Source organism: Lissotriton vulgaris, unplaced genomic scaffold (genome assembly GCF_964263255.1).
Source record: "Lissotriton vulgaris unplaced genomic scaffold, aLisVul1.2 SCAFFOLD_784, whole genome shotgun sequence".
Taxonomy (NCBI): Eukaryota; Metazoa; Chordata; class Amphibia; order Caudata; family Salamandridae; genus Lissotriton; species Lissotriton vulgaris.
The window spans coordinates 557,140-667,908 of record NW_028244872.1 but is presented as its reverse complement, the minus strand read 5'-3'; the positions used below and the strand labels follow the sequence as shown (position 1 = coordinate 667,908).

The 110,769-nt window shown below is 49.2% G+C and overlaps 1 protein-coding gene across 1 annotated transcript; it reads left to right on the top strand.

Moving 5' to 3' along the window:
- The first annotated feature begins 22,902 nt into the window (after nt 1–22,902).
- LOC147666699 (uncharacterized) lies at nt 22,903–110,545 on the top strand. The gene is made up of 8 exons (XM_086948955.1): nt 22,903–22,996; nt 36,969–37,088; nt 68,446–68,526; nt 81,126–81,233; nt 85,932–85,967; nt 96,885–96,956; nt 100,356–100,457; nt 110,253–110,545. Exons 1-8 carry the CDS (start codon nt 22,933–22,935, stop codon nt 110,543–110,545), a joined length of 876 nt encoding a protein of 291 aa, XP_086805081.1. The 5' UTR covers nt 22,903–22,932.
- Nucleotides 110,546–110,769: the final 224 nt, after the last annotated feature.

The window sequence follows — 110,769 nt, the reverse complement described above, 5'->3', positions numbered from 1 at the left end:
CTGCTCTTCGTTTTTGGCTCGAGGAACTGCTCCCTTGTTCACGCATCTCACCGCATTCCCTGAGGCTGAGGTCGGCTGGTGGGAGCGTTACTGCAATCGGCGGCAATCCACCTCGCTCTCAGCGCGACCCGCCCAGGTTGTAGTGCATAGGCTGTGCCCTGGAAAAGCCTACCGGGGGACTGCGAGGCCCAGAAACCACCGCTCTTTGCAGCAGGCGCCTCTTCCCCCGGCGGCCACGCCCATTGATCTGACCTGCTCCTACAAAACCTTTCGCGACACCCGCTGCGCGGGTGCCGCTCACTGACCTGCTCTTCGTTTTTGGCTCGAGGAACTGCTCCCTTGTTCACGCATCTCACCGCATTCCCTGAGGCTGAGGTCGGCTGGTGGGAGCGTTACTGCAATCGGCGGTAATCCACCTCGCTCTCAGCGCGACCCGCCCAGGTTGTAGTGCATAGGCTGTGCCCTGGAAAAGCCTACCGGGGGACTGCGAGGCCCAGAAACCACCGCTCTTTGCAGCAGGCGCCTCTTCCCCCGGCGGCCACGCCCATTGATCTGACCTGCTCCTACAAAACCTTTCGCGACACCCGCCGCGCGGGTGCCGCTCACTGACCTGCTCTTCGTTTTTGGCTCGAGGAACTGCTCCCTTGTTCACGCATCTCACCGCATTCCCTGAGGCTGAGGTCGGCTGGTGGGAGCGTTACTGCAATCGGCGGTAATCCACCTCGCTCTCAGCGCGACCCGCCCAGGTTGTAGTGCATAGGCTGTGCCCTGGAAAAGCCTACCGGGGGACTGCGAGGCCCAGAAACCACTGCTCTTTGCAGCAGGCGCCTCTTCCCCCGGCGGCCACGCCCATTGATCTGACCTGCTCCTACAAAACCTTTCGCGACACCCGCTGCGCGGGTGCCGCTCACTGACCTGCTCTTCGTTTTTGGCTCGAGGAACTGCTCCCTTGTTCACACATCTCACCGCATTCCCTGAGGCTGAGGTCGGCTGGTGGGAGCGTTACTGCAATCGGCGGTAATCCACCTCGCTCTCAGCGCGACCCGCCCAGGTTGTAGTGCATAGGCTGTGCCCTGGAAAAGCCTACCGGGGGACTGCGAGGCCCAGAAACCACCGCTCTTTGCAGCAGGCGCCTCTTCCCCCGGCGGCCACGCCCTTATTTCCTCCTCTATAACTAGCCAGCCTCTAACGCGCCGCGGGTCGCGCGCGGGTCGCAGCCCGGGGCGAAGACCGGGCAAAGACCGGGCCGTTTAAGGCCGTTAGAGGCTGGTAGAGACTGGACTGGGCCACCCCTCTGACATCTTTATCCGGACTTCCCCCATTCTTTCACCCAACGAATCCAATAAGGACAATAATGGTTCATACGAGGGGATCTAAAACCAAAACCAAAGCCCCCAGCTCCGTGGGTAAATTGCTTGGCCCTATGGACGACTTTCTAGCGAAGGCTAACACACTCATAGACGAAAGCATCTCAATGATGGAAGAAAGGGTCTCCTTAGATCTGGCATTCGCCAAAAGATCCTCATTAGGCATCCTGGCGGAAGCCAGATCCCCTGCACTGGGAGCCCCAAATGCTGAGATAGTGCCAACACGTGAGAGACGCAGCTTACCAAACACAGTAGATCTTTCAGTATCTCAGCTTGCGGACTCTCAGCTAAGCTCTGACTTAGAAAAAACCCCAGAACTGCTTCCGACAACACCTTCACAAATTTCCTCCACAGACAGAAGAATAGAAAGGGGTAGGAGGGAGGGAGCAATTAGCAAGAAAAGGGCGCCCAGAAATCCCACTACACTAGAAAGTCTGGCGCTACCACCTATCACCCCACAAAACCATGATGATAGGTTGGCACAAATAGAGATTCTAGCGTCAGTCCATCAGACAGAGAAGGAACCAGCCCCTCCGAAAGCCCTGGACCTTCATTCCAGTAAACAAGCCCAAGTGGATTTGAGGGTTACGGAGGCTCAGGAACTAAACCTCACCAGCATAGCTAGTATAGTTAAACAGGCATTACAACCCTTAGAACACCGATTATTAACCATAGAGTCACAAATCTCCAAACTTCTAAAAACCCAACAGCTAATTCTCCCATCGTGCCCACAAAAAACAGGAGGAAATAACATTAAAAAACCAACCACTACTAATACAGCTAGTGCCAATCCATCTTTGCCCAATCCACAACAAAAGACTCTCCGGATAATTACACCAAACGTCCCCGTTAACAAAAACACGTCAAATCCAACCAAAATAGCAAATACTGCAACAACCTCGTCCACCACCAATAACTCACTGCAGATAATCACCCTAACCTCCCCAGGTGCGGCATCCACAACTGGCGCCACCCCGGCAGCACCTAGTAGCTCCGCTAATAAAACTCCTGGCAAGAATGTAAACAAACCAACAACAAAAACTTCCCTCCCTCCACCCCCACCACCAAAAACCCCTTCGGACAGGCCCAAGAGAAATGCTGCGAGGAATCCTGGTCCCCCAAGACTCCCAGCAGATTTCCCTCCTGAGGCCTCGCCGTACGTGGTGGTTATGGCTGGAGTACCTGAATTAACAGATCTTACTCCAGAACCGATCTGGTCCTTAAAAAACAAGGCCCAGCATTGGCTCCAGACCAACCGCCAGATTCCATCTTCCTGGCGCGGAAGAATTAGATCTGTTGCCAGGGTACCGTGGGTGGGCAGCACTAGAAAAACCATTCCCGGGGATTGCATAACAATCACATTTGAGGACCCACGAATAGCAGACTATGTCTGCGCATGGGAAGATATCACCCCAAATGGAGGAATCAAGATCAAGCCACTCTCCTTCTTCTATCCTTTTAGGCAGGCGGGCGGCTTTATACAGGAGCAGGAGCCTCCCTGGTCTGCTCCATTCCCCAGGCAGGACGACTTATCAATTCCCAGATACCACGGTCCCCCTAACTTATATGAGCCAGATTATTCCTGGCACACAGTAAGACAACGCCACCAGGGTGGACGATGGGACGACAGAAGGCCCTACACTCAATGGCCCCCTCACAGAGACCAATCTCGGTGGGACCCATGGCATAACATCCCGCTACACAATAGGTATAGTGGCCTAGAAATGGTCGACTGAGCATTAACAGAAATCTCCTCAAATGAGCTTCATGTATCTCCCTCTCTACAGCTTTTCATAACCTCTCCAGCTCCCAGAAATAAGGAACCCATAATCCCAATAGAAGAACGTAATGACGATTCCTCATTAATTACAGTATTCTCTTGGAACACCGCAGGCCTCCGAAATAAAATCGAGGACGGTTCCGCGCAGGAGTTCCTAAATTCATATCAAGTAATTTGTCTTCAGGAGACATGGTCTGTAGACGAACTACACCTACAAGGCTACAAAACCTATTCTGCCCCAGCACTAACCAGCCCAATGGGCAGACCAAAAGGTGGGCTAACAATCTACATCTCAAATACCTTACCACTTAACAAAGTGGCCATACTTTCCCAGGATGCTAATCACCAAATCCTTTCACTAACCCTTGCAAATAAAGAAATAATCATTCTGACTAATAGTTATAATAACTTATCGGAAGAAAACTTCATAATTCTTCTTACCACCCTATGTGATAAACTAAAACAGATTCACCACCGGAGATCCGCAAATAAGGCAACCCACCTAATCTGGGGGGGAGACTTCAATCTCCACCCCTGCACAGTCTCCAACCTACTGTCCTGTGGGATAGTGGACGAATTTAACGTCCCAATAGCGCATTTTGCCCATAATAAACTAGGAAATTTCATTAACACCGTCCTATCGGACTTGGATCTCCACATCGTAAACCATCTGGACGCAGACCCAAACAAATTTACTCCGACCTACGTGGGCAGAGGTCATCAAACCACAGTAGACTTCATACTCCTTTCACCAAGTCTCATGAATAAAGTTAAAGATTTTAGGGTCATTGTCACCCCCCTCAGCGATCACTCCGCCTTAACAATAAAGATATCTATGCCATCCAACTCCTCTCATAAATTGGAGATGGCGACCACCCTCACTCAGAACAAGATCCAGGTTGGTAAACACAATGGCTTCACAATCAAGTGGGCAAAAATTAATCCATCTGACATACTGAAAAAACTAATAACTCGGACCTACCCAAATATTGTGAAATGCCTGGACCTTGCATCAAGTCACAAGGAAGTCCTGATAAACTTTAATTTAATTTTAGATTCTATAAAGGACCTACTTACCTCAAAACCTAACTCAAACCGCTCCATAAAACCAAAATGGTTTAACCATAATTGTACTGCTGCTCTAACAAAACTAAAATCTGCACTTCAAAACAAACCGCGAGATGCAGCCCAGATCCAATTTTTAAGGCGCCAATACACAGGGGAAAGAAAGCTGAGAACTGCCCAACTCAAGCAAAAACTATGGGATGATCTTCATAAAGGTGCAGTCTCAAAAAACAGCGAGCTTTTCTGGCGTACAGTCAGAACCCCTTATCTCACTGATAAGGGCACCCCAAAAATAGAAGTCGCCATTGACGAAAATACATGGGTCTCCCACTTCGAAGAGATCTTTAAAAACACCTCACCAACAGAACCTCTGCCCCCAAAGCCCCAATATCCCATTTTGGTTCCTTTTGATATTCCAGACCTCATGGACGCACTTCAGAGTAGTAAATCAGGCAAGGCACCAGGACCGGATGGGGTCCCAGTGGACTTCTTTAAAAACAACCTAGACCTCTGGGCCCCCATCCTAACTAGAGTCTGCACAGCGGCAGCGAATGAGGGAATTCTAACCTCCTGGACTAAATCAATAATGGTCCCCATCTTCAAAAAGGGGGACCGTCAAGACGCAAAATGCTACCGGCCCATATCACTGCTGGATTCGCTCGGGAAAATAGTGGGGAGAGTGATTCTAGAGCGTCTCCAGCAGTGGAGTGAGGACCGGGGCATAATCTCCGATATTCAATTCGGCTTCCGCGAGGGCTTTGGCACACTAGAGCAGGCCCTTAATCTCACCTTAATAATGGGCAAATACACCCAGGCCACCCCCACTAAGATATACATGGTCTTTGTCGACCTATCCGCAGCTTTTGACTGCGTTTCGCATGCAAAGCTGTGGAAGGTCCTAGCTCAACTAGGAGTAGATCTACCCCTTTTAGACCTTTTAAGAGAGCTCTATACCGGGGCAACAGCCAGAGTGCGTTTTGGCGTAAACGGAGAGCTGACGTCGCCGTTTAGCGTAGGGCGTGGGGTCAGGCAGGGATGTGTCCTGGCCCCCTTCCTCTTCTCACTCTACACCAACGGCTTGGAGGAGGAGATGTTGAGGGGGGCCCAGGACCTCCCACGCATAAACCGCCGCCTGATCCCAGCCCTGCTCTACGCGGACGACGCTGTTATCCTCGCACGAACCCCCCGAGAACTTCAGAAAGCAGTAACCAGGTACACTTCATTCATGGGCAATCTTGACTTAAAGGTGAACGTGAAAAAAACGTTCATAATGACAGTTGGTAGAGGCCAAAAAAGAATAAATCCCATACTGCTCAACAATCAAAAGCTTGAAGCTACCCCCCAGTACCCTTATTTAGGGGTCATGATAGATGACCAACTTAGCTGGAAGCCAGCAGTGGACACAAGGGCACATTTATTCAGGAGGGCAATTGCCGCCTTGACAACTTTCTCTCAGAGACTAGGCAAAAGACCACCAGTAGAGCTCCTCAAGATTTACAACGCCAAATGCCAGGCAATCGCAACATATGGCGCGGGAGTCTGGGGTTACACTGATATTAGTTCCATCCAGAAAGCTGAAAACGCCTTTTTAAGATTTTTGCTAGCCACCCCCAAAGGCACCTCTACCTATGCAATGCATCTAGAATTAGCTATACCTTACATAGAGGACCTAATTAAAATAGAACCGCTGATGCTGTGGCGCCGCATTTGGAAGTCAGACAAAAATGCCCTGACACAAGCCATCATTTCAGATTCAATGAACTTGGACAATTCCACAAAAATAAAATGGCTTCTTTATGTTAGAAACTTTTTTAACGATCTAGGCGTGGAGAACTACTATTTAGACCCGGTGTCAATAACAGACATCTCGAAAAAAGATCTTAAACAGAAAGCATTAAGACACCTGGAAACTCTAAGACTTGCATCCATTTCCTCAAAAACGGCAGTTATCCATGCAAATATGATACAAGTAGCCTTTGACATTCACCCGTATTTGGCACTTCAAATATCAACCTACGAGAGAATGCTAATCACAAGATTCAGGCTAAATACCTTCTTTAGAATGGTCACCTTTCCGTCACAAAATTGTTGGAGTGCCATACTCCCCCCCTGCCCATGTGATGGTCTGTCAACGCAGTCTAACTTGCATGTGATCCTGCTTTGTAAATACCATCAAGCCCACAGAAAGATCTGGCTTTTACCGATATTAAGAACGTGGGGGCTGAGACAATGCAGACCCGCTCTCTTAAGATTGCAAATGCTGGAAACGGAAAACGTCTGTTATTTTGTTAGTAGTTTTCTGAAATGTATCATGAAACATAGAAAGAATCTTTAAAATTCTCGTTAGTCTTAATTTGAGCGGCTCCTTGCACATCTTGATTAATTTTTTTTCTACTGTGAAATGAATTTTATATGAAATTTTATGTAATATATGTATTTTCGCATTGTATGATATTTTCTGCTCTTTTATGGTTTTTCCATTGTGAACAAGCCGAATAAAGAATTTATATATATATATATAATGGCCCTAGAGACCCTAAGTTATTGTCTAGGGGAACCGGTCCTCTGGCTGGAGTCGTCTTTGACCTCTCCACTCACCCATATTGCATGTGAAGAGTCCTGCTAAGGTGGATCTGAGGAACACTAAGTCTTGCAGGGGATCTATATCTGATGGAATTGAGGGAATTCGCAGGTTACATTGTGCGGGAATCAATCTACAGTAATTCAGTAACCATATCCTTATCAAAGAAACTGACTACGATCGTATCCCTTGATAACCCTGGAAGGGGGAGTCTTTCTACAAACTTAATATCATCTCTAATAATTGAGTAACAGTGTCGGGTGGTCCTAAACCAGTGAATGAACTTGTTCTTTAAGTGAGTTCTGATTTTCGTGTCCAGCCATAGAGGGTTTGGGAACCTCTGTGAGGTAAACCGCAGCTTGGTTACACTGTTTGCTGGATCTAGTATAGACACCATCCCTCACTGCCCCTTTTCCCAATACTTCCCCCATGGTCTAGCTTGGAGTTGAACCCTTCATCTAATGTGACCTCGCCTCTATCTATGGTCCTACGCCCATCCCTGCCTTGGCCGAGACCTCGCAGATTTTCTTTAGTTGAATTAAATGTATCACTGGAGCAGTGAACTCCAGTGTGGAGGGGGGAGGAGGTGTCTCCAGTGTGGAGGGGGGAGGAGGTGTCTCCAGTGTGGAGGGGGGAGGAGGTGAGAGCTTAGTTGTGGCAACATTGTGTGCTGGTCTGACGTTACCCAATCTGCGGAGTCCCGAGCGCCTATCTTCAACTCCCTTTACGTCCGTGAACGGGAGAGCTATCTGGTCACTAATTTGGCCACCTTGCCACAATTTACCCTCTCCGTTAAGCCGGCAACCTCATCTCTTAATGACTCAATTAATGATTTCAGGGTCTGTATCTCACTTACAGGAATTTTGCAAAATTAGGTAGTAAAGTAATATGTTACGTTATAATGGATTTGTACCGTGCACAAATAATCAGGAGTGTCCTGGCGCGCAAAAATAACAGTGACCCGGTGGAATAAAGCTTTAGCATAACTGCTTGAAAAGGAAGGTTTTCAGTTGCTTTTTAAAAAGTCTGAGATCCTGAATGTGCAGTAATTCCAGGGGCAAGGAATTCCAAGTGATAGCTGCTTTGACGGACAGAGACTGGCCCCCCAGCCGTGTTCTGCGAAAACGTGGGATCGCCATCCGTCTCAGGGTGGCTGAACGCAGCGGTCTGTTGGGAACATAGTAAGCAAAACACTTGCTAATGTACAATGGTCCGATATCGTGCAGAGCTCTGTGTGCCAAAGAAAGAACCTTAAATTGCAATCTCTGGGCCACAGGCAGCCAACGCAGCTCGCGTAAGTGCTGTTTTACGCTAGATCTTCCTGAGGTGTTAAACAGAAGTCTAGCCGCGGCATTCTGTATGGTCTGAAGTTTCTTTTGGAAGTATCCAGGAATTCCCACATACAGGGCATTGGCATAATCAATGCGGGAGAGAATGAGCGCAAATCAGGCAATTCAATCAATTTTAAAATAAGCAGAACATAGTAGTTAACTGCCAGTATGTAAACTATAGAATAAACGAACACACTCATTGGTTGATGTCATCAGTGATGTCATAAATGAATTCATAGAACTTGTTATGAGTGATGTCATGTGAGGTCATAAACTGTGCATGGCGCGGCCGCAAGTTCTAGTTAGCGCTGCTAAATATAACTGGTGAACTGTGTTTTTTTTAAAATTTGAGCTCAGAATGTTAATGTTGTCACTGACAAGTTCACTTAACTATAACGTTAGTTTAACCTTTTTTGTGTTTTTTCATTGATGTGTGTGTGTGTGTGTATGTATGTATATGTATATGTATGTATGTATATGTGTGTATATATATATATATATATATATATATATATATATATATATATATATATATATATATAATATTCTCCTCCAACTGTTTTTTTTTAAATTTAAATTTGTTTTTATTGTTGCATCAAAGTATATCGGTACAGTGTAAATAATCCGCTGACGTGGCCTCAACATTCAGCCACGAACAGCTAGGCGTGCAACGTTTTCTTGTTTTATATAACTGGTACAAATATACATTTCCTCAATAAATCAGTACAGATCGTGCAAATATGTCTGCGGGCTGGGAGACAGTGGACCTGCGTCGCCAAGAGGACGATGAATAATGACAGGCATGCAAGTTCCCGCCACAATAGCGCAGGATCGGGTTCTGTACTGTCCATATGACGGTGCTACCAGAGAACAGGGGGGACAAAACTGTGGGAAGGAAGCATGTGGGCGCTAGCAGGGTCTAAGCAGGGGGATACTGGCGACGGGCATCGGGGGGGGGGGGGGCACGGAGCCATACAGTCTGTGCTCCAAAAAGGGGGGGGGAAGAGAGGAATGGCAGGGGGTGGATACACCTCGCGCAGGCGAGTAACGAGATGGGCGGTATGACATATGAGAATTTGATCAGGATGCAGGGGGTACCGGGAATCGATCCTAGGATGGCTTACATCTGGTAGAGGCTACTGGCCCTCTCGGGCGGGGGGGGGGAGGAGTAGGTGGGTCTCCTGCATGCGTGGACTGCCGGAAGCTGTGTAGGAGCATGGCCCATTCCATGGATATGGGAATTTTACGCGTGCCTCTGGCTTCTTCTTCTCTAAGAGCATCCTCCTCCGCCACTGCCCACTTACCAACCGCCCCCGTCCATTGTGCTATGGGGGGGCCCTCCGGGGAACGGCAGCGCATGGTTATGCATCTGTTCGCCAACAGGAGCGCTAAGGACACGAAGCGTCTATGCACCAGTTCTTGCTTAGAGACATGGAAGATGCCTAGTGCGCTGGACTCCCAGGTGGCAAGTGTAGTGAGACCTGTGAGTTCCGACAGTGTGTCGTGTACCGCCCACCAAAAGGGATGAAGTTTGGGACAACTCCAGAACATGTGACGAAAATCTGCGGCAGGGGAGCAGCATCTGGGGCATAGGAATGGTGTGGAGGGATAGAACTTCTGCAATCGCGCTGGGGTGAGGTATGCCTTGTGTAGTATATAGTATTGGATGTTTTTGAAGCGGGCGTTCCTAGAGACGCATTTTGGGGCCTCAGTGCTTTAGTCCACTCTGAGTCGTGTAGAGCGCGACCTATGTCCTCCTCCCATGTAGCACGCAAGGTCGTCAGGGGAGCGTGTGGAAGTTCCCGGATGGATTTATATAGCCAGGTGACTAGGTGGCGTCCCACCCCCATATGCAGGATAGCATGTATTACTGGATGCGTGTCTGGCTCGCCAGTTCGGAGATTAAAATGGGGCCGGTATCCATCGAGCAGCTGCCTATATCTGAGGAATTGGCCCGGGGGGAGCCCCTATTCAGCTACCAGGCGGTCGAGTGGTTTCAACAGACCTTCCTCGAAGAGCGATTCCAGATCCGTGATGCCACATTGGGACCATTCGGTGAACAGTGGAGCCGTGAAGTAGGAGTGCTGCCTGGGGCTGCCTATCAATGGTAGCAGCGGGGAGTACGGGGGTCTACCGGGGCACAACCGGTGGATCCGCATCATGCACCGGCGCGCTATCGCCACTTGAAGGTGGTATGTGCGCCGTGGCTTGGTGCCCGGGAGGAGAAGACGGGTGAGTTCCGGGGTCGCGATTCTGCCGGTCGAGGTAACAGTCTCCTGAGGGTAACGGTCCGCCGTCCAGTAGGACAGCCATTGGAGCTGTGCCGCTAGGAAATATGACTCGAAGGATGGAGCCCCGAGCCCCCCCTGCGTCGTGGGGAGTTGGAGGGTCTTCAGGGCGACCCTGTGTCGGCCTGCGCCCCAAATAATGGTCCCTAAGAGGGAGTCGACGTCGCGGAAGAAGGACCTGGGTGGTATCACCGGTAGATTTGTGAAGTGGTAAAGGAGTCGGAGAAGCATCACCATTTTAGCCAGGGCTATCCGCCCTATTGGGGCCAACGGGAGTTTATTCCAGAAGGCGATAGTCGGGCGCAGACTAGCAAGTGCCTTGCAGTGATTACCCTAAAAAATGTCTGCTGGAGAATGGTACAAGCGGACACAGAGGTACCGGGGAGCCTCCGCGGACCATGAGAGTTTATGCGGTCCGAGCTAAACTTCCGGGGGGGGCAGGCCCGGGTGTAGGGGGTAGACTGTGGACTTGTCCCAGTTCACCTGTAGTCCCGAGGCGTCTGCAAATTCCGCCAGCGTTGCCCCTATGGGGGTTAGGTCCGTTTCAATGTCTCGGACGTATATGAGAAGATCGTCCGCGTACATGGACACGCAATGGGTGCCGTCTGCAAGTGGTATGCCCCAGTCCACACCCTCCAGGCGCAGCCGAACCGCCAGCGGCTCGACAGCCAACGCGAATAGGAGAGGCGACAGGGGGCACCCTTGTCTTGTGCCTCGCCGAACTCCAAACGCCGATGAGATGCGTCTCCCGATACGAACTCGGGTGGTTAGATCGGTGTACAAGAGGCGTGTGTACGCCATGAGCGTCGGGCCGATATTGAGGCGCCGCAGGACTGAGAATAGATAGGGCCAGGTGAGGGTGTCAAACGCCTTCTCCAGGTCCATAATGAGGCAGGCGGCGCGGGGAAATCTGTCACGCACTTGATCCTGAATATGGAAGACTCGGCGGAGGTTCTGGGAGGTATTCCTCCCTGGAACGAAGCCGCATTGGTCGGGGTGGACTAGTGGGCGTATGACCTGTGCATATCGGTCAGCCAGAATCTTCCCTAGGATCTTACAGTCAGCCGACAGGAGCGTGATGGGCCGATATGACCCCATGTGGAGTGGATCCCTGTGGGGTTTGGGAAAGGTGACAATCACGGATTCCCGCAGTGACTGGGGTAACCTCCCTAGATGAAAAGACGCCCCGAACATCCGTGACAGACGGGGGACCACTAGGGGAGAGAATGTAGAGTAGTATTCTAGTGGGAAGCCGTCCAGTCCCGGCGCTTTATTCCGAGACATGGCACGTATCACCCGGGTGATGTCAGAGGGAACTCTCTTGGGGTCAAGTGTGCGCTTGTCATCATTCGATATTGTGGGCAGCGTCAGCGGGTCTGAAAAGTGATCCACAGAAAACGGGGAGTATTGGGCCGGGGTCCCGTACACTTGTGCATAGTGGCGCTGGAATGCCAGGAGGATCTCGGCCTGTGAGCGCACTAGTACACCTTCCGGGTTGATAATATCCGTGATTGGCTTGATTTCGGTGTCTTGCCTCGCCATCCAGGCCAGTAGCGCCCCAGTTTTGTGTCTGTCCTTATGTACCCTAGAGGCGTAAGCCCTAAAATTGTATTTTCGGAGGTCAGCGCAGGCAGTCTGATACACGGCGTGTTCCTCTGAGTCGTCAGGCCGTTTAGTGAGTGCGGCCAGAGCTTGCTCTGAGGTTAAGAGCGTCCGCTCCAAGGTGCGGCGGACCCCTACTACCTGTTTGATGCATTCTCCCCTTGCCACCACTTTAAATGCGTCCCACTCTACCAGTACCGATGATGCTGTGTTTGCGTTGTGTGTGAAGTAATCTTGTATGCTGGTTTTGTGTGCGTCTCTGAAAACTGGATCTGATAGGCAGTCCCTAGGGAGGCGCCAGGTGGGGACTGTTGGGTGTGGGGGGCGCCAGGACAGACGAATGATGTGGGCGTCATGATCTGAGAGGATCCGACCAAGGTAATCTGTGGATGTTATCTTAGGAAGGATAGGTGCAGAGCAGAGAAATCGGTCCAGGTGGACCCGGAGGTTGTGTGGGATCGAGTGGAAGGAGTAAACACGGTCCAGTGGGTGTAGATGTCGCCATGCGTCAGTGAGCGCCCAATGTACGGTCCATGCCCTGAAGAGCTCTGCCTGCCGGGGGGCCGGGGAGTGTGTGGGAGGAGGGTGTGAGCGGTCTAGGGTGGGGTTCAGTGTGCAATTAAAGTCACCTCCTAGCACCCATGGAACTGTAGTGAACTGGGCCAAAACGCCCGTGATGTGGTCCGAAAATTTATCTTGATCTGTATTAGGGGCGTAAATGCTGCCAAGGAGTATTCCCTGTCCATCAAGTATTCCCTCCAGAAGCGCATACCTGCCCTCTCTGTCTACCACCCGCCGGAGCGCCCGCAAGGGAGTGCCTGGTCTGACCCAGATTAACGCGCCGCGCGCGAACGCTGAGTATTGTGTGGCACAGAAGATCCCTTGACCTGCAAATGAGTAAGTTCGGTAGCGTTAATTTGTGTCTCCTGCAGTAATGCAATACTAGCTGACTTACGCTTAACGTAGGAGTAGACTGAGTAGCGTTTGCTGGGCGTGTGTAGGCCTCGTACGTTCATTGTAAGAATATTAATGTCTGAGCATGGGACTGCCATTCTTAGGGTGTCGTGGTGGGGAGAGGGACCCCCCTATTGCCCCCGGGGGCCGCCAATGTGAGTGTGTCGCGTGTGCTCCTGCGCGCCAAGCTTCCACAGTCGTGGGGGAGGAACTAAGGGGAATAACAACAAATTGAACCTTGGGTGGGTAACAGTCCCAATACTGAGGATATATCACCGGGGGTGGCATATCCAAACTAGTGTCCCACTAGGGGAGAAATACAACGGATATCTGCGGGGGTGGCAGCATGTGTCGCTGCTGGGCCTGTGCGCGGGTCGGGCTCTTGCAGGAGAGATGTCGATTGCTTGCTAGCGCGTACAATTATCTAGTGAAACAGTCTAGGTTCCTAGACGTCGCGCAGTACAATAGGCAACCATGAGAAGGATATATCTGTAGGCAGTTCAACTTTCACGAAGAGGTGTTAGGCTGGCTGGCCAGGGCAGTGTCTAGTGTGAGTGCCACAACGAGGGGGGAGGAGATTGGGCCAAATCCCGACATTGTCCCATCGCTGTCCCGGTCTTTCTCGGGGGTGAACAGGTGCGGCGGGCCTTCCAGATCCGATGCCGGGGGTGACGTATGCAGTTCGGTCACCGCCCGTAGGGCGTCTCGTCGCTCCTGCATGATTTGCGTGAGGTCGGGTGAGCCCGTGGGGGAGGATGCCTGACTTTTGGGGCGGCCTGATGATCGGGCACGGCTCGCGCCCCGTCTTCTGGATCTTCTGGAGTCGTTGTTGCGTGTCCTCTGGGGCCCGGGTTTGGGGATTAGTGGGCAGTGAAATTCAGTCCAGTCCTGTGCTTCCGCCGCCGTGTTGAAGAAGAGGGCTTTCCCTTTGTGGAGCACTTTAAGGCGGGCGGGGAATAGCAGGAAGTATTGAAGGTCGTTTGCGCGAAGGCGCCTTTTGACTTCCAGAAATGTGGATCGTTGCTGCTGGACCTCACGGGCATAATCCGGGAACACCATGACGTGCTGGTCTTCCACTTGCAGAGGGCCCGCCGTCAGGGCCGCACGGAGTACCGCAGCTCGGTCTCTGAAGTGCAGGAATTTAGCTAGCATGGGCCGTGAAGGGAGGCCAGGCTTGGGTGCCCGGGCCTGGACCCTGTGGGCCCGTTCAATGGAGAAGAATGCCGACCGTTCGCATTCCGGGGTGAACGATCTAGTCCAGGACTCCATGTAGGTCAGAGGGTCCGAATTTTCAATTCCCTCCGGCAGGCCCAGGACGCGGATATTACATCGTCTAGAGTGTCCCTCCAAATCCACCGTGCGTTCCTCTAGGGCCGCCACGCGGCGCAGGACCTCCGTCATGTCTGCCTCCTGCATCTTCATCGCGGGCTGTAACTCAGTCACGATCCGTTCTCCCTCCTTCACCCTATCCGCCAGCTTACGATGGTCGTCACGGATTAAACTAATGTCCGTCGTCAGGACGCCCAACCTCTCCTCCATCGATAGGCGAGACATTTCGATCGCCGCCAACACCTGATCCAGCTTCGCCGATAGCGTAGGGTCGGTTTGCGACGCGTTGGCTTGCGTCCACGTCCTCGTGTGTGGCATCTTCTCGATGGCTGTTTCAGGGACAGCTGTCACCTGCGAGGTCTTTGGTTTCCCCATAGGTGCTGTCAAGAGGGCCCCCGGGCCTTCGTGTACCTCGTGATCGGCAGACCTTCGCCTCACAATGTGTCCGGGTAGGTGGCAGTCCAGTGTCGGCTGGCCTCTCCAGTTCCTCTCGACTCCAGAGCGATTCCGGTTTACCCTGGGGAGCTCCCGCCAGTTCGGGGTGTCAGAGGTGGCGTGCTGGGGCCGGCAGCGCCGGTGGCAGGGGGTCGTATAGGCGCCTTCTTCTTCACTGGCGTGCAGTGCAGTGTCAGCGCCGATCGGCTGGGTCAGAGGGCAGGCGGTATGGAACTGGGGGGGTCCGAGGCAGTGGGCGGCTGCCGGCACCGCTTCAAGCCTGGGGGGGGGCCCCTCTGCCCCCCGGGCGAGGGTCGCGTTGTTCCCGGTGTCTAGGTTTCCGTGGGCGCCATCTTAGGGTCAGACACTCGGGTCCACCACGCAGCTCATGACGGTGGGAGTGTTCGGGTTCCCTCAGTCGGGAGGCGATGTGGGCAGCGCTCTCTCACCGGGTCCTGAGGAGGTAGGGTGGGGGCCCCGCCGGGGCACCGGCGTTGAGATCCTTGGGGGGAGGGGGGGAGCGATCAGCACTCACCGCCCTCGATGGGAAGTTGCAGGCTCCTGGGGGCACAACACCGTGCTGGTGGCACGTCCTTTGGCTCTCCGCGGTCCGCGGTGGTAGGTTGGCCGGTGTTGAAGCCCGATCAGGCTCCCGGTGAACCAGAAGCACCGGTGCAGCAGAGCTCTGGCTCGGCGGCCGCCATCTTGCGTGCCGGGGTGCAGAAACAGAAGAAAGCACCGTCCGGAGCGCACCTCTGAGGGCCGGGTCCACAGCTCCCCCGGGACCCTCCGCAGTCGTCAGCTGGCCGCGTCCTCCAGGGCCGTCGCTTAGGGTACCGGCTCTCGGCGGCTTACGTGCCCGTAGGACGGGGCTGCGCCCACCATTTTGAGGATCGGCGCTCGGCTCCGGTGGGAGATGCTTCAGTGTGCGCCGCCCGCTAGCAGCCTTCACCGGTCACTCGGAGGATGCCCCGGTGCGCGGGGGCATCACAGGTGCGCTTTTTTAGAGAGTTGAGGCTCCCGGCGATCACAGGTAATGGGCAGGATGCCAGCCCGATCGCGGAGCCTCAGCAGGACACAGCCGCCATCGTGGCCTGCTAAGCCACGCCCCCCATATTCTCCTCCAACTGTTAATCCCTTTGCTTTGGAGACGTGCTCAATGAAACAAGCAGGACCCCATAATTTGTAACGGAGTCCTTTAATTAAGCACAAACTGGCAATCCCTTTCAAATCGGTTTGAAAAAGCCCCACGCATTTCAGTGCACCTTCACCTTGGTCACGGGCTGGCATAACAGGTTTTCGGCAGATTCACGAGAGCGTCAAGTCTCCATCTTTAAATGGCCATTACCTGCCACCTGGTGGGCGGGCTCCAGTGCTTTCAGTAGCAAGGCATGCTGGAACTTGAAGTATTCCCTCTTATTATTTTTCCCTCCCATTATTTATATATATTTTATGCTACTAATGTGATCTAAATTTCTTAATGTACAAATGCTTATACTTTCCTCACAAGTCCTACGTAAAGTAATGAAACGTCCCTTGAGATAATGTCCACATCATACAAAAAAAGAATAAGTAGATTGATCACCCTTCAAATTTGGATACAATGTTGCAGTACAATAGTGTTCAGGTAGTTTAATTCTGTTGTTATTTTTATTATCTTATGTCGCTCTGCTACCAATTTAGAATAGGTAAGATTGAGCGAAGTGGGATGAAACCTAGACTTTTATGGGTCTAGATTATCTATTTTAAAGTTGCATTGAAAATGTATCAGTAGGAAAACATTTTTTAATTAACATAAGTATACCCGAGTAATTTACTATGGATACCCATTTATCATCCATTCATTGTTTGTTTTCAGATCCTGTCTGCAATGTCTCCATTGAGCGCCTTCCCTCGGAGAATGACGTTCTTCTCTATTGCAACTCCACCGGCAGTGGCAATGCTGTTGATTGGACCAGAGATGGATCTAGTTTGCCAGAATCCCATCTACTAACTGACAGTCACACACTGAGCATACCCCGAGGTGTGGCCTGTGGCTGTTACCAATGCAGCGTGTTGTGTGGCGTGTTGGGACGGCGGAACGCCACCATCCATCTGTCCTCTCCCGGTGAGGTGCAACTGGTCAATGTTTCTGATGATGATATTCATGTCATGTGATCTTTTAGCCTGTTCTTCTAGAATGTATTCTTAGCTTTAATTATTTTTGGGCTAGGCTTGGTGCTGCATTGGCGACAGCTCTGTGATGACCGATATTAACAAAGCCTAGGTATCCACGTGCAATTTGCTGGTGCTGGAGATGTATAACCAGAAACAATGGTTCCTGTGAAAAAAATGGTAAACAATACACAATATTAAGATGCACAATGGCTATAAATAGGGGTAGGGAGGATCTCAAAATAGAAGTGAGACCATATGCAACATAATTACTGAGAAGTATAGAATGTTTATATACATACATCTTCACAATTGTATTCAAAATAGGTGCACAGTGTCCCCAAGTGAACATGGAACTTATTAGCAGTGTGTGACATTTTGTGGCATAGAAAAAAAACCTTGCCTACGTCGGATGACGCCCGGCTGTCCAACATCACGGTGGGCATGTGGGGAGGACGGCCAGGGGCCATCAGAACCTCGCACGCGTCAAATTTCTCAGCACCGCAGGGGAATTCCGGCCGCAGCAAAGCGGTTAATATTGTGTATTGTTTAAATTCTTTCCACAGGAGCCATTGTTTTTGGTTATAGATTATGTACCCTGTTTCCTTGGAGTAGGGTGTCCCTTGTTTACCTTTGATCGGGTGCTGTAGAGGGGCACGACGGGCTAGCTTTCTCCCACCAAGGGAGGGGGCTTCCACAGTAAGATTGACTTCAAATCTCACAGGATGACCCAGAATACAGCAGTGTAACTAGTGGGGATTTCTAATTCCCATTGGAATCTAAAGACAAAGCACTTACACAGGATAAGATGCTGTGCTGTCCTCAAGAACACATGAGGAAATGTGATCATAAGTAAATTAGATTTCAGTCCGCAAATCAGGTGACCGAATCAATAAAACAAGCCTTCTATAGACCAGTATAAAATAGAAACCATGAAGGGTTAATAAAAGATTTAAGTTGATTCAGAAAGGCAATATCTAGTTAGTTTTAAATCGGGTAAAATGCCTAATAAATCATGTACAGGGAATTAGCATAATGCTCAGTAAAATTGCAGAAATCAGTTGGTAGCACTAGTTAAGAGCTGGCAGTAAGCCAATAAATGCAGCAGGGACTTGGGGGTCTCTCTCATGGAGGATCTGCAAATTATTCTAAGTCCAGAGTATGCAATAAACCAGTGAGTCTCTGCTCTCTAAGAATCAGGAAGGCAGCACTCTAAAACGAGGCCTCTTTTATAGGAACATACACAGTGAAAACCTGTCGGTCTGCTTGCTTGAGGTGAGCAAAATGTTACCTGTGCTCAGCAAATCACAATACAGAATTAAATGCAACCTTTCCTAGCACCATCATAAGCTCATCCTAACATCATTCACTAAATGAATGATAAGTAGTCCCTTTTTGTCCTAACCTTGTCGGATGTGACAGTAAAACTCTAGTTACAAATTAGACCATGACAAACTTATGAAATGAATAGGCCAACTGAGGCCAGGCAGGAAGAACGGAGGAAAGGCCAGCATTTGAGAGGGAAAAGACCCTCTTCACTTAGAAAGAACAGCATTTCCATCCTTAGAGGGCACACAGGGTTACCAAGCTTTTGCTGCCTGTGAAGTCTGTGAGAAATGAAAACCTGCTCACGTTTAGGATTCAAGATGGAGTCTGGGCCTACTTTGTCCGAGCTAGGAAAGCACAGTTCTGTAAAGTACTGCAAACCTGTTTTGGTTGCAAGTCATTCATGCCAGTAAACAGTCAATATGTATTAGTCATGAATCTGCTCTAACAATAGTCTGGCATTTTACCTGCCTGCTCCTGCTTCTCATGGGTCTCTGCACACCTGAAGGAGGTGGGACAGTGTGGTGGTTCCAGCCACCATCTCCCCTGGCAGCTGAGGGTGTGAGCAAAACCACGGCTCACATTACCTCTACATTCATTCACACACTTTCACACTATGGGCCAGATGTAGGTAACTTCCATTTAGCGAGTCCTTAATAGCGATTATTACCGAATCGCTATTAAGGACTCGCTAAATAGAATGTTGGTAGGAACTGCTAAAATATTAGCGATTCCTTAACATTCCTTAATAACAAATCGGTAACTCCGATTCGTTATTAAGGAATGCCTAGCCATTCATTCCGATGGGCTTGGAGGACCATAGGAATGAATGGGAAGAGATTCACTATTAACGATTCGGTATTAGGGGGAGGATATTCCAAAGGACACCCTGTTGCACCCCTGAAATGTGCACGTGTGCCACATTAAAAAAAGCAAAAAAGTGCTTTTTGTAAGGAAATCGCTAATTACCACCAAATTGAAGTTGGTGCTAAATAGCGATTCCTTAAGGCTGAGGTGCACCGTTTTTAGTGCTATGTACATTGCATTTAAAGAATCAGTATTTCCGATTCCTTAAATGCAAGAGCAAGTTAAGGAATCGCTATTTAGCGATTCCTTATTTTGCATGTAGGTTTAAAGTCCCCTACATCGCACATGGCTGAATACCGGTCGGTAATGCTGAAATTGAACTCATTTCGGTGTTGCCGACCGGTGTTTAGCCACCTACATCTGGCCCTATGTCTGTTTAAACTATCAAACGCACTGCACACTCCACTGCAGGCCATTCCACTCTGCGCTAGAACTATAACTTGCGCTTTCTTCACGCACTGCTTATACCCTTTCATATTATATAAATGATACCATCTAAAATTATATTATTTACAACAACGCTTATGACCGTGCAAATCGACTTATTTGTAAGAGCACTGTGCATGGTAGAGAGGTGAGTTATAGTTAATTTAGTTTGACTAAAGCATTTAATACACGGTGTATGGAAGTGCACGAGTTATATTCATTTTTAACGTTTTGCCAAAAATATAAATGAAAAAATATAAGTATAAATTAAGAATTTCATATTTTTGTGTAGGTTAAGTTTGTTTTGTATAAAAAGAATACATGAAATTATAGTGATGTAAAAGTGGTGCGTACATTATATGTTCACGGTATAACTATAACCGACTCACGGGGATATCCTTCTGCACTGACCAGGAGCTCTTGTAGAGCCGCTGTCGGCACTGTGCCGGGTCTATTTGAGAACATGACTTTGAGTAGGGACAGGGAGGGAAGAGGCAGTGGGGGTCTGTGGCAGGAGGCAGGTATTCAATTTATTATATAACTGGATCATATTGAATGGCAGTATGCAAGATTAGCAGGATGTGAAGCAGTTGTGTATAGGCAGGGCTAGTTAGAGTAACGCTGCATAAAGAGCATTACATATGCTCTAAACATGAACATTTTTGTGGTTGACGGGTTCCAGCTATGTTTCCTGGTGTGGCAATCCATCACATCCAACCCATGGGTCCTTTAAATTGTCCAGCATGGCTATGCCTTACCCTCTCTTCCTACTCCGCCAAATTTTCCCCCCACATCACAACCCCTGTCCATTCTGTTACAAGAGGTACACTTTTTACTTTCTAAAGGAGCCTCTAAGAAATTCCGGACTCGGAAATAGGCTGAATGGCTACTCTGCTAGTTCCTCATGCTGAGGCGGATGGGGGCCTTTCTGCCTATCTAGACCTTCATCTTCCAGATGCCTTTCTACAGAAGGCCAAATTCTGAATTTTCACGCTGGCCCAGATTCTGTGTGCTCTGGACCCAAGCGACTGGACGGTGTCTTTGGACCAGCAGTACACGTATTCTCATGTACCCATCCAGCAGTCTCACAAACATTACCTGTGGTTCACACCAGGATAGGAACAATTTTAGTTTGCCAACTCCCCTTCAGCCATAACGGTGCTTGCCAGGTGCTCACGAAAGTGTTGCTGCTTGTCGCTGCCCATCTTTGACCGGCTATTGGAGGTGGTCTCTCCACAGTCTGCCGTAGATGACCTCACATGACAGGGAGCCTTCTGACATTGTTAGGGTTCACGCTCAACAAGCCAAAGTCTACCTTCACAGGTACATTCCTCCATTGGAATGACCCTGGATATGGAACCGTTCAGGGCCTTCATTCCATTGTATTGAGTCCAGGACATTTAGAATATTATCCTAATGTCAGGAGGCCTGGATCTCATTAAGAACATCTCTGAGGCTTCTTATCCTCTTAGTCTCTTTCTTGTACACTATGCCAGGTGGAATATGCGAGCTCTGCAATGGAACTTGAAATTTCAAGCACCGAGGAAACCTATTGAATGGCAATCGAATTTCGGAGGAGACTGCACACAGTATGCAGTAGTGGCTGCTCAACGCCAATTTGACCAGAGGCAGACCCCTCTCCCTTCCATGTCCAGAGCTGACCGTGGTGGTGGATGCTTCTCTGCTGGGTTAGAGTGCTCATCTAACGGAAGAAGAAATCAGAGGACTCTGGTCTCAGGCAGAAGCCCGCCTCCAGATCAATGTGTTGGATATGTAGGCAAAGAAGGCTTTCCTGCTGTCCCTCAAACAGAGGCTAGTGAAGTTTGGATAATACCAACCACTGCTATGTGGAACTGCAACAACCGTGCTGGTTTTGTGTAAGAATGCTCTGCATCTCTGGAGTTGGCTGGAGAGGCAACATTTTCCTGATCATGAACCACCTGGCGGGATCCTCGAATGCCAGGGCAGACCAGCTTCACGTACAGTAGCTGGCGGATCAGGAATAGCGTCTATCTTCCAAGGTGGTGCAGGGAATCTTTTGACCAGGAGTAGAATCCTGCATAGATCGTTTCGTCTCCAATCAATGCGCAGTGTCAAATGTTTGTGCATTGGTGTTCCAGCCAAGAGACTCGCTAGGAGCTGCATTCCCACTGGGATGAAGCACAGAGCTCCTGCACGCTTTTCTGCCTCTCCAGCCCCAGGTTATGGAAAATATCAAGAATTTTGTGTGCCCAAGTCATCCTAGTGGCTTCAATTGGGCCAGGAGAGTCTGGTATTGCCCTTACCTTGTGAAACCGCCAGCATTTTTGTGAACATCGGAGGAACCTCTGCGCATGAGCATCTGTGCTCTGTTCAGCGTACAACTTGAGAAGGATGCTTTGTTGCATCAGCAGGACAGGGTCCCTCATCCAAACCTGCATAATCTATGTATTGTATTCATGCATGAAAATGTATCGGCAGCAGATTACTGCATTTGACGTGGTGTACATCATCCTTTACCACTAGACGCCCTTCCACAAAATCAATTCACGCCGGGCGTTGGTTCACACTTGTAGCCTGGTGGGATGTCCACAAAAGACTCTTTACAGCCACTTTGTGTAGTGTTTACTGACTTTCTGACATACAAGGGTCGGTGAACCGAATTGTGTTTTTCAGGAACATGAAACTTGTCCTTGGGTTCTTAAACCAGCTCTGCTACAGTCCTTTGAGCAACTGGCAGAGCAAAATGAGTTGCTCCTTTAAAATAAAATGTGAGTATAATAGTCTTCACACGGTGAACTGCAACATCCATAACACGTTCCACATGTGAATTACCACAGTTGGGATGAAACAACAGACCTGTGAAATATAAAAAATACTCAAGATCCACAACCTGCAGGTAGATCTGAAGGCAGGAGGTTAGACCCCCGAACACACCAAGAGGCTTTGACACGGGTGTGCTGGAGTGAGACCACAACGCAGGCTTTGGACACTCTATCAAACCAGATCCAATGAATGTCTTGGCTATTGCTAATGAGGGAGGAAAACCAAAGGGGATGGTGGATGGGGTGTTGAACATTGCAAGCACTCGCCCCCAGTCACAGATCTGGGTTTAATCCATCTTATTCTGCTCACCAAGCCACCCCAGCTCAGATATGGCCATAAGCAAATCAGTCTGACCCTGTGCCTCATGGGAACAGTCCAGCTCGAACTGCCAAGCCATGTCCTCCCTGGACCAGAAACAAGCATCCTGGGACCGGTTTTGGGTTCATAACTCTCATCAGCCAGGCTATCTTGAATCCAGTGGCAAAGTGGGCAAGGGACCCACGTCTGTGCATTGCTATTGAAGCGCGCATAGTGAGAGCTGGTTTGGGTTCATTTACTACAGACATTTGAAACACTTCTTCTTCTTCTTGCAGACCCTTCGTCATTGATCTTTTGCCCTCTGATGATTGAGATCCTCCTCGTGGAAGGCGTCTACGCTGCTGCCTTTGGGGTGAAGTGCATCCTCAGTAAGTTTTGTTTGTTTGAATGTACTCCAAGATGCGACTGGGACAGAGGGGCCTGTTTGTGAAAGTGAAAGGGAACTGGAAAGCTTATATTCAGAGTCTAGATCTCGGAGCGTGATCCACTAGTGGTGGACCTTTCCTCTTGAGTAAGTGTGGCATTGGGATGGGGAAAGGGGTCAAGGGGAGGAAAGGAGAGGGGTGAGAACCCAAAGACTTTGGGAACTCCCATGAAGTCTATACATAGGTAGACCATGGATAATCTGTTATAATGGGTTGGGATAAAGATTTAATGCAAAGAAGGAAAAACATTAATACACCAATTCTGAAAATATATCTATATATATTTGCATACTTAAATTGAAAAGATCAGTACAAAGACTGCTTAATGGAAAGACACCAGAGGAATATAGGAAGACAGAGAGGTCCATTATCTTGCTCGAGACATGGGTATCGCTCACAGGGATGCACATAAAATACAGTCATACTGGAATTCCCACGAAGTTTCCCATCCAGGAAATATTCATCAATGTTCCAGGGTGGGTAAGGGAAAGGGTCACACGCAATGTTTTATATACATAAACGCCATCACAAAAATATTATTCTATACAGGGAAACAAGAAAAGCATATTTGAGTTACACGGTTCTGGCTGCCATCGAACGGGTGGATTTTCAACAGCAGGATATGTGCCTGGTGCGCACCTAGGGCATGGGAAGGAAAGTGGCGCACAAGACTTAGAAGCAAGGTGTGCACAGTTAATAAAGGGATACAGAGGTGGGGGGACAAATAGTGAGAAGAAATTCCAAGCCGACACTTGTGCAACGAGATATCTGTCCACCAAAGATGATTAAACCAGAGACCAGTCAATGCCCAACAATATATCAATCATCAGCCGTATAAAGCGCACAGCTACTCAGTGAGCGCCCCAAAATCAAGTCCATGGAACGTTGAGACATCTTAAAGGTTGTAAACCACCATTTTCCATGGTTAAATGTGCTCTTCTCCATTGATATTAATTAACCGTAGATGCCCGGAGCGTTTTTTTGCTCGACCTAATTGCCTGCACGCGCAGTTAAAATCCAAAGCTGCAAGGTACCGCCTAGCCGACAAGAACACCCGGTTAAAAAGTACGGCTGGAAACCTGCCAAGAACAAAGACCTGAGAACCCGAAGTTTCATCTCCCAAGTTTACTTTAAAACTGTTGAAGATAAAAAAACAAAAGTCAAGGCATAAAGTATCTCCAGGCTCAAAACCAGGTTGCAGTGCCTCCAACACACTGAAAGTACCTGATGTTTGTGGTCGGTGGCAAAAAACATTGGTTCAAAGTACCTCATTCGACTTCACCAAGAGGTTTATAAAGTGCCTGGCAGTGGTAGCAGCACATCTGAGGAGGCAATGGGTTCATTTAAATCCTTATCTAGATAATTGGTTAGTGTGGAGGATTTTGTCTCAGCAATACCCAGACCGTATAAACAGGGTTTGTTAACCACCATCCATTTCAATAATGTGGAAAAAGGTAGGGCTATGACCTTTTTCAAGATTGCCCGGCGCTAACCGCCCTTGTACCATTCAAATTACCAAGCAATGAGGCAGGCGCCGGAGACCAGAAGGCAGGAAACAGAAGTTTTATTCCGACGGAGCAGAACACATCAGATCGGACAACAAGGTATCGTCTCGAGGTGCTCTAACAGCCTCTCGGAGGCCTGGCCTCTTATACACTGGTTTATGGCATGTGACCTTTCTTTATTACAATCAGAACATTGTGATGTAAGGAAAAAGACATCCCCGTAATCCTCGTGTCAATCCCACCCCCCATATACTTCCACAATAGAGGTCCTCAACCTGCTGATAAGAGGTGGGGGCTATCACACGGCTGTGTGTTCCGCCGATTCTCAGGATGTGTGCGCCTGATCATATCCCAGGGGGTGGGGAGGCCTTGATCAATAGAGGGTCCTTTGAAGAAGAGCGACTTCATACAATAAGGGGGCAGTAAATGATATCTCCCGGCTTAGGCGATGGCCTCGGACCTGTGTGGACAGCCGGACACGGGGGAAGGGGTCATCAAAGGAGTGGTATTCATGCCGCGTGGACAATCGAGCGTGAAGGGAAGGCTTGTCAACAGAGGGGTATTCATGGAAGGAGAGGGGGTGCTGGTCAGGCGCAGGCGTGACTCCCAAGGACAGGGTCATGCAGAAGGGTTGTGTTCATGAGAGGGAGGGAGGGGGAGCCAGGGTGCGCGGAGGATGCTTTCTGGGTCAGAGGAGCGCGCTGGCGATAGATCGTGGACAGGGAGGCCGTGATACCTAAAATGGCTGTCGTGTGTGTTGTACGTGGGTGACAAGCTGGCGCAGATGATGTTCAGCCCGTAAACCAAAATTCCACAGTCCTCCCTTTTAACATGTCTCGCCAACTTGTCAGTTTGGATTTATCCCCATAAGGCCACGTATTTCTACTTCGTAGAGGGGACTCATGTGCTCAGTTCGGAAGTCCAAAGTCTTTGGGCACATACAGTTAGAAACGAAGCTGCACAAGGAGGGTAGACATTGAATACCCAAGCAACACCCACATAATATCACAACAGGTATCAGTACGAAGGAAAACAACCTCCAACCCCAGTTTCTCACAGTGTCTCAAAACCAGCTCCCAAGTGACCATCCTTCTTGTTCTTGGTGAACCTCCGAGGAAAGTCTGTGGAGGTGTTCAATGGCTTTGTAGACTGAAGGCGAGTTGTCTGGCAGCAGCTGTATCCGATGATGCGGCATGCTCCTCCTCGATCAGCTAGGACCACGTCTAGGACAAGGCGGTTTTGAAGGGTCACAAGGCGGACCGCCTGAAGCTTCGCCGTGTTGTTAGCGAGGATGCCAGCCGTGATGTTGATCGTTGTTTCCACTGCCTGGGTCAGGTGCCGGATAGCGCGGCTGTTTGCCATTGGGCCCCACAGAGGAACAAGTCCCTTTGCTGCATCTAGGAACTGTGCTCCAGTGGAGTCGGCTTGTCCAATGTCATCTGCACGCCTCTGCCGGTGATGGTTGGCAGGGGCTACATATGTGGGTGGAAGAACGAAGGCAATGTAACAGGTACCCTTCCAACTTTTCGGGAGCCAGGTGTAAGCTTTGGTGCCACACACAAAGTACATATTTGGAGAGGCAACAAAAGAAGGGGGGTCAACTGAGTCCAATGTTCTGGTGATTCGGCAGGAACTGTGACCCACCAGCTGCGTTCCCTGGCCTTCAAGGCACACGAGACCTGTGACATTGATGACAGACAGAGCCACAGTCAGAGTGGCGGTGGTTTGTTTTTGCAGATGAGAGAAGGTGGATCTAGCTGGATTGTGGAGTACCTGTACTTCAACACGTTCTTTGGCTGGAATGTCTTTAAGGAAGGTGGCGCCTGTGAGCGCAGGACACAGGGGAGCAGAGGTCTTTCCGGTTTTGTTCAGCCAGAACCCAGAGTAGAAGTGCGACACTGTCTGGCTGGAAGTGGCGTTGTCCTTGTGGCTCTCTTGCATGAGGATCAACCAGGCGAGGCAGGAGCCGTGGACTGAGAAAGGAGAAGGGATGAAGGGGATGGAGTGTCCAGTGGCATGCGGGAGCAATCCGCAAATCCAGCAGTTCGTAGCATTTGCAGCAAGGTTGTGTTGATGCAACAGTTGCACGAAGGAATTGTTCCAGAATTCCCTGCGCCTTTCTCGCAGCTGAGGCAACAGAGAGATTAGGTGATGCTCTTTCAGGGGTGTTGGTTGTGCAGTAGGTAGCAATGCCTCATGAGCCGGTGTGCTTTCCTCCAGAATCCAGAAGGAGGTCATGAGGAGGAGGCAGAAGAGGAAGACAATAAAGAGGGCGATTGTCTTTGATTTGTGCAAATTGTCAGTCTTTGGGTTTCTATAGTGGGTATTTCCTGTTGCTTCCATCATCTTCTTATCTGGCGCTTCCATCGTCTTCTTATCTGGCGCTTCCATCACCTTCAAGGGGCTCGGTGGCGGGCAGAACCACAGACCTCGTTTTAACTTCTCTCCCGGCAACCCTTAGTTGTGCTTAGGTCACCGTTCTGAGATTCAACTTAGCCCGTGGCCTACTTAGCCGAAGCTCCCTCCTTTCGACGCAGGAAATACCCTTCTCTGGATGGCACAGTGGGATCAGAGAATTTTGCAAGTTCGAGTGCCTCAGTATCGGGATAACAGTTCAATGTCGGTCGGTCTTTATTCAGGAGCTCTTCTTGGGTGTTGACGTTTTCTGTCGTGGCCAGGTTTGCAGAGACCTTCCGGCAGTGATGCGCGTGCAGCCAGTGCCTCTTCCCCTCCACTCGAAGCGCCGTCCGTGTGGTAATCAGCACTTGCCAGGGGCCCGTCCACCGGGGTTCCAGACTCTTGGTCCGTTGGAAATTTCGTATTAGCACGAAATCTCCCGGTTGGATGTCGTGGCCGGGGCCCCTGGAAGCATCGGGGATGGCCTGCTGCACCTGTTGATGAATGACAGACAACGTTTTAGTTAACTTGCACAAATAATCAGACAGTAGGACGTCCGGGATGTCATGAATGGAGGTTGGCTTGGGAGCGGTCCAGAGGTTCATCGGTCGCCCGAATACAACCTCGTAGGGGGTCAAATGGTGTTTGGTGGGAGTGGAGCGCATCGATAGCAAAGCCAGTGGGAGGGCATCTGGCCATTTAAGTCCAGTGGTGGCCACTATTTTTGACAATTTCAACTTCAGTGTGGCATTATGGCGTTCCACCAGGCCGGCGGATTGGGGGTGGAAGACTGCGTGAAATCTCTGCCTCACCCCCAATCCTTTTAGGATTAGTTGGATAACCTCAGCTATGAAGTGGGGGCCATTGTCGCTCCACAAAATTCGACAAAGGCCATAGCGAGGGAAGAATTCTTTCAGTAGTACTTTGGCAGTAGTCATGGCAGTGTTGTCACGGGTTGGATAGGCCTCTACCCATTTGCTGAAGGCACATACGATGACTAGTACATACTTCAAGCTTTGGCATCTCTCCAGTTGGATGTAGTCCATCTGAAGGACCTCGAAGGGGTGATTGGGGGTCCCAAACCCTCCCCGGGGCACCACAGTTCCTTTCCCGGGGTTGTGTTGCAGACAGATGAGGCACTGTTGGACTAGGCGTCTGGCTGAGTCGGGGATTTTGTCGTTGTGCCAGACTTTGGAAATGAGTTCGATCATGGGTGCAGATCCTATGTGTGCGGGGGAATGAGCCATTGTCAGTATGGGGATCAGGTATGAGTTAGGCAGTAACCATTTGTTTGCATCTTTTGTTCGCCAGCAGCCCTCATCATCCTTCAAACCCACCCCTGCCCACTTAGTCAGTTCGTGAGGGGTGCTGGCCGACTGGATGTCTCTGATCATTTCCCTTGTGTCAGTCCATTTCTCTGCTTGTGACCTGGTCACATAGATGCGTGTCACCGTCCTATTCTCAGCTGTGGTTCGTGCAGTGATGTCGGCCAGTGCATTCCCTTGTCCGACTAAGTCTGTCACCCTTTTGTGTGCCTGACATTTGATCACCGCTAACCGTTTGGGGAGGAGAACTGCTTCAATCAGGGCGGAGACTAGATCTCCGTGGAGGATAGGGGTGCCGTGGGACGTCAGGAATCCCCTCTCCCTCCACAGGAGTCCAAAATGGTGAACCACCCCGAAGGCATACTGGCTGTCTGTATATACGTTCGCGGTGGTCCCTGTGGCTATGATGCATGCTCGTGTGAGGGCTATCAGCTCTGCTGCCTGGGCAGATCGTTGTGTGATGCAGGCTGTCTCAACTACTGTTCGGGCTGTCGTTACTGCATAGGCAGCTGAAGTGGTGCCATCTGGGAGTTTGATGCATGAGCCATCTACCCATAGCTCTCCATCGGGGTCAGTGAAAGCAGTGTCTCGGAGGTCAACTCTACTCCTAGTTTGTTCGTCCGTGAGGGTCACACAGTCGTGTATGGGAGGAACGTCGGGGTCATTTTCAGGCAGGGGCAACAATGTGGCGGGATTCAAGGTTGTGCATCTCTTTAGTGTGATGTGGGGTGCAAGTAACGTCAGTTCGTACCCTGTAAGTCGTGCGCTAGTCAAATGTTGAGTCTTGGTTTGGTTCAGAAGGGTGTCGACAGCATGAGGTACTAACACGGTGAGGGAGTTTGAAAGTACTATTCCTTCGCTCTGGCGGATAGAGACAGCAGCGGCAGCTACTGCTCGAAGGCAGGCAGGCAAAGCTCTGGCTACAGGATCAAGAGTGGCGGAGAAGTAGGCACAAGGGCGCTGCTTAGGACCAATTGATTGAGTTAGGACAGACAATGCACACCCCTCCCTTTCGTGGGTGAAGAGGGAGAAGGGTTTGGAGTAATCCGGGGTTCCTAGGACGGGTGCTGAACAGAGTGCATTTCGTAGTTCACAAAAGGATGCTTGACACTCAGGGGTCCAAGGGAGCGGGGAGGGGACATCTTTGGCCAACAGGGCAAGTAGGGGCTTTACAATGAGGCTGAAATTAGGTAACCACTGTCTGCAAAAAGAGGTTAGGCCAACCAAAGAGCGGACTTGCTTTTGCGTTTTTGGGATGGGGGTGTCTAGGATGGTTTGGATTCGGTCGGGTGTAAGTTTCCTCCCTTCTTTGGACAGGAGATGGCCTAGGTATGTCACTTGTGGCTGACAGAACTGTAATTTCCTTTTGGAAACTTTATGGCCATTCTCTGCAAGAAAGTGTAGGAGTTGGACAGAGGCTGTGGTTGCGAGGGGGGTGGTGTCTGCCGCCAAAAGGATATCATCGACGTATTGAATCAACACCACTCCATCTGGTAGCTGGAAGGCATCCAGCTGTAAATGCTGGGGCTTTCAGTGTACCCCTGGGGAGCTCTACAAAATCGGTACGAGCGGGATTTTAAAGTGAAGCCGAAGAGATAACGGCTATCTGGATGGATGGGGATAGAGAAAAACGCATTCTTAAGGTCGATAACAGTGAAGGTGGTGGCAGTGGACGGGATGAGGGTCAGAATGGTGGTGATATCGGAGACTACAGGGTATTGGGGTACAACCACTTTGTTAATTTCTCGCAGGCCGATGATGAAGCGGTATGCTTTCTCATCTCCTTCGCCTTGCTTCTTAACAATAGGTAGGATTGGGCTGTTGCAGACGTTGCTAACCACCTCTTCAACCACTCCTGCATCTACCAGAGACTGAATGATCGCTACCAGTGCTTTCTCGCCTTCAGGAGATATCCGATATTGTGGGAGTTTCGGGAGCATAGCGTCCTGTCTTACAGTTATATGAATGGGGTCAATCATCATTCGTCCCACATCAGAGTCATTTTTGGCCCATAGGTACGGAGGCAGAGTATCAAGTAAGGACAGGTCAGCGTCAGTTATGGGGCACATGTGTCGTGAGAGGCAGGATTTGGGCATGCCTGGGTTGTCGTACAGGATGACTCGGATTCCATCTGGGGAACACCTAATGGTAGCTCGAAAATGTTTCAGTAAGTCAATGCCCATAATGGCGTCAGGGGAGTTGGAGGAGAGCAGAAATGTCGCGTCAGTGGTGTTGTTTTCTAGGTCAAAGGTGATAGGTACGGACAGGGGGTTAGTGGAGGGCGTTCCATCGAAACCTATCGATGTAATGCGTGAGCCAGACAAGGGTGCCCTTGGAATCAGTCGTTTCAATAACACACTACGTGTCGCCCCAGTGTCTACCAAAAATGGAGACTCTGTACCCAGGACCTTAGCAGTGACGTAAGGACCTTGCTGGTCAACACAGAGCTCGACTGGATCCCTCCCTTGCCCCTGGCAGTCCTATGCAAAATCGGGGGCATTCTCACCATCGGATAGCTGATATTGGTTCTGTCGGGGGCGGTCAAATGTGTTTAATCTCCCTGATCTGTCATTGTTGGTGTCGTTTGTGTGCTCTCGTCCTTGTCCTCTATTGCTCGGACCACCTGCCACATCCCTGTTGTCCCTATTTCTATTCATCTCTAGCAGAACCGGACACTGGGATTTCCAATGGCCAAATCCTTTGCAGAAGGCGCATTGGTCATTGCTAATGTCTCTACGTCCAGTGTGGGGTGTTGGGGTGTGATCTTTAGGAGGTAGATTTCTGGTGGTGATCGATTGGTAGTTCCCCCTTTGGTGTTCCCGTCCTACCGCTATACCTTGTATCTGGGCTATCATTACCCTTTCTTTTAAATCTTTCTTCTTTTTCTCGGACGCCCTATCATTCTCATTCTTTTGGTGCTCGTAATACTGAGCCATCTGGAGGATAGCTGCGGGTTTGGAGGCCCCCCAACTACTCTCACTCGTCTGCAGTTTTTGGGAGACCTCTTGTGATAGGCCCTTTACATAATTTTGTACGAACAGGTGCTGTCCGGTTGCGGTGGTCATGTCTTGGCCACTGTAGTCGGAGAACACTGTCTCGAATCGGGAGAAGTATTCTGACACATCTTCCTGGGGTTTCTGTCGACAGGCCGTGACTATCGACCAGTCTACCTTTCTTTCTGGGATCAGTGTCTGTAACTTCTGAACTAGTTTGTCTGGGAGTTCTAGTATGTCCTTTACTGGTTTCCTTCCAGGCTCTCGCTGTCTATCTAGTTTACTGAGTTGGTCCCAGTTATGTCCAAACAGATCCGTGTGGTCAGCCTTCCGGATTTGCTTCCACACATCAGCTGGCAGGCATAACCCGAAGAACAAGTCAATGTCCGCTAAAGTCATTATCGTCGAACCCAAGGCTGTGCCTAATTCGGTATAGAATGCTGTCGTGTTCTTTCTCAAATCGGGCAGAGTTTGTTTAAAGGTTAGGATATCTTGTCGGTCCCATGGTTGGTAAACCCAATTGTACACAACTCTCCCTTTTGCATCTGCATGATTAATATCATCGCTTGTTCCCTGGCCACGTGGCGGGATCCAGTAAGGGGCCGCCTCTCTGATGGGCATCATAGTATTGGCTACTTCTACTGAGGTCGTTTCAGGGACTGTAACCTTGGCTTCTGGTTTTTGTTCCGTGAGGTGGCGGAGGACCTCAAGCATCTGCATGAAGAGCTCCGTCGCCTCACATTCAGTTCCATCTCCAACATCAATCTTCCTATACAGCGTTGTTAGTTTAGCGGGGCCCTTACTTTGATACCTATCTTCATATGCGTTCAGGGTGTGGTAGCTGAATCGCAAAACGAAATGCCGTCTGTGGCTGTCGGCATGTGAATTATATACGCTCATTGTGTATTCTTCGCTCTCCCTTCGTTCTACTAAAGTCTTTGCTATTTTGTCGATCCCATCCCGCTCATCTTTGCTCAACCTATTTGGTCTCGCTGGTGGTTGTTTGCTAGCCTCGGGGTCGTCTGACGATGTTGTTAATGCGGCTGGTGCGGAGGCCGTGAGGGCTGGTGCACTAGCACTAAGGTCACTTTCGCTTGCACTCGGGGCTTGCAAGCTTTGTTGGCAGGGGGCATATGGAGGGGGCATGTAGATGATTGGGGGACCTAGCAGTAACTCATCGCTCGTCCGTTGTTTGGATGGCAATTCAGGGTAGAGTGCAGAGGGGGTCCTAACAGGACATTGACCTGCTGACCCTGATTCTTGGTTTTGTGCAGCTTCTTTTCTTTCTTTTATTTCTTCCTCTAGTTGCTTAGCGGCTAGGTGGGCTGCCGTTCGTAATTCTTTCCCTATTTTTGCTTCTTCTATTTTCTTTCGTTGTTCCGTTTCTTTGCGCCACATGCCTATACTATCGAGCATAGTGGGCGTGGTCTTATTTTTCTGGAGCGCTATTTCCAATGTTTTTATTTTGTTTTCATCAAAGGAACCTATCAGTGGCCACTGACTTTCAGGGTTCTTCTTTGTATATTTATGCCATAGCTTAGTATAAGCTATAGCGACTAGTCCATGCTTAGTGAACATGTCCTTATTAGGGGTGCCTTCCAGTGGAGCCGGATGGTTCATCTCTAATAAGCGGTCCGGGCTGAACAGGCTACCAACCAGTGGGGAGAAGATAGGCATGACGGGTTACAACGGGGACAAAGGTCTGCACTACCTATCTTATCACGGCGGGCAAAGACTAGACAGAATATTTCTATTCTCCGTTGTTTGCCGGCGGTGAATACCTCAAAAGAACCAATACCGAACAATCAATGTTCGGTCAATCAAACAATCAGTGGGGAGAATAAGTGGGTGCGAAAAGGTTTGCGTTACCCACTCTTTCTCTACCTGCAAAGAGAGACCTTGTTCTTCCCTGTTTGCAGACAAAGAATCTCCAGACAATAATCCACAAACGACAGTTCGGGAAAACAGTGGGGGAGGAAGATAGGCACGACGGATTACAATGGGGACAAAAGTCTGCGTTACCTATCCTTCACTGCTTGCAAAGAGAGAGCCTGTTGTTTTCTCCGTTTGCAGACGGTGAATCTCCAGAGGTATCAACAAAGCGTAATACTAGTATTATCCAAACCAAACAATCATTTCTCAGTTTGTCGTGTCTACACGACCTTACCCGGACCGCATGGACGGTTTCCTGTCTTCCGAATCCAGCGCCCGATTGTCCTCTATTCTTCGTGATGTTCGTGGCACTCCTGATGGTTCCCAGTCAGGACCGTAGATCACTCGAGAGAGGTCTGTTCGGAACTAGTGAAGGTCGGATGATCGGCTGTCAGACGAGGGTCTATCGGACACGAGCTCTCCCGATCGTTGCAGTCGTTCACTCTGTCGTCGGGACCTCTCCCACTGGATCCACGTGTCGCTGATGGGCCCCACGTGGGGCGCCAATTGTGGAAAAAGGTAGGGCTATGACCTTTTTCAAGATTGCCCGGCGCTAACCGCCCTTGTACCATTACCAAGCAATGAGGCAGGCGCCGGAGACCAGAAGGCAGGAAACAGAAGTTTTATTCCGACGGAGCAGAACACATCAGATCGGACAACAAGGTATCGTCTCGAGGTGCTCTAACAGCCTCTCGGAGGCCTGGCCTCTTATACACTGGTTTATGGCATGTGACCTTTCTTTATTACAATCAGAACATTGTGAAGTAAGGAAAAAGACATCCCCGTAATCCTCGTGTCAATCCCACCCCCCATATACTTCCACAATAGAGGTCCTCAACCTGCTGATAAGAGGTGGGGGCTATCACACGGCTGTTTCTCAGGATGTGTGCGCCTGATCATATCCCAGGGGGTGGGGAGGCCTTGATCAATAGAGGGTCCTTTGAAGAAGAGCGACTTCATACAATAAGGGGGCAGTAAATGATATCTCCCGGCTTAGGCGATGGCCTCGGACCTGTGTGGACAGCCGGACACGGGGGAAGGGGTCATCAAAGGAGTGGTATTCATGCCGCGTGGACAATCGAGCGCGGAGGGAAGGCTTGTCAACAGAGGGGTATTCATGGAAGGAGAGGGGGTGCTGGTCAGGCGCAGGCGTGACTCCCAAGGACAGGGTCATGCAGAAGGGTTGTGTTCATGAGAGGGAGGGAGGGGGAGCCAGGGTGCGCGGAGAATGCTTTCTGGGTCAGAGGAGCGCGCTGGCGATAGATCGTGGACAGGGAGGCCGTGATACCTAAAATGGCTGTCGTGTGTGTTGTACGTGGGTGACAAGCTGACGCAGATGATGTTCAGCCCATAAACCAAAATTCCACAATAAATCATTGAAAAACATTTCTGGTCCCAGGAAGACATTAGCCGCACTAACGCTTCAAAGGATTCAGGCTTTTCAGAAAAATATTCTGCTTTACAAGATGTCTCAGTCTCAGACAAGGAACACAATGACAAGATTGTGCATACTCGTGTTGTCTTTTCATTTTGTTCTACATGTGTGTTTGAACATGAGACCAGTTCAATAACTGGTTAATCATACCTGGTCACAGTCATACTGGACTGGAAGAATCTAGTGCTTGTGCATGTGGAACACATAAAGTTTGAGAATGTAAATCTTTACAAATCAAGTCCAAATGGTGGCCCTTGTGATGGGTGCATTCCACATTGGGTATGGTGGGGGCATATTGTAAACTTATTAGAAGGGTGCAACCGACCTAGAGAGAAGCATTGCATTACAACAGTTTGACAGAGCTGAACAACTTGCATCCAGCTCGGTGGATGAACTGTGGTGGAAGAGCTCACTGAAATCTCCAGTCACACTCAAATTTTCAGAGGTCATTTGGATTTGTAATGTATTGGGTAACCTATACCTAACAGCATATTAACTTCCAGGATAACACAATGTTGTGGCAGAACCTAAGCAGAAATATCTGGGAGCCATGCAAATAAACTGCTGGAGACATTTCCACACAGTGGGGGACAATTTCCCTAGATTTAGCCACAACAAGCGAAAAAGCGAAATACCTATTTTTAGTGGACACCTATCCGCATTGGCATTAAAAGAGAGATTAATTGTCCGTGTGTTGACGGGGAGCTTTGCATACCCTTTTCCGCCCGTCCCATTCCAGGTTCTAGTGGCAACAAATTCATGAGATCTCTGATGCCACGCTTGTTGCGGTTGCACCAGCGCGAAGGCCATGGAATCCCCTCTGATGGAATTGACTGTAGCACAATATTAGACACAAACAGATTCCCTAGTTGTTAACCATGCATGGAGGGCACCCCAGAGCAGGAATGTGGCTCCTCAGGTCCTGTCATTTGGTCAGTTGAACTTGCCTCAGAAGTAAATATGGGCATGTTACGGAAAGCTTGAGATACACTGCGCGACAATGCGATGTGGCAAAATGGAATGACGTCAGAAATATCTACTGGGTTTAAGTTAGTTCACAATACCTACTCTATCTTGTAGGCTGCAAATTGAGCTGTATATCAGTATGGGTACAGAGTTTTTTTTATTTAATTTTTCATTCTTTTCATACGTCGGAGATAAAAAGCATATGAAGGAATTCAAATGTAAAGAGCAAAATCATCATGCAGGAAAATGGAAGAGTGAGAATTCTCAAATGTACAGTGTTAACATAATGACATTTTGGCAAGACAGTGAAGGACAAGTAGCTAGTGAGTAGGGCCAAGCATTATTCATATGTCAGTCATCCTCAACCGAGCAGGTCAAAAGTGCCGGCTATGAGGCTCTATGATGGTGGGTCCATCTATGGCATAGCCACGTTGGAAGGTCTCGACTGAAGCTCCGCCCTCAGTGGATCCCAGCTGGACTGGAGCAGTTGCAATGCAGCGCAGTGTTCTGCCTGTTCATGGGATAGCCGCATCTGTCAGTCAGTCCATAGCCGCGGGTGGTCGGCCTTGCATCCAACAGAGGGCCAGACATTTCCTGGCTAGGCGTACAAGAACTCTTATCAGCCTTCTAGTCGGTCGTGGAAGGTTTTTTGTGTATCCCAGTAATGCGAGTGTGGGAGTGCTTTCTATAATAGTTTTGACTATCTCTTTAATAAGGTGGAATACTTTCTTCCAGTAGGTTGTGAGAGGTGGACACCCCAAGCCAAATGGATGAAACCAGTAGGGTCACATGGGCAGCTAGTACACTGCTCGTTTATTCCTGGGTCTATTGTCCTGTACTGTCTCAGAACTGGCAGAAAATACACTTGTTAGCATAAATATTTGCTTTCTGTGATCAGAGTTCATTTAAAGCAAAAAAGAGAACAAAAGGAGGAAACGCGAGTTCTTGTTTTCATTGTTTAAACTGCAGTCGAAATTCTGCTTTCCAACTTAACTGCTGGCCCTCACAGCAGACACTATGAAGTTGCAACTAACTTATTACTGTTGAGCAACTACATCATTTCTTTTTTGCAGGAGACAAGAGATTTTTCAAGTGCCTGTAATGAGGAAGGTAGCGATTGGCTTTTATGCAGGGATTGCAGGCTTCTGTGTATAACAGCATAGCTGCAATCTGCTAACATTTTGTTACAGGTAAGTAAATTGTTTTCTACCAACTTGTGATCCTGTTGAAGTTGTTGATTTACAAATTAGTGAGTTTTTTCTGTACTTTATGATGTGCAGGTATTAATTAATCTGCAGAAGTTTTCCGTGAACTGAGTGTGCATGGTGACATTGTGAATAAGGTCCCAACTTTCTTTTCCAGCTCTATGGCAGATCTTGGTGAAGGATAAGGAAGTATCTGGGGATCCCATGGGGGTGCAGCGAAACACAATCAATTCCGAGACCACCTCGAGGACGCAGGGAGCGACTTACAGCGCAGCTGGTGAGTTTGCAGCAGGACCTCTGGTCTTGCCTGTACTTTGACCTTCTCTGCATGAATAATGAATACTTTAATTTTGTATTCCAACACCTTCACTACTGTAACGTGGGCTGGAGTTGGAATAGAAAATTAAACTATTCGACTATCCAGCGCTTACAGCGCAAGCCGCTGTAACAACTTGCGTTGCAAAAACAGCGTTGTAATGGCACGCGTTGTAAAAGCCCGCGTTGTAATGCCATACAACTGTTGGTCCAGTGTGGCGCCATAGTATGTCTTAATTGCAAATATAAGAAGAACTGGGACTTCTCCAGAGTACATTTTCCTCATGACTCCTCAAATGATTTCAATACTTTGGCTACCGCTGTGTTCTTTAGTGTCTCGATGCCAAAGTGAGGCCACATTTGAAGCCGATTAATGCCGATACCAGAAGGAACTGGTTACCCTGCCATAACTGATAGACCTTTGGGTAACTGGGTAACTGTGGCTTTCCATGAAGCTAGCACCACCTTGGTCGCAGCGGTGATTTGTATAGGGAGTTTGACTCCTGACATGTAGTGTGTTTGGGGTATATTGCGGGGTTCAATTCTAAATGGCAGGTCCATGTAAATGTAGTGTATTTTGTAAAGCACACAGCTGCCCCAACGGGGCGTCCCGGCGCTGTATAACACAATTTGGAACCCTTCCTGGCTCTCCCTGTGAGGTGCCCCTCCTGGGCACCCCCAAGGTGAAGCCAGGCATCCCAGTGTTTTAGGGGCCGTTGTGGAGATTAAGCAAGCTATTGCCCAGAGTTGCAGCGTGGGACCCCATGATTAGAATAGGCACCAAGGCGAGAATTATCGAGTCCGCGGACATTGAGCCCAAGACCCTGCCGCGTCGGGACTTGAACCCTGGTCCTGGGCCTGATCTCTGCTTCAGAGCCTGCCGCTCTAACCAGTGAGCCACACTTCTCCACTAATTCACTGCAGAAAACGTAACAATATTGTTGTCTGTATCCTTCAAAGAGTAAATCTGTATATTAGGACCACCTTCTGTCTACCAGCCATTTCCAGACCTGATGACAGTGGAAGAAATAGACATCATCAAGAAATTCCATCTCAATAGGCTATCAATTTTGGGTCTATGTGCTCACTTGGAGGCTGACTTGCGTCCTTGTAGAAGCTATCCCACTGCTCTGACACCAACTGTGAAAGTGATGGCCACACTGTACTTCATGGCTACTTGATCTTTTAATACACAGTGGCTATATCTGATGAGATTTTGCAACCAATGTTCTATTTGGTGCTATGTGATGTGCTCTCTGCAAGGCTGGGACACATTGACAGCTACATACAGTTCCCCAGGCTTAAAGATTTGTCCACTGTTAAGGGAGACTTTTATGCTATGGGACACACCCACATGTTGTTGGAGCAATACATGAAACACATATTGGCCTTGTACCACCGCAAGTACATGAACGGTGTATAAGAACCAGAAGCACTTCCATTGTTTAAATGTACAAACAACCTGTGTATCTGATTTAACTATCTCCTACGTCTGTGTCAAATTCTCAGAATCAGCCCATGACTAGTACATCATGCGGAACAGTGTCATATCCCAGTTGATGTTTTGACTACATGCATAAACAACAGGGATATACCCAAATGACTCTCTAATACCTGGGTAAGGGACGTACTGTTATACAAACAAAAATTGGTATCAAAGGAAACAATACAGAATACTTTAAATGAGTACACTATATTTAATTACTCTCTCAGTAATTACCATTGTTCATCATGAATATATCACAATCTTACATACACAAAAGGCACTAGCGCCTATCAGCAGTGGAATTGAAAACACAAATCACAATTATTTGTACATTACAATAAACGAATAAACAATATAACACTTAACAATAACCCTACACAAATTAGACATACAAGTGTCCTCCCTATATTTCTAAGGGAACCACTCTGGGGAAATCTAACCAGTGCAACACTAAATGGCTATTCACTCGATAAGCCTAGCTCTAATGTAGCACACCGTAATTCGAAACATTCAACATTTTTTGCAAGATTCCTCCACATGAGTGTCAACGCGACTACGTTTCAGCCTTATCTTCTTTGGCCTCTTCAGGACAGGGTTACATATATTACTGCAAACAAAAATATCATTACAATATTACTTCTACCCCTATATATACAGAGTGAGCAATGCCGACACAGGTAGGTGACCGCCCCATGCCTGAAAATGACACCAACGTGCACTATACCAAGATCAAACCACTTAACAAACACAACTGCGGAAATAGTGAAGACAAATAACCCGCAAGTGAAGTGTCAGGTGGAGAAAGAATCTCACCTCCTGTGTAAAAGTTACTGTGCCAAGTAGTCAAAACAAGCGATCATAAGCCCCTCACTTCCCTTCTTACACCTTAAACCGTGCGGAACAAAATGAAACATACTTCTCACCCAAAATACACTACATTTACATAGTGGAATCGTATAGCCAACTGTTTATAACCAGCAGGTTTGCTGCTTTATAGCAGTTTATATATAAGTTTGGGGAGCATTATTTCAATAAGCAAAATTCTTCTTCATATAGAGTCTGGGAGTGTAAACCAGTGGAGTAAACCGTATTCTATGAGCTCAAGCGTGGGTTGCAGAATTTCTAGCTGGAGTAATCCTTCATTTTTGCCAATCTGAATGCCAAGGGATTTAGAACACCATTTGTTTGTTTGTTTACCTGCTAGAATAGATCATGTCATTCCATTATCTTTCAGACTGAGAGGGGATAATCTAGTCTTTCCCAGTTTACTCTCAATCTGGATCATTCTCTCAAATCAGTTTACAGTGTGTGTGATCCTAGGTTTGGACAGGTCTGGCTTACTGAGGGATGTCAAAAGGGCATCTGCATAGGAACAGACCTTAGCATCTGTGATAACCATCTGATCAGGGATTCCTCTGGAACAGTTAGTCTAGGGCTATTTAACTTGTTATCAAACACTCTTCTGTTTGGGAAGAGTGACAATTCTTTTATTGCAGTCTGGAATGCCTGGACGCCTCCTGTCTGCAGCTCAACCAGTGTAATCATTAACTTGTTTTATTCCCTTGATCATAAAGTCTACTTTGGGATGCCAGCCTTGTTGTTGTTCAGCCATGGCACCTTAAGCATATTTTTATTTCCAAGGTTGACTTCGGCTTTGTGTGCTTTAGGTTTTAGATCTGTTTGTTGGCTTTTTCCAAGTTTCAGCTATGAGACGACTGCCCCTCTATTAGCGGCCTTGTATGCTTCCCAGCAGGCTGACAGGGGCTTAACCATCTTGTTGTGTTAGCAAGAAATTAATGTTATATTTCCTCTCTTTGGATGTCTGTGGATTGAAGTTTAGCCAATGACCACAAATTCACCTCCTTTTCAATACTGTCCTTCATCGCAGAGCGATCACTACCATCCAGACGACTACGCAAGCTCATGTTTGCGTGTTTTCCCCTAGAATGCTGTAATCCTCCCATATTGTAACAAGCAAAATATGAGTTTCATTGTAAAGACAAATCTCCATGTAGTTTTGCATTTGGTTGTTTACCATGTGAGTTTCTTTACAATTTTGAACATTGTATCTAAGCATATTATAGGATGAAAAGGGTGACGGGCCCTGTACATTTAGGTAGAGAAGTATTGGAAAGAGTGAGGGGATCTGAATTCTTAGGGATCCACTTGGCTGATTCCAGTTCCTGGACTTCACAGATGTCCAAAAGCACACATGTGGTACATTATAGAGCGGGCAGTTCTCTGGTTTGCAAAGAAGGCTTCTTGGTCCCCTATCCTTCCAGCGAAGGGAATCTATAAGATGTGAGAAAGGGGTACGGCACTATAATAAGGTGCTGAATTATGGGGCCATTGTAATTCGTGCACCCTGGCTACCAATGAAAGCAACTTCATCAGAGCCCTAACTGGTTTAGGGAGGGGACGCCATTGGTACAACTAACATTGGACCTTGATATAAACCCTACACTGAGCCGGCTGATATGTAGCCGTTACTTTATTAGGTGCGTATTTGGGCTACCAGTGAATTATGACTATAGAGAGGAACTCACTTACATTATTAAATTGCAGTCATTCAAAAAGAGAAGTGGTTGGCCTGTGTAAAAAAAAATAATAATAAATAAATAAAAGCATGAATTAGGCTAGGCCTTTACAATTTTTAGGTTTCGCCTGAGAAATCTAATATATTAAATATATCTTAAAAGGTGCTCTTATCAGTTCCCATAACTGAAGTGCAGTGTTCATCCACTTTTGTGTGGAACTTTTTTTGTAATACAAGCCTGCTGCTTGTTGGCTGCATGTTTTCCCCTCTCCTTCACCCCCCTTCTCTTACTTGACCTCAAGTGGAGCAGCTGGTGAGATTAATGCGAACCTCCACTCTTTCAGTTTATCGAAGGTGTCTGGGGTATTTGTTATTTTAGATCTGTATTGGGCGGATATTAGAGCCCGCGGGGCTATTTGGGACATAGTTTGACTTCAAAGGAGCTGAAGTCGCGAATTTGCTCTGTTGGTCCAGTGTGGCGTCATAGTATGTTTTAATTGCAAACATAAGAAGAACTGTGACTTCTCCAGAGTACGTTTTCCTCATGACTCCTCAAATGATTTCAATACTTTGGCTACCGCTGTGTTCCTTAGTGTCTCAATGCCAAAGTGAGGTCACCTTTGAAGCCGATTAATGCCGATACCAGGAACTGGTTACCCTGCCATAACTGATAGACCTTTGGGTAACTGCGGCTTTCCATGAAGCTAGCACCACCTTGGTCGCAGCGGTGATTTGTATAGAGAGTTTGACTCTTAACTTGTAGTGTGTTTGGGATATATTGCGGAGTTCAATTCTAAATGGCAGGTCCATAGTGGAACCGTATAGCCAGCTGTTTATAACCAACAGGTGTGCTGCTTTATAGCAGTTTATATATAAGTTTGGGGAGCATTATTTCAATAAGCAAAATTCTTCTTTATATAGAGCCTGGAAGTGTAAACCAGTGGAGTAAATCGTATTCTATGAGCTCAAGCGTGCGGTTGCAGAATTTCTAGCTGGAGTAATCCTTCATTTTTGCCAATCTGAATGCCAAGGGATTTAGAACACCATTTGTTTGTTTGTTTACCTGCTAGAATAGATCATGTCATTCCATTATCTTTCAGACTGAGAGGGGATAATCTAGTCTTTCCCAGTTTACTCTCAATCTGGATCATTCTCTCACTCAGTTTACAGTGTGTGTGATCCTAGGTTTGGACAGGTCTGGCTTACTGAGGGATGTCAAAAGGGCATCTGCATAGGAACAGACCTTAGCATCTGTGATAACCATCTGATCAGGGTTTCCTCTGGAACAGTTAGACTAGGGCTATTTAACTTGTTATTAAACACTCTTCTGTTTGGGAAGAGTGATAATGTTTTATTGCAGTCTGGAATGCCTGGACGCCTCCTGTCTGCAGCTCAACCAGTGTAATCATTAACTTGTTTTATTCCCTTGATCATAAAGTCTACTTTGGGATGCCAGCCATATTGTTGTTGTTCAGCCAAGGCACCTTAAGTATCTGCATTTCCTATGCTATTTTCATTTCCAAGGTTGACTTCGGCTTTGTGTGCTTTAGGTTCTAGATCTGTTTGTTGGCTTTTTTCAGGTTTCCGCTATGAGACGACTGCCTCTCTATTAGCGGCCTTGTATGCTTCCCAGCAGGCCGACAGGGGCTTAACCGTGTAGTTGTGTTAGCAAGAAAGTCATGTTATGTTTCCTCTCTTTGGGTGTCTGTGGATTGAAGTTTAGTCAATGACCACAAATTCACCTCCTTTCAATATTGTCCTTCATCGCAGAGCGATCACTACCATCCAGGCGACTACGCAACCTCATGTTTGCGTGTTTTCCCCTAGAATACTGTAATCCTCCCATATTGTAACAAGCAAAATATGAGTTTCATTGTAAAGACAAATCTCCATGTAGTTTTGCATTTGGTTGGTTACCGTATGAGTTTGTTTACAATTTTGAAGATTGTATCTAAGCAGATGACTTCTTCTAGGAAGAAAAGGGTGAAGGCACTGTACATTTAGGTAGGGAAGTATTGGAACAGGTGCGGGGATATGAATTCTTAGGGATCCGCTTGGCTGATTCCAGTTCCTGGACTTCACAGATCTCCAAAAGCGCACATGTGATATTATAGAGCGGGCAGTTCTCAGGTTTGCAAAGAAGGCATCTTGGTCCCCTATCCTTCCAGCGAAGGGAATCTATAAGATGTGAGAAAGGGGTACGACGCTATAATAAGGTGCTGAATTATGGGGCCATTGTAATTCGTGCACCTTGGCTACTAATGAAAACAACTTAAGCTGTTACTTTATTGGATGCGAATTTGGGCTACCAGTGAATTATGACAATAGAGAGGAATTCACGTACATTATTAAATTGTAATCATTCAAAAATAGAAGTGATTGGCCTGTGTAAAAAAAAAAAAGCATGAATTAGGCTAGGCCTTTCCAATTTTTAGGTTTTGCCTGCGAAATCTATTTTATTAAATATATCTTAAAACCTTAATAGGGGCTCTTATCAGTTCCCATAACTGAAGTGCAGTGTTCATCCACTTTGTGTGGAACTTATTTTTTTCATGCAAGCCTGCTGCTTGTTGGCTGCATGTTTTCCCCTCTCCTTCACCCCCCCTCCTCTTGCTTGACCTCGAGTGGAGCAGCTGGTCTTGTAAATTCGGTGTGAGGATGAAGCCTCTTGTTTCAAACCGTTAGTGTAAAACAGTTTGTATTCTTTCCTGAACAAGAACTAAAAACCTTGGTCCATTCTCTGGTTCTCTCTAGATTAGACTATTGCAATTCTCTTCTTGCTGGCCTCCCCAAATCCCACTTTTCCCCTATTAAATCCGTTCTCCATTCAGCGGCTCGTTTTGTCTTTGGGGCCAAAGGAAGTGACAACATCACACCCATTTTGTCTTCTCTTCAATGGCTTCCCATTGAGGCAAGATCAATCTACAAGACTGCCTGTATCTCACACAAAGCCTTACACACTTCCTCCCCTTGATACCTTGGCGAAAAATATTAAAATCTCTGAAAGCTCTTGACCGTCTCGTAATGCCGAAAATGTACTGCTTGAATCCCGCCCTTCATAAGGGAAAGATCGATAGCTCAATCCTTCTCAGGTAATGCGGTTAGAATCTGGAACTCGCTTACTCCACTACTCCGTACAACCACCTCTACCCGGACCTTCAAAACTGACTTGAAAACTCTTCTCTTCCACAGACACTTCCAGAACTAACACATCCCTTTTCATGTCCCTTAAGGAAGTTTTTTCAATATTGTAAATTTGTGATCTATGCCTGCACGATCTTCATCCTAATGAGTTTTTTTGTTTTTGTCTGTGACTGCCATCCATTGTTTCATTTTACTTTTTCTTCTTTCTCGTTTGTATCTATAACTTGTAATTACGTAAAATTCTCCTCATGTAACGTACTTGGTTCTATTGTGAAGCGCTCTGACACTTTTGGGTAAAGTCTGCGCTCTACAAAAATGCATTAAATAAATAAATATATTGCCTATGGAGAAGGGTTCAAATAAATCCGACCATAACTAATCATTAAGAACGGCAAGAAAGACAAGGGGGTGCAGGCAGGTCCGAATGATTGAAGCATTCATGTTATTTAGTAATAGCAGCCACAGTAGGTTAGCTTAACTACAGAAAAACACTGATGCCACAGCAGCCTTCACTCACTCTGGGCAACCTGCATCCTCCTTGCTGCTGGCAATCAATCAGCCAAGTCAGGATGCAGAGCATCAGTGGGTACTCCAGTGGGTACTCCAGTCCTCTCTGTCCCACGTGGGACCCAGCCCACAACAGAAGGATGTGAGGCAACAACATGGACCTCGGCTGTAATGCCTCTAAGCTGCAGCAGTAGGAGACTCCTTGCTGTCACGTGCTCGAGCTTCGCCTCTTCAGTGCTGCATGCAGTCTTCATACGTCTTTTGCAAGGATGGCAGGTACACCTCTCTGACCGAAGCTCTTCAGAGGGGTGGCGCAGGCAGTCGTGCTCTTGCAGCCATACTGAGCTGAGACCATCTGACCGAAGCTCTTCAGAGGGGTGGCGCAGGCAGTCATGCTCTTGCAGCTATACTGAGCTGAGACCACTCTGACCGAAGCTCTTCAGAGGGGTGGCGCAGGCAGTCGTGCTCTTGCAGCCATACTGAGCTGAGACCATCTGACCGGAGCTCTTCAGAGGGGTGGCGCAGGCAGTCGTGCTCCTACAGCCATACTGAGCTGAGACCATCTGACCGAAGCTCTTCAGAGGGGTGGCGCAGGCAGTCGTGCTCTTGCAGCCATACTGAGCTGAGACCATCTGACCGAAGCTCTTCAGAGGGGTGGCACAGGCAGTCGTGCTCTTGCAGCTATACTGAGCTGAGACTATCTGACCGAAGCTCTTCAGAGGGGTGGCGCAGGCAGTCGTGCTCCTACAGCCATACTGAGCTGAGACCATCTGACCGAAGCTCTTCAGAGGGGTGGCGCAGGCAGTCATGCTCTTGCAGCTATACTGAGCTGAGACCACTCTGACCGAAGCTCTTCAGAGGGGTGGCGCAGGCAGTCGTGCTCTTGCAGCCATACTGAGCTGAGACCATCTGACCGGAGCTCTTCAGAGGGGTGGCACAGGCAGTCGTGCTCCTACAGCCATACTGAGCTGAGACCATCTGACCGAAGCTCTTCAGAGGGGTGGCACAGGCAGTCGTGCTCCTACAGCCATACTGAGCTGAGACCATCTGACCGGAGCTCTTCAGAGGGGTGGCGCAGGCAGTCGTGCTCCTGCAGCCATACTGAGCTGAGACCATCTGACCGGAGCTCTTCAGAGGGGTGGCGCAGGCAGTCGTGCTCTTGCAGCTATACTGAGCTGAGACCATCTGACCGGAGCTCTTCAGAGGGGTGGCACAGGCAGTCGTGCTCCTACAGCCATACTGAGCTGAGACCATCTGACCGAAGCTCTTCAGAGGGGTGGCACAGGCAGTCGTGCTCCTGCAGCCATACTGAGCTGAGACCATCTGACCGGAGCTCTTCAGAGGGGTGGCGCAGGCAGTCGTGCTCTTGCAGCTATACTGAGCTGAGACCATCTGACCGGAGCTCTTCAGAGGTGTGGCGCAGGCAGTCGTGCTCCTGCAGCCATACTGAGCTGAGACCATCTGACCGGAGCTCTTCAGAGGGGTGGCGCAGGCAGTCGTGCTCCTACAGCCATACTGAGCTGAGACCATCTGATCGAAGCTCTTCAGAGGGGTGGCGCAGGCAGTCGTGCTCCTACAGCCATACTGAGCTGAGACCATCTGACCGAAGCTCTTCAGAGGGGTGGCGCAGGCAGTCGTGCTCTTGCAGCTATACTGAGCTGAGACCATCTGACCGGAGCTCTTCAGAGGGGTGGCACAGGCAGTCGTGCTCCTACAGCCATACTGAGCTGAGACCATCTGACCGAAGCTCTTCAGAGGGGTGGCGCAGGCAGTCGTGCTCCTACAGCCATACTGAGCTGAGACCATCTGACCGAAGCTCTTCAGAGGGGTGGCGCAGGCAGTCGTGCTCCTACAGCCATACTGAGCTGAGACCATCTGACCGGAGCTCTTCAGAGGGGTGGCACAGGCAGTCGTGCTCCTACAGCCATACTGAGCTGAGACCATCTGACCGAAGCTCTTCAGAGGGGTGGCGCAGGCAGTCGTGCTCTTGCAGCCATACTGAGCTGAGACCATCTGACCGAAGCTCTTCAGAGGGGTGGCGCAGGCAGTCATGCTCTTGCAGCTATACTGAGCTGAGACCATCTGACCGGAGCTCTTCAGAGGGGTGGCACAGGCAGTCGTGCTCCTACAGCCATACTGAGCTGAGACCATCTGACCGAAGCTCTTCAGAGGGGTGGCGCAGGCAGTCGTGCTCCTACAGCCATACTGAGCTGAGACTATCTGACCGGAGCTCTTCAGAGGGGTGGCACAGGCAGTCATGCTCCTACAGCCATACTGAGCTGAGACCATCTGACCGAAGCTCTTCAGAGGGGTGGCGCAGGCAGTCGTGCTCCTACAGCCATACTGAGCTGAGACCATCTGACCGGAGCTCTTCAGAGGGGTGGCGCAGGCAGTCGTGCTCTTGCAGCTATACTGAGCTGAGACCATCTGACCGGAGCTCTTCAGAGGGGTGGCGCAGGCAGTCGTGCTCCTACAGCCATACTGAGCTGAGACCATCTGACCGAAGCTCTTCAGAGGGGTGGCGCAGGCAGTCGTGCTCCTACAGCCATACTGAGCTGAGACCATCTGACCGGAGCTCTTCAGAGGGGTGGCGCAGGCAGTCATGCTCTTGCAGCTATACTGAGCTGAGACCATCTGACCGAAGCTCTTCAGAGGGGTGGCGCAGGCAGTCATGCTCCTACAGCCATACTGAGCTGAGACCATCTGACCGGAGCTCTTCAGAGGGGTGGCGCAGGCAGTCATGCTCTTGCAGCCATACTGAGCTGAGACCATCTGACCGAAGCTCTTCAGAGGGGTGGCGCAGGCAGTCGTGCTCCTACAGCCATACTGAGCTGAGACCATCTGACCGGAGCTCTTCAGAGGGGTGGCGCAGGCAGTCGTGCTCCTGCAGCCATACTGAGCTGAGACCATCTGACCGGAGCTCTTCAGAGGGGTGGCGCAGGCAGTCGTGCTCCTACAGCCATACTGAGCTGAGACCATCTGACCGGAGCTCTTCAGAGGGGTGGCGCAGGCAGTCGTGCTCCTACAGCCATACTGAGCTGAGACCATCTGACCGGAGCTCTTCAGAGGGGTGGCGCAGGCAGTCGTGCTCCTACAGCCATACTGAGCTGAGACCATCTGACCGAAGCTCTTCAGAGGGGTGGCGCAGGCAGTCGTGCTCCTACAGCCATACTGAGCTGAGACCATCTGACCGAAGCTCTTCAGAGGGGTGGCGCAGGCAGTCGTGCTCCTGCAGCCATACTGAGCTGAGACCATCTGACCGGAGCTCTTCAGAGGGGTGGCACAGGCAGTCGTGCTCCTACAGCCATACTGAGCTGAGACCATCTGATCGAAGCTCTTCAGAGGGGTGGCGCAGGCAGTCGTGCTCCTACAGCCATACTGAGCTGAGACCATCTGACCGAAGCTCTTCAGAGGGGTGGCGCAGGCAGTCGTGCTCTTGCAGCCATACTGAGCTGAGACCATCTGACCGAAGCTCTTCAGAGGGGTGGCGCAGGCAGTCGTGCTCCTACAGCCATACTGAGCTGAGACCATCTGACCGAAGCTCTTCAGAGGGGTGGCGCAGGCAGTCATGCTCTTGCAGCTATACTGAGCTGAGACCATCTGACCGAAGCTCCTCAGAGGGGTGGCGCAGGCAGTCGTGCTCCTACAGCCATACTGAGCTGAGACCATCTGACCGAAGCTCTTCAGAGGGGTGGCGCAGGCAGTCATGCTCTTGCAGCTATACTGAGCTGAGACCATCTGACCGAAGCTCTTCAGAGGGGTGGCGCAGGCAGTCGTGCTCCTACAGCCATACTGAGCTGAGACCATCTGACCGAAGCTCTTCAGAGGGGTGGCGCAGGCAGTCGTGCTCCTACAGCCATACTGAGCTGAGACCATCTGACCGGAGCTCTTCAGAGGGGTGGCGCAGGCAGTCGTGCTCCTACAGCCATACTGAGCTGAGACCATCTGACCGGAGCTCTTCAGAGGGGTGGCGCAGGCAGTCGTGCTCTTGCAGCTATACTGAGCTGAGACCATCTGACCGGAGCTCTTCAGAGGGGTGGCGCAGGCAGTCGTGCTCCTGCAGCCATACTGAGCTGAGACCATCTGACCGGAGCTCTTCAGAGGGGTGGCGCAGGCAGTCGTGCTCCTGCAGCCATACTGAGCTGAGACCATCTGACCGAAGCTCTTCAGAGGGGTGGCGCAGGCAGTCGTGCTCCTACAGCCATACTGAGCTGAGACCATCTGACCGAAGCTCTTCAGAGGGGTGGAGCAGGCAGTCATGCTCTTGCAGCTATACTGAGCTGAGACCATCTGACCGGAGCTCTTCAGAGGGGTGGCACAGGCAGTCGTGCTCCTACAGCCATACTGAGCTAAGACCATCTGACCGAAGCTCTTCAGAGGGGTGGCGCAGGCAGTCGTGCTCCTGCAGCCATACTGAGCTGAGACCATCTGACCGGAGCTCTTCAGAGGGGTGGCACAGGCAGTCGTGCTCTTGCAGCTATACTGAGCTGAGACCATCTGACCAAAGCTCTTCAGAGGGGTGGCACAGGCAGTCGTGCTCCTACAGCCATACTGAGCTGAGACCATCTGACCGAAGCTCTTCAGAGGGGTGGCGCAGGCAGTCGTGCTCCTACAGCCATACTGAGCTGAGACCATCTGACCGGAGCTCTTCAGAGGGGTGGCGCAGGCAGTCATGCTCTTGCAGCTATACTGAGCTGAGACCAACTGACCAAAGCTCTTCAGAGGGGTGGCACAGGCAGTCGTGCTCCTACAGCCATACTGAGCTGAGACCATCTGACCGAAGCTCTTCAGAGGGGTGGCGCAGGCAGTCGTGCTCCTACAGCCATACTGAGCTGAGACCATCTGACCGGAGCTCTTCAGAGGGGTGGCGCAGGCAGTCATGCTCTTGCAGCTATACTGAGCTGAGACCATCTGACCGGAGCTCTTCAGAGGGGTGGCACAGGCAGTCGTGCTCCTACAGCCATACTGAGCTGAGACCATCTGACCGGAGCTCTTCAGAGGGGTGGCGCAGGCAGTCGTGCTCTTGCAGCTATACTGAGCTGAGACCATCTGACCGGAGCTCTTCAGAGGGGTGGCGCAGGCAGTCGTGCTCTTGCAGCCATACTGAGCTGAGACCATCTGACCGAAGCTCTTCAGAGGGGTGGCGCAGGCAGTCGTGCTCCTACAGCCATACTGAGCTGAGACCATCTGACCGAAGCTCTTCAGAGGGGTGGCGCAGGCAGTCGTGCTCTTGCAGCCATACTGAGCTGAGACCATCTGACCGGAGCTCTTCAGAGGGGTGGCGCAGGCAGTCGTGCTCTTGCAGCCATACTGAGCTGAGACCATCTGACCGAAGCTCTTCAGAGGGGTGGCGCAGGCAGTCGTGCTCCTGCAGCCATACTGAGCTGAGACCATCTGACCGAAGCTCTTCAGAGGGGTGGCACAGGCAGTCATGCTCTTGCAGCTATACTGAGCTGAGACCATCTGACCGAAGCTCTTCAGAGGGGTGGCGCAGGCAGTCGTGCTCCTACAGCCATACTGAGCTGAGACCATCTGACCGAAGCTCTTCAGAGGGGTGGCGCAGGCAGTCATGCTCTTGCAGCTATACTGAGATGAGACCATCTGACCGGAGCTCTTCAGAGGGGTGGCACAGGCAGTCGTGCTCCTACAGCCATACTGAGCTGAGACCATCTGATCGAAGCTCTTCAGAGGGGTGGCGCAGGCAGTCGTGCTCCTACAGCCATACTGAGCTGAGACCATCTGACCGGAGCTCTTCAGAGGGGTGGCGCAGGCAGTCGTGCTCCTGCAGCCATACTGAGCTGAGACCATCTGACCGAAGCTCTTCAGAGGGGTGGCACAGGCAGTCGTGCTCCTACAGCCATACTGAGCTGAGACCATCTGACCGAAGCTCTTCAGAGGGGTGGCGCAGGCAGTCGTGCTCCTGCAGCCATACTGAGCTGAGACCATCTGACCGGAGCTCTTCAGAGGGGTGGCGCAGGCAGTCATGCTCTTGCAGCTATACTGAGCTGAGACCATCTGACCGAAGCTCTTCAGAGGGGTGGCGCAGGCAGTCGTGCTCCTACAGCCATACTGAGCTGAGACCATCTGACCGAAGCTCTTCAGAGGGGTGGCGCAGGCAGTCGTGCTCCTGCAGCCATACTGAGCTGAGACCATCTGACCGGAGCTCTTCAGAGGGGTGGCACAGGCAGTCGTGCTCCTACAGCCATACTGAGCTGAGACCATCTGATCGAAGCTCTTCAGAGGGGTGGCGCAGGCAGTCGTGCTCCTACAGCCATACTGAGCTGAGACCATCTGACCGAAGCTCTTCAGAGGGGTGGCGCAGGCAGTCGTGCTCTTGCAGCCATACTGAGCTGAGACCATCTGACCGAAGCTCTTCAGAGGGGTGGCGCAGGCAGTCGTGCTCCTACAGCCATACTGAGCTGAGACCATCTGACCGAAGCTCTTCAGAGGGGTGGCGCAGGCAGTCATGCTCTTGCAGCTATACTGAGCTGAGACCATCTGACCGAAGCTCCTCAGAGGGGTGGCGCAGGCAGTCGTGCTCCTACAGCCATACTGAGCTGAGACCATCTGACCGAAGCTCTTCAGAGGGGTGGCGCAGGCAGTCATGCTCTTGCAGCTATACTGAGCTGAGACCATCTGACCGAAGCTCTTCAGAGGGGTGGCGCAGGCAGTCGTGCTCCTACAGCCATACTGAGCTGAGACCATCTGACCGAAGCTCTTCAGAGGGGTGGCGCAGGCAGTCGTGCTCCTACAGCCATACTGAGCTGAGACCATCTGACCGGAGCTCTTCAGAGGGGTGGCGCAGGCAGTCGTGCTCCTACAGCCATACTGAGCTGAGACCATCTGACCGGAGCTCTTCAGAGGGGTGGCGCAGGCAGTCGTGCTCTTGCAGCTATACTGAGCTGAGACCATCTGACCGGAGCTCTTCAGAGGGGTGGCGCAGGCAGTCGTGCTCCTGCAGCCATACTGAGCTGAGACCATCTGACCGGAGCTCTTCAGAGGGGTGGCGCAGGCAGTCGTGCTCCTGCAGCCATACTGAGCTGAGACCATCTGACCGAAGCTCTTCAGAGGGGTGGCGCAGGCAGTCGTGCTCCTACAGCCATACTGAGCTGAGACCATCTGACCGAAGCTCTTCAGAGGGGTGGAGCAGGCAGTCATGCTCTTGCAGCTATACTGAGCTGAGACCATCTGACCGGAGCTCTTCAGAGGGGTGGCACAGGCAGTCGTGCTCCTACAGCCATACTGAGCTAAGACCATCTGACCGAAGCTCTTCAGAGGGGTGGCGCAGGCAGTCGTGCTCCTGCAGCCATACTGAGCTGAGACCATCTGACCGGAGCTCTTCAGAGGGGTGGCACAGGCAGTCGTGCTCTTGCAGCTATACTGAGCTGAGACCATCTGACCAAAGCTCTTCAGAGGGGTGGCACAGGCAGTCGTGCTCCTACAGCCATACTGAGCTGAGACCATCTGACCGAAGCTCTTCAGAGGGGTGGCGCAGGCAGTCGTGCTCCTACAGCCATACTGAGCTGAGACCATCTGACCGGAGCTCTTCAGAGGGGTGGCGCAGGCAGTCATGCTCTTGCAGCTATACTGAGCTGAGACCAACTGACCAAAGCTCTTCAGAGGGGTGGCACAGGCAGTCGTGCTCCTACAGCCATACTGAGCTGAGACCATCTGACCGAAGCTCTTCAGAGGGGTGGCGCAGGCAGTCGTGCTCCTACAGCCATACTGAGCTGAGACCATCTGACCGGAGCTCTTCAGAGGGGTGGCGCAGGCAGTCATGCTCTTGCAGCTATACTGAGCTGAGACCATCTGACCGGAGCTCTTCAGAGGGGTGGCGCAGGCAGTCGTGCTCCTACAGCCATACTGAGCTGAGACCATCTGACCGGAGCTCTTCAGAGGGGTGGCGCAGGCAGTCGTGCTCTTGCAGCTATACTGAGCTGAGACCATCTGACCGGAGCTCTTCAGAGGGGTGGCGCAGGCAGTCGTGCTCTTGCAGCCATACTGAGCTGAGACCATCTGACCGAAGCTCTTCAGAGGGGTGGCGCAGGCAGTCGTGCTCCTACAGCCATACTGAGCTGAGACCATCTGACCGAAGCTCTTCAGAGGGGTGGCGCAGGCAGTCGTGCTCTTGCAGCCATACTGAGCTGAGACCATCTGACCGGAGCTCTTCAGAGGGGTGGCGCAGGCAGTCGTGCTCTTGCAGCCATACTGAGCTGAGACCATCTGACCGAAGCTCTTCAGAGGGGTGGCGCAGGCAGTCGTGCTCCTGCAGCCATACTGAGCTGAGACCATCTGACCGAAGCTCTTCAGAGGGGTGGCGCAGGCAGTCATGCTCTTGCAGCTATACTGAGCTGAGACCATCTGACCGAAGCTCTTCAGAGGGGTGGCGCAGGCAGTCGTGCTCCTACAGCCATACTGAGCTGAGACCATCTGACCGAAGCTCTTCAGAGGGGTGGCGCAGGCAGTCATGCTCTTGCAGCTATACTGAGCTGAGACCATCTGACCGGAGCTCTTCAGAGGGGTGGCACAGGCAGTCGTGCTCCTACAGCCATACTGAGCTGAGACCATCTGATCGAAGCTCTTCAGAGGGGTGGCGCAGGCAGTCGTGCTCCTACAGCCATACTGAGCTGAGACCATCTGACCGGAGCTCTTCAGAGGGGTGGCGCAGGCAGTCGTGCTCCTGCAGCCATACTGAGCTGAGACCATCTGACCGAAGCTCTTCAGAGGGGTGGCACAGGCAGTCGTGCTCCTACAGCCATACTGAGCTGAGACCATCTGACCGAAGCTCTTCAGAGGGGTGGCGCAGGCAGTCGTGCTCCTGCAGCCATACTGAGCTGAGACCATCTGACCGAAGCTCTTCAGAGGGGTGGCGCAGGCAGTCGTGCTCCTACAGCCATACTGAGCTGAGACCATCTGACCGGAGCTCTTCAGAGGGGTGGCGCAGGCAGTCGTGCTCCTGCAGCCATACTGAGCTGAGACCATCTGACCGAAGCTCTTCAGAGGGGTGGCGCAGGCAGTCGTGCTCCTACAGCCATACTGAGCTGAGACCATCTGACCGAAGCTCTTCAGAGGGGTGGCGCAGGCAGTCATGCTCTTGCAGCTATACTGAGCTGAGACCATCTGACCGGAGCTCTTCAGAGGGGTGGCGCAGGCAGTCGTGCTCTTGCAGCTATACTGAGCTGAGACCATCTGACCGGAGCTCTTCAGAGGGGTGGCGCAGGCAGTCGTGCTCTTGCAGCCATACTGAGCTGAGACCATCTGACCGGAGCTCTTCAGAGGGGTGGCGCAGGCAGTCGTGCTCTTGCAGCCATACTGAGCTGAGACCATCTGACCGAAGCTCTTCAGAGGGGTGGCGCAGGCAGTCGTGCTCCTGCAGCCATACTGAGCTGAGACCATCTGACCGAAGCTCTTCAGAGGGGTGGCGCAGGCAGTCGTGCTCCTACAGCCATACTGAGCTGAGACCATCTGACCGAAGCTCTTCGGAGGGGTGGCACAGGCAGTCATGCTCTTGCAGCCATACTGAGCTGAGACCATCTGACCGAAGCTCTTCAGAGGGGTGGCGCAGGCAGTCATGCTCTTGCAGCTATACTGAGCTGAGACCATCTGACCGGAGCTCTTCAGAGGGGTGGCACAGGCAGTCGTGCTCCTACAGCCATACTGAGCTGAGACCATCTGATCAAAGCTCTTCAGAGGGGTGGCGCAGGCAGTCGTGCTCCTACAGCCATACTGAGCTGAGACCATCTGACCGAAGCTCTTCAGAGGGGTGGCGCAGGCAGTCGTGCTCCTACAGCCATACTGAGCTGAGACCATCTGACCGAAGCTCTTCAGAGGGGTGGCGCAGGCAGTCGTGCTCTTGCAGCTATACTGAGCTGAGACCATCTGACCGGAGCTCTTCAGAGGGGTGGCGCAGGCAGTCATGCTCTTGCAGCTATACTGAGCTGAGACCATCTGACCAAAGCTCTTCAGAGGGGTGGCACAGGCAGTCGTGCTCCTACAGCCATACTGAGCTGAGACCATCTGACCGGAGCTCTTCAGAGGGGTGGCGCAGGCAGTCGTGCTCCTACAGCCATACTGAGCTGAGACCATCTGACCGAAGCTCTTCAGAGGGGTGGCGCAGGCAGTCATGCTCTTGCAGCTATACTGAGCTGAGACCATCTGACCGAAGCTCTTCAGAGGGGTGGCGCAGGCAGTCATGCTCTTGCAGCTATACTGAGCTGAGACCATCTGACCGAAGCTCCTCAGAGGGGTGGCGCAGGCAGTCGTGCTCCTACAGCCATACTGAGCTGAGACCATCTGACCGAAGCTCTTCAGAGGGGTGGCGCAGGCAGTCATGCTCTTGCAGCTATACTGAGCTGAGACCATCTGACCGGAGCTCTTCAGAGGGGTGGCACAGGCAGTCGTGCTCCTACAGCCATACTGAGCTGAGACCATCTGACCGAAGCTCTTCAGAGGGGTGGCACAGGCAGTCGTGCTCCTACAGCCATACTGAGCTGAGACCATCTGACCGGAGCTCTTCAGAGGGGTGGCGCAGGCAGTCGTGCTCCTGCAGCCATACTGAGCTGAGACCATCTGACCGGAGCTCTTCAGAGGGGTGGCGCAGGCAGTCGTGCTCCTGCAGCCATACTGAGCTGAGACCATCTGACCGAAGCTCTTCAGAGGGGTGGCGCAGGCAGTCGTGCTCCTACAGCCATACTGAGCTGAGACCATCTGACCGAAGCTCTTCAGAGGGGTGGAGCAGGCAGTCATGCTCTTGCAGCTATACTGAGCTGAGACCATCTGACCGGAGCTCTTCAGAGGGGTGGCACAGGCAGTCGTGCTCCTACAGCCATACTGAGCTGAGACCATCTGACCGAAGCTCTTCAGAGGGGTGGCGCAGGCAGTCGTGCTCTTGCAGCCATACTGAGCTGAGACCATCTGACCGAAGCTCTTCAGAGGGGTGGCGCAGGCAGTCGTGCTCCTGCAGCCATACTGAGCTGAGACCATCTGACCGAAGCTCTTCAGAGGGGTGGCGCAGGCAGTCGTGCTCCTACAGCCATACTGAGCTGAGACCATCTGACCGAAGCTCTTCAGAGGGGTGGCGCAGGCAGTCGTGCTCCTACAGCCATACTGAGCTGAGACCATCTGACCGAAGCTCTTCAGAGGGGTGGCGCAGGCAGTCATGCTCTTGCAGCTATACTGAGCTGAGACCATCTGACCGGAGCTCTTCAGAGGGGTGGCACAGGCAGTCGTGCTCCTACAGCCATACTGAGCTGAGACCATCTGACCGAAGCTCTTCAGAGGGGTGGCGCAGGCAGTCGTGCTCTTGCAGCCATACTGAGCTGAGACCATCTGACCGAAGCTCCTCAGAGGGGTGGCGCAGGCAGTCGTGCTCTTGCAGCCATACTGAGCTGAGACCATCTGACCGAAGCTCCTCAGAGGGGTGGCGCAGGCAGTCGTGCTCCTGCAGCCATACTGAGCTGAGACCATCTGACCGAAGCTCTTCAGAGGGGTGGCGCAGGCAGTCGTGCTCCTACAGCCATACTGAGCTGAGACCATCTGACCGAAGCTCTTCAGAGGGGTGGCGCAGGCAGTCGTGCTCCTACAGCCATACTGAGCTGAGACCATCTGACCGGAGCTCTTCAGAGGGGTGGCGCAGGCAGTCGTGCTCCTGCAGCCATACTGAGCTGAGACCATCTGACCGGAGCTCTTCAGAGGGGTGGCGCAGGCAGTCGTGCTCCTGCAGCCATACTGAGCTGAGACCATCTGACCGAAGCTCTTCAGAGGGGTGGCGCAGGCAGTGGTGCTCCTACAGCCATACTGAGCTGAGACCATCTGACCGAAGCTCTTCAGAGGGGTGGCGCAGGCAGTCGTGCTCCTACAGCCATACTGAGCTGAGACCATCTGACCGAAGCTCTTCAGAGGGGTGGCGCAGGCAGTCGTGCTCCTACAGCCATACTGAGCTGAGACCATCTGACCGGAGCTCTTCAGAGGGGTGGCACAGGCAGTCGTGCTCCTACAGCCATACTGAGCTGAGACCATCTGACCGGAGCTCTTCAGAGGGGTGGCGCAGGCAGTCATGCTCTTGCAGCTATACTGAGCTGAGACCATCTGACCGGAGCTCTTCAGAGGGGTGGCACAGGCAGTCGTGCTCCTGCAGCCATACTGAGCTGAGACCATCTGACCGAAGCTCTTCAGAGGGGTGGCGCAGGCAGTCGTGCTCCTGCAGCCATACTGAGCTGAGACCATCTGACCGAAGCTCTTCAGAGGGGTGGCGCAGGCAGTCGTGCTCCTGCAGCCATACTGAGCTGAGACCATCTGACCGGAGCTCTTCAGAGGGGTGGCGCAGGCAGTCGTGCTCCTACAGCCATACTGAGCTGAGACCATCTGACCGAAGCTCTTCAGAGGGGTGGCGCAGGCAGTCATGCTCCTACAGCCATACTGAGCTGAGACCATCTGACCGGAGCTCTTCAGAGGGGTGGCGCAGGCAGTCATGCTCTTGCAGCCATACTGAGCTGAGACCATCTGACCGGAGCTCTTCAGAGGGGTGGCGCAGGCAGTCGTGCTCCTACAGCCATACTGAGCTGAGACCATCTGACCGAAGCTCTTCAGAGGGGTGGCGCAGGCAGTCGTGCTCCTACAGCCATACTGAGCTGAGACCATCTGACCGAAGCTCTTCAGAGGGGTGGCGCAGGCAGTCATGCTCTTGCAGCTATACTGAGCTGAGACCATCTGACCGGAGCTCTTCAGAGGGGTGGCACAGGCAGTCGTGCTCCTACAGCCATACTGAGCTGAGACCATCTGACCGAAGCTCTTCAGAGGGGTGGCGCAGGCAGTCGTGCTCTTGCAGCTATACTGAGCTGAGACCATCTGACCGGAGCTCTTCAGAGGGGTGGCACAGCCAGTCGTGCTCCTACAGCCATACTGAGCTGAGACCATCTGACCGAAGCTCTTCAGAGGGGTGGCGCAGGCAGTCGTGCTCCTACAGCCATACTGAGCTGAGACCATCTGACCGAAGCTCTTCAGAGGGGTGGAGCAGGCAGTCATGCTCTTGCAGCTATACTGAGCTGAGACCATCTGACCGGAGCTCTTCAGAGGGGTGGCACAGGCAGTCGTGCTCCTACAGCCATACTGAGCTGAGACCATCTGACCGAAGCTCTTCAGAGGGGTGGCGCAGGCAGTCGTGCTCTTGCAGCCATACTGAGCTGAGACCATCTGACCGAAGCTCTTCAGAGGGGTGGCGCAGGCAGTCGTGCTCCTGCAGCCATACTGAGCTGAGACCATCTGACCGAAGCTCTTCAGAGGGGTGGCGCAGGCAGTCGTGCTCCTACAGCCATACTGAGCTGAGACCATCTGACCGAAGCTCTTCAGAGGGGTGGCGCAGGCAGTCGTGCTCCTACAGCCATACTGAGCTGAGACCATCTGACCGAAGCTCTTCAGAGGGGTGGCGCAGGCAGTCATGCTCTTGCAGCTATACTGAGCTGAGACCATCTGACCGGAGCTCTTCAGAGGGGTGGCACAGGCAGTCGTGCTCCTACAGCCATACTGAGCTGAGACCATCTGACCGAAGCTCTTCAGAGGGGTGGCGCAGGCAGTCGTGCTCTTGCAGCCATACTGAGCTGAGACCATCTGACCGAAGCTCCTCAGAGGGGTGGCGCAGGCAGTCGTGCTCTTGCAGCCATACTGAGCTGAGACCATCTGACCGAAGCTCCTCAGAGGGGTGGCGCAGGCAGTCGTGCTCCTGCAGCCATACTGAGCTGAGACCATCTGACCGAAGCTCTTCAGAGGGGTGGCGCAGGCAGTCGTGCTCCTACAGCCATACTGAGCTGAGACCATCTGACCGAAGCTCTTCAGAGGGGTGGCGCAGGCAGTCATGCTCCTACAGCCATACTGAGCTGAGACCATCTGACCGGAGCTCTTCAGAGGGGTGGCGCAGGCAGTCGTGCTCCTGCAGCCATACTGAGCTGAGACCATCTGACCGGAGCTCTTCAGAGGGGTGGCGCAGGCAGTCGTGCTCCTGCAGCCATACTGAGCTGAGACCATCTGACCGAAGCTCTTCAGAGGGGTGGCGCAGGCAGTGGTGCTCCTACAGCCATACTGAGCTGAGACCATCTGACCGAAGCTCTTCAGAGGGGTGGCGCAGGCAGTCGTGCTCCTACAGCCATACTGAGCTGAGACCATCTGACCGAAGCTCTTCAGAGGGGTGGCGCAGGCAGTCGTGCTCCTACAGCCATACTGAGCTGAGACCATCTGACCGGAGCTCTTCAGAGGGGTGGCACAGGCAGTCGTGCTCCTACAGCCATACTGAGCTGAGACCATCTGACCGGAGCTCTTCAGAGGGGTGGCGCAGGCAGTCATGCTCTTGCAGCTATACTGAGCTGAGACCATCTGACCGGAGCTCTTCAGAGGGGTGGCACAGGCAGTCGTGCTCCTGCAGCCATACTGAGCTGAGACCATCTGACCGAAGCTCTTCAGAGGGGTGGCGCAGGCAGTCGTGCTCCTGCAGCCATACTGAGCTGAGACCATCTGACCGGAGCTCTTCAGAGGGGTGGCGCAGGCAGTCGTGCTCCTACAGCCATACTGAGCTGAGACCATCTGACCGAAGCTCTTCAGAGGGGTGGCGCAGGCAGTCATGCTCCTACAGCCATACTGAGCTGAGACCATCTGACCGGAGCTCTTCAGAGGGGTGGCGCAGGCAGTCATGCTCTTGCAGCCATACTGAGCTGAGACCATCTGACCGGAGCTCTTCAGAGGGGTGGCACAGGCAGTCGTGCTCCTACAGCCATACTGAGCTGAGACCATCTGACCGAAGCTCTTCAGAGGGGTGGCGCAGGCAGTCGTGCTCCTACAGCCATACTGAGCTGAGACCATCTGACCGAAGCTCTTCAGAGGGGTGGCGCAGGCAGTCATGCTCTTGCAGCTATACTGAGCTGAGACCATCTGACCGGAGCTCTTCAGAGGGGTGGCACAGGCAGTCGTGCTCCTACAGCCATACTGAGCTGAGACCATCTGACCGAAGCTCTTCAGAGGGGTGGCGCAGGCAGTCGTGCTCTTGCAGCTATACTGAGCTGAGACCATCTGACCGGAGCTCTTCAGAGGGGTGGCACAGCCAGTCGTGCTCCTACAGCCATACTGAGCTGAGACCATCTGACCGAAGCTCTTCAGAGGGGTGGCGCAGGCAGTCGTGCTCCTACAGCCATACTGAGCTGAGACCATCTGACCGAAGCTCTTCAGAGGGGTGGCGCAGGCAGTCATGCTCTTGCAGCTATACTGAGCTGAGACCATCTGACCGGAGCTCTTCAGAGGGGTGGCACAGGCAGTCGTGCTCCTACAGCCATACTGAGCTGAGACCATCTGACCGAAGCTCTTCAGAGGGGTGGCGCAGGCAGTCGTGCTCTTGCAGCCATACTGAGCTGAGACCATCTGACCGAAGCTCTTCAGAGGGGTGGCGCAGGCAGTCGTGCTCCTGCAGCCATACTGAGCTGAGACCATCTGACCGAAGCTCTTCAGAGGGGTGGCGCAGGCAGTCGTGCTCCTACAGCCATACTGAGCTGAGACCATCTGACCGAAGCTCTTCAGAGGGGTGGCGCAGGCAGTCGTGCTCCTACAGCCATACTGAGCTGAGACCATCTGACCGAAGCTCTTCAGAGGGGTGGCGCAGGCAGTCATGCTCTTGCAGCTATACTGAGCTGAGACCATCTGACCGGAGCTCTTCAGAGGGGTGGCACAGGCAGTCGTGCTCCTACAGCCATACTGAGCTGAGACCATCTGACCGAAGCTCTTCAGAGGGGTGGCGCAGGCAGTCGTGCTCTTGCAGCCATACTGAGCTGAGACCATCTGACCGAAGCTCCTCAGAGGGGTGGCGCAGGCAGTCGTGCTCTTGCAGCCATACTGAGCTGAGACCATCTGACCGAAGCTCCTCAGAGGGGTGGCGCAGGCAGTCGTGCTCCTGCAGCCATACTGAGCTGAGACCATCTGACCGAAGCTCTTCAGAGGGGTGGCGCAGGCAGTCGTGCTCCTACAGCCATACTGAGCTGAGACCATCTGACCGAAGCTCTTCAGAGGGGTGGCGCAGGCAGTCATGCTCCTACAGCCATACTGAGCTGAGACCATCTGACCGGAGCTCTTCAGAGGGGTGGCGCAGGCAGTCGTGCTCCTGCAGCCATACTGAGCTGAGACCATCTGACCGGAGCTCTTCAGAGGGGTGGCGCAGGCAGTCGTGCTCCTGCAGCCATACTGAGCTGAGACCATCTGACCGAAGCTCTTCAGAGGGGTGGCGCAGGCAGTGGTGCTCCTACAGCCATACTGAGCTGAGACCATCTGACCGAAGCTCTTCAGAGGGGTGGCGCAGGCAGTCGTGCTCCTACAGCCATACTGAGCTGAGACCATCTGACCGAAGCTCTTCAGAGGGGTGGCGCAGGCAGTCGTGCTCCTACAGCCATACTGAGCTGAGACCATCTGACCGGAGCTCTTCAGAGGGGTGGCACAGGCAGTCGTGCTCCTACAGCCATACTGAGCTGAGACCATCTGACCGGAGCTCTTCAGAGGGGTGGCGCAGGCAGTCATGCTCTTGCAGCTATACTGAGCTGAGACCATCTGACCGGAGCTCTTCAGAGGGGTGGCACAGGCAGTCGTGCTCCTGCAGCCATACTGAGCTGAGACCATCTGACCGAAGCTCTTCAGAGGGGTGGCGCAGGCAGTCGTGCTCCTGCAGCCATACTGAGCTGAGACCATCTGACCGGAGCTCTTCAGAGGGGTGGCGCAGGCAGTCGTGCTCCTACAGCCATACTGAGCTGAGACCATCTGACCGAAGCTCTTCAGAGGGGTGGCGCAGGCAGTCATGCTCCTACAGCCATACTGAGCTGAGACCATCTGACCGGAGCTCTTCAGAGGGGTGGCGCAGGCAGTCATGCTCTTGCAGCCATACTGAGCTGAGACCATCTGACCGGAGCTCTTCAGAGGGGTGGCACAGGCAGTCGTGCTCCTACAGCCATACTGAGCTGAGACCATCTGACCGAAGCTCTTCAGAGGGGTGGCGCAGGCAGTCGTGCTCCTACAGCCATACTGAGCTGAGACCATCTGACCGAAGCTCTTCAGAGGGGTGGCGCAGGCAGTCATGCTCTTGCAGCTATACTGAGCTGAGACCATCTGACCGGAGCTCTTCAGAGGGGTGGCACAGGCAGTCGTGCTCCTACAGCCATACTGAGCTGAGACCATCTGACCGAAGCTCTTCAGAGGGGTGGCGCAGGCAGTCGTGCTCTTGCAGCTATACTGAGCTGAGACCATCTGACCGGAGCTCTTCAGAGGGGTGGCACAGCCAGTCGTGCTCCTACAGCCATACTGAGCTGAGACCATCTGACCGAAGCTCTTCAGAGGGGTGGCGCAGGCAGTCGTGCTCCTACAGCCATACTGAGCTGAGACCATCTGACCGAAGCTCTTCAGAGGGGTGGCGCAGGCAGTCATGCTCTTGCAGCTATACTGAGCTGAGACCATCTGACCGGAGCTCTTCAGAGGGGTGGCACAGGCAGTCGTGCTCCTACAGCCATACTGAGCTGAGACCATCTGACCGAAGCTCTTCAGAGGGGTGGCGCAGGCAGTCGTGCTCTTGCAGCCATACTGAGCTGAGACCATCTGACCGGAGCTCTTCAGAGGGGTGGCGCAGGCAGTCGTGCTCCTACAGCCATACTGAGCTGAGACCATCTGATCGAAGCTCTTCAGAGGGGTGGCGCAGGCAGTCGTGCTCTTGCAGCCATACTGAGCTGAGACCATCTGACCGAAGCTCTTCAGAGGGGTGGCGCAGGCAGTCGTGCTCTTGCAGCCATACTGAGCTGAGACCATCTGACCGAAGCTCTTCAGAGGGGTGGCGCAGGCAGTCATGCTCTTGCAGCTATACTGAGCTGAGACCATCTGACCGAAGCTCTTCAGAGGGGTGGCGCAGGCAGTCGTGCTCTTGCAGCCATACTGAGCTGAGACCATCTGACCGAAGCTCTTCAGAGGGGTGGCGCAGGCAGTCGTGCTCTTGCAGCCATTCTGAGCTGAGACCATCTGACCGAAGCTCTTCAGAGGGGTGGCGCAGGCAGTCGTGCTCCTGCAGCCATACTGAGCTGAGACCATCTGACCGGAGCTCTTCAGAGGGGTGGCGCAGGCAGTCGTGCTCCTGCAGCCATACTGAGCTGAGACCATCTGACCGAAGCTCTTCAGAGGGGTGGCGCAGGCAGTCGTGCTCCTACAGCCATACTGAGCTGAGACCATCTGACCGAAGCTCTTCAGAGGGGTGGCGCAGGCAGTCATGCTCTTGCAGCCATACTGAGCTGAGACCATCTGACCGAAGCTCTTCAGAGGGGTGGCGCAGGCAGTCGTGCTCCTACAGCCATACTGAGCTGAGACCATCTGACCGAAGCTCTTCAGAGGGGTGGCGCAGGCAGTCGTGCTCCTGCAGCCATACTGAGCTGAGACCATCTGACCGAAGCTCTTCAGAGGGGTGGCGCAGGCAGTCGTGCTCCTACAGCCATACTGAGCTGAGACCATCTGACCGAAGCTCTTCAGAGGGGTGGCGCAGGCAGTCGTGCTCTTGCAGCTATACTGAGCTGAGACCATCTGACCGGAGCTCTTCAGAGGGGTGGCGCAGGCAGTCGTGCTCCTACAGCCATACTGAGCTGAGACCATCTGACCGGAGCTCTTCAGAGGGGTGGCGCAGGCAGTCGTGCTCCTACAGCCATACTGAGCTGAGACCATCTGACCGAAGCTCTTCAGAGGGGTGGCGCAGGCAGTCGTGCTCCTACAGCCATACTGAGCTGAGACCATCTGACCGGAGCTCTTCAGAGGGGTGGCGCAGGCAGTCGTGCTCTTGCAGCTATACTGAGCTGAGACCATCTGACCGGAGCTCTTCAGAGGGGTGGCGCAGGCAGTCATGCTCTTGCAGCCATACTGAGCTGAGACCATCTGACCGAAGCTCTTCAGAGGGGTGGCACAGGCAGTCGTGCTCTTGCAGCCATACTGAGCTGAGACCATCTGACCGAAGCTCTTCAGAGGGGTGGCGCAGGCAGTCATGCTCTTGCAGCCATACTGAGCTGAGACCATCTGACCGAAGCTCTTCAGAGGGGTGGCGCAGGCAGTCGTGCTCCTGCAGCCATACTGAGCTGAGACCATCTGACCGAAGCTCTTCAGAGGGGTGGCGCAGGCAGTCGTGCTCCTACAGCCATACTGAGCTGAGACCATCTGACCGAAGCTCTTCAGAGGGGTGGCGCAGGCAGTCGTGCTCCTACAGCCATACTGAGCTGAGACCATCTGACCGGAGCTCTTCAGAGGGGTGGCGCAGGCAGTCGTGCTCCTACAGCCATACTGAGCTGAGACCATTCCTGCAAGCCTCGCCAGCCGGCCTTTGCCTCTTGAAAGACTCATGGCGCAGTGCTTCTAATGCTATTTCATTTTCAGATGTAGCACTGAAAGCTCCAGCTGGAAGACGGAAACACGCGTGAAGTATGAGCTGTTGCAGAGTTAGGGATTGGGAAACAGGCAGCTGCATATATGGAGCAGCGGATATAATGTAAACACATAACACAGGCTCTCAATTAAAAAATGCACTCTTGAAACTTCAATAAATAGTTTCTTGCATCCATAAACTGTCAAGATGCATGAATGTGTGGACAAAGGGAGAGACAGGTGAGGGCTATTTTAACAAAGGTCCAGCATACGGGCCCAAGTACAGAAAGCAACAAAAGAATGGTATGCAGTTCCTAAAAGGGATAAGGGCATAGTGACTAATGTGAGAAACTGACTGATGTTCAGTAACCAAAAAGGAGGAAGGGGAATTTCTCCTTTCGGATAGAATGCCCTCACACACCCAGCCCGCTAGGTGTCATGCTTCATCATTGGGTGTGCTCCTCGTCGGGACGGCGGTGCAAATCCCGACGGGCACCCTCAGTGGGGGCTCTTTGGCGGAGATCTTTTATCCATGCTGTTCGGTGAGTGCGTGTGTGGGGCCCTAAGGTGTAAAAGTGTAGTGTGTGTACTGAAAGTGGGTTAAAACAGGGAAAGGTGGTCAGGGCCACTTCTTTAATAGTCCTGCCTCCTATCCTGGTTAAAGTGATGGCAACTAACCACAGTGATGTAATGGGTAGTTGCACTTATGCGGTCAACATGTTTCTTGCCTTTTAGTCCCATGGAGTGGGATCAGGCGGCAATTCTTCAGGACCAAAAAATGAAAGATTTTAAACTACACTAGTTACTGTTTCTAAGGTGCGTTGACCTATGTATTACCAGTTCTGGAGCATCATGAGCGGTGAGCGTCCCTCGGTGCTGGAATCAATATAAATCAGTCGGCGGAGGACCTACCCCGTGTTGCCGGTTCTCCCTCCCGGAACCGGCAACACGGGGTAGGTCCTCCGCCGACTGAGAGCGAGATTCTGAAACGACACATTACTTCAACGTGCTCTTCTGTTGCCAGTTGACCGATGAGGCCAATAGTGTTACTCTTTTACTTTTTACTGCACCGAAGTTCAAGGTGCACCGCTAACAGAAAAAGTAGAATACACACGCAAAACATGTGAAATAAAAGGAACTATTTGAGGAGAGCGAATATCCACCCGATTCCCTTTTCTCCATATTGCATGATGTGGTGTAAGTATGTTGGGAAGTGTCTGTTGTGTTATTGTTTGCACCCAGCTAGAACTTGTCTGTTGCAGAATCCTACACACTTAACAAGGGAAATGTAGTGTTGTGACAGATGGTTCACTTGATTCCGGTCCATAACGTGTTCTAACAGCCTTCATTATAGTGGCACCGGAGCATTAGACCCCAAACCTGTCCACAACCTGCACTGCCTCAGGTGCTGAAGCCTCCTCCCATCACCTCGAGCTCTTCTGTGACAACCAGCCTGGTGTCTCCAACTTTTAGTAGGACAGACACCTCGGATATTGCGTAACGTGTGCTACAGCGCTTCACTGGCAAAGGGATATAACTAGGTAAAGGGCGAGCCAGAGTTGTAACCTGGGCTAGGACATCTCGCCGCCTCACTACAAATGGGAGCTTCAGATGCACATGGTTTCTTAACAGTAAAATGACGCGGTCCTCCATGTGAATATGTAACGTTGAGTTTTACCCAGGCGTCTTTGGATATTTGACTCACAGTTCCTTAAAACACATTGCACTGCTTGCTGTCCAGTATTATAAGTTGTATTTTTCTACTACCATGGGCAGGTTACAAATTTTAAACTTGTAAGTTCATTAGTCTGTACCATTCCGTTTCCATTGTGGTCTTCCCAGCGCCATTTTCTATGCAACTTTCAGTTTCCCACTTTTCCCTGGCTTCTGCTCTTCACTGTTGTTTTTTTCCTTCCGATGTCCTATCCTTTAATCATTGCCTGTTATGGATTATGTGGAAGGCTTCCCTTCCACCTGCTGCAGACCTGTCCTGTGATGCCAATTCTCCTGGTCATGCTGCCGCTGTCTACTCTCAATGCTCATGAACCTCATCGCAGTGCTTCTCGGCGCTGCTTCTCGTCTGCACAATGCTCCTCTTGGGTCCTTTCCACGCTGCTGCTCTTTATTTCTCCACGTGCTCCTGGTCTTGCTCGTGCTTGTTGTGCCAGTGTTTGAGGCTCTTCGAATGTGCAGCTGTCTTCTCCTAGTGCCTATGTTCCCCTCTGCTCTCAGGCCCCAGACTGCTTTCCTGTTCCTTCTCCTTGTGCTGTGGGTCCTCCAGTGCTGTCCATTGGCCGGTTACCATGGTTGCAATCCTCATGAGGTATAGCACGGTGCCAATATTTGTAGCAGATCTGATAATACACGCTCCACTCTAAGTGGACGTACCAGGCTTCATCTTGTGGGATTAGTTTGCTGGTGCATCAAGTAGGATCATATTTAACTGCATTCCTAAGTGGAGGTGGTAAGTCCATGGTGTGGGATACTGGGCCATATGTATCAAGCTAATTAGCATTCGCAAAGGCCAAAATTTGCATGCTAATTTGCTAAATGGTATGTATGTAACATTTGTGCTGCAAAATAAGGAATTGCAAAATTTGCTATTCCTTATTTTGCGATTGCACTTAAGGAATCGCAAATTTTACGATTCCTTAAATGCAATGTATCAAAGAAAAAATCATGCAAAAATGCCCATAAGGATTCGCAAATTACCACCAACTTCTTGTTGGTGGTAAGTTGCGAATTTTTATTAAAAAGCAATTCCCAAATTAACAAAAGGTGCCATATGATGCTCATACATGCCCTTAGGGCATGTATGTGCGCCATATGCCCCCACATGTCATTTTCAGGGGTGCAGCAGGGTGGTCTTGAGACACCCCTGCATCCTTGAAAATATTCCTAATTTGCGATTAGCAAATTGCTAATCGCAAATTCCCCCTTCATTCCTATGGGCCTCCTGGCCCATAGAAATGAATGGGTAAGTTGCGATTAGCAATTTGCTAATCGCAAATTAGGAATGGTAAGGAATCGCTAAAAAGTAGCGATTTTGTACATACATACCGTTTTGCGAATTCCAAATAGCGATTCCTTAAAATTCGCTATTTGGAATTCGCAAAACGGAACTATGGTACATATGGCCCACTGTGATTTTCTCAGTGTCATGTACACCAGTGCCTTACCACCTGTTACTACACAATACGATGCCATTCTCAATAAACAAGTCATAACACTCTTACCGAGTTCCTTTACATTATGTTGCACCACTGCTCACCGAGCTGAAAATTAAAACAAATACATTATTAATCACATAGGTGAAACCTTTAATAAAATCCAGATTTTCTGCCCACCAGGCTGTTAAAAATTGAAATGTTCCATTTGCACGGGCAGCCTTACAAGACACTTTTCATTGTATAAATCTATGCATAAGGCAGAGGGATTTTTAAATTATATTTGTCTTGTGCGTGCCTGTTCATTGTTTTTGCACTTGAGATATGTCGCCCTTACAATTGCTGCTTATACTGCAACTTGCAATTCTGTTAAGCCCGCGCATGCGCGATGCTTTTCTTTCTTATATTCCCCTGGAAGAAACAGAGGAACTTTTGTTTTTCTGCCCAAACTTTGCTAAACCCGGAAGCAGGTGGATTGTTCCCTTTTGCCGGTACGGGGCCCGACTAATCGAATACAAGCCCTTAGGATGTGCAAAAGCGATTCTACGATTGTATCGAAATTGCTTTAAGAGGCAAATTCTTTTGGGAAAAACGGTTTGCTCAATGTTAGCGAATTGTTATGTCGGGAGATTGTTTTTCAAGGTATTTAGCAAATGTTATTCTTTTTATTGTACTATTGTCTATTTATTGATTTCATGGTGTTTTACTTATTTATCAAGTTCAACTGTTTTGTTTTTTATGATGTATTTTTAATTTTGTTTGATACAATTTGACTTAGAAAATGCGGCAAAATACAATAGTCAGTTATTGTGTGTACCTTGCATTGTACTCTGTTCTGATCTCCACATTGGAAAGTTTTTTTGTTACATATCATAGTAAAATAAAGTGAAATGTGTACCTGTCACGTACGTCATCCTCAAACAAGCCTGCCCGAATCGTGTTGTATGGTGACGTATGAAGTTGAAGTACAAAGAAATATAAAAGGAAAAATGAAACAAAGAGACTCAAGTTGATCTAGAAGCGGTTGTTGTTTGTTTCTAGCAAGTGCCCATTTTGATATAATGTGTTTGCTTCTTTGTAGTGAAAATTGCTCTGAAACTCTGCCATTGGGTTATCGTTTTCGTCAGTAGTTTGTGTTTTTTGATGCCAGAATTTCGGCGAGGTAAGTTCACGCTGATCTGTTTTTCAATAAATGTATTTTTCTTATACTTCGAATTCTGACCTTTGGCCCATGCAGCCTGCTGTGATTGGTCGGCGCTGCTGTATACTTGAGACCGGGATGCATTCGGGCATTTGTTCCGGTTCAGTTCAGTTCAGTTCATTAACTTTATTCGGATACCTTAGTACCCATAAAAACACAAATTCATAATAAAACACAGTCAATCCATACATGAATAAAATTCAAATGCCAAAGATTTACATAATCATCCGTCATATTTGAGAATAAAATAGAGAACAGTTTTGCATAAGACCATTAAAACATTTTTCAATTGTATCAAAAAGGCTCAAGGATCTAACATAGACCTACGTGCTCTAATGGCAAATCTAAGAAAAGTGAAAGTGCGAAAAATCAAATCTACATCATCTAGGGTTATTATACACTGATGGGCCTCATCCAAACTAATCAGTCATCTCTTTTTAAAATAAGGATTTAAAAGCCACTTGGAGTATTTAAAATAGTACTTACAGAAAAATAAAAAGTGTATAATTGATTGACCACTCCTCCCATCACAAGGGCATGGCGTTTGGTTAAGATTTGGGTGGTAACCAAGAGAGAAACAGAGTGCAAATCTGATAGTTCCAGCTCTTAATCGACATAATAACCTCGTCTCCCATCAGCTCATTGGTAAAGTGAGATATATATGCAGCGGGTAACAATGCTGCTCAATAGACACGTAATTGCGCACAAGTATTTTCCCAGATTCTAGGCCATTCCGCTCTTTATTGTATAGAGAGTAAAAGGCGTCCCGCAATTCCTTTTTTGGAACTGCTTCAGCTGAGCTGGGATCTAAAAAAAATGTGCTCTCTATTAATACTGCACAAGCTTTGTTGCACGCCTCTTAACCATGGGATTTCCAACCCTTTGTCACACTTTAGACAATCCGTGATAATCTGTTGGGTCAGAGAAGTGGCTTGGGTCTTCCACACTAAGAGCCAAAAAAGTGCAGGTCGGGCACGGATAAAATTGATGTTAAGTTCCTTGTGGCATATATATATTGTGGGGTCGAGATTGGGATACCCAACAGTTTCCTACAGAACCTGTTGGATACCTACATTTTTTGCTATGCCCCAAATCTCGGCACCAGATGTAGCCACTGGGATGCACTGAAGTTTATAGATTTTCTGAACTGCTAAAATAGCCCCAGTGGTCTTAGGACGAGGGAGACTCAGGAGCAAATTGATGGCCTTTGAGATCATGCTCCTGGAGTGAGCTAAATGCTCACTCCAGGAGACGTTTGCAGCAAAGGCTAACCCCAAATAGACCAATGATCGTGTACAAGTCAATTTTTGACTGTCTACTGTAATAGTGCTTATTTATCGCTTCCCTGGTCCACTGCACATTAAAAATGATTTCTTAAAATTGACCCTTAGGTCTAACCCATACATGTACTTATTAAAATGTTGGACCAGAATACGCAGGGAATTTGGAGTGTGGCCTACAAGGACCGCATCATCTGCGTATAAGAGCACAGAGATGGGTTTCCCATTAATTTTGGGGACATCCTTGGTGGCTGTTTTCAGAAAGCTGTTCAACCCATTGATATAAATAATAAAAAGTAGGGAGGCCAGAACACAACCCTGTCTGACCCCCCTACCTACATCAATTTTCTCTGAAACCTTGCCTCCCATACCGATCCTCACTTGAGCCTGGAGATCTTTATGGAGATACGCTAAAAAGTGTACCAACAGCTCATCCAGCCCGCCTGCCAGGAGGATTGTCCAACGCTTTGCCCTATTAACAAGGTCAAAATCTGTGGACAAATCCATAAATGCCATGTAAATCGGGGACCTCCGTGCAATGGTGTATTTCCCAATAACCAAATTAAGGTTTAGGCATTGTTCAACTGTTCCCACCTTGCTCCGGAAGCCCAACTGACATGGTTCTAAAATATCATTTTCTTCTATCCAGGTTAAAATTGTATTATACAGCACTCTCCTTAAGATTTTTAGGGTATTATCTATTAGGGATATGGGTCTGTAATTACACGGCTGGGACCTGTCTCCTTTCTTAAAGATCGGTACTATAATACTCTTAGCCCATGTTGCTGGTAGGTTAGCGAGGGTCAGACTATAAAAGACATTCAGTAGCAATGGGACCCAGAAATCGGGGACCCACTTGATTATATCAATTGGAAACCCATCTGGCCCCGGGGCTTTGTTCCCAAGACTCTGCTGGATGGCTTCTTCTACTTCTGAGATACTTATCTCTATAGGGATTAAGCTACCGGGAACATACTGTGTGTTTGACCCAGGTGTCACTAGAGATATTACAACTGATCGGGGTTAATAACTGGCCCATCGATGGACGGTCCCTTGCTGCTGCCCAACAAATATTGTCTTTTTTTAGACTGCCCGCCTCGGAGAGGGATTTCCAACGTTCAGTCAGGAGGTCCTTCTTTCTACTTGCAACCACCCCATTATACTCCTTTCTGGCACACCTCGGAGTGGCTGATAGGGCCCTACGTAGGTTCCTGTTTGCCAACGTACATTCATAGTTAAACCATCTAGGAGTGCTTTCTTCCTGGGGTATAGGTTTTGATAGAAGGGTTTTAATCACTTGGCATAAATTGGTAAAATCCTGGATTATCACTGTATGTAAAGGTTGCAGTGACAGGCAAGAATCAATAAGATGCATATTATCCTTAACCAGTTCCCTGAGCACGTTGCAACTATCAACCCCGTTCCAGTGCAATTTTAGGTTATCAGCCAATGGCGTCAGGCTTGTAGCCCCACTTTCGATCTGGAAAACCGGTCTGGGGCGGAATTCAACTGTATTTTGATGGGATTATGGTCTCCATAGTCTGATGCAATGACTTCTGCTGCCCTAAATTGATATTCGAGTAAGGGGGATATAAAAAACAAATCTATTGTGGAGCAACAGCCCCTACCCCTAAATGTTGGTTGCATATGGTCATTTGCATTTGGCCCGCCCACCAGATCCATAACGTTGACCAGATTGTAGGATCTTAAAAACAGGGCAAGTTCTGCAACTCTACGCGCAGGAAGCCCGGAGTAGCCCGACCCTCCGTCAAACCCCTTGCTAAGAATTTTAGCGTTAAAATCGCCCCCCAACAGAACACCTATTGGATCCCCCTTATTAGACTGTGTGTCCAAATTTGAAATAAAATCAAAAAGCCTAATAGAATTTTCGTTTGGGATGGAATGAAAGTCATTATTGTAAAAATTCACCAAATGGAAACAGACTCGTCTTTTGAAGAGTACAACTTGATAGTTTAGGCTGCGGGTTAGAATTACCTTAAAACTCCCGCCAGCAGCCACATTAATCCCTATAAATAGGCCTCCCGACTCTGCCCATCTTAGGTGTTAAGGCTGTCACACTAAAACAATGAAACCCTTCAATGTACAGATCTTCTGTGGCCCAGGTTTCCTGGAACATGACAATGTCATGTTCCCTTATCATACTTAGCCAATCTTGGTTATCGAGCCTGCGTCGTAATCCGGCCACATTCCAATTTAGGATACTCACATTAGCCCCACTGCTGCCTCTGGGTATGGTTGTCCTATCTATACTTCTATTAAATATAGAGGACATACCTGACCCTGGCCTTTCAAGGACTTGTGTGTTAAATGCCACGGTTGATGGTCAGTCCTGATTATCCAAGTTGGAAAGTGCATGGAACCTATTAGTTAGTGGCACATATTCTTTAGAACCTCCTATTGGTATTGCTAAAGGTTTATAGAAATAGCCGAGTGGAAGTGCACTAATATCTGTTGTGACGGCAAATGACTGTTCTCTAATAGATAATAAATGGCGGACCACTTGCGGTCTACAAACATTGAGAACAATACAGTCGCCGTCTATGCACTTATTTGATTGGCCCACCCACCCTACTACTATTATTTCATTCATCAGGCGGGGGTCAAAGTTTTTATGTTTGTGGAGCCAGTCTACAGATTTGTTACGAAGATCTGACCATGACTCTCTCTGGCCCTCAGCAAGAGTTGGAACACCAGTTAGGACAAGCAGGTAAGGGCTAGAGGCAGGTGGCAAATTCAAAGCATCAGGATTGGGGTTTGAAATTAAATTACAAGGGCATGCCCTGATATCTTTGATAGGATCAGCTACGGTTGTGCCCAGCTGGGGCTGCCTATCTTGGGTTCTTCCTATTACCATATTCGGGTTGCCTGTGATATCCAATCTTGATGTCACCCGAATAGCTCTCTCCGTGAGATCAGTATTGGGCGAAGAACGCACCCCTTGGTTCCCACAAGATACACATAAGTTAATTGGTAAAGTAGCCATGGGGGCAAAGGTACTCAGTAGTTTCATCTCACTATTGCAGTTGGCTAGTCCATTTGATGTTAATTTGGTTGCAGTAGTGACAACATTATTTCCCTTCCCCCGATTAAATTGTCCAAGGATGGATTAAGGTTCGACAATCTCTCCCAAAGCAAATCCAATTTTCTAACCAGATTCTCCCTTATACAGTCCAATCTTGATTCAAGCCCTTCCTTTATAGCCTCCAGGATTGCAGTACCCATGTCTATTGCGTGGCGACCATTTTCTATGCTGTCATCAGTCTGTGTAGCAACATTTGTGTTTACAACCTCAACCACTTCCAAACTGCTACTGAGGGCTCCTTTACTGGCATTTTTTGCTTTCTGCTTGGACTTAGTGTATGCTGTTTTAACAGAATTTTTCTTTCCTTTGGTTGATGAGGCAACTAATGTACGGCCTCTGGCAGATTTGCTGGCATTCCCTCGGGAGTTCGTAGAGGGTGCGCTTAAATTTGGGGTGGCCAGGGGTGACGAAGATGGCAAAAATGGGTTCTGAGTGCTTGGGCCTGCTATCGCTGGTGATGTTTTTGAAGTGTCCAATGTATTTGGATCAGCTTGACCCCCCCCCCCCAGTGACAGGCGCGATTGAAGTGAGACAGGGTCCAGGGACAGTCTTCTTTCTGTTGCCTGGATCTCATGCATGAGTACTGACTCTGCCTTACAATAAAATCATCCAGAGTTCCAGCTGCCCGTCTCCGCTTACTCATTATGGAACAGGGAGAACTAGTGGTCCCTAATATGGTAACTTAAACGTCCGAGCAGCACAATACTATTAATGTTAGCAAGACTAATAGGTGAAATCTGGCTGAAAAGCCCTGTGACTAACTGTTACACACATAATTCTAGTAAAATCAAAAGGTCTTGTATACCACCAGACCTAAAAAGCCAATTCATCATCAGCCATTGGCTGCCAGCCTCTTTGCTAATGTTTTTTGTTTTTGTAAATCTTTATTACAAATAGGTTAGAAACATTGAAAAGATAGATAAAGGAAGGCTTACAAAGAGGATGGGTAGATAGCTAGATGGAAAGAGTTACGTAGAAAAGGTTGTATAGATCGAGATAGTTGTCTGGATAGATGGGTACATAGAGACACCCAGCCAGGGAGGTAGACAGACAGACCGAGCAGACTGAGTTAGAGCCGACAGAGTCTGAGAGTTAGACCGACAGACAGATAGATGCATAAGACGGAAGGAGAGTTAGGCATACAGACAGGTAGATAGACAGCCAAGACAGGTAGCTAGGCGGACGGAAAGGTAGCTAGGCGGACAGGTAGCTAGGCGGACAAACAGATAGGTAGATAGAGAGCGAAATAGATACATTGATAGAGACATATTGATAGAGAAATTGATAGAGAAATATATATTTTATATATGTGTGTGTGTGTGTGTATATAGATATAGATATATATATATATATAGAGAGAGAGAGAGCGTGATAGAGAGTGAATTGGAATAAAATCAGAGTTAAAATTAGTCATTTAAAAGCCAAATGTCTATATAAACACAACATAGAAGAGTGCTGAAAGCAATCTAGAAAGATATACAATCATGACATATAGCCTAAATTGGTTTACAAATATAACTCTAGCCTGCAATTAAAATGCATACCAGCATGACATACAGGAGTGCAATCAGAAATACACCTAATTAAACACATCCTAAAAAAGTAAATGACAGCTTCACGTAGTACAGTTTCACATGGGCACAATTTGGTATGTTGTAAAATAACAGCAAAACCAAAGGAAATGATGGACAGAGCTTTGACAATACAAGCACTCACCCCCAGTCAACTGATCTGGGTTTAATCCATCACCATTCTTTAGCCCACTCTGGCACCCCAGTTCAGACATGGCCATATGCAAATCCGTCTGACCCTGTGCCTCATGGGAACAGTCCAGGCCGAACTGCCAGGCCATGCCTTCCCTGGACCGGAAACAAGCTTCCCAGGACCGGTTTCTGGCATTGCAGCCGTCTTCAGCCCGGCTTGCAATCCAGTGGCAAAGTGAGCAAGGGACTCACGTCTGAGCTTACCCTGCCACACTTATGGAGAACATCTTAAAAACTGAACTGAACTAAGCTAAAACTACAATTTTTAAGTATAGTATTGTGGATTTTTGTCTTTGTGGTCTTGTGTTGAGTCTATATAAAGAATACTTATTTTTAATATACAACTGCGAAGTTACCCGATGTTGGTAACAGGTGCCCATCAATTAATATTGGGAGGATGTGGTCTGACGGAATAAAGAAATAGTGGGAGGATGTGGTCTGACGGAATTAAGAAAGCATGCTGGCTACAGAAATGGCCTTGTCCTTGCACGCCTTAATTACAATGCAATCGACGTTACCCGATGTTGGTAACAGGTGCCCCCAATTAATATTGGGAGGATGTGGTCTGACGGAATAAAGAAATATTGGGAGGATGTGGCCTGGCTGGCTACAGAAATGGCCTTTTCCTTGCACCCTTTTTCCTTGCAGACTGTCAATTAAGAAACAGGTGCCAGCAATTAATGTAGCCAAGATTTAAGAACCAGCGGTGACCGTGAGAGGATGTGGTCTGACGGATAGCTCTGCCGACTTTGGTGCTGTCAACCAGGGTTCGAGCCTCCTATCAACGCCTCAAGTGCACCGCTACATTAACTTTTTATGTATTCACAGTCATAACAATTTTCAAAAGACGATGCCTATCACTAGTGTGGTGAGTGGCTGGGTGGATGGATGGATGAATGGATGGCGGATGAATGAATGAATGGGTGTCTGGATGGATGCATGCATGGATGGGTGGATGGGTGGATGGATGCATGGATGGGTGGATGGGTGGATGGATGCATGGATGGATGCATGGATGGGGGCTGGGTGGGGGGTGGATGGATGGATAGCGGATGGGGCTAGGTGGGGGGTGGATGGATGGCGGATGGATGAATGGATGGGTGTCTAGATGGATGGGTGTATGATGATATGTGTGTGTGGTGAGTGGGTGGGTGGGGGGTGGATGGATGGTGGATGGATGAATGGATGGGTGTCTGGATGGATGCATGGATGGGTGCTAAAATATAAATGAAGGTGATATGTAATGCCATACAAAAAAACACAATAAACACGTTTGGACATTTTTATTTTCTTTGGACATTTTTATTTTCTTAACATTGCATTGATACCAAATACTAAAAAACTTACTAGGTATTTATATCAAACAAAAATAACAACAAAAAACAATGACACAATGCATTAACAATTTAAGGGTGGTACATATCCCTAAAAATATTTAAACAAGATAGGGTGTACAATTTACAGATAGGATTATGGTACACAACAGTAAGAGTTCAGATGAGGAAATCCAACATAGACAAGTGCCAACTTTTTTAATCAAAGGAATTAAGTACATGTGCGATGGAAGATAGGTAGTCAGAAGGCACAGACAAGGTGAAAAGTTTTAATACTGCTAAAAGTCGGGCAGACATTTCCTTTGAACGGTGGGAAACACGTGGATGTAGATTACCTGCTAAACACTGTGACATTCGCATTTCCTGGTAACGTTGCCACTGTACCCCGCATCAACAAGACCACCATGGGAGGCAGATCCTTTTCATACCTGGCTGCTAGAACATGGAACTCACTCCCCGCTTACCTTCGCCTTACCCAGAACCACCTAGCATTCAGAAAGCAACTTAAAACTTGGATATTTGACAAGTAATCCTCCCCCCTTCCTAAGCGCCTTGAAACCCTCTGGGTATGTAGTGCGCTATACAAATTCTCTGACTTGACTTGACTTGCAAAATCTCAAGAAAACTGTAGAAATTTGGGTGCGGTTTGCCAATACTTTTGTTTAAAGAGTTGTGCCAACCCTAGGGCATTGATTGTCTTTGCTCCTTCCTCTAAGCAGGTGGAGTAGCAGTTCCACCAGTCCACAAGAAAACATGGTTTCCTCCGGCAACCCGACCTGCTTAGATGCCCAATCCATGTGTCTTCAAAATAATTTAATATTGGTGCCTATTTTTCTTCGTTTACCATAAAGTAATCAGACTCTGTAATCAATGTGTAGTATTCATCTACACTATTAGGAGGAACAAAGCAAAGTCCAGCTAGTTTTTTAAGCTCAAACTGTAGTTTACTATCAGACACATAATCCTCAATAAGGGATGTTTTGTGAATTTTGCGCCAAATAGCCTGAGAAAAGTGGAAAAAATATCCTTGTATTTCAGTATCCATGTACAATTTCTTTACAGTATTTATCATGGGTAATTCAAGGTCCATGATTATTTTTCTCGGAATTTTGTTTGGGATTTTGGATTTTCGGACTGACAAAAACTCAGTATACGTTGAGGATTGTTTGTCTGGTAGTAAACTGTAAACTAAAGGAACTACAATGTCGATAACGTACCCGTGAATGGTGTAGATTTGGGTGAAAGGGGTGGGCGTGCTTTTAAAGTTCCCATCCATCATCCACACGTCACTGTTCTCCAAGCGGTTAAGATTTCGGGGGTGCTAAATATTATAATGCACTTATGACAATTGTCATTGTCATACAGAATAAACTGTTCATTTGAAACGGTAACACAGAGTTCAGCAGGAATTGTAATATCCCCAAAAGTTTGTGGTGCTACGCGTTTTGGGTGATTCGCGCGTTTCTTACGTTGGATCATTCTGCGTAGGTTGGGGATGGCAGGCATACTACTAACCACATGTTCTGTAATGTGTTGGGATACCTCCCTTAAAATGGCACCACAAGGGTCATTGGAGTTGCCTGCAATCACTTTAATTTCATTAATCGATTCTCTAACTTCAATAGCAGTTGCAGAGGCCGAGTGGTTATGGTCTGTGCTTCTTAAACAGACTCACCCAGAGTAACCGCTCGTCCTCTGCAATGGCTTGAGTAGTATTGCACACACTTCCAATGACCCCGTGGCTCAGAATTTCTCTCCTTGCAATATATATAACCGCTGTGTTTGAGCAGGCGGTTTCCTCTGCTTGACGTGAAATATTGCGCCATCTTTGGATCAGACATTTGCTGTAGGAAGACAACAAAAAATGCATTTTAAAAATGATAAATACATTTGCGGTAGGAACAAAACAAAAACATGAATTTTACAAATCATAAGAGACACATTTTTCCTAATGCCCGTCGCTAAATGCATACAGTAAGTACTGCAATCACCCCAGCGCCCGCGGCAGTAAACCTCCATCCCAATCGGCCCCAGAAGGATGAAAGGCCTGTGCTTGACGCACCTCCAACTCACGCAACAGTCCCCTCCCTAAACCTCTGCTCCTGTGCAAACATTCAACAACAACTGGTTCAAATATGTTCCCTCAATGTTTCAAGCTTTATTACAAATGTCAGCAAAAAAAGTTGATATTTCACTTCTGTTCTGATATTGTCTCGATAAAATGAACATAATCTCCCCAAAATTAGTTACTAAAGTTTAAGCTATTGCCATTATAAATTACAATAACTTTTATTTTAAAAAGTATTATTTTATTATAAAAACCTTGATTTTGCAACATCAATGCTTCTAAGTCACGTCAATCCAAAACATGTTGCATTAAAAATGCTATAGGTGTCACATTGTCCAAAAATACAAGTATTACCATTGTTCATGAAAAAGCTATTAATTTCACAATTTTCAAACAAAACACATAAAGAACAAATTTGTCATGTACAGGACAAATAAATCAAACTTTCCTAATGCGAGACCTATTGCATTGCAAATGCTTGTTTACCTTTTGTGCTATTCTGCTGCACTTAGCATAGAAACCCAAAATCTTTGCCTGCCTTGCACCTCCGTTACCTTTCCAACTCTGTAACAGCAAGTAAAAATATTAGGTTTGCGGTGGCATTCTTACTTAGGTGTTCCAACGACACATTTTAACACATTGCTTCCATCCACATTTTTTGTGTCGTAATAGTCATTCAGAAATCCCATCCATGCACCCACCCATCCGCCAACCCATCCATCCACCAACCCATCCACCCACCAACCCATCCATGCACCCACCCATCGACCAACCCATCCATCCACCAACCCATCCATCCACCAACCCATCCATCACGCATCCATCCACCCATCCATCACGCACCCATCAACAATTTTTGTGTTGTAACAGTCATTTGGAAATCCCATTAATGTACCTGTATCGTTGTTTTAAACTTTGAATGACTTTGTTGTTTGTGTTTGGATATCCACACAAAGCTTCATGATGGTGACGGCCTATTTTAAGAGACAAAATAGATATTGGTCAAACTTAGGGTATACCCAGTGAATCCATCAACAATGTATTCAATCCACCAACCCATGCACCAACCCATCCACCAACCCATCCACTTACGAACCCATCCATGCACCCACCCATCGTCCAACCCATCCATCCACCAACCCATCCATCACGCATCCATCCACCCATCCATCACGCATCCATCCACACAGCTCTGGTGATGCACCTCAGGCACGGGGCTGACGCAGTTATTATTCACACAGCTCTGATGATGCACCTCAGGCACGGGGCTGACGCAGTTATTATTCAAACAGCTGTGATGATGCACCTCAGGCACGGGGCTGACGCAGTTATTATTCACACAGCTCTGATGATGCACCTCAGGCACGGGGCTGACGCAGTTATTATTCAAACAGCTGTGATGATGCACCTGAGGCACGGGGCTGATGCAGTTATTATTCACACAGCTCTGATAATGCACCTCAGGCACGGGGCTGACGCAGTTATTATTCACACAGCTCTGATAATGCACCTCAGGCACGGGGCTGACGCAGTTATTATTCACACAGCTCTGATAATGCACCTCAGGCACGACGCCAGTGACAGGTCTGCAGAGCAGAGAAACCGAGAATATTGCAACAGATTCACTGGTAATCCTGCAATGAGGGGCCCCGGCAGACTACCGGCAGGCCGAGGTGCGGTGCGAGAGGACCGCCAGCAGGCCTAATGGAGAAGGACCCCAGGTGCCTGCCACAAGTACAGTGAGGGGTCTCAAACACAGGACTACATTCACCCCTCATGGGGGCTGAGCATCACATGTCGCCATTGACTACATATTCAAGCACACTTCCGACGCCTGTGCTTTTCCTGTAAATACCTCGCAACCTCCTCCTTTGCTGTTGCTAGACCATGTGGTGGCTGGATTTGAGTGCACTCGCCTAAATCGAGAGAAAGTTGACCATACTGCACCTACGCGCTCACTTCGCAACTTTTGGCGAGTTCGATTGCCTAGGTATCTTTTTCTTCATGCATACAATAATACATTCATTTACAATAGACCCCAACATTCTTCCAGATTGTTTTTCAAAATAATTCTTTAAAAATGTTTTTGTAATTTAACTTTTGGAAGCATGCATCAAAAGGCTGTGATTTCTGCATCCCTGGAGCCCCCCCCCCCCTGAAGAGCTGCATGGAGGGACACCCTCGGTTCGTTGAGGTATCCGGGTGCTACAACTGAAACTCTGATTTAGAATAAAGTCCCAAATACTCCCTAGTACCCCACTAAGACTGTCGTGGAGTGGCAGGAGAGGGGACGCAATGGCCTCGATTTCCTGATCTGACCCCTATAGCGGAGGCCGTGGGAGACTAAAAACAATAAATAAAAAATGCGGCAAGGACTGGGCAAACAAAAGGAATGCCTAAGTGGACGGATGTAGCTCTAGGGAGGTGGGTAGCAGGACAAGAGGTTGTAACGAAGAAAAAGTATTTCGTCACTTACCGATTTAAAAGTCTGTACACAGGGTCAGGGCTGCTCACATCCACAACAGAAACACAAATGGCTGCAGAGAGGGTGGGCAATACGGTATATACCCCCCCCCACCAATCACTCATTGGCTATAAAGATTTTAAACCTGGCACAAACATCGCGTTATCATGTCGCGCGATGTAACCTCTGCGATGTGACGCGCTATCCAATGATATGGCCGCATTAGCGTCGCAACAACGTACGATGCAAACAATGGCGATGTAAGCGCCGTTGCGATGTAAATGCCGCGCTGTAACCACGCGCGAAATCAAAGTACACGATGGATCGTCATACAACCGTACTCGGTCTCCTGCTTGTTCTCTGGTCCCAAAGCCGCCTCTACTGTGTGTTACATGCAACTTCTCTGATGACAGCCACAATATAGTTGTTAGTGGGGTATGGTGGTTACTCTGTATACGAGCCAAAACCAGTGCAACTAACGTAAGTGTTTTATGCTGGTTAACTTAGTTTAACAAGATCGGTCTTTAACTCTGGACTTTCTTTTACAGACTGGAAGAGCATTGATTTGACTCCTGTTGGCACTGTGTTGGCCCTAAGTCTGCCTGTCGAAATTGTGCTGTGCATCATAGAAAGAATGCCCTTCTTCAAGAAGAAAGGTAGGATTTTTATTTTAGGTGTTTGTTTATTATTGTTCCCGTATACCGCGGGGCCTTGCAGCGAGCCAGGCTGACCATGTGCGTTTCAGGTTAAAAACTGTACGGCTTGAAATGTTTTGGAAGCCATGATTTTCAGATGAGTGTAAATTAAAGAATACGAGCATGGACAATAGCAAAATCAATGTACGTACTACAAAAAACTACAACAAGTTTGTATTACCTTTCATGGAATTGCTATGAAGTCTGCTCAGAGGAATTCTGGGCCCTGTATGATATTTACCAAACTCAACTTGCTCTTAGACCTTCATGGTGCCTCTCCCTGGCCCCACTGATCAACTCTCTTGTGCCAGCCCATCTATCGCCCTATATAGAATCTGCCCCCCATCCACACTCTCAGCGTATCCTCACTCACCCCCAAACTCTCAGCCCATGGTCCGTTCTCTCTTCGCCCTGTTCATTCTCACGCGAGCCTTGTTCCACTTCCACCCTGCATCCCTTCTACCCTGCCATGTCCACTCGCTTGCCAGCCTCTCTGCCTCCATTTTTTAATCCGCCCACTCAATTTGTAAATTCAACACAAAAATTACAAATCGGCAGTTTTCCACGAAGAAAGAAAAACACAAGGCTGTAATAAATAAATTGTCTTTATAATTCTGAACTTCATGTGCGTTCTTTTTATATCTCCTTTATTAGACTTTCATTTTCCTGAAACTACTATACAAGCGATGATCATTTTTTTTAAAGTTTATAAAAAAAACATTTTTACAGTACTTTTTTACAGTTATATAGTTATATATACAAAAAATATCCCACAAAATGATATAACTGTCTATGAAAAGTATAGAAAGAAATCAAACAAAGGGGAGGGAAAGGGGGAAAATAAAGAATAAAGATTTATCAGGATGAATAACAATATAATAAAAATGAAATAAAGGTAGCGCAAAATGTAGTATTGTAGCATAAATAAGTATATGAAAACATATGATTACAATGACAAATTGTACCTAGTGAAATAAAAGTGGAAAGGGTAAGGATGTTTTGAAACAAACCTCTTCAGTAAGAGGATGATGCAAACTAACCAGTGAGTCGGAGGAGACCAAAACTGTTGTTACCGGTGACCAAAGGAGTTCCAAACTGCTAGGGAAATTGGGGTGACATACAGCCTGATTCATCATTGGGAAGTTTTGCGAGTCTGAAATAGCGATTCATAAGGAATCGCTATTCCAGACTCGCAAAACGGGATTCATGTAGGAATAGCAATATTTTTTGCAATTCCTACAGATTCCTTATTTGCGATTAGCTAATTGCTAATCGCAAATAAGGAATAACTCCCCATTCATTCCTATGGGCCTAAAGGCCCATAGGAATGAATGGGGAGTAATTCCTTATTTGCGATTAGCAATTTGCTAATCGCAAACGAGATTGCGATTTCAAGGGTGCAGGGGTGTCCAAAGGACACCCTGTAAGACCCCTGACATGTCAAATTACACAGATGTTACACACACACACATGCCCAAAAGACATGTGTGTGTGTAACATGCAACTTAGAAAAATGCTTTTAAAAGCATTTTTCTAAGTTTTCGCTATTTACCATGAGGTTTGACCTCGCGGTAAATAGCGGCCCAAAATTGCGAAATAGCAAGTTTAAAATGTTTCAAGAATAGCATTTAAGGAATCTCTAAAAGAGATTCCTTAAATGCTATTCCTCGCAAATATGCGAGTTCTGAAATAGCGGATTTTGCATTTGGGATGATGAATCCCAAATGCAAAAATTGCACTCGCAAAGGGCCAGATTCTCAGAATCTGGCCCTTTGCGAGTGCAATTATCTTTCATGAATCAGGCTGCTAGTTTCTATCCACTCTATGATTGTAGCAAATGCCATACCACCATGCTTGATAGGAGAGATTCATAGCATGAGTCCGACCCTTTTTAACATTTACGTGTCGGACTTGGCGAGGGTAATAAAAGCGTACAATATTAATTTGACCACTTACGCCGATGATACCCAGCTGGTATTATCTATTCACAAAAATGGACCCACTATAGCGGCTAACTTCAAAGACGGCATGCGGGCCATCAGCTGCTGGATGGCCTCTAACTGTCTTAAACTGAACTCTTCTAAGACCGAAGTTATGCTGTTTGGTAAGGTTCAGCCGGCCTGGTCTCCCTTATGGTGGCCGGAGGAAATGGGCACCCCACCTGAACCAGTCAGCAAAGTGAGAAACCTAGGTGTTATATTCGATGAGAAACTCCATTTCCATCACCATGTGAATTCTGTAGTTTCTTCGTCATTCAACATCTTGCGAAAAATTAAGAAGCTTTTGCCATACCTACCTACTACCGCTGGCAAAACTCTCATTTTAACCCTAGTGTTTTCTCGCACTGATTATTGCAATGCCCTTTTCCTCAACGCTCAGGAAAAAGTAATCTCAAAACTGCAAATGATTCAGAACGCCTCCGCCAGAGTTCTACTTGGTATCCCAAAATTTACCTCTGTCTCATCACAATTAGCTCAATTGCATTGGCTCCCGGTGAGGAGCCGCATTAAGTTTAAGTCCTTGTGTATTGTTTACAAGGCAATAAACAACATGGGACCCAAATTTCTTAGAAATTCCCTCAAGTCTCTACCAACCCCCAGAACGCTTCGTTCCAACACCGCCCACCTGCTTCAAATCTCTAGAGCAAGGAAAGTCAACTGGGGTGACAGACGTTTTGGCATTGCAGCAGCAAGATTGTGGAATTCTCTTCCTCTTAACATTAAATCTAGCCCCACACTGCTTATTTTTAGAAAGCTACTTAAAACATGGTTGTTTTCTCAATAAACTAACTAGCAACTTCAGATATAGAGCTCTGCATCTGTTCTCTGAAACACTGGTAATAGACTTAGCTCCCAGCGCCGAGATACCCACGGGTAATTGCTGCGCTTTAAAAATCACAAAAATAAATAAATAAATAAATAGCATTTTTTGCAATTCTTAGTGTTTTTTGAAACATAACAGCAGTTAATATATCTAAAATCTTGACATTAAAATCACAATTATTCCAGGCGTCTGCAAGGTTACCTAAAAAGAGATGTGATACAGAAAAAGAAATATGTATGAAAAATAAGATTCATTTATGGCCAACCTTGAAGCCAGAATTGGTATGTGTGTGGGCACGCAAAGCGCATATTTCTTAAAGTGGAGTTGAAGAGGTGACGTGACCAACGAGTTGATGAAATGCTAGTATTACATTTATGCAGAGCATTCGGTGCAATCGCTAATCAATTACAGATGAAAATACAATGTTTGAGTAGCGTTGGCAGCACGAGATTTTGCAGATTTTTAGCCATATTTTATTCTATAAAGAGATTGAAAAGTATGTTTGAAAGTCTGCTTCACAGAGTAACTCCAGTGGTGTCGTTTGTCTGGGTTCAGGTAAGGAAATAAGCTGAGAGCACATATTAGAGGTAGAAGGAGATGATAGTATCAAGGCATGTAAAGGGGAAGTATTGGATATGGAGGAGAAAGTAGTGCATAGCAAGAATGGGCTTCGGAGATTGCTAAGCTTAATGGTTAATATTTTAATTTATATGAATTAGGAAAATTAAACGACGATTGGGCCTGTGGGAAATCAATGTGGGAACAATTAAGTATTAATTGATGAACCCATAACAAACCTTTCTTCCGCCAAGATTTCCAAAAGATGGGCTTATTATTAATTTTGATATGTACATTATGCCAGATAGAACATTGAAGAAACTGATCTAGGGTAGAGAGATTTGAAATGAAAACCGGCTTTAGCAGTTTATAAGTATTTTGGGGATAGGAATAAACCAGGAATGAAGGCCTATGTGTAAAAGGCAAACCTCCGGGGAAAAAAATGGTTGGATGAACGGTTTTTTGTTGGATTCCATAGAAATGTTGAGGTCAGAACAGATGTCAGCGTGCCTAGTGGGTGTCTGGAATATGAAAGTAGATTATCCACCATAGGTATTTTTTATTGAAAGTAAGTAACTTTTCCTTTGAGGTTATACCCCATTTCCTAAGGGAAAAATAATAAGGATGCAGTAATACCAGTCCTAGACATTACTGCACCCATTGGCATTGAGATAACTGGGTGCAGGAGTTCTCACTGCCTTGATTTCCAGAGGCACTTCTAATAAATATGAATTTGTTCCGTGCCACTTCGCCATCTGCCAGCCTTCACGATCTACTGTAGCCAGCAGCATGTTGGGGAGCATTGAGGACTGTGGAATCTACGAGCCTCCGCGATCTACTTTGGCCAGAAGCATGTTAGTTAGCGTGGAGGACTGGGCCATCTATGAGCCTCCACAATCTACCATGGTCAGCAGGAGGTTAGGGAGCCTAGACTAATGCAGTCTTTATGCTCTGCCGAGGCTGACATCGTGTTGGGGCGCTCGGAGGACCACAGCAGCTCATACATGGTCCTCCATGTTCTGCAGCTCAAGCTTCTTTTATTTTTTCATGATGTATTTCACTTGGTTTTGGAAAAGAGGTTGAAGCACTGTTAATATTTGTTTTGAGCTATGCTGTAAAGGTATACTTCATCCTGAGTCAAGGATATCACATATTTGAGTCCATTGTTGGTGAGGTTTTACATTACTCCGACTGAGGAGGAGGTGAAATACGTATGAGCCATTGCACATGCAAGCACTTCAGTAACTTATAATTGTTCTATTTTGTTTCATCTTCTAGTGAGACGACATAAGAAACTGAGATATGTTTGCAGTGGTGAGTATGTAAGAGACACAATTCTGCACGATTCACTTCTTACTTTGTATATGTTGTATTTTTTGCATTTCATTTTTGTCTACCTTGCCTGAAAATGATGATTTGTTCTTACTTAAAGCACATGCATGCACTTCTGAGAACAATAAATGCCATAGCACATTAGGTGTTGGTTTCGCTGTGGCTGGGATTCAATTACTGGGATCTTCAGAAATATAAAAATGCTTGTAAGTACAATGGGATGCTATAACTCTAACATCATGTGTCTGTTGAATTAGAGTTGTATTATCAATTCTATTTTGATAACTGCCAATTTCGCCTCGGAAAAAGAAGAATATGGGGTCTAGTGGTAAAACTTAAGACATTGCATCCAAAAGACTTCTCCACTTCACTAGGTCGTGTTGTCCAGAGCAAATCACCTTTCTCCATATGCCAAAGATTTCAGGTAACTAGAAGTGACGCCAAGTACTGTTTTGAGCTATAATGGAAATCAATATATTCGCTTAAACTTGTATTCTCTAGTCTATCTCATTGAGTGACCACTTTGAAATGAACTAGGAAAGATTGGGCCTGTAGTACAAGCAAAATGTACCTTTAAAGCTCCAATCCTTGCAGTAACATGGATGGCTTGTAAGATTTCCAACTAATAATTTAGCCACAGGCGCATGGTTTTCCTGATTTTCTAAGAGATATCTTATTCTTCTACATATGGAGGATAAGAAGTCAAGCCTGGCGCCATCGGTGCAACCCTGGTTAGCAGAACGTGGAAAGTGGGCTCAAGTTGAAGACCGCGTGACCCGATGTGGTGTTGGAAAGGAAATGCCCAATACAAACTGGGACGCTTTCCTGTTCGCACTGGCCCCCGAGTCAGACAGGAAACCCCATAGAGACTGATAATGTGGCTGTGAGTGCAGAAATATATATATGTTTTAAAGTTTCAACACAACTCGTTAACCACATTCCTTACAAAGTCATGGGCCCAATGGATCCCTTTCGTCTGCTCGCTCCATGCAGTTGGGGAATTGACTCCCGCAGTGCGGGTCTTCAGGAATCTTTAAGAATGCTTTATGGAAAGCATATATAATTACTGGCACTAGACTCATTTTCAACTCTTTTTGGTAGGGAAGCCACAACCATATCTATCGGAGGCCGTCAATAGGTGGACGTGCAGGGATAGCGTGTACATGTGTCTGCTAGATTTACCATTGGGCGGTTTTAAAACCGGTAAAGTAAAGGGCATGCAGGTGATGCAATTTAAAAAAATAATTTTAAGACCTTTATTTTTTATTTTTACATGACATTAACCCGTTCTGTGCTCCCTGGTGCTGCACACGACCGTTGGCCAACGCAGCCCCTCCCACACCGCAGCAGAATGTTCACCGCGGTAAATGGGTTAAAACATTAACATCACAGCGTACAACAAAATGTAATCCCCATTAAGGATGGAATAGTAATGCTTGGGTCCACACATCTCTCGAGATCCACAGAAGTGTTAGTTTACCTCACAATACCATTCAGGACTATCATTTAAGCTATTTCGCCTTGGGTGTGTGCATGTAAGAGCCAGATTTCCAGTCACTCACTCTCCTTAGGATCCTGCCCCCCATATCACTACCAGGTGATGCAATGTAAAGTGTGAATCTTGGTTTCAGCTCCTTTCCTGTTGTCCCACACTCTGTCATCAGGAGGTCCTCATTGAAACCAATCTACTTGACTACATCAAGGAAGCCAGAGTTCAACTTAGATTCTGAACCACCGAGCCCCGCCCATTATTACCTTTACCCAAAAACTGATAACTGACAACTGCACGCAGAAATCCTGAAATGAGATAAAGGTGCTGTAAGGGGTCCTCGGTCTAACTGTGGGAATGGATGCTGGAGAGGGGTTATCAGCAGCACAACACAATACTTAACATTTCAACATTTAACAGTGTAAAATACCTGGGACCACTTTTTCTTTGGTGGGGGGGCTAAATCTTGCACCCCGCCTCTCTTCTGTCGTTACACTTTCCACACTAGCTTTTAAGCAAATCAGCGTTTTGCTTTGTACGAAGCACTTCTGGCTATATAACTGGAGGGGAGGGGAGGGGAGGGGCGGGCCGGGTGGCGACCCGGGAAATAATTTTTCTCTATAATCTCATTGTTCATAGTTACAATATCAAGGATATATCTCTGAGTGAAACAACGTTCTGCACTATATGACACACTTTTCCTTCACTGCTTATCCCCCCATACTCAGGGGTGCATAGGGAGGGTCTACCTTGAGTGAAATAGGCTGGCATCGCTACTGTAGAGAGCCACTCGGGCTCTCCACTACAATGTTGCTTTTCCCCCACGCACGCACGCACAACCCCGGGGCGGGCTCGCGCCGGGGTATAAATAAACAAGCGGAAGACCGCTCGTGGTCTTTCCGGCTAACTATCACCCAGTGTCTGTGTGCCATTATTATCCCCAGTATACCAGCACGTGGTAGGCCTCACCTACCCCATTACATTGGCGACGAGGCGGTCGTATGCCACGCGTGCCCACCGCCTCCTGCACGTCCTGCTGTGTGTGCCCTGGCTGCGGTGCCCAGCCGCTCCTGCTCGCTGTGCCCTGAGACCGAGACCCGCCCACGCGTCACACGTGAGGGTGCGCCTTCAGCTGGCGGGACTCGCGGTGCTGGTGCGCAGCCTTCGCCTCCTGCGGGTGAGTGATCCTTCTGCCCCGCCTGCGCGCGCTCACCGCGCCCCCCTCATCTCGCCGGCCGGCGAGAGTCAAGACACCGGCAGGACCACGTGTTCGCGGCCCGGAGCAGGCCCGCCCCTCCCTCTCCTCAGGCAGCTCCAGGAAGACGCCTCTGCTGCGTGTGCGCGCAGGGCTCCGCGCTGCTCTCTCTCTGCCTCGTCACTTTGGCCCTCGGCCCGAACAAGCATTGGCAACGGCAATTCCGGCCTGCTACAACCTGGAATAAGGGACACTTTGGAGCCAAACAAGCATTGGCTAAGGCAATTCGGGCCTCGCTCCTGCCTGTATTGAGGGATATTTAGAAAGCCTGCAACCCTGTAGTCAAAACATATCAAGGCAAGGAGAAGACACTAGATTCAGTCACTGCATCCAAGGGCACTAGATAGCAGCAGACCCACGCCACGACCCCGGAAAGCACCATACCTCCTCACACACAGCGTCACCATGAGTCAGGACGCCGGCGCAGCACAAGACGGCGTTGTCCAGCCGCCGCCACCTGCAATCATCCCACAGGCCAACGCCCAGGCGGGAAACCAGGCCCCTGCCGGGCCCACTACTCCTGCTCAGCCTGCCCACCTGCATGCCGGCGCAGCGCCCATCCCGCCATTCAGCGAAACGTCGGATCCAGCAACGGCCGCTCTCCGATGGAGGGCGTGGGTCGGACGCCTCAATCTTTACTTCAAGGGAACTAGAGAAACCGATGGAACGGTGAAGAGATCACTACTCATCCTCTATGGGGGACAAGAAATCTACGACCTATTCGAATCGCTCCCAAACACCGGATCCGAAGACGACTATGACGCCGCGGTCGCGGCCCTAAACGCCCACTTCGACCCACAGCTAAACAACGACTTCGAGAAATTCAAGTTCAAGCGCGCCTGGCAAACCGAATCTGAATCCGTTGACATGTATTATGCTCGGCTCCGTCGCCTTGCGAGCACGTGCCCGTTCACAGACCCCAGGGAAGAAATCAGGGATCAGATAATTGTCGGATGTAAGTCAAAGCTACTAAGAAAGTTAATCCTCAGGCAGCCAGGGATTTCGCTCGACGAGATCCTCGTCCTGGCCAGATCACATGAACTGTCGGATGCGAGGGCTGAAGAGATGGAGGTGGCGTTGCGCACTCCAGTCATCGCTCCAACGATGGCGCGAACCCCGACCATCAAGGAAGAGCGAGTGGACGCCATTCACCGGCGATTCCCACCGGTAAGGCAGCGACAAGGCCCTCCACGGACCAACCGCTGTGGGTACTGCGGAGAAGATCACCCGACCGCCGCCACGTGCAGCGCCAGAGGCAAGACATGCCTCAAGTGTGGGCGCCTCAACCATTTTGCCGCCGTCTTCCGGGGAGGCAAATTCAAATCAGCAGGGCCACGTGCTCGTGCGGTGACGCAGCGGATCCATCAGCTATCACTCGATCAAGAGCACCCCCCGCCGGACACCGAAGCACAAGACCGTCGGCCCAGGTACGAGGACGATGAAGATGACGAGGTATATATCGTCTCCTACGTCAGCCGAGCATCTACGAAACGAAGGCCGCCGCCCATGTGCTCCATTACCGTGGACGGGACGAATGTCAACGCGGTGATAGACACCGGAGCGTCCGTCAACGTCATGGACTCAGAGCAATATGACAGCATGTCCCCGAAGCCGACGCTGACACCGTCCACGGCAAGAATATACACTTATGGAAGTACGGAACCGCTCCCTCTCCGAGGGGTAATACAAACCACAGTCGTCAATGGGGAATACTCCACCGAGACCAAATTCCATATCACAGAAGGCAAGAAAGGCACCCTCCTGAGTTGTCACACCGCGGAAGATCTAGGCCTGGTATTCTTCGCCAACCAGGTGCACCAGGCACACGCGGATTTCATGCTAAAAGACTTCCCCGAGCTGTTCAAAGGCCTCGCCAAACTCAAAGGGCGGAAGTTCAAACTTCACATAGACCCCACCGTGAGGCCCGTCGCACTCAGGCATAGGCGGGTGCCCTTCAATCTCCGGCCACAAGTAGAGGAGGAGCTGCGGAAGCTTGAAGAGCTGGGGGTGATTGAAAAAGTGTCGGGACCGACACCCTGGGTCTCCCCGTTGGTCGTCGCCCCCAAACCAAAGCAGCCAGGAGCCATTCGCCTATGTGTGGATATGAGACTCCCGAACACAGCAGTCAAGCGCGAGAGGCACATCACCCCCACCATGGAGGACATCATAGCGGACCTCAACGGGGCGAAGTGGTTTTCGAAGCTGGACCTCAACTCCGGATACCACCAGCTAGAGTTAGAGCCAGCCAGCCGATACATTACCACCTTTTCGACGTACGTTGGGCTGCGTCGCTACACCCGGCTCAGCTTCGGCGTATCTTCGGCAGCCGAGGTTTTTCAAAACGCCATCCGTGAGGTGCTGTCAGGACTGACGGGTGTCATCAACCAGAGCGATGACATCCTTGTCTATTCATCGACCCTAGAAGAGCATCACACCAACCTGAGAGCGACCCTGCAGAGGCTTGCCGACAGCGGGCTGACCTTGCATCGAGCCAAATGTGCCTTCTACCAGGAAGCAGTGGACTTCTTCGGGTACACATTCACCAGGGAAGGCCTCAAAGTGGACCCAAAGAAAGCGGAGGCGATCAAAGCGGCCAGCACACCGAGGAACCCAACGGAAGTGCGCAGTTTCTTGGGCATGGCCACGTACTGCGGCCGGTTCATCCCGAACCTGGCTGCCATCGCAGAACCCCTCCGAGCTCTCACCCGCACGGATCAGAAGTGGGACTGGACCACGGCCGCAAACAAAGTGTTCCAAAGCGTCAAAGCCGGTCTTCTGGACAATACCACCATGGCCTACTTTCAGCCAAGAAGGAAAACCGAACTGATTGTGGATGCCAGTCCCGTGGGACTAGGAGCCGTTCTTTTGCAAGAGTATGGTCCTGAAGAATGGAGACCAGTCGCCTATGCCAGCAAGGCGCTGACAGACACGGAAACCAGATACGCACAGATAGAGAGGGAGGCCCTGGCCATCAAATGGGCCTGCCAGCATTTTCATCTCTACCTCTGTGGACAGGAATTCACCGTGGTCACGGACCACAAGCCTCTCCTACCCCTCTTCGCTGGAACCTCAAGGCTAGCTCCTCCACGGATCGAGCGGTGGGCCGTCCAGCTACAGGGCTATCGCTTCAAAGTGGTGTTCCGGCCTGGCGCTCATAATCCCGCCGACTACCTGTCACGGCATCCGGACGTCGCCTCACAACTGCCGTCCAGCGAGGACGGAGAGGAAGTGGAGGAGATCGTGCACATGGTCACGCAAGCCACGTGTCCCGACAACATGACCCTTAAGGAAATTGGGGAAGCCACAGCGGGAGATGAAACCCTCACGAAAGTCTGCCGAGCCCTCGAGGAAAATCAGTGGGCCCGTTTCCTCGATGGCGCCTCGAGCCTCCGTCCCGAAGTCAGCCATGCGAGACAGCAGCTCTGGCACATTCGCAGTGAACTCAGTGTGGGAGAAGAAGGAGTGATCCTGCGAGGACACCTCCTCGTCATGCCGGAAAGCCTTCAACAACGCGCATTAGGCCTAGCACATGTGGGACACCAAGGCATGGCAAAGACGAAGGCGCGCCTACGCAGCAAGGTGTGGTTCCCAGCGATGGACAGCCAAGTGGAGGCAATGGTACGGTCCTGCCATGCATGCACGATCACCGGGGGCGAACCCCTTCCAGCACCAGTGATCACGGAAGATGCGCCCCGGGCTCCCTGGACCCAACTCAGTATTGACTTTGGCAGCTTCCCGGACGGAAGGCAGATGTTGGTGCTGGTAGACTCCTTCTCGAAGTTCCCCATCGTGGAAGTCATTGCGTCCACCGCTTTCCCACACGTCAGAAAGGTGCTAAACAAAGTGTTCGCAACCATGGGACTTCCTGAGGAAATTAAGTCAGACAACGGCCCTCCCTTTCAAGGGCGAGAGTTCCAATCATACCTAGAATCTCTCCGAATCAACCATAGAAAGATCACTCCGCTGTGGCCTCAAGCCAACGGAGAAGTGGAGAGACTGATGCGGACCATAAACAGAGCCCTTCGGATAGCCGTAGACAACGGGGAAGATCCGGAGGCAGCACTGGATCAGTTTCTAGGAGCCTATCGGCAAACGCCGCACTCGACGACAAAGTGCGCCCCAGCTCACATACTGTTCAAGCGGGCCCCCAGAGACGGCATACCCACGGTGAGCGAGTGGATGCCGGCAGAGAGAGATACAGAGGCCACGCAAGCCAGGAGACTGGTCACCAATGCCAAAGCAAGCCTGCACCGCCACGCCAGAGAGCCGGGCATCCGAGAAGGTGACGCAGTGGTCGTCAAGGATCGCTACCCAGGATGGAAGTTTCGAACACCGTTTGAACCAGAGGTGTGGAGAGTCGAAAAGGTGCACGGGACAATGATCACGGCCAGGAGAAATGGGCAAACCGTCACACGAAACGTATCCTGCTTCAGAAAGGCAACCGAAGCAGCCGTGGGACACCAGCGAGCGGAGGAAGTGGCAGAGGAAGAGCTGATGCTGGAAGAGCCAAGCGGCCCTAGGTCCCCGAGTCCTCTGCCAGGACCGGCACGCGGAGAGAGTCAACCGAGGCCAATGCCACCCGGCCTCGGCACCGAGCGGAGTCAGCCAAGGGCCTCTGAGTCGAGTGAAGATCCGAGAGCAACCCCGGCCGGGGCTGCCAAACCATCAGGGATCCGGAGTCGTCGCTACAGCCTGAGGCCCAATCCGGTGCCCAGCCAACGGCTGAGGGACTTTGCATGGACATCTCCGTGAACTGTCATTCGAATGTCCGAGGGCAGAAAGAACTAAAACAAAGGAGGGATGTAGAGAGCCACTCGGGCTCTCCACTACAATGTTGCTTTTCCCCCACGCACGCACGCACAACCCCGGGGCGGGCTCGCGCCGGGGTATAAATAAACAAGCGGAAGACCGCTCGTGGTCTTTCCGGCTAACTATCACCCAGTGTCTGTGTGCCATTATTATCCCCAGTATACCAGCACGTGGTAGGCCTCACCTACCCCATTACAGCTACAAGCAAAGAAGCCTCAGGAAGCGCAATGAGAGTGAGCCATCTAAAAGGTAGGGCACTGTCAGTGCGCCCCCTGATGGCATTCCTCTGGAGGGGGGAAAGGAGGTCCCTGTCAGAACCCTCACTCCCCGATTGTCCACAATAACGCACTACGAGTCAGGAAAAAGAAGCAGAAAGGTAAAAGGAGCTTCCTGGTCCTTCATTAACGCGATTGCGGCACTCTAAGATGGCCGGTGTTAGCAGTCTAGTGTTTCGCCTCTTCGCCACCGCAGCTCAGATGAGGCGCGCTCTGTCAACGAGCTACGCACTTCACCGAGGAATTTGGCCAGAGCGGTAGCGTTAATCTTGTGAGCAGAATCCTGACGTGCCTGAGACAATATTTTTGGAAAATCTTGCCAATTCGATATTCCCCAGGCGGTTCGCCGCAACAGACGTGAGTTCCGTGTAGAAAGTATCGAAGCTGAGGAGAAAGGTGAGAACTCCACTCCGACTCAGCCGTTGCTGAAGAGAGCCGATAACTGTAGTTGATAAGTGAAATTTACTAAGACATTATATTTGACTGGAGACAATGCAATGTAAACATGAATTTATCTAAAGAATAGAACGTACCCGAAGGACACGAGTGATAGCGCCAGTCCTAACAAAAGAAGAGAGATATTGGTTAGTTACAGAGAGCAACAGAAAGGACATCAATGTAATGTAATGGGAATTTCTAAACTGTTGAACTTACCTGAAGGTCACTTGTGATAACGCCAGACCTAATTAAGGAAGAGAGACACAACATAGTTACAGAGAGCAACGGAAAGAACATATCTATGAAAAGCAAATCCTAGTATATATATATAAAACGATTCCAGTCAATAGAGCAATAGTAAGTACCTTAATAAATATACATTAGTGGTTCTAGGCTAAGAATAATATAAACACTAACCATCTTTGTTTAATTGAACAGGAATAGGCCAAGAAGAGTGAGCGAAGGCGTAGGATAATATTCGAGCCATTAGTCAGCTACGCAGAAGAGAGGCTAGTTCCTGGAGGTCAATAGGTAGGTTAGTCTTAAGTAATAAGAGTAAAAAGGAGAGTAGGGCTGAATAGGACGGAAATTAATAATTCTTTTCCTCTTCAGGTTCCAATTGTAAGAAGGTCTGCAGGTTGGACAAGGGAACAGGAACCAACCAGAAACAGTCTCTTCTCTCTGTTTGTTATTTTATCCAACATCCCCCTTCCCCTCAGGATAATAATCAAGAGTCTCGTGTTAATCGAGCTCTGGGTTGTTGATCAGGGTGAATTTGGGAAAAGGCATCTCTGTTCCTGTGCAGTCAGGTTTTGACGGAGTTTTCTCAGAATCTGACAGTCCCAGGGGCCTCCCAGATATCCCCTTGAAGGCAGGTGCAGGCACTGAGTGCACACTTGCAAGGGGATCTCTAATCCCCTTCAAAAGTGAAGGCAGGTTGCTGCCAGCACTCTGCAAACACGGAGCGGCTGAAAAGTGGCAGCTCCTTTTTTCACAGGAATGTGTTGCCCCTCAGGGCAGCATGAGTTTCCAGCTGCCCTAGGAGCAGCACATTAGTGGTAAAAGGGCATATTTTTACTGTTTGCGCAAACCATGAAAATGCACATTTACCACCCTATGGCCCCATCACTTTTCACCCCCCACAAAAAAATCCCTGCACAAAAGAGACACCTTGAGAAGACACTTGATCTGAGAGTCCAACTGGATGCACAGCTAGAAGAAGAAGCCAACTGACCCCACTAGTTGTCTGAAGGACTTATTTTTATCCCATCTGGTACCCAGGACTTGCGGGTGTCCCTCGAGCGCCAGTGGCGCTAGCCACATTATGCCCCTGAGGAACCGTAAGGAAAATGGTCCTGCTGGGAAACACTGGCGGGTCACCAAGGGACTAATGTAGACTGGTGCTTGACTCTGCTGACACATAGGTGACCTACAACAGCCAGGAGGCTGTGGGTGCTGGGTAGTGTGGCACGTAGGATATTCTTTATAGTGGCTGTGCAGCAGCTGTGGAAGGAGGCTTTCACCTCAAGCAAGAAGGTGAAGACCTGGGTTTTCAATTAGCCAACATACCCTATGGGCACACACTCCTGGCCTGTGCCAGGATACTTCATCCGTGGTAGTGCTCTTAAGAAATATACATTGCATAACTCTTTTAACACATATCATGTAACACATTACAGATCTGTATCTGATCCCCTCTCGCTTCTGACGGGAAGTCGTGTGCTCGGCCTCCTACCAAAAGACCAGCATAAGTAACTTTTAGGGTCTGCTAGTAACACCTGCCGGGGTTCCTTTCTTCACTCTTTGCTCCAGTATGCTCTCACGCTCTTTACAACAGTGTAATCCATTATTGCCAAGACAAGACCTTACCCTTGCGAGTCTTGGTAGAAAAATGGCTTGTCTTGGCCTTTGGGCGACCAACCAGATCATGAAACATCCATAGCATTCTGCAGAAACTGAGAACCATCTGGAAGAAGGTTCTTCTGCAACAGTAATCGTGTCGCCTCTCCCTCCGCTTTTGATATGGTGCACCATACCATCTTCACAATGAGGCTCAAAGAACAGGGAATGACGGGATCAGTGGAATCCAGGTTTAGCTCCTTATCCAGGGCCACTCGGAGTCTGATGTTCTTGCTCCGTATCGCCTGGATTTGGCCTAATTGCGCCTTCTCAATTATTGAACAATCGGCCTGCTTGCTTAAAATAAATCCATTCCCATTTGGCCTACTGCTATCCAAGCATTTTTATTCTATTGAAGATAATTTTCATTCCTATTTTTAGGATGTCTTTTAGTTCTTGGATGTAACCTAACCGATAGGACGTTCGCTAGTGCAATATAGTCTACCACAATATAGTGAAGGTAAGTGGAGGGTTGTAATTCTAGACTCCACATCTAAGTACCTTGAATATACAGATCACCTCAGTATGCTAAGTTTTGTTTTGTCACCCTGGGTCTCTGTGGGTTACCATTAGTCTCAGGATTGGGAGTTTGGTGTTCAAGTGTGTAGCCAGAGAAATGTAGAGTGAAGAATGTTCAATATATATTGGTGTTTTGTCGTTTTTGTATCATGCGTTGTACTTACTGAGATATGAACCATTTGAATATGCATTTCTTCTTTCCTTGTTCTTTACAGTGATCCCTTGGATTCACACTCTGCTGCAGCTGATATTTGTAATTCTTGGAGCAGCCTACTCTCTGACAGATTGTAAGTATTTAAGCCAACACTTTAGAGACATGTTGGACTTTGTATAATAATAATGCGATTTATAGAGCGCATAGCTACTCCTTACGAAGTGTCCCAGCTCTAGGATACTGACTCAGGTGAAGAGAACATTCCCCAGCGCAAGGGAAGAAACTCTGTCTGATCCAAAAAGCCAGGTTTTTAGTTTTTTCCTGAAAAACATTTCGGATGGGGTTTGCCGAATTTCCACAGGCAGAGTTCCATGTTTTGGGTGCAAGAAGGCCGATGGAGCAGCCTCCTATTCTGGCCTTTTTGAATTTTGGAATAATATCCCCTTTTGCTACAGCTCATCATAGGCTCCTAGATGGAACATAAGGTTTCACCATCGACTGAAGATAATGAGGGGCGTGAGGGGAAAGAGCCTTGTAGCAATAACAGGGCCTTTGGAAGGGGACTCTTTACCTCACCGGCTGAAAGTGTAGCGGTAACAGGGCCTTTGGAAGGGGACTCTTTACCTCACCGGCTGCCAGTGTAGCGGTCTCATAGCGGTCTCGTAGCGGTCTGAAGCATGAGCGGTGCCCAAGCTGCAGCGTTCGGGACCCCCTGAAGCCTGTTCAGATGGGACTGCGACACACCCAGATAAAGAACACTGCAGTAGTATTTTGTATGCACTCTTGATGCTTGGGTGAATCCCACTCTGGTTCCCGCCGGGGGTAGTCAATTGTCTTGATAATACTTCAAAGACATCCCCTGCAGTTCTAGCCATATTTTGTCCCTCTTTTCTTTGTCCCTTTGCCGCCTACAGGTTACTTGACGAGAGGGCTGGGAGGAATGAGGGAAGATTAACAGTGGTAGAGGCATGTAATAATGACTGCATAAATCGGAGAGAGAGAGACGAATGAGCTATTTCCTCTATTCTTATGTATTTATTTTAAAGTTTTGTATGGTGTTTAATTGAGTAGATTGTGTCCCCTATATAACCCACCAATGAACTAGACATCAGCCTTGAGCTCTATTGCTTTATTTACAGGTCCAAGCCACTCTTCTACTAATCTAATACATCCATGACACCTGCCCCTCTGTGAGAGTGTTTCTGGCTGGTAAAACCCCTGCTTGTTTTTGTTCTTGGACTGCCTTTTGTTTGCTCTGCTGCTCTGAATGAGCCTCAACAGTGGAGTCTCACTCACTGTAAGTTTCTGTTTCAGATGGACTTGAGCTGCAGCTGTCGCTACCTACCTTATAATAAGACCAGCTTTTACTCATAGTTATGAACAGTGGCTCTGAGTGGGATGTCCCTGATTTGTTTCGCTCTGTCGGCTTGTGTGCTTAGTAAGGTTTGCTGTGCATGAAAGACTGATGTTTCTCTCATTTGTATGTGACTGCATGTGCGTGGGTTACTAGCTGGGTGTATCAAGGTTTCAGGACTTTTCCATCTAAGCTTCAGGAACAACGGCCATATCCATCAGATCCTGGAGAGAGTTAAAACACAGCCCGTCTGCTCATGAACCTTCCCTCCAGAGTGTCAGCTAAACCGGCCATCAAGGCCCTGCACTGGCTCCCTGTACGCCGAAGGGTGGAATTCAAAGCCATGTGCACGGCATACAAACTAATCAACGGATCTGGCCCTGCGATCCTCAGCAGCCTGGTCACTCCCTACAAAGCATCCAGATCCCTGCGGTCCGAGAATGAGCACCTAGCCAACATCCCCAAATTCAAGAGGACATGCACTGGAGGCCGACGCTTCTCTGTAAAAGCGTCTACTGGATGGAACTCCCTCCCACGTACCCTCAGACGGGAACCCAGTTACTTGGTTTTTCGGAAAAAATTGAAGACACTCCTATTCCCTAAATAATGTCCTCCCCCTTTTCCCCCCTCATCTGGATAACAATTCTTACAGCGCAGGGATGCCCTTGGGTCACCAGGCGCTTTACAAGTCGCTAAATAATAATAATAATAATGATAACACATCTCTTTAACCCGTTGAGTGCGTTGGACGGGCCTCGGCCGCCCGACGTCAGTGGGCGTGCGCGGAGGACGGCTGGGGGCCGTCCGAAACACGCCCACTCATTAATTCCCCAGCACCGTGGTGGAATTTGCGCTGCGGTCAAGGGGTTAAAGAAGACAGTATTAGAATGCAGTAAGTTTACAAACCAGCAACCTCTCCAAACACTTGGTGACTGCATCCTTGCCTGTGAGCCTGCACTGTGATCTTCTACCTCCTGTCTAGGTTTGTGCTACACAAGTCCCTCAAACATACATACAGTTCTATCTGAAATTCTAGTGTCTCGTTTCTGTTGAAGCCAGAGCACTCTTAATGCATACATCATCCCAATACCTGGACAAGGGACCAGTATGTATCGGCTCCTTTGGCTGAAGTACCTAAGTTTGTGCTCTGGGTTTATTACACAGCAGTAGCACTCAGGTGGATGTAGCTCTTCACAGCAGTGTCTGGTGTAGGCTAAAGTGTCGGCTCAATCCTTGCATGTCACATTTATGTTCACGTTGAGCCCCTCTCACTATATGGACTGCTCATGCGCTGTTCTGGACCCTTTGTCCAGTATGGCTATAATTCCAGCCTCACCTCAGTGAGAGGACAGGCATAGCCAGCCCATCTCTGGGGTTCGTTACCTGATGAGCGAGGGGTAAAGAGGCACCAGCAGGTCATCTGTTATTATTGATCTGCCCTTACATCCACTCCAGAAGGTAGACGCCCTACATATCGTCAAGGGAAGCATATCTATAGCAGGAGAGATTTATTATTCTTAACTCCAGGTCTGCTGGCCTCCATGATATGTTGGTAGTCCTTATTCTGGATAGGACATATAAAACAAAGTGGTAGAACACCTTCTGGCAGATTAAGTTGCACGGCTCCACTTCAGGAAGGTTGCAGTGATTTGCAGGAGGTTGGCCCCCCATATGTAATGGCTCTGATGAGGTAAGCGGTGATCAGTGTCGTAACGCAATATAAAGGCCCCACTACAGGATGTGAAGAGGTAATATCACTGCGAACAAACAATGGGACACTATCGATGCCAGTGTTTACCCACGGCGATTGATGAGGTGTTTGTTTTCTTTTTAGGGTTCCCCTGCTCTCCCCGCTGTGCCCACAGCCATTTTGTCACCTACAACTGCAGGGCAGGCGGCAATATGTCTGTCGCCACAATTCATGCAGACCAAAGTCTGCATACCTGAAGAGGGGCCTGCATGTCTCCTGTATCTCACAGATGTTCATTGGCCTTGGGCTGTATGGGGCCCCTGTTGGGTTAGGGGGCTCTAATGGGGCCTGTATTACCCCTCTGATAGTGATGCAAGTGTTCCTAGTACTGTTGAAGTGTTGGCAGAAAAATGTCCCTAGCTTATTGTGTTCTACAGTTGATATGAACTTCATGCTAACTTCTTAATACATATTTGACTTTCTCTTAGGCTTCAACTTGCGATGCATGCACGTGAACGCCATGTCCTGGGGATACGCGGTTCCCATTGTCGTTGTATCCTTCATGGTGCTGCTGGTCGGTGCCATTTTGAGTAAGTAAAATAACTTGCAACTCTCAACAAATTGACTTTTTTGTAGATATTTATTTCCAATTTAGCGTATTATTGCTAAATGAAAACCCTTAGCTGGGATATGTGCAGCCACACAAAGCTACTTTGCGCGGCTTTGAGCGGCCTCATAAATCTGGGGTTAAACAACGCAGCACAAATCGCTGCGCTGTCTTACTCTGCGCAAGGCAGGTGTTCCAAGGGCGTTGCGGTGGGTGTTCAGACCCCCTTTTTTATTACACATTCCTAGATTTACAAGGACTTATAAGCCTGGGAATTTTTTCAAAATCTTACGCCTCCCCAGGTGATGCGTAACGAGGAAAAATCTTTATTTCTCCTCATTTTTCCTCTTTCCATGTTCTGCGGCACACGTAGGAAGAGGAAAAACCTCTCTGGATTGTTTTTCTGCAGGATGGTGCCCCTTTCTTGACGAAAACAATGCTGCTAGCAACGGAGGCACCGTTAGACCATGGTGCAAGGGTCCCTGCATTGGTGCTAGGCCGCCAAAACGACGCATGGGGAAAGGATAAGAGTGCACTGTGTTGGATAAATAAAGCACATTCCTGCCCTTTCCCAGTGATGCAGCGCAACAGGGTGACGTCATAAATATGCCACTAAATGCATGGTCTCTATTTATTACACCTGGTTTGCAACGTGCACATGAGGGAGCCCCAAAGAAAGAACTGAACAGTGGCTCAGTCATTGCCCCATGTTGAACACAAGTTCCCCTATTTTTAAAGTGCCCTTGAAGTCCGGCGGGAGTTTTTGTGGTGGCACAGACTGCCTCCCCTTCCATTTCACGGGTGAGATATTACGGTATTCTAGAAAGGGGCTGCGCAAACAGCGGCAGCGCGTCACACTCGATGGCCCATATGTGCAGAATTGGGTGCTAACGGCTCATGTGTTCCTGGGACCCTGATTGGCTGCTTGTAGGAAAGTGGTGTGCCCTTTAAATGTAACTCTGGCCACCTGTCCACAACTTTTGTACGGTCTTCTGTGGCACGTACCATTATGCCATCGACTCTGGTGCTTATTGTCTCAGTTGTAAAGATGGCACTGCTGCAGCCTCCATTTCCCCTGGGATTCTTATTTTTATCAATTAAACCCACTTAGGCAGAGCCTGGGAAAGGTCACGGTGGCTAATAAGTACTTCCTGTCATTGCCAAGGCAGGGAGCGCTGTTTTTCCAACGCAACCCTTTCCCTAATGCAAGGAGGGGCAAGAGACACCGCCTCCCCCCATCCTCCTTTAGACAAAGCAGGGGGTCACATGACAGCAGGGCAGCTCTCAGCTGCACCGCCGTCAGATTTTTAATAAACTCCTCCTTGGCTGATACACCAGGAGAGGCAGCGAAGAAACCCAACCCCAGCACGCATGCGCATTCTTCTGAAAGTAGGTAGGCCAATACAATTGGAAGGGCAAGGAGGGGATTAGATTTTATTGTGTACCACAGGAGTCCTCCTATCCCCCCCAGTCTCCCAGTCCGGTTACGTCTAGGCGGGAAGGCGTAGCTGTGAAGGCCCTATTTTTGTTTGAGACCACTTTAACTGTCTGACAGAAATCATGTCCTAGCAAAAAAAACGGAGAATTACGAAAACCGCATTAAGAGGTTTCAGATGTGAATCATCCTCTTTACAGCTCAGCTGCATTTGATTGGCCAACTGTTGTCTTAGGCAGGGCTTTAAGAGGGATGAAAAAACTGGGGCATCTCTCAAAGGGGCGTAGCTAATGTAATTAAGGGCATGGCCTAAAACACATAAGCTAAAATCTGTGTTTAGCACAGGGTGCCGCCCGACTTGTATTTGCTGTTTCTGTCATTGCGTCCAGATATATGATACAACAAGTCACATCATACCTATAAGAAGTCAGGCCCATTGGCTTTGTCAATGGTTGTTATTTGCATAAGATAAATAGGCAGCAACTATGGCGTGTATATAATATTGAAAAAGCGTCCACTTAGAGCCCCGGTGACACCACAACAATGTTGCTGCTGCTGAGTTTCAAAAAGAGAAGAGAAATCCAGAGAGTAAATTACTCTCTTTAAAGGATTTCCCTTCCTCTACAACACTCACCACGCACACATGGATGTCACTGCAGTCAGGAAAAAAAACGGACCACCTGTGCCAGGGCACAAAAGAGATCCTGATAGAGACCTGTTTTGAGGCACCCTTTAAAAAACTTCGGCTGCTCAGACCCGGTGAGACCCGGCCCACTTTAAGCCCTGGTCTTAGGCACCAAAAGAGTGCCTCCCTTGCAGTGCATGGGTGTGAAACTTCCGTTCACCTCCTGGAGGTGCTGTCATACCATTCCTTGGGTTATGTTTGGAAGCAGCGGCAGCAGGGTCATAGCTGTCCCAGCTTTACCTTTCAACCAGCCTCACTCCTGTAAGTTCCACCACCACATATCAGGTCCTTGTGCCAGCTCCCCCTGTGACAGTTCTCCTGTCCAGCATGTCTGCAGTCTGCTGCCCTCTTCTGCCTTTGGTTTGTGCCTCTGTTCGATTTTCTACTCGTTTTCCGCCTTCTTTTCTGCTCACTCCTGCCCCATAGTCCTGCCTCTCTTTGCTCATTCTACCTGTTAGCTTTCCTCTTTCTGCTCATTTCTGCCCGTCCTCTTTCCTCTTTCTGCTCATTTCTGCCCGTCCTCTTTCCTCTTTCTGCTCGTTGTTTACCTTTATTTTGCCTTTATCTGCTCTATTCTGCCCATTATTTTTCCTTTTCCTACTCGTTTCTGACCTTTATTTTTCCTCTTACTGCTCGTTCCTGGTGATCCAGCGCTGCAACTAAAATACTTTATAAATGATGTCACAATCCACTATCACACTTACCAATCAATACCAGGCCCATAAGAAACAATAGAGCAGCTGAATCATGAGGTGAATGAATCTAATATGTATTTGTTTTTGAGCTATAAACTATCTACAATAAACAAGACCAGCTTGTCATTTTAAAAGTTTATTTTAAAATTCATAATTGAATAATCTTTATTAACTCTCTTTATTAAATCAAACATTTAGTTTTATTAATTCAGTTAAATGCATTAAACATTGGCACAAAGTTAACTGTCAATTCAGCATTGTTCAAAATAATGAATTAAGAAAAACATAAATCTTATTCTCTAAGTTAGCTTTCTGACCTGAAAGGGAAACAAATAATAAACAGTAGAATGCTTACAATCCAAAGGAAATCGGACAGCACTTCGCCCTCAGGAACAGACCGACCCAAACCCTTCAAGAGAGCCATTTTTATATCATTTTTGCTCTCAAATTTAACTAAATGTAATATTTAAAAGTTAAAAGTTCAGCACTGTGATTGGTTGATGGCTGTCAGACCACCACAACTACCACGTCCAGGGAATGAGCGTCACCATGCCATTGTTCATTGATATAGAGTGACATTAACTTCCGAGCGTCTTTGGAAACAGTTTAAAAAGTTACATCTCTAACTTCCACCCAAGCTCGGCAAAAGTCAGCCTTGTCATTTCCTCGGCCTTGAGAAAAGAACATCCAGAGCAGTCCGTGAAAACAAGCTCCATTGTCAGAGCCACAGTTTTTTTCAAATGTCAGAGCCACAGTCTTTTCAAGAAGAAGGTAAAACAAAATTCCGCATGGAAGATTTCCAAGACGTGTACACTTGGCTCCAACTCTGCTCAGTTCAGGCTGACCAACTCTTCTTCAGAAACAGAGGCTAGGCCTCAAACCACTCTTGAGCTAATATTTAAACAAACACAAAAAGAGTGATTAATTCAGGTAAAGCAAACCCTTCTGTTACCCACCCTTCCCTGCTAGTAATTAACACTTTAATAAATGACAACTAGCAGAAACAAACAAATAAAGCAACATATAAAATTTTTACCATTCTTCATATAGTCCAGCTTTATGAATCTGAAAGAATAAAAAGATGATTAAGTGATTCACAGACAGACAATCACAACATAGGACTAACATGTAAGCACATATAATAAAAGCACATGCCATGAATGATCAGCTGCATATTAGTAGTGACAAAGGCAAAAGGACAGACATAACAGACAAAACAATATTAATCATGTGTTACAAAACAGACTTGCAAATGCAACAAGAGCACATGTAATTAGTTCCCGCGTGTTTATATGTGGTGCAAACTTAATCTAGGTTGAGTTAATCAAACAAATCATGCAAAAATTCATTAATTGATTAGTTCATGTTATAGGGAATTGAATCCACAAGTCAGAATAAAATATTTTCTGAAGCTCGCTTCATCACTGGCCCGGCTCTTCAACTGACCCGTCACATCCACAGCGCCCAGATACCCCTAGGGGTGACCGTGCTGCGCTTTACAAATGCTGCTTGATTGACTCGATCAGAGACTTTGGATATGAGTGCAGAGGAAGAAAAGAGTATATCCCTGCTAAAGCAGAGCCGGGCTCAGGCTAGAATACTCCTGGTATCCAAGACCTGCCCCATACCAGAGCTGCCCGGGAAACTCTTGAGACTCCACCAACTGCAGGCAAGCGGGTAAAGAACCGAGGAAAGATCGACCCGCCAAGAGACAAGTAAAGTTTGGCGGGTAAGAAATGAACAGTTTCTGGATAGAGGCAGACTAAACAAGAAGTGGTCATGCCAGGGGAGTCGGGAGGTTGTCAGAGGGGACAGAGGATGCTTTCTCGGTTTTCGAAGAGGTACTTGTCACTCTAACGGTCGCATTTACTCTTTCTATCATCTCTCATCCTCTCAATCTCCACATCCCACACCCTTCCCTGTCCCACCCTCCTTCTCACCCTGCCCGTCCCTCTCACCCTACCCCTCACTCTCACCTTCCCCGACCCTCTCATCTTGCCTCCCCTTTTATCCTCCCTGTCACTTTCCCCATCCTATCCCTCCGTCTCACCCTTCTCATCCCTCACCCTCTCAGTCCCTCTTACCCTGTCCCTCCCTCTCACTCCCCATTCCTCTCCCTCCCTCACTGTCACCCTCACCTTTGAAAGAGGTGTGGCGCAGCGGCCAGGGCGACTGCCACGGGAGCCTGGGGCTCACGGTTCGATCCCCGGTGCCGGCGGCTGGTTAGTCCAGCACCATGTGACTCTGGGCAATAGCTCGCTGAATCTTCCTGACGGCCCCCAGCGCCTGGACACCTCTCCGGAGATATCTGTGCGCTTTACAAATACTTGGCATTTACATTTTACATTTGCTCTTTGTATGCAACTGACGTTTCACACACCACTGTTAGACGTCTGCTGCCAGCACTCTCTTTACGCACCCTAGTTTTTCGTTCAAAAGCGATGATTGAGCATGGTGCCAGTCAAGGCACGTTTGGCCTCCTTTGCCACGGACGCCATCTGTAGTACAGATTGTGCAGGCGCGCAGAGTTTCCTGCTGCGATAAGAGGCCTTCCCTCATTTGCATGAGTTGGTTGGTCCATGCAAATGAGGACAACATCTACACCTTTGCCATGTTGCAGACGGTTAAGCAGAGTCAATGATCCTGTTTGGGAGGCATACTGTGTGTGTGCCATATATGAAGTAGTGCAAGTCATTGCCCGAGCGCTCCAGAGTGCGCCTAGAGTGGGGTGAAGAGTAATATTCTGCCCCAGCCAGCGGAGTGGAAACCTGTCCTTCCCTTCGAAGGGAGGCTGGGTCCACCACGGCCTGTAAAACGCAGTCTGGCAGCTTCAAACAGCCACTCTGTCTTTCACTCACGCGCCGATACCCGCTCAAGCAGAAGTTTGCGTCTGAACCGTGCATTTGTTGCAATTGAGTGCACTGTTCCAGTCTGAGCCCAGAGGACACCGGGTCAGTGCGCCCTATGGGTAATAAGGCCCTAGACGTTTCTCCGGTTTTTGCATAACGCCATTTTCAGAGTAGAGCTGCTTTGAAGTGGTCACTGGGAGACCTAATTACAAGCCCCTCTGTGTCTCTCTGCAGCGTGGTGCAAGAGAGACCCAACTCAAAAATGAGATTTATGAAGTCACACAAGGCCGTTGTGGGTGACCCTGAGAGGTTTCATAAATCTCGAGTAATGCTACTCAGGGCCGGTCCTAGAACTTCTGGGGCCCCGGGCGAAAGGAAAGATGTGAGGCCCCTCTAATTTGCATATAAAATCCAGCATGACTCGCGGATGGGAGGTTTTGCAGGGGTTATTCAAAAAATAAAATAAACTTACCTTCCCAGGTCTCACGTCATCTCTGCTCCTGACCTGCTCTCTTTCTTTCCTGCTTCTGGCAGGAACAGAAAGCAGGCAGCCTCCCTCCCCAATGGCAGCATTGTGATTGGTTGGGACGCCGACCAGCCAGGCGCCTATGGGGAGGCCGTTTTCTCCATGTAGGGTGCATTGGTGCCTACATGGAGAAAGGCCAGAGTGTGCATGACTGGTTAGGTCGGTCCCGGAGGGCCGACCAAACAGTCAGGGCCCTTAGCACGGGGCAAGGCACTCCTCCCCTGCCCTAAAGGAGACCCGCCTGCCCCCAACCAAACACTTCGGCTTTCTCGCAGTGTGAGTAGCAAAAACATAAAATGGTAGTTTTTGCATTTTATATTTCTACTTCTCGCTCTGCGAGAAAGCAGGGGGGTGACGTTCCTCCGCCCTAGTGGAGGAGCCGCCCTTGGTAACATCACAAGAAGTGGCATAACAGAAAGTTACACCGCAGGACTATTGATCTTATTTGGCATCTCTGAAGAGACCTAACATGGATAGCAGTAACATGGACAAAAAAATAAATATACAAATGAAATAAGTCCATATATTTTAAAACTGTATTAAATGGATTACATTTGTCACATTGGATGGAAAAGCTAGGTGCAGGTCTCACAAAGATGTATATTATTTACTCCTTGTTAACTGATTGTTTCCAGATGAGTGCATGATGCAATTTCCAGTTCTGCCTCATAAAGGGGGGGCAATCCTGTAAGGTAATGAGGGGCGGTATTGGCTGGCTAGGTAAAATAAAATGGCACAAGGGCCACAATACCTGATTTGGCTAGGGTTGCCACCTGGCTGATTTTTTTACTGACATGACCTGTATTTTAATATCCTGGCCGGTGTGAAAATTAAGAAAAATGCGGAGGTCTCTATTTTTTTCTCTGATCAGTATGTAAACAGTCAACGTAAGTTGAACGCACTTTAAAATATGTTCCTAAGCTGCTTTACATAACTATGACTAATAGTTAAACTAAAGAAAGACAGATAGGACATGTTAGAAATAATATGGATATTTATATATAAATAGTGCTCTCTAATTATCATGCTCTGGCCGTTGCAGAATCTTATAACATAAATAAGTTGCCGTTTTATTTTCTCTTTGCTTTGAACGCTTTGCAGCATTCTCTTCATAGACAGTTTCTGTTCCTACACTGTCTCACGCAAAAACAACCGTTTATTTTACTCATAGGCAACAAACATGCAAAGTAAAGAACAAGCATTCCGACTTTTTGTTCACGTTTTATTTTTGTTAAAATACATAGTTGGAGAACAGCAAAGGCCAGTGAGGATAATGCATGGAGTGCTATGTGCCAGGTGTATATGCAACTCTACATACGGTGCTATATGCATACATCGACACATTGAGCACAAAACAAACTCAAGCAAACTCAAGGCAAGTGGAAACTATGGCTTGGGGATTAAACTACTCGTTGCTAAGGCATTGGGGTGATTTACATGGGCAACAGTTACACTGCACAAGATCAAATGTATTTTTACTTTAATCTTTGGTGAGATTAAGTGATTTGCCCAGAATGACAGGATGTTGAGCTGATGCTGGGACTAGAACCTGGTCTCAGACTGCCGCTGTAGGCAGCTTAGGACACAACGCCACATCCTCTCTAGTTTAATAAAAGCCTAACAAAGGTTATCTCACTGCGAGGCCCATGTAAATACAGCCACACCCTCCAGGAAGGCCTATCATAGTTCACTCCTTCCCCAGCCGTCCATTTCTTCAGGTCAATGACCTTGCAGGGGAGGGGGGTCAAGAAAAAGGACACAGCTACTGCTGCTACCATGGAGGCTAAGGTGTCAATTGCCCATAGCCAAAATCCGGCATACTCCCACCTGCCCCCACCCACCATTGCCTGGCAGGGGAGCGGTCTAGGGCAAGACACTTCTTTGCGGCCCCAATGGGGGGCTGAGGGGAGAATGACACAACACTTAGAGCAACACCTGGCCAGAATTAAGGCTGATTGCCACACTTAACACCTTCGCCCCGCACACCATAGCCAGAAGTGTGATGGCCTGGGAGGCAGGAATGAAGCTGAGGCCCTTTAACAACCAGCCCACATGTCACACCTTTCAGCACTGGCCCATCGGCCAATGCTCTACTGCTTGCCTTCGCAATCCGACCCTGTCCCCAATTACAGGTCAAAGCTGCAAATGCAGACGGGCCTCGCACTACATGTGGGCTGCACGGCCCTGGGGAAAGGGGGCCCCCTCCCTGGGGGTTAACACCCATTAACCAGTGCTGTGAGGCACAGGGGAGGGGGGCCTCTTCTCCTATTCTTACACATGGTTGCGAAGCCCAGAGGAGAGGCAGCCCTTCCCTGGGCCACGCAGTGCTCACCACAGGCGCGAGGCTGGTGGGGAAACACTTTTGCGAGGCCCCCTGTTGATGGGCTGAGCTCGGGGCCCTGGGCAGCCACCCATGCTGCCCATGCCTAGCGCCGGCCCTGATGCTACTCATAGCAAACCAGTGGATTGCATTCCTCTGTGCCAGGAAGGCATCTCCATCAGGGCCGGACTGGGGACCAGAACCGGCCCTGGCAAAGTGCTCGGCCGGCCCCCCTCCCCCCATCCGGGAGGAGAGGGGAGGGGGGAGAGATGCACCGCGCTCTGTGACAGGGCAGGTTTTCGGCCGTTTTTGTTACAGGGCCGTTTTTGCAGCATAACGGCCCTGTAACAAAAACGGCCCCAGGGGCCCAAAACCGGCCCCCAACCATGCGGCCTACCGGGGAATTGCCCGGTGCCCTCAACGGCCAGTCCGGGCCTGATCTCCATGGGCGTTGTGTGGGTGTTCCCACACAACATCTATGAATTTTAACGCACTTTCAGATTTATAAGAAGTGGTAGACCCGGGAACAGTGGCGTAGCAGGGGGAGTGGCCCCCCGTGTGGCATGAGTTTTGGGGGTGGCTGCCCCCCCACCCTCTTTAACCAGCAGCTGTCCCGGGGCGGCACACGCAGGAATTGCCAGTACTCCCCCTGACCCCCCCCCCCCCCACACTTTTATGTTCAGCTGCCGCAAGCGGCAAATGCAGGGGCCACAACGGGTGGTAAAATGTCTAGCTACGCCACTGCCCAGGAATGCACTAAAAACCTACATCTCTCCAAGTGAGGCGTAACGAGAAGAAATATCTTTTTCACCTCGTTTTTTCCTGTTTCCATGTGACATGGAAAGAGGAAAAAGCCTTTTGTGCTGGAAGGACCTTTCTGCAAAAACAATCCTCCTTACAACGCGGCACTCTTGCACCATGGTGCAAAGGTGCCTGTGTTGGCGCGAGGCAGCCAAATGGGTGCCAGCGCAGGGTAAAAGGACAGGAATGCATTGTATCCTTCGAAATACGGCACATTCCTACCTTTTCCTTGTCACTCAGAGCAGCCAGGTGACTTGGTAAATATGGCCCTATGTGTCTGTGGAAGACGCAGTGCCGCTGAGAATGAATGAGAAGCAACTTAAAGCTGACAAAAGTGACTCCAGAAGTTATCCCGTCGGACGCGGTATCATGAACGTAATATGTACAGTACTTTAATTTATCACCCAACTTCTGTTATATGAAGTGAAAATTATCATATATTTATGGACATATTTTCTGTTTTACAGATAAGCGCTGTATTGCTTTTATAAGCATGCCTAGGAGCATTGACTTGAAAACGAATTCAAAGTATTTTAAAGAGCCCTGTCTGAAGCCTGCTCAGGGAGTGAACTTGAAGGACACACAGGACTTTAATGCTCCATGTCTGAAGCTGGAAGCCCCGCCCATCCAGGGGGTGAACAAGGAAGGCACAGGGGATGACCTTAAAGCGCCATGTCTGGACCAGGAAGTCCCGCCTACCCAGGGGGTGAACAAGGAAGGCACAGGGGAGCACCTTGACTTTTTAGGAAATGTTGTTTGATTATATATATATATACCATTTTATTTTTTACCATAATATATTTTTGGGCTGATATATTTATGCAATATTTATATAATAAATTATGTTTTTTATTTATGTGTCATGAATATATGTGTGGTATTCTATCAAATACTGAATGCGAGGATTCTTCCAACACCCCCACCCACCAACACCCTCCTCGGGACCCCCATTCATTAATCTTTTAGGAAAACTTGTATGTGAAG

Coding starts and splice junctions, on each gene's coding strand:
- LOC147666699 (XM_086948955.1), top strand. CDS start 22,933: ATGATTGAGATCCTCCTCGTGGAAGGCGTCTACGCTGCTGCCTTTGGG. Junction 68,527..81,125: donor GATGCCAGAATTTCGGCGAG/GTAAGTTCACGC, acceptor TTTCTTTTACAG/ACTGGAAGAGCATTGATTTG. Junction 81,234..85,931: donor GCCCTTCTTCAAGAAGAAAG/GTAGGATTTTTA, acceptor TTCATCTTCTAG/TGAGACGACATAAGAAACTG.